General features: G+C 54.8%; 7 protein-coding genes and 2 long non-coding RNA genes across 18 annotated transcripts; 4 read left to right on the plus strand and 5 right to left on the minus strand.

Annotated features, from left to right (window-relative positions):
* The first annotated feature begins 1,592 nt into the window (after nucleotides 1–1,592).
* On the plus strand, nucleotides 1,593–19,336 carry MEIOC (meiosis specific with coiled-coil domain). 2 transcript variants are annotated; one of them, XM_032134433.1, is made up of 8 exons: nucleotides 1,593–1,679; nucleotides 3,202–3,327; nucleotides 7,904–8,061; nucleotides 8,187–8,291; nucleotides 9,704–11,543; nucleotides 13,489–13,623; nucleotides 15,669–15,849; nucleotides 17,773–19,336. In XM_032134433.1, exons 1-8 carry the CDS (start codon nucleotides 1,674–1,676, stop codon nucleotides 18,063–18,065), a joined length of 2,844 nt encoding a protein of 947 aa, XP_031990324.1. In that variant the 5' UTR covers nucleotides 1,593–1,673; the 3' UTR covers nucleotides 18,066–19,336. The 2 variants fall into 2 exon arrangements, with proteins under 2 accessions (XP_031990324.1, XP_031990325.1); XM_032134434.1 differs by lacking the exons at nucleotides 1,593–1,679; nucleotides 3,202–3,327 and adding an exon at nucleotides 3,337–5,165.
* Nucleotides 19,337–20,915: 1,579 nt separating this feature from the next.
* On the minus strand, nucleotides 20,916–30,070 carry CCDC43 (coiled-coil domain containing 43). Its single transcript, XM_032134436.1, has 5 exons — nucleotides 29,597–30,070; nucleotides 26,715–26,802; nucleotides 24,297–24,432; nucleotides 23,613–23,668; nucleotides 20,916–22,268 (listed from the first exon to the last, which is right to left on the minus strand). The coding sequence occupies exons 1-5, from the start codon at nucleotides 29,819–29,821 to the stop codon at nucleotides 22,081–22,083; spliced, it is 693 nt and encodes a 230-aa protein (XP_031990327.1). The 5' UTR covers nucleotides 29,822–30,070; the 3' UTR covers nucleotides 20,916–22,080.
* DBF4B (DBF4 zinc finger B) lies at nucleotides 29,974–42,838 on the plus strand. Its single transcript, XM_032134435.1, has 11 exons — nucleotides 29,974–30,255; nucleotides 32,626–32,817; nucleotides 34,172–34,222; nucleotides 34,834–34,903; nucleotides 35,758–35,828; nucleotides 36,514–36,550; nucleotides 38,470–38,512; nucleotides 39,334–39,450; nucleotides 39,607–39,733; nucleotides 40,372–40,481; nucleotides 40,968–42,838. The coding sequence occupies exons 1-11, from the start codon at nucleotides 30,145–30,147 to the stop codon at nucleotides 42,346–42,348; spliced, it is 2,310 nt and encodes a 769-aa protein (XP_031990326.1). The 5' UTR covers nucleotides 29,974–30,144; the 3' UTR covers nucleotides 42,349–42,838.
* Nucleotides 42,839–46,201: 3,363 nt separating this feature from the next.
* On the plus strand, nucleotides 46,202–57,891 carry ADAM11 (ADAM metallopeptidase domain 11). 4 transcript variants are annotated; one of them, XM_032091653.1, is made up of 27 exons: nucleotides 46,202–46,433; nucleotides 47,646–47,836; nucleotides 49,138–49,214; nucleotides 49,573–49,639; nucleotides 50,117–50,202; nucleotides 50,278–50,344; nucleotides 50,493–50,541; nucleotides 50,632–50,699; nucleotides 51,018–51,092; nucleotides 51,179–51,250; nucleotides 51,760–51,926; nucleotides 52,006–52,090; nucleotides 52,174–52,264; nucleotides 52,374–52,425; nucleotides 52,577–52,676; nucleotides 52,962–53,033; nucleotides 53,128–53,220; nucleotides 53,326–53,406; nucleotides 53,488–53,538; nucleotides 54,096–54,159; nucleotides 54,226–54,325; nucleotides 54,399–54,518; nucleotides 54,600–54,768; nucleotides 54,844–54,958; nucleotides 55,406–55,496; nucleotides 55,970–55,987; nucleotides 56,289–57,891. In XM_032091653.1, exons 1-27 carry the CDS (start codon nucleotides 46,376–46,378, stop codon nucleotides 56,302–56,304), a joined length of 2,295 nt encoding a protein of 764 aa, XP_031947544.1. In that variant the 5' UTR covers nucleotides 46,202–46,375; the 3' UTR covers nucleotides 56,305–57,891. The 4 variants fall into 4 exon arrangements, with proteins under 4 accessions (XP_031947544.1, XP_031947545.1, XP_031947543.1 ...); XM_032091654.1 differs by lacking the exon at nucleotides 55,406–55,496; XM_032091652.1 differs by lacking the exon at nucleotides 56,289–57,891 and having other exon boundaries at nucleotides 55,970–56,104.
* Nucleotides 57,892–61,969: 4,078 nt separating this feature from the next.
* Nucleotides 61,970–64,335, minus strand: LOC116455789. The gene is made up of 2 exons (XR_004244480.1): nucleotides 62,931–64,335; nucleotides 61,970–62,232 (listed from the first exon to the last, which is right to left on the minus strand). It is a non-coding gene; the product is annotated as an uncharacterized LOC116455789 (long non-coding RNA).
* A 606-nt stretch (nucleotides 64,336–64,941) lies between these two features.
* On the minus strand, nucleotides 64,942–67,589 carry LOC116435334. The gene is made up of 3 exons (XR_004236766.1): nucleotides 66,684–67,589; nucleotides 65,876–66,011; nucleotides 64,942–65,036 (listed from the first exon to the last, which is right to left on the minus strand). It is a non-coding gene; the product is annotated as an uncharacterized LOC116435334 (long non-coding RNA).
* Nucleotides 67,590–70,653: 3,064 nt separating this feature from the next.
* GJC1 (gap junction protein gamma 1) lies at nucleotides 70,654–93,640 on the minus strand. Of its 6 annotated transcripts, none has more exons than XM_032091605.1 (4): nucleotides 93,587–93,640; nucleotides 74,486–74,599; nucleotides 72,432–72,504; nucleotides 70,654–72,299 (listed from the first exon to the last, which is right to left on the minus strand). In XM_032091605.1, exon 4 carries the CDS (start codon nucleotides 72,278–72,280, stop codon nucleotides 71,099–71,101), a length of 1,182 nt encoding a protein of 393 aa, XP_031947496.1. In that variant the 5' UTR covers nucleotides 72,281–72,299; nucleotides 72,432–72,504; nucleotides 74,486–74,599; nucleotides 93,587–93,640; the 3' UTR covers nucleotides 70,654–71,098. The 6 variants fall into 6 exon arrangements, with proteins under 6 accessions (XP_031947496.1, XP_031947499.1, XP_031947498.1 ...); XM_032091608.1 differs by having other exon boundaries at nucleotides 74,486–74,579; nucleotides 93,587–93,606; XM_032091607.1 differs by lacking the exon at nucleotides 93,587–93,640 and adding an exon at nucleotides 91,439–93,354 and having other exon boundaries at nucleotides 74,486–74,579.
* A 4,543-nt stretch (nucleotides 93,641–98,183) lies between these two features.
* On the minus strand, nucleotides 98,184–119,722 carry EFTUD2 (elongation factor Tu GTP binding domain containing 2). The gene is made up of 28 exons (XM_032091650.1): nucleotides 119,665–119,722; nucleotides 119,399–119,504; nucleotides 118,477–118,642; nucleotides 117,951–118,029; nucleotides 115,834–115,909; nucleotides 115,242–115,307; nucleotides 114,952–114,987; nucleotides 114,065–114,155; nucleotides 113,118–113,200; nucleotides 112,495–112,661; nucleotides 111,348–111,472; nucleotides 109,710–109,773; nucleotides 109,262–109,352; nucleotides 108,321–108,456; nucleotides 107,905–108,032; nucleotides 106,682–106,875; nucleotides 106,433–106,544; nucleotides 106,070–106,210; nucleotides 105,525–105,626; nucleotides 104,918–105,000; nucleotides 103,177–103,263; nucleotides 102,794–102,920; nucleotides 102,257–102,344; nucleotides 101,791–101,909; nucleotides 101,296–101,390; nucleotides 100,388–100,541; nucleotides 99,349–99,456; nucleotides 98,184–98,780 (listed from the first exon to the last, which is right to left on the minus strand). The coding sequence occupies exons 2-28, from the start codon at nucleotides 119,501–119,503 to the stop codon at nucleotides 98,685–98,687; spliced, it is 2,919 nt and encodes a 972-aa protein (XP_031947541.1). The 5' UTR covers nucleotide 119,504; nucleotides 119,665–119,722; the 3' UTR covers nucleotides 98,184–98,684.
* A 191-nt stretch (nucleotides 119,723–119,913) lies between these two features.
* Nucleotides 119,914–123,771, plus strand: CCDC103 (coiled-coil domain containing 103). Its single transcript, XM_032091696.1, has 3 exons — nucleotides 119,914–120,428; nucleotides 121,561–121,693; nucleotides 123,183–123,771. Exons 1-3 carry the CDS (start codon nucleotides 120,292–120,294, stop codon nucleotides 123,648–123,650), a joined length of 738 nt encoding a protein of 245 aa, XP_031947587.1. The 5' UTR covers nucleotides 119,914–120,291; the 3' UTR covers nucleotides 123,651–123,771.
* Nucleotides 123,772–125,866: the final 2,095 nt, after the last annotated feature.

The raw sequence follows: 125,866 nt of genomic DNA on the forward strand, positions 1-125,866 counted from the left end.
TGCCTTAAAAACAGCTCAAGGAGTGCAAAACAAATTATCTTTAGAAGTGAAAACAAGTATGGTTTGGCTTCAGAGCTTTTGGGTTTTCCTTAGTCATTTTCAGTGAGAACAGTGATACTCATGCACTGGCAGAGTATCTAAAGCAGCAGCAACAATGAAAAGTCCCAGCTCCCCTGTGGCTTCTCTTCCAGCCAAGCAGCCCTTGGGATCTGGGACTCCCCAGCAGGACACAGACCCTGCCACAGGCACTTGGTGACAGCTCTGTCACCAGTGACGGGTGGCAGAGGGCTCCTCTTGCTCCTGTGGGAGATGAGCAGGACTGGAGACTTTGGGATAGCTGGGACTTGGTTCAGGGCTGCTGTCCGACCATGCAGGAGCCACTCTGGCAGTCACTGTCACCACCTGAGCTGGCACCGAAGCCCCCTGGCAGCTGCACCCCCCACACAATCACAGGCAGACCGGGCTTCCCACAGCAGAGTCTCGGCCATCTCAATCCTTGAGATTGTCTAATCTTGGTGCAATAATTAAATAGCAAAGTAACAGCTCAAGCTGGTGCCTCTGAGGAGGGACCCCAAACAAAGGAAGCCCTGGGCTTATATACTCTTACAGTCTGTGTGCAGGAGAGTCTGGGGTCATCAGCTCCTGCTGTGTCCTGAGTGTCCAGTCCCCTGACTGGGCCACAGGTCCCCGGGGCCCTTTGTTGTGCAAAGGCTTTCCGAGACCTCAGGCTCCTCCAGAGCTCATCCTGCAGCTCCACGGCTCGGCTGAATGGATTCGCTGTCAGGGCTGGGGAGGGCAGCAGCTGAGGGGCCGACAGGGTCGGGAGGGGTGACAGCGTGTGGAGGTGGAAGGATCTGGAGGGATGACAGGGCCGGGGCAGCGATGGGGTGTGAGTGGGGTGACAAAGTGAGGAGGGGTGACAGGGTCGGGGGGTGACGGGGACGGGGGGTGACATGGACGGGGGGGTGACATGGACGGGGGGGTGACATGGACGGGGGGGTGACGGGGACCGGGGGTGAAGGGGGGGGGGGGGGGGGGTGGAGGGGAGGGTGACGGGGTCGGATGGTGACGGGGACGGGGGGGTGTCGGGGACCGGGGGGGTGTCGGGGACCGGGGGGGGGTGACGGGGACGGATGGTGACGGGGTAGGATGGTGACGGGGACGGGGGGTGACGGGGACGGGGGGGGTGTCGGGGACCAGGGGTTGTCGGGGTCGGGGGGTGACGGGGACGGGGGGGTGTCGGGGACCAGGGGGTGTCGGGGTCGGGGGGTGACGGGGACGGGGGGTGACGGGGACGGGGGGTGACGGGGCCCGCAGGGCCCGCTCGGGGCCGCTGTCTCCGGGCGAGCGGCGGCTCCGCGGCCGCTCATTGGCGGCAGGCACGAGCGTGCTGGTTTCCGATTGGCTGCGCGCCGGCGGGCGGGCCCAATCACGGCGCGGTGCTTTGTTCGCCCGGCGGCGGTCGCCGCGTGGCGAACACAGCCGCTCACGTTGCGCGGGGAGGTGCGAGGCGGCCGCGCGAGCGCTGATTGGCCGAGCTCCACGGGCACTGGCCAATGGGCGGGGGCGCGCGGGGTGGGGCGGCCGTTGGGCCGGCGCGAGGGCAACGGCTGGAATTCGCCTCAGGCGGTGGCGCGCGCGCCCGCGCCCGCGCCGAGAGCAGCCCGGGAGCCATGGAGGTGAGGGACGGGAGCGGGACCGGGACCGCGGTGGGTACAGGGGCCGCCTGTGGGCCTCCGCCCGTCACGCAGCCGGCGAGCCGCCGCAGCTGTCTCGGGCTTGGCCCCGTCGGCGCTGAGGGGGCATCGAGGCCCGGCCAGCATCGCGCCTACTCCCGGCGGCTGTCCGAGCCCCGCTACCCCCTCCGCGCCCCGGCGCCCTCCCGTGTGGGAGCAGATATGGACCTCAGGCCTGTGGGGAAAATATCCCTCAGCGTCCAGAAAAACACTTGTTTGGGGAAAATGGTGAAAAGTGTGGGTTTGGAGGTGTCTTAGGGCTGCCTCGGGCCCTACAGGTTCACCCTTGTTCTGTGGGATCACAAACTATGTGAGTGTCAGTGTCCCTGTGAACAGCGATCTCTGAGGGGAAAACATGGCGCAATAAGCTTAGGACATAGAGCTGAGCTCCACAATAACTCAGTGTGTTCACTTATTTGGAAAATGTACCTGAAAAATACTTGGGTGTAACAGTGGTGTGAGCTACAATGAAGATCACGCTATAGGTTGCATAGGTTTGGTGCATCCTCAGGGAACTGTAGAAGGATGTGTTTTTAGAGGACAGAGCTTATTCAGAACCCTAATCCTGGGATTGACCTTTCTGAAGTTACTCATCATTCCAAATGACCTGCTATGGTAACATTATGCCAATAACTTCACTTTTCTGTTTGTTGGCTAAAGGGGTTTTTAGCTAGCCAGTTTAGTTTTTCCTTGTGTGCCTCATCCTTGGGAGAAGAGGAGAAGAGCCCTCAGTTTTTGTTTGTTCTCATTCCTTACTCCTGCTGGTCTCTGATTTCTGGCACTTGGAGGAGCATCTCTCCAGTTGGAGATGTTTCTCCCATAGTTACAGAGCAGAGCAGATTTCCACCACAGCTCCCAGGGTGTGTATTGTAGGAAATTTCCAGCTCCTGACGTCTGGAAATGCACATCCATGCCTTCATGTAACTTAAACAGCGTAGTGGGAGCAGTGATGGAAGGACAAGGGGTGTCCAGGAATGTGTGGAAGGCTGAATAACTCCTCTTCTGCTGTTGGAGGAAGGGTTCCCTGCCCATGGCAGGGTTTGGAACTGGATGAGCTTTAAGGTCTCATCCAAACCATGCTTGATTCTGTGAGCATTCTTCTGCTTCTGTGTTTGATGTTTCTCTGTGGTGGCTCTGATGTTGGGAAGCTCAGCTGGTGGAAAGAGGGAGAGTGCAGGTTTCCTCTTGGTCTGCACCTCCTCTGTCTCTGAACACCTTTGGAGTTTCTTGTGCTTTGGTAGGTTCAGCTTTTCCTTAAGGGTAAATATGGAAGTGTTTTACATCTATATATAGAACCAAATCCTTGACAACTCAGATGGAACAGAATCCACCAGTAAGTTAGAAGTGTTGAAGAAGTTAACATTGGTATAAAATCCACAACTGTCAGCTCTGTTTATAATTATGTCTCTGTGTGTAATTATGACTGTGTGTAACGATGTCCCTGTCGTTTTCCGTGTCCCCACAGCCCAACGTGGCGTTCCGAGGCGGCGGCCGCGGCTGGGGCAGTGCGGAAGCGGGTGGGAGGCCCACGGACGTGTTCAGCACCACCCTGCCGGGCTCTTCCTTGCTCTATGGCTGCTACAAATTACAGGTTCAGTTGGTTTTCAATTATTTTTATAGCTCTGTAAGAGTTCGGGTTGCTTGTGAACAAAATGGTCAGAACGTGTTTCTGAAGTGATTGCTTATACTGGTGAACATAAATCCCAGTGTTTGATTTAACTGTAATAAATCTTCATTGCTGTAACTTTCATCAGAGAGGACAGTGGCTTTTCTAATGCAGTCACTGATGAAGCTGTAGGGGGTGTTTGTTAAAATGGTATTTCACCATTATTCTGGTGAAATGTTCATGGTAGCTGTTCTGTTGGCATAAACAATTGTAGGCAAAGTGAAGAGCAAACAACTCTTTTTAGGAAAACTGGAAAGTGGGTAAGAAGGAGAACCTTAGCTATTGCCTCAGATATTTCTGTAGTCCAAGCATTCACATGAACCAGTTCTTAGTCTGATCAACAAAAAGTGCCAGGACAGTTAAATATGTCAGCTCTCTTGGAATTTTTGCCTATCATAGCCATAAACTTTCACTGAGGTAAAAGACTCAAATGAAAATTCATTCCCAGTACCTTCAAGACCAGCCTTGCTACTTCCTCCATCCAGGACTTGGTATTTTGTCAGACTACTCTGCTCCACAGAGGAGTGTATTGTATGTCTTTAACATTTAACCCTGCAAAAACACCATTTATTGTTTCACTTCCTAAGCACTAAGAGGGCATATTGGGTTTAAACCAAACAGGGAGATGTTCCTTTTCACTTAATCAGGATATAATGCCTTTTCTCGAGAAAAGAATTGGCTGTAAGTCTTCTTCAGTACCTTAATACCCAGTAATGATGGGGAGAAAGGGGCTCTAACTCCTAACTCCTGTCAGGGATCAACCAGTAGAAACTGGAGCAGGTGTTTTAGGCTAACATTGTTGCCGGTTTTAAGAGCTCTCTAAACATATACAAAAGGTCAGGTTGAGAAAGGAGACATTGTTTATTCTGTGCAGGGTGCAAGGGGGAAGTTTTCCGCAAATCAAGCACACCAAGGAGTAAAAAGCGAGAGAATTTAGACACTAAAGTTTGCATAAACCTGCCTGTCTAATCCGCCGTTCCTGCCTGCCTAATGCACTCACTGAGCTTATGCAGCCTTAAATAAAATATCCCACCTGTGGTGATCTCCGTCTTTCTTCACTCCTTCCATTACCTGATGGGTTTCTTTGGTGTCATGATGGGTAGTAATAAAGTGTTTCTGCTACTCTTTTTAGCTTCTTTTAACAGCCCTTGCAAATTTTTACACTGTAGCAATTTCCCTACTAGCATAGGGCTCATACTCATAGGGGTAGGTTGTATAGTTGAAATTAAGCTGTAGTGGGTTTTTATTAGTTCAAAGGAACCTACTGGGTTGAATAGTTAAAATCACAGCCTGTGATCTGGGTAGATTTACAAACACAAAAATTAGAATGTGATTTAATTGATTATCTATTTCTAGGTCTTCACAAGGAGTACTAAAGCATACCTACCTTTTACCCATGTATCTAAGTATCGTTTTTATATTAATCACTGGTGGAATTTCAAAATTACAGATGTTCTATTCCATACCTAGGCAAAAATCTTGAATTTCAATTGTATTTCCTTCAACTGTTGTTGTTTCTGTGCTATGCAGGTGCTGACACCTGTGGTTTGTCATCTGCTTCTTTCTTAATGGGCCTCTACTCTCTGTCCTGTTGGATACATTGGGGTTCCATTATTGATCAGGTCTAGAGCAATAACAGCATGACTGTCATGTACTATAGTTTTAGGTATAATCAATGTTAAGTAGTAATTGTTGTTTCCCTACCTCCTTCACTACGCACGGGCTGATTTCCCATGTTTGAGACGCTTTGGGAGGTGTTAATGGTAAGGGGTTTCCTTTTACTTTTACTTGTGTCCAGTGGCCGCCTGCTACTACTTTATCTCCTATAGCTCAGCAATGATATTTACCTTCACCCTCCTTAAGCATCAAAGGAAATTTTAGAGAGTGTGTGTTGTCAGATTCCCATCTAGTTGTAACATTCATTAATAATTTAAATTCTCTTTCATCCTCCTTAAACCATTGTACAATTGGTTTCTTGTTACAGTCTTTGACTGGGCAAGAAAGAACAAGAGGATTACCTATATAAGTTTCATATTCAGAAAGGTTAAGGCAATTCAGGGAAACATGTCACAGTAACAGTCCTAACCAATGTAAAATTATACCCACATTGTGGCAAGTTTGACATCTGGCACTGTCTTGGCAATCCTGGTCTGTGCAATTGTGTTTGTCTAAAATAATTACTGCAGTTAGAATTGCTGCTACCCCTTGAAGGCATTCAAGTTCTATGTAAGACAGGCCTTCTTCCCAGGCACAGTTCATGAAGTTACTTTTTAGTTTTTTCAGTCTCAAAGGTCCAGAGGAGGTGGTTTCTCACTTATCTGGTCCTGTAGTTTTCTTCAGTCCTGAAGTTCCATGGCTCTAGTCCTTGAGGTTTCACAGCTGGTTATGTTGTGAAATGAACCTGGTATGGTCCTTTCCGCTGTTCCTCTGGTGGGTCAGTGTTCCATGATCTTAGATAGACCCAATCTGCTGCCTGGATGTCATGAACAGGAAGGTCCAGTTCGATCAGATTTCTGCATTGAAGGTACTTGTTGATAGAGGACAAAACTTTCCCTGGAGAGATAACATAATTACACTAGTTTCTTGGCCCAGATATTCATGGAATGTGGTTTGTAAGAGACTCCCTGATACGGTCTCCTGTATAGATTTCAGAAGGACTGATCTTATCTCTGGATCTAGGTGTTATTCTGACCCTCAGTAGTGCTGGTGGCAACATGCCAGGCTTATTGTTTTGTCCTTTATTCATTCTGTGGTACGTGAAGGTTTTGACTGGGCAGGGCCAGCTTGATTGGTGGAGCCTCAGGTGCTCACTAACCAGGTGGCCTTTGCTAAATGTAGATCCCAATGTTTGAAGGTCCCACCACCTACTGCTTCAGTGTGGTTTTTAACAGTCCACTGTACTGTTCAATCTTCCCAGATCCTGGTGCTCCATACCCAATACAACAAATGCTTGGATCAGATTTGTTTCCAGCCCACTCTGGGCAGATCTGTTGTTAACTCAACACTTGTTTATTGGGTGCCACTAAGGCTGTCATGGTTTGGGTATGGCACTTCCCAATTCACTTCTCCCTCTGAGACTCTCAAACCACACCCTCATCTCTCACTCCCCTGCTTTCCCCTTCCCCTCCCTGCTGTGGCAGAGTGGTGAGGAGAATTGGAGGCACTGAAGGCAAAGATCACAGGTTGAGATAAGAGCAAATTACTGGGAGCAGCAATGAGAGAAAAAAAGGAATGGTAACTGCAACAACACTAATGATAGAGGGTACAAGAAATGATTCACATGGAAAAATTTCCCAATAATACTGGATGGCTCCCTCCAGCACATTTTCTCCACTGGAAAGATCCCCTTCTCCCTGGAAGAGTCCCTTTCCCCCACCCCAGGCAATGAGGTTGGGTGGTGTAAAATAACTTCTGGGTGCTGGCTGTGCCCCTTCCCAGTGCAAAAAATTAACCCTGTCCTGGCCAGAACCAGGACAGTTTTCTGACACACCTGTGGGTATCCTGTGCCTATAAATGATCTTTCAGTAGTACCTCACCTACCTCCTCAGCCTGGTTGGTTTGACAGGGAAAAACTTCAGGCCCCCAGGAAATGTATCCACTATTACCAATAAGTATTGATATGCATTCTGCCATGGCAATGGAGAGAAATCTATTTGCCAATAATTTCCTGGTGTGTTCCTTTTTTGGCTTATCCTGGGGGAGGCTGAGGCTGGATCTGTCAATGCACACTGTGGTTCACATCTCTTCACTATGCTTTTTGTGATGCCTCCCATTCCAGTTCCAAGGATACACAGTTTTACATTGTTTTCCAAAAATCGTTGTGCTCTTCTTAAATCCCTGTGGTAAAACAGTCCAGCATAATTGAGTCTTTCACCCCATTTGTGGATTCTCTCATTCAAATGCAGTTTCTGACTTTGGTGTCCAGTGGATACGAAAGAAAGCATCTTACAAGTCCAATACCAGTACTTGTTACTATGCCTGCCTGGGCCTTTTTGGGGGGTCTCTGGTGATCACTGGTGGGTGGTTGGGGAGGTGCCCCCTACTCAGTTTCCACCAAAGGTCAGCTTAGGATGCACAGAACACGAGGCTGTGTGACAAAGAAATTGTGATGTGCAGCTCCAGCACCTTCTTCTTAAAACAATTGCCAAGCAGGATGAAAAATACAAAAGCTTTCCATAAGCCTTAAGCAACACCTGTTTAACACACCTGAGAGCATCTGTTTGTATTCAAAAGAGGGATGAAAGGTGAAAATGATACCATCAGCTTCCATCTGCAACAGAGAGCAAGGGAAGGGACAGAGAATTCTGCTTAAAAATTTAGAGAATTCTTCTTAAAGACATTAACGTGGCCTGAAATTGTTGTATTCCAAGTGTGTGGCTTGCTTGCTTCTCATATGCTGGTTCCTCTGAGAGAGAACTCAGTTACGACCATGTAGAATGACAAAATGACAATTTGATGTGTTTCATATTAAATGAATGTTTTTATTGTACATTAAATGCAGAATGAAGAAAATGTGGAGTTACCTCAGGCCTACAGTTCTTCCCTTTCAACATCAGAGTACTCTGCACCCGTGGACCCTTCCCTTTTGTACCCCCCTTGGTCTACATGTACAGATGACACCAAGCAGCCTGCTGCTCCTCAGGTTAACCTGAAGTCCAGGTAGTCATCCTTGACAGGGAGTGTGTGTGTGTAGGAGTAGATGGGTTATATATTTTTGTTTAATTTAATGTAGGAATTACTTTGAATGAAGGAATTGTTTTTATTAATACACAATTGGTTTTCAGGGTTCAGCCCGAAAGGAACGATTATGGCAGTGAAACTGATTTATATGGACTCGTGTCAGACATCTTGGAAGAACAAGACAAACCACAGCCGTCCTTTGCTGAGGGGTGAGTGAGGTGCAGGAGACAGAAACTCCCCTCTCTGATCTCGCTGTGCTCCTGAGTCAGCTTTGTCTGCTTCTGGCCAGGCCTCATGCTCTGTTGAGCTTTCCCTCCCTTCCCCTGATCTTCCAACATTTTGCTTGGGATACTTGGAAGCTTTTCTCAAGGCACCTAGATTGCATGGCAGCTTCTGGCTCTCTGATATTTACAGAACTTGTTAATTGGCATTTTTAAAATAAGATCTTAACAAGTGTTGTGGACATGCTGTATTCAGATAAATCCCCTGGCTGTATGTCTTGGTCTGTTTTTTTATTTTAATCAAGACTGAATTCAGACTTCAGGTTTCTTTCTTAATTAATGTCAATTCACAGAAAGAATACACAAAGTACAGACTCCTTCACATTTGCCTGAACTGGAAGGAGAAAATTCCATGCAAAATTAACGTTTCTTGCTGTTAGTGCTACCCTAGCAATATTCGTGTATCTAAATGTCAGGTTTATTTTGCCTACATTCCTGCACCAGAAGAGACAATTCCATAGTCATAACATGGCACAGAAGGGTGCAGGTCCAGCATCCCTGAGATACTTACAGAGCTCTCTGTCTTTTCCTTTTCCAGGTCTAAGACAAGACAGGGAGCCCAGCTCTCAGGTTCCCAAGCCAGGCACTGCTTTTCTTTTCTGTCTTCCCAAACAATTCCAGTGATTTCTGTATGTGTGCTGAGTTATGTGGCTGAAATGAGGGAAAACTTCAGAGTCGATTTTGATACCACAAGATAACTCAGTAATTCCTTTGCTTTGGACAGGCAGGGCTGGTTCAGTACTCCCAGATCTGGCCTGCAATCACTTCCAAGCACAATTTCCTGTTTACTTAGTCTGTTTACAGTTTTCCTTGGCAGTCAGGGATCGATTGTCCTGTGTTAAGTCATGCTGCTTAGTGGAAGGAAACTAGGTGTGCTGGGATGCTGCCTCTGGCTTTACCTGCAGGAAGCGGTGTAAGGCACCAGTGAGGTGAGAGAGAAGCATTTTCTCTGGAGTGCTGGGACATGGCTTTGGAAGACTGAGGGCAGTCTGGGTGCCTGAATTTGGTGTTGAACCAGGAGTATTTCAGTGGTGATAGACAGTAAATCTCCTGACAGGACTGACGGACCAGGATTTGGTGTGTACGCATCCCTTGCAGCTCGAAGGCCTGTCCATAGCTCCTGAGCTGTGGTGGTGGTTTTAGACAAGGCAGAATCGGTTTTCTCAGCTAGGTGAGGGAAACTGAAGATGACAGGAGTGGGTAGGAGTTGAAGTCAGACATCTTGGAATCATTTGAGAGAAATCATTTGGGAAGAATTAGTTTCTTAGACCTTGTTTTGTGTTTGGGAATGAAGAGCAGCAGCACAGATCAGTATCTAACCATATTTCTTGTTTTTCAAGGAGTTGCCCTCCCCCCCTGAAGTCAATGTGGCCAGTGAACACGACCAGAATGGACCCCCATGAGCTGTTGCCAGAAACCAGGAGGGCAGTTGTTGGAACTGTGCCACAGCAGGGTTTCTATAGCAGTGAATCCATGCCTGCTGCTGACAAGCAGTTCCTGCAGAGTCCCACTCTGGTGGCACAGCAGAAGGCAGACAATTGTTACCGCGGCTTTGCCAGCGTGGACCTGGAAGAGCAGAGCTTGTACTCTGCCAGGAGCGATCGTGCCAACGGCTGCAACTTGCAGGCTAATGAGAGTATGAAGACAACACCTGTGTATCAGAACTACCCCTACCTGAAAAACACCTTTGCAGCCCAGGCTGGGTACTCAGAAGCAATCAAAGACTCGGGAGCTGATGCTTATTCTTATGGAAGGGAGAAGGTGTGTCCCAAAGGAGCAGATGCACAGGTGCACCCAAAGCGGGCAGAAACATTCCTTCCACAGTGTCACAGATACAGTGAGAACACAGATTATACCAGGTACGCTGAATATTCTCGTGCTGGTAAAGCAAAGCCCAACAAGAGCACCACTTGTAGCCTCCAAGAAAATAGAAAGCTGGTAAATGGAACCCCTGAGGCACCGCCTCTGGATGCAGAGCCCTATGCTAAATTATTTCAAGTTAAATCAGGAACTCAGAAAAAATTTGAAGATACAATTTCAGATCAGCATGACTTTACATTTCCCAAGTCTGTAGGACTTGTATCAGAAAAACAATTTGCAAACGAATCTTCCTTCAGCACTGATTTTGGGCAAAAATTTGAATATGGACTGAAATCTTTTGGAGCTTGTGCAGGGAATAATGGTGTGGAACAGCAGCAGTTTTCCAAGGCCGATCTTCAGAATCCTGAATTCTATAAATCACTCCCACTGTTGCCCAATGCAGCAGTCCCCTCGGCAGGCTCTAGTGCCAGGCCAGGATGGATGAACATCCAAACCAAACCCACGGCTTCTGGCCCCTTCCAGAACCCAAGTCCTTTGTTGAAAATGAATAATCAGTCAGCTGCCTTTCCAAAAAGCTCTCGTCATTCTAATGATGTTTTTCAGTTGCCATCTTCAAATTTGCCTTTAAATAGTAATTTACTTCACAAGTACTGTCAAGACAACCCATTCCTCTCCGGCCTTGACTTTGGCTACAGCGCTGCAGAACGAGCTCGGACGGCTGCGTGCATGGAAGCCCTGGTTAGGGGTGGGGAAGAGAACCTCATCGAGTACCTCAGTGAGAAGAAGCTGAAGCAGCCAAATGGATTCTGTGACAGTTACTTGGCTCAGCAGTTGGGGATCATTGACAGTCTGAACAAACAGCGTTTCCAGCTGAAGCCACAGAGCGAGCATTGTGATCTGGAAGGGCAAAACCAGGCAGATGGGGTGTTTCAGGACATGTACCAGGAGTTACTGGAGTCTCAGGGGCAGCTCCATCTTGGGACAGGGAACGGGGACACCAGTGCCATCAGTGCTGGGAGCTGCCTGCAGGCTCCAGGCATTCCCAACTGCATGGTGGGCGACTTCAGGCGGAACCGGCAGCTGGGTCCCAGCACCTTCCCCATGAGATCTCCTCACGTCTTGGGCCGCTCCGTGGCGCCTCTGATGGAGCCTCACACCTCGTTCTCCCAGGATGATCTCAAACGCCTCTACCCCTGCTTCACGGAGAAGATGTACGGTGACAGTGCCCTTTCGGGTTTCATGTCAGCATTTGGATTTCAAAAGCAGGTGAAAAGCCACAGTGGGCCTGCCAGCGAGCTGCATGTGAGACTGGAAGAGTGTTACGAGCAGTGGAGAGCTTTGGAGAAAGAAAGAAAGAAGGTAAGAAAACCAAACTAGAATAATATCACAGATTTGATGTAGATCTCATCCTGCTCAGTGCAGTCACAGATCATGGGTGGTTCTGCTGTTAGGAGTTGAAATGCTTGATGGGGCTTCAAATTTAGAAGTTTGTTTCTCTGTGTGTTTTGGGACAGAAAATGAAAAGTGTGGAGATTTGTAGCCTGGCTGGGAGTGTAACTAATGTTGTATGGAACGTTGCACTAAAAGCAGGAATTCAGGCACTTTTCTGGTCCCAGGGTTGGGGAGGATGTGTTCATGAGGAACAAAGATGTGTTATACCTTTTTTATTAATACAATAAATAAGAGTGCCACTGGAACTTTGAAAGCAAATCCAGTAAATATATTTTGAATTGGAACTAATCTTTAATTCTTTCAATTCAATTTTTTAGGAGCTACATTGAATTCCTACCTCCTGTTTCCCTGAAGGTTTAAACCTGAGGTGTATTTGAAGGGGTTTGGTTTTTTCCCCAAAAACAGAAGCTGAAGGAAGGGTCATTTAATTAAAACCCTTACAGTAAGGGGCTCAGATAGTGCTGTGTGAAGCCTTACTGAAAGCAGTTCCCTTTTTTGGTCAGTAGGAAAACCTGTCTTCATTTCACCAGTTGAGATGGGGTTTGAATTTCAGTACCTGGGACTCTGTGGGGGAAGCTGGGCCAAATGTCACCTGGCAATAGTGGGGCCTTTGGGAGTTCTCTTGTGCCAGCCCCCACAAAGAAACCAATTCCAAGAAGAGGTAACAGGGATTTTTTGACAGTGTTTCCTGACAAAAGCCAGTGGTTGCTTTGAATAGAGGGGTTGAGGAAGAGTGAGCCCAGCTTAAGGAGGGGAGCTGGTGTCTGGGGTGCATGGAAAGTGAAACAGAAAAAGCTGCCGTGTGCATGGCCAGGGGCCATGGTGGGAGAAATTCAGCTTTATCATAGAATCCCAGAATGGTTTGGATTGGAAGGGACCTTAAAGCTTACTCAGTCCCACCCCCTGCCATGGGCAGGGACACCTTCCACTATCCCCAGGTTGCCCCAAACGCTATCCAACCTGGCCTTGGACACTTCTAGGGCTGGGGCAGCCACAGCTGCTCTGGGCACCCTGTGCCAGGGCCTCCCCATCCTCACAGGGAACAATTTCTTTCTAATACCTAGTCTAAACCTGCTCTCTCAGTGTGAAGCCATTCCCCCTTGTCTTGGCGCTCTGTGCTCTTGTTAATAGTGGATCACTATGAAACTGTCCAAGAATTGCAATTTTAAATCAGATTTCGCTAATTCCTAATTGTTATGGGTGTTTCAGACTGTCATAACAAGCGGATGAGAGAGATGGAAATTTGGAATCTTGCAAACAGTTTTCAAAATAATTTTCTGATGGCTAAATAAAATAAAGAATCATGGAATGGTTTGGAATCATGGAAGGCCCCATGGAAGGGGCCTTAAAGACCATCCAGTTCCACCCACCTGCCATGGGCAGGGACACCTTCCACTAGACCAGGGTGCTTAGGAAGAAATCTTTCTGTAGTTTAATCTGTACAAAAATTAGGGTAATTGCTGACTGAAACAGTTTTATTTTAACTTTATGTGTGAGAACCACATCTGTTTGGTCATTTTTTTTCCCTGTAATTCTGACTTGCCTCCATTTTATTTCCAGGCAAAACCAGTACAGGCTGTAGTCAGAGTGAGCAGACATAGCACTGCTGGAACACGGTGTGTTGGCACGATTGCTTTAGTTGAACTGCTTTGAGTAAAGCAGTTGTTCACTTAAAGCAGGTGATTGTCTCACCAAAGGGTTAAATCCCAAATGCCTGAATCCTCATTGTCTCCTTTAAAAAACTCCAAAACCCTGATGGGAAGAAGTTGAATCTGATATTTTTTCTTGTTTCTGTAATGAAGCACACTCTGCGTGTACATTCTGAGGGAGTTGTTCTTTTGTTTTCCTGCAGACTGAATCAGCTCTTGCTAAGAATTTCCAAGGGAAGAAGGTTTCCAGTACTAACAACATTCCAATTCCAAGGCTGACATCAAATCCATCAAGGGTTGATCGCTTAATTGTGGATCAGCTACGGGAACAAGCCAGAGTGAGTTGTAGGACTAAAAAAAAATCTATTAAACTTATCCCACAGAACTTAGAGCACAGTGTGAGATAGGTAAGATGATCAGAGCAGCTTTTCCCAAAATAGCTTTGTTCTTCAATGCTGTGCTGGGAATAACATTTCATCAGTCTGTGTTAGAGCTTCTGCAGCTCCAGGGTGCTGTTTCCAGGGAGCCACAGAGGGGCTGAGGCTCACGGTTACATTCCCATGTGCCAGGAGGACGTGGTTCTGGTGCAGGAGCGTGTACGTGCTGCAGCATCCAGTCCTGGGGCCTGTGCACAGCTCTCAGGGGTGCTGCATTCAGAGCAGTTCAGCAAGGAAATGTTCACTGTGGATTTGGAGACACGGTATTGGAGGAGGTACTTGTGGAACAAACTGGTTTAGTTAATGTTTGGAAGTTGTTGACACATACATTTGCTTGAGAGTCTGGTATGTTTTAATGCAGAATGATTATTTGATACATCTTCAGCCTGAGTTTCTGTTACCAGTTTGCTGTTTAATCGAGAGAGCCATAACCAGTAGGGCAAGGGAAACTGGGATCTGCTGAGCTCTGTGGGCAAACTGCAGTGCTGGTGGCAGCCCTAGAGTCCATAGAGAGGTGACAGCTGAAAGGAGGAGAGAGCACAAACTCTGCCATCAGAATGGTGAGGGGCTGCTGTGGCCCTCCCGAGGCCCAGAGAGCAAAGCATGGTGCCAGTGCTGCAGGGTGAGGAGAAGCAGAAACCAACCTGTCCCTGCCAGGGGCTGTGAGGTGAAGGGGTTCTGGGAAATGTTGGGTTTGGAGGCAGCAGCAGTGCTGGGCCCAGCCACTCAGCAGCAGGGGGAAGCAGCAGCCTGTGCTACCTGCCTCACACAGGAGGAACAATCCACAGAGCTGTCTGCAGAAGGTGCCTGGTGCTGTTCATCCAGCTGAGGGATGAACTGAAAGACGTGGATGGGCTTACTGTACACGTTTTGAACTGCTCTATGAATCCCAAAAGAACAGCCTTACTTTCCATGTTTAGAAGGTTTGCCTGCCCTTGTTCTGTACTTTAAAACTGCCTCCAAAATAGGGCTTAAGCCTCTCCAGCCATTTGAGGAACCAAACTTCAGGGTTATAGAACTTCCAACCCTTGTTAGGTAGCAACTGAAAAGTACTTTTAAGGATGTTCAACAGCAGAACAGGGCTGTTAAACCTGGATTCTAACATCAGAAAGTTGGGGATGGCCAGAGAGGAATCCTGGTACAAAGGTTTGAGTGGAAGCTGAGTTGGCTGAATCTGGGATTAACTCTTCATAGTTGGAGCACCTGGTTAAATCCTCTTGACAGTCACATGCATTACTTTAAGACATTAAGTGTAGCCATGGCTGGAGGAACATCCCAGTTTGGGGATTTTTAGTTTTCTCTCTCTCTGCAGACCAGTAACCAGGTTCTCAGCATTATGTGACTGTGGCTGAGAAGCCCTCACCACAGGGAAACCCACAAGGGATGTGACTGGTGTAAGATAAGACAACATAGATTCAGATTACTTCTGAATGTTTATTCTCAGCTCCCTTAGTGTTCATCCCAAAAGTCAGCCCACATGTGTGATTGCACAGCAGCTTTCCCTTTCCCAGTCCAGCTGTGACTGCTACTGGCCCAGGCTGCCCTGCACAGCACAAGGGGCTTGTCTGGGTTTTCACCCAGAAATTGCAGCAGTGCTGTGAGAAGGGAGGACCCCAGTGTTCTGAATTCAGGGAAATGCACGTTGTCCTGGAACCACCTTTTGTTCATGGATGTCTCTAAGCTGTACAGATCTGTTATTAACCAGTAAGCTGGGGGTCCTTATTGGGGTGTTGTAGCTTTGCTGTTGTGCTTTGCACACCCAGCTTTGGGTTTGGAGATCAACAAATCCCAGGTAAGAACTTAAGACTGACTCAGCTGTAACTTCATGGACTGTTCTCAAAAGAAAGTAATGATTATCATTAATCTGTTCTCCCTAGTTAGTTAATTTTCCTGTAAGTGTGGATGAGTACAGTGTGAGCTCCTGTAAGGTGTGAATTGTTCCTTAGGTTGTGACTTTACTGGGGAAGATGGAGCGCCTGTGCAGTTCTCCACTCCACGAAAACATCTCCACTGCTCTGGATAAACACCTGGAGTCGATCCAAGTGGTGCAGGCACGGAGGAAGGATGAAATTGTAAATGCTTCGAGTCGCCAGCGGCACGGCCCTCCCAGGTGCCAGGATGAGAGAGGTACAAGCTGTGCTTATGTACATTTGTCAGGTAGCTGGGAAGTTGAACACGTGTTGCAAGGCTGTACGAAATAAGTGAGGGGGGTTGTAATTCAAGTTTTAATTTATTTTTCAGTGTTAGATCTTTGCCAAATGCAGACTGGGTGGGGTTTCAATGAGGGTTTGAGGAGACACTAAAACTGGGGTTTAGAGATAAATAGCTTAAATCAATTTGGAGGAGTTTATTCCATTAATAAACTAGCAAGGAATAAAAATTAGTGGGTTTTTTTGATAACACATTCAGGGATTGAAGATGTTACTAAGCTATTGCCTCTTGCTTCTCCCTGTCCTTCATATTCCTGTTACTATGAACCTTCCAACTCTATCTTTGTCTAGAACTTCCATGCTGAATCTGCCCAAAGTGACCGAGATGCCCTTGGGTTACAAATGGATTTCCTCTTCAAGCATCTTCTGTCATAGACTGGCATAATTACAAATCATATTTTGGATGGATGCACAAAAATACATTGGGCAGAATGTTTTCATTCTTAATGGTGTCCCAAATAAGCCAAATATTCAGCTTAATCTTTCACCAGTGCACAGCCAGAATGGCAGGGTCCCTTGTCTCTGAGGTGGGAGTCAGGGTAAACTCCTGCTCCCTGACCTCCTGCCTTGTGTCAGAAGCTGTCTTACATTTCTGAATCTTCTGATCTCTTCTGCCTTTCTTTCTACGTCTGATTATTTTACTACAGGGATTATTTTACTTCTTTGGGGTGTCCCATCGTGCAGTTCTGTAATTTTCAAGTTTACCTTGGAAGGTACACTGCAGCATTTTTTTCTTTTCACCTGTTCCCCATCATTCTTGTTTCTCTCTACCTTGACTGAAGATTATGGGACTTGTTAAGGTGAAGGGGGGTTTTTGAGTGTTGAAGCCCATGAAAATAATTGGCTTTACCTGACACTACCAGATCTGTGAGGTCCTTGGAACAGAGTAGTCTGGGAAAGAGTTGTCAGACCTGGAGATGCAGCTTCTTGGTGCAGCTGCTGACAGAGGAGAGGAGGCTCTGCACAATGGGATCTGATTACTTACCTGGGAGGGTTCTGCTTGGTCCTCTGCCTCCCATCACTGTCTCGGGGTGTTGAGCCTGGAGCAGCGACCGGGGAGGACTTTTTTGAACAGTAAATTATTGGAGGCAGTATCTGTATTTGCTGTGTCGGGCAAAACCTCGAGGGAAAGGCCTGAAGCTGTTTGGGTTTTTTGGGAGCAGGTCTTCCCTAGCCCAACCCTGTTTCCACAGCACCTTTCTATTCCATCTGATCTGATATTAAGCATCTGTTACAGAATCACAGGATAGTTTGGGTGGGAAGGGACCTTAAAGCCCATCCAGTTCCACCCCTGCCATGGTCAGGGACCTTCCACTGTCCCAGGCTGCTCCAAGCCACGTCCAGCCTGGCCTTGGACACTTCCAGGGATGGGCATCCACAGCTTCTCTGGGCACCCTGTGCCAGAATAGCAGGACCACAGCCCTGGTGACTCTTTACAGCTCTGTGGTTCAACAGCCATTCACAGAACATGACCTGTGTGCTTGAATCCAATGCCTCAAACGAGCTGTTTCTTCACCCATGGTAAGGATTTCTTGGCAGGACAGGTGAAGGACCCCCTGTGACCCAGAAGGGGAGGGCCCAGGTGCCATCAGTGTGTGTGTGTGTGTGCATGGAGCACCCTAGCCCTGGTGTGCAGCTGCAGCAGGAAGGTTGGTGTAACAAGCTCAGAACCTAAAAGCCACTCACCTGCCTCACTGTGTGAGGGCAGAGAAATTCAGATCCAGCTTTTATAAACTTGTAAAGGGCCAGATAAGGTCAGACACTAAGGGGACCTGAGGTGTGGGGTGAGGGAAGCCCCGGCAGTGCTCCAGGACTAAAGGGCCTTTCCTCCCTCCCGCAGTGGTGCTGGCTCTGGCTGCGGCGATCCGAGCCCTGTGCCTGGCCACGCGCAAGGTCCGCACCGTGCTGTGGTGCGCGCTCCAGGTGACCCTGCCAAAGCCCTCCGCTGGAAAACGCGCTCGGGAGAGGCTTCCTCAGGAGGGGGCAGCGCCTGAAGAGAAACGAGCAGAGACTCCCCCGGCTGCAGCTGCGGCCCCACGAGGGCCCAGGGAAGGGGGTGCAGAGGGAGCCCTGGGGCCGTGCACGGACCTGCTCCGCAGTGTGTATGAGAAAGGAGATATGAGTTCCTTATAATTTTTGGTTCTTTTTAGTTATTTCAAAGTTTCAACTGCTAAAGTTCATATTTAAAGCTATGTCTTGATGAGAAGTGGGATTTGCCTTAAGGGCTCTCAGGTTAAGCTGTTAACGTGACGGGCATGGTCAGAATGTTGTAAAGCGAAACTGGTGAATGTTAACTTAAAGAAATAATCAGACTAATTCATTAACAGCCAAGATATTATTTAACTCCTGCAGGTGCAGCCTGGTGTCCAACTCTCCCCACAACTCCTTTTAGTTTTGCTTTAGGAAATAAGTTTTTAAATAATGATTCTTAAAGACTGGTGTGACGGGGTATGAGGTTGGTGTCAGATCAGATTGTGATGTAAAATGGTTTCCTTATTGAACTAAAACCTGGAAACAAGAAGAGAAAAGGCTAGGAATACCCATTATTCATGTAAAACTAGATATTTAAAATACAAATATTTATGAATTTGAGATTTTAAAGTCTACGTTTGGGAAAGGCAATATGCACCAGGTTCCACTAAATTACCAGTAGAGCAGAATTGCTGTGTGAAACCATGAATTTAGTGAATGTGTTCAGATATTTGGAATGCTCTTGGGAACAAAGGAACTACTGTTGTAAAGTATTTAAGCATAATCAAACTACGACAGGCAGACAGGATTGTCCTGCAGAGCTGTGAAGGAGCTTCAATAATGAGCATTGTTTTTAATTTAACTTCAGAAAAGGTAGTGCCAAGTTCTGAAATTTGGATTCTCTTAAAGTTACTAGTTTGGTTTGAAATTTGATTGTCGACTTCTAGACTTCTTAGTTCCCTTCTGCATTTGGGCAGCTCCCAGCACTGGTGTTTGCTTGCAGCTCTCAGTCTTTAGGAGCAGGAGTGATGGATTCACCAGCACCCGGTGCTGGTGCTTGGGACAGAGTGACCCTGGGAAACCCACAACCAGTGGGTTAAAGTTACTGAGCTGACCATGCCTGCACACCCTGGTACTGACATGGCTCTGTTCCTCCTGCTGCTGGGAATGCTGATGTGCAGAAGGGGTGATGGCATCGGATAAATTGTCGTTAGATGATGTGCGGAAAGGGCTGGGGAAGGCTCAGCAGAAGGTGGGGTGTGATCACGGCAATGGCAGAAGCGCTGCCGGGTGAGCGGGGCAGAACGAGCACAGCTTCGTAAGAGTCACTGCACTGGGGGTTGTTCAGTTTGACCCAGGCTGTGTTGATATTAAAGCAAAACTGACTGCTGACTGGAGTTGTCTATAAGAAATAAATTCATTTTTGTTGAAGAGTTCTGCAAGTGTGTTTCCAGGCTGGGCTCCTCGAGCCTCAACCAGTACCGGGGGGAGGCGTTCAGTCCATGAAGGAATTGTGTTCAGGATAAAGCAAAGGGGATCCTGAAATCCCTCTGGAGAGAGCCATGACCGTAACATCAAACACACCAAGGGGAGCCAGAGTAGGAAATGTTTCTTCCCTGCAAATGTCTCATTGTCTCCAAGCTCTGCATTGCCAGGGAAGGCTGATGTAGCAATTCTGGGAATCTTAGGGGTGAGTTCAGAGTATTCCTGCTCTATAAATAACTGTCCTGAATGGAGCAGCAGCACTTGGAGCTCCAGAGGCCGAGTTGCTGCCTGCCTGAGCACCTGATTCATGGCACAAACTACTGGCATGGGAAGGGGTGGGCCCACAGTCCTGGGGTCAGGGGCAGTACCGTGGGGTGGGCACAGCCCTGCAGCCTCATGGGCTGGGAAGCATCAGCTCACTTCAGGTGTACAGCACCACTGGCTGCTGCTATGGTGCTGCTTGTGGCCATGGTTCCACTCTGCCCCAGGACAGCTACTGGAAGCCAAAGGGCTGGACTTCCCTTGCTCCTGACAGGGCCTTTCCCAGTGGCAGAGCAAGGTTTGGCCAGACAGACACAACAGCTCAGCCCTGTGCCTGGCTGGGAGTGCAGGGGACAGTGGCACCTGCAGAGGGATCCGCAGGGCTGTGGGAGCCAGTTGCCACCATCTGTGTGTGTGACTGTGCCCTTCTCACATCCATACAGACTCCTATGGAATGTGCACACGTGTAGCCTGTTGTTCCTGGACAGGCTCTGGAGCACAGCAGTGGGCAGAGTGGCTCAGTGCCTCCTCTCCCAAGGAGCTGAATGCTGCCCTTCCCTGGAGCCTCACAACCAAAGCTCTCAGGAAGCCGTGACAGGCTGAGGTGGGCTGTGCCCGTGCTGGTGGGCAGCTCCAGCCCTCAGCTTGCATTTTCCTTGGAAGCCAAGGGCTGGGCAGTCACAGAGCTCCAGGAAAAGCCACGTCAGCTGACAAGGATGGGCAGCAGCTGCTGCCAGAGCAAGTGGGGTGCCAGCGGGAGGTGAGATCGCCCACGCCAGCCTCCTGAGCCCTGTGGGTGGCCAGGGCTGCCTTGGGCCCAGGCAGAGCCAGTGCCTTGCCCAGCCCCCAGCCCAGGGCTGGTGCAAAGGGCTCCAGGGCACTAGAGGAAGTGAGAGCTGGCCCATGGTGCTGGGGCTAAGTGACACCCCCCTCCCTCAACAACTGCCCCCTGCCCTGTTCCACCACAGTCCCACACCCTGGCAGCTGCCTGAGCCACCTGAAATACAATGCTCCAGCCAGGATCTGTCACAGGCAGATCCAGGCCAGGCTGGGAAGAGAGCCCTGGGGAGTAGCACAGCTGGGTGAGCTCCCAGGAGAGGGGGCACCACAGCCCTGGGAAACAAGGCGTGAATGAAGTCGAATCTGCACCAAGGCAGCAACAGGTGAGCCTTCAGAAATGGTGCTGCCGGGCAAGGGGCCAGCAAGGACACGGGACACACCACTGGCTTGCCATCATGGATGGCACCATCACTCAGAGGAACCCACTTCTTGGCCAAACAAGATTTATTATTCAAGTCCAAAGACAAAGCAGTTGGAGACTCACACACGCAGCAGCAGCTTGAGGGGGAGACCTGGCCCTGGAGCCAGAGCAGTGCTGAAAGCAGGCGTTGGGTTGGGCACCCTGGGAGTGCTGGAGCACAGGAGTTCAGCACAGGTCACCTCACAGCAAACGGGCACCTGGAGCAGATGCAGCGCAGAGCCCAGGCACACCCGTTCCTCTCGCAGCCCCTCCTTCCCCCTCAGTTCACAGGATTAGTGTTCTCCTTCCCCAGGTGGGCAACACCATCACAAAAAAGGCTGGAGCAGCAGGACGAGCCCTTTAGGGCAGGAGGAGCACTGCAGTTCCTGTTGGCAGCTGTGCCCAAGGAGAGCAACAGGCATCCCTGGCTCACCCTGCTTGTGCCAAACAAGCTTCAGAGCTTCACCCTGGCAACAGCCATGTAAATAACAGTCCATGTTCACCCCACAGAACATCGGGGAGCACCATTTTACAGCTATCTGGAGTCTTAGAACTGCATGAGGAGTGTGGTTTGCTGCTGCTGCTGAGGCCAACGCTCCGGCCCAGGTGGTGTTTCCCTCACCCACAGCCACGGGGGATGCGGTCACACCGCTGCAGCTCATCTCTGTTTCACACATCTCACTCCACTATTTCACACATCTCACTCCTCTGCTGCGGCCCAGCCCAAGCAGGGCCGGAGCGTTGTCCTTGGCAGTGCAAACACAGGGATTTGCAAAGACGTTTTCAAGGCTTGTGTGTGCCCTGGGGCAGTGTGTCCTGGCTCAGGGCAGGATGGGCTCAGCTCAAACCACGGCCAGTGCAGGGAATGCTCCTACACCATGCTCTGCTCCCAGGTGGTCAGAAGTAAAAATGGATCAATTTAACAACACAGACATAATCACCCTTCTTTGGTACAGACACTGGCCACGAGCACCAACTGGGACACTGACACCACAAGCACAGGACACACTGAGGCCGGGAGCTGCTCAGAGATTCTGTTCTGCTATATAACAAAACAAAAAAAAAAGAGAAAGAAAGGCAACACTTCCCAAGAACCACTCCCAGCCACGTGCCCAGAATTCTTGCTTTTTAAACACACACCATATTCAGAATTAATTTTTATCCTTTGAGAGTCCAACTGGAAATCACCAGCTACCGCTTCCGCTCGCCCTTCTGTGTTCGTTTCTTCTCCTTCTCCTTCCGCTCCTGCTTGGCCAGCTTGTCTTTCTCCCGCTGCAGTTTATCCTGCTCTTTCTTCTTCTGGAACTCATCCCGCAGCAGCTCCCTCTCCAGCTTCCTGGCGTTCAGGACATCCTCCACATTGGTGTTTCGGAACAGCGCTGCGGTGGGATAAGGGCTGACAACGTTCTGGCTGAGGCCACGGGAGACGGTGTCTGTGGCACACTGGAAGTTTGTTCTACCTCTCCCCTCACCTTCTGACTCCCTACCTCCTCACCAGGCAGGTAAGGAACTGGGGAATCAGGACTGCAGAAAGGAGAAGGAATCTCTGATTGCTTTTCCAGATAGAAAAGTCAGGTTGAAAAGACACCCGCTCCTGGAGAAGGAAGGGTGTGGAGCACAAGACTGATGAGGAGCAGCTGAGGGAGCTCGGTGGCTCAGCCTGGAGAAAAGGAGGCTCAGGGGGGCACCCTCTGGCTGTGCACAACTCCCTGACAGGAGGGGGCAGCCAGGTGGGGGTCAGGCTCTGCTCCCAGAGAACAAGGGACAGGACAAGAGGAAACAGCCTCAAGTTATGCCGGGGAAGGTTTAGGTTGGATATTGGGAAAACTACTTCATGGACAGGGTCAGGCATTGGCACAGGATACCCCAGGGCAGTGGTGGAGTCCCCATCCTTGGAGGGATTTAAAAGCTGTGCAGATGTGGCACTTGGGGACAGGGGTCAGTGGTGGCCTTGGCATTGCTGGGGGAATGGTTGGACTCGATCTCAGAGGGCTTTTCCAACCTTAATGACTATGTTTTTTTCCTAGAAAAATGAGGTTACCTACTGGTTCTTAAGACTGATGTGTAAAATACGTGTCAAACCTCTACAAACCTGAAAGGAAGAAAACACACAGGGTACAGCCTCGAGTGGATTCACTGCAGCTGCGTGTGACATGTCTGAACACATCCATACATGTATGTATGTGTGTGTCCCTAAAGTAGGGACAAGAATAATTTATGTTTCATATTTAATTATGTGAAGCAACCTGCTTCCATCTTAAATTTGCCAGCTGGGAGCTCAAGGAGGGTCCCAGTTCTGAGACAGACACGGGCCCCTTGGTCCTGCCCAACCTGAGTGTTCAGCTGCACCAAGGCCTGACAAGCTTCATTCTTGACACGATTTCCCTCTCTGGACACCAGTTAACGTTAACCTGATGTTCTGGCAGCATTGTCCTTGTCAATAAGAATGTTCTTGTGAAGCTGCAAGAAGGTGGAAGAGGGAAGGAGGGGAGGAGAGGAAAACGAATGGCAGGGTTGGTGTGAGCGCTGCACACAGAGCACATGGACCTGTCACTGTCACTGTGAGCAAGGTCAGGGTGCACAGAGAGAAAAACCAACCCCCAGGCTTAAAAGCTGGCCCTGAAGAAAGAGGGAGACCAGCACAGGGAGAGAAGGATGGGAAACTCACCGTGGAGGTTGCCTGCCTGACAAACAGCCTGAGTCACCAGGAATTCAAAGGATACATTTTTCTGATGCAATATTTACTGCTGTTGTCGATCCATCCTGTTCATCCCCACCAGTGAGAGAATTAAGGAAACAAAGACATCAGTAATGAACTTGTGCCTCTCTACAGCCACACTTCACTCAAAACACCTCAAATAACAACCTTATAAAGCCAGGAAGAAGCAGCTGGACTCTCACAGACCAGGTAGGCACAACTCCCACCCTCAGCTCCTGCTGCTCCAGGGCCAGATGCGGTTCCCTACGATTCACTCTGCTGGGCAGGGAAGAGCTCGTTCTTCAGCACCACAAAGAGTTAACTTCTAACCCTCCCACTCCATACAATCTCTCGGTAAAGGATTATTTCAGCAGATTTCTCCTGGGAAAGCAGGAGAGAAACTCAGCACCAACTGCTGAGGGATGGGGGCATTCACTGCTCTCCTGCCACACACCTGGGCTGGGCAAAGCATCACAGGCACGTGTTGGTGGGACAAACGCCCTCCCAGGAGCATCTGCTCACAGCCCTCCACAAACGAGGAGCTTCCATGCTTTGTCCATGGAAGTTATTTTATTGTGAAGGAAGACTGCAAAGATTCCCCAGCTCTCCCCACCAGACCCTGCAAAGCTGGGAGGGCGTTGTTGTTTCAGGTTTAGAACAGGTATTGCCCTTCACAGCCCGAGCCTTAAGCAGTGCAGGAAAAGGATATTCCTCCTCATCGGTCACATTGGCATACTGGGCCAGGAGCGCAGCCTTCCTCTGCTTCTCCTCCTGGGACACCTCCTTGGGCTTCACCACGATCCTGGCCTGCTTCTCCATCATGCTGGCGATGGCCTGGACCTCATCTGGCAGGAGAGGAGTGACAGTGTCAGCCCAGGCCACAGATACGGCCACCAAGCCCGTGGTGTCACTCGCTGCCTCCTCCCTCTGCAGCTCCACCCACGGCCACTGTGTCCTGCAGGGACATTGTCCCGGGGGAAATGCACCCACCCAAAGGGAGAGGTCTCACCCAAAAACACCCCCCGAGCTCTTCCCAAGTGATGCTGTCAAAGCCAGCTGCTTTGGGAAATTCCAACTGGGATCTGGGAGAGATGGAGCTGCTGAGGAGCCACCACAGGGCTGGCTAAGGCCAGCATGGGGCTGACATCCTGACGTGACACCGGCTTCTCCCTTTGAGGGGGAGTTCCTGTTCTGTGCCCAGCCACCACCAGACACTGTTATTCCTGGAGCAAACACTGTTATTCCTGCAGTAAGGGAAGTTTCACAATGGAACTGGAATTGGTCAGGCTCTGGCTAATGAAAATCCATTTGACTCCAAATCACATTCTCTTCTGCTTCAAAGCAGCTTAATAAGTTTATTTTAGTATGTACTTAACCCCCATCAAAGAGAAATTCTGGAAACCTGAAGTGAGGGATCAGTTCCATGCTCTCCCTCTCTTTCCAACCAAGAGAAACCAACAGCTGATTTACCTTTTAACACTGAAATTCTGCTGCCCATTTCCTAAAATGACATCTGAGTTTTGACACACGTTTTTTTTTTTTTTTTTTTTTTTTTTAGTCTGTTAAATCATTTATCCTCAGGACTCTTGTTATTCTGAATAGATACACACTTCAGTGGGGATTTATCCTTTTATGGAACCCCAGTGAAATAATTACACCCTGGAATTCCATGAACCCAGACACACTGTGCTGCCTTTTTATGACAAGAAAAATCCCTGCGGGTGAGTACTGGCAGCAGCAGGAGGAGGCCAGCAGCAGCTCCAGCAATCCCAGTCACTTGCCCCAAGAGGAATTTATTTTATTTAATGCATGGAACAGCATTAACTTCTCCCTGTCCCCAGCCAAAGGCAAGGTCAGGCCAAGAAAAGACTTCCACGATTTTTGGGGAAAGCCATTGAGCTACTGCGTGGTGGAGCTACTGTGTCCATGCAGGGGGTGAGGAGAGGGGGATGCTGGGGCTGATCCAGTGATGAGGACTTGCTGCCAGAGCCATTCCTGGGTGACTCTGGGCACTGACAATGTGCTGTTGGCAACCAGAGGCAAGAAGAAAATGCAAAGCAAACAAAAAGCAGAATTTAGCCCAAAGGGATGTTCCATTGTCACAGTCTCTGGTGCCACTGCAATGTCACTGATCCGTGCTTGAAGCACAAATCCTGCCAGCACACAGCTCCACTGCAGCCAGAGCCCTGCACAGGGACCAGGACAAACCTCCCCAGTGAACAAGGACAAGGCGAGGTCTTGGCTCCCAGCTGAGGACAAGGGATGGATTCAGGGAGGGGACACAGAAACAGTGGGACTGTATCCACTGTGGCTGGGGAAGGAGCAGTGACAGTTGATCAGCAGCCTCACAGAGCTTCCCCCAACAAGCATTTCTGGAAAAAAAGGAGAGTTGGAAGGGAAAATGTCGGAAGAGGAAATACGGATGTGTGAGTGGGGTGAGCAGCAGCAGCAGGGACAGCCCAGAGCTCAGCAGGGACAGCCCTGCTCTCCACAGGGGCAGCTGCAGTTGTACAAATCAGCTGCTTTCCAGACCAGCATAAACAGAAGCAGCACAGGTTTCTATACCATAACAGCTGCAGTGCGAGCACTAAAGAGAGACAGCCCTGGATGTGCTGGGAAAGGAGGTTTCTGAAAAAACCACAGAATGGTTTGGGTTGCAGCTTAATGACCATCTCATCAGAAAAAAAAAATCCTATAGAAAAAAAACCCAAAAAACAAGAAAACCCCCAGACAGACAAACAAACCAAAACAAACAAACCAAAACAAACAAAACCACACACCACAAAAAACTCCAATGCCAAACCAAAAAACAACAGAAGGCCAAAAACTCAAACAAACAAAAACCCCAGAAACAAGAAAACAAACAAAAAACACTTTCCCCTTGCAGGATGATGAACCCAAAGAGCAGCAAATGCTGGGGCCGCCCAAAGTGAAACTGCTCATCCCCGTTCCAGGTGAAACAGGACTGAGCAGCAATGGAAACAAGAGGCAGGCCAGACCTGCAGCCACGTGGGCAGCGTTGGTTGAACTCCTCCCAGGACAAACACAAAGTTCCCGTTGTGGTAAGGCCCTGAAGGTCACCCACACTGAGGACCAGGGCACAGCACCCCAAGGCACAGCACTCTACCTTCTTTCTCCTCTTTGGCATCAACAACCTGAGAGTCAGACCACCTCTCCACGACCTCCCTGCACACATCGTTCAGGAGATCTTCTTCCTAGTAAGTGAAAAGAGATTCCTCAGACTTGGAATAGAGTTGGCTGCTTCAAACCAGTCAGACAGGAAAAGCACCAGCTACAAAAGACCTGCACACCCGGCAGTCAGCTCAGGAATACAGCTTTTCACCCCAAATCTGCTTGTCAAACACACACAACTCTGGTTTCCCTGGGATGACACGGTCACACCGTGCCTGGTCACTTTGCACACCAACAGCTCTCACACACACCTGGGCTTCACAGCAGTGGCTATGCAGGTGCCACGGCCCTGCCCACACCCAGGAGGCCGTTGGGGATCTTTGCTCCTGAATCCTCCTGCCCAGCATCCTCTCTCTTCCTGAGCAAGGCCACAGGGAAGCAACTCAGTGCCACCTCCACAGCAAGCTCACTAAAGGGAATAAATTACATGGGATAAATCGTAGGTCAGGGCCAGTAGAGAGCTGAGAGCACTGTGGGGGTACTGACAGACCATCACCTCCCACCAGCAGGGACACTCCGGTCCCCCTGACCTGCCTGGAACATTAAACACGACTTAGAAGTGGCAGTGGGATGCACCCCCTGCTCCAGCAGCAGCTCCTCCAGGGGCTGCAGGTGAATCTCTGCTCCAGCATGGATCTCCAGGGGCACAGCTGCCTCACCATGGTCTCACCACAGAATCTCAGGGGAATCTCAGCCCTGGTGGCTGAAGCAGCTCCTGCCCCTCCTTCTCCACTGAGCCTGCAGAGCTGTTCCTCTCACAGCTTCTCACTCCTCTCTCTCTCCAGCTGTGCTTCTGCAGGTGGTTTTTTCCCTGCTTAAACTTGTTACTTAAAGATGCTCAATGTGTTGGAGCCGATTGGCATTTGCTCAGCGGAACATGGGAGAGCCAAACACCACTGATGGGGGGTCCCAGAGCTCAGCGGCCACCACCAAATATTTCCAACAAACAAAAAATGATGTTGGTTTGCAGTTTAGTAAATACAGAGAAAAAGTAACCATGGAAAATACAAGCGAGGCAGATTCTGTCTGGTTTAAAGAGAAGAACTGGACAGAAACAGAACTCAGTTTTAAGTTTCTTGATTAGAAATGGTGACATCTGAATAAACCCACTAGTGCAAGACATGATCAGGACTGAAGAACCATGGACATGACAGCAGATGTCACCTGAGATGTCACCTTATTTTAATAAGGTTTGTGAAATACAAACAAGTAAACAAAAAAAAATCCCCTGTAATTTGTGTATGGAACTAGGAGAAGAGACTTGGCAAGAAAAGCCCCAAATTCAGCAAATAAAAGACTGTTTCAAAAGTCAATACAATACAGAAATAAGCACAGAGTCTAAAAATAAAAAAAAATTAAAAGAACAGACTACAAAGAGTAATTACAAAGTCTGAGGGTTCAAGAGATAAAAATGTTTTACAGGAATGGCAGAAAAATCAAACTGAGCTAGAAACTGCAAATGAGGCTCAACTCAGCTGTGGCAGAGAAGGAACAGGCTGTGGTGTGACAGGGACAGCCCTGGACTGGAGGGACATGGGAGCCCCACAGGTGCTCAGAAGGGAACTCAGCACCGAGGAGAAAAGGGGAAACAGCAGAAAACCTCAATATCAGGAAAGGGGAATATCAGTGGCAGGGCCAGCCAGCACTGCTCAGACAGGACACACTTCCCAGGCCTGGAGAGGGCCAGGCACACTGATGGTGATGGAATGAAGTCTGGTAATTACAGGGAGGTTAATTAACCTCACCCACTGCAGAGCAGCACTTTGTAAAGAGGTCTGGCTCCCTCCCTCCCACCGGAGGGATGCACCGTTTGCCTGTCCGGTTCTTTTTCGGCTCAAAGCTGCACTGCCACAGCTGAACGAGCTCACTGCTGGTGCCCCAAGGTAGGGAGGGGACAGGGACGGCAGGGGAGGGTGCTCTAATTTCTAGGAAACCCATCTGGAATGGCACGGTCAGTGTACAGAAGGAATGGTGTCACACAGTGACCTGTGGTAACAAAAAGCCGATTGTACCCACCCTGGGTTTTGTGCTCCCACACTGATACTTTGGGAGGAAATCAGCGACAGCCACTGAGCAGACAGTTACCAACCCCAGCACCACTCATAATTTAACATTTTACACTATGAAACATCTATTGATGAAAAATCCCGAGACACAGACACTGTAAAAATCCTACAAGGAGGATTACCGAAGAGAAATCCCTCCCGGCACTCTCCTGGCTCCCAGGAATCTGGCAGGGGCAGAGGCAAGCCCTGCCCACCACCCAAGTTCACCCACGGCTGTTCCTGTCCGTCCCAGCTCCAGCCGGATCTCATTCCTGGCAGCCAACGCGCGTGTGAGGCACGAGAGCACCGCCCAACACATTTCTGCCACAGGATTTATCATTCAAGTCACCTCTCGAACCCCACCTGGCGCTGCCAGGCCGCCCAGCTCGCTGGTGAACGCTGAGCCCTGCACACGAACCAAGGGGATCCCTGCGTGCCCCACGAACAAATCCCCTCCCCAGCCAACAGCACCCCAAACAATGCACCAAAAACCCCTGCAGGGTCCCGGGTGGGAGCAAGAAAAGCCCCTGGAGGTTTGTGTCCTCCCAGTAAGGGGGTGATCCGCCCCGGGAAGGGGGCGATGCACCCCAGGCCTCGGGGAGCCGCCCGCCTGTCCTCCCCGCCGGACCCACCGACACCGCCGCCCATCGAGGCCGCAGACCCCCCGTCGCCTTGTGGGCTGCAGGGGAGCCCCGGCGGGAGCTCGGCGCGCTCATCGGCGCGGAGCGGACGGCGAGACCCCGGGGGCCGCGGAGGGACCCCCGCCCCTCACCAGGCAGGCAGCTAGGACGGCCTGCAGCGCCTCCAGCCGCTCCTCATCGCTCTCCTCCTCCCGCAGCAGCCCCTCGATGTAGGCGCCGTACACGGCGCGGTCCAGCCCCAGCGCGTCCAGCCGCGCTGCGAGCCAGGCCGGGAAAGGCGGCGGGGCCGGGGCCGGGACCAGGATCGGGGCCGGGATCGGGATCGGGGCCGCGCCCGCCCCGCCGGGCGCCGCCATCTTGGGCCTTCAGAGGGAGGGGGGGACGATGGCCGCGGCGGGACAAAATTATGGCGCCGGCGGGAGCGGTGGGAGCGGGGTTCGGGGTCAGGGTCAGCGCGGCCGTGCCCGGACGGGAGCGGCGGGACCGGACGGGTGGCCTGGTGTGCTCGGTGTGCCCTGGGTGCCCCCTGCGCCCCTGGCACAGCTTCTACTTCCTCCAGAGAACGGCATCGCGGGGAGCGGCGCGTCCCTGCGCGGCCGCCGTGCGGGGCGGGGCGGGCGGCGGAATTTAAACCCGGGCAAGCGGCGGGCTCCCGGCGGCTCTGAGCCTGGGCAGTGCCATGGCCGGCACGGCCTCCCCACGGCCCCTCCGCGGACAGTCCTTCTACCTCGACCTGCCGAGCGGCCGCAGCGCCCGAGACCTGGCCGAGGCCATCGCGCGGCTCGGCGGGGTGAGCGCGGGCGCCGGGGGTCGTGAGGGCCGGGAGCGGCCCGGGCCGGCGGGAGGCCCCGGGTCTGGGGGTGACGGGGACTGGGGGGTCCCTGGCAGTGGGGGAAGGGGGGTGTCTTGTGGGGGGCTTCGCCCCTTTTCTCCCTCTGCTCATATTTTAACGTTTCCTGATTTTCTTGCTTTTCCCGGCGAGCCCGGTTCCCTGCCCTGGTCCCCCGGCAGCCGGAGCCCTGGGGGCTGGTGGAGGCCGCCCCCATCCCCGCGCTCCGGCCCCTCGGGGGTCCCTTGGCAGCGCCGGCCGGCTCGGGACCAACCTCTCCCTCCCAACATTCCGCGTGGTTCCCGGCTGCCTGGTCCGGCCAGTGCTGGTGACCACCACGGGAGCAACCCCCAGATGGTGGTGACCGGCTGCCTGGCCATGGGGGTGCTCCAGGCAGGGGTGACTGGTCACTTCGTCCTGGGAGCGCTTCCCAGGGGGTGAGAACTGACTGCCCACGCATAGGGGCACCTCCCAGAGGTGATAACTGGTTGTGAGGTGCTGGGTGCCCCTTCCAGGCAGTGATAAGTGGTTGCCTGGCCAGGGACACATTTTCCAGGTGGCTGTAACTGGTGCGTGGTTCCCCCTCATCGCTGACAACAGCCTGTGGCAGTTTAATTTTTTAGGGAAGTTGTGGAACTTCCAAATGGAATTCAACATTGGGTAAAGCAAGAAAATGCCAACCAATGTTCTTATCATGGTTTTCCCAGAAAAGCCATCTGGACCCTTTTCCCTGGGAAGCTGTTGTTTGGGTGGATCTCTATGGCATCCTTCATGGCCTCCAGGCTTCCTTGCTGCTGATAATCCTCATCAATTCCTTATATTGTGTCCCAAGACCCTTCAAAAAGTAGCATCACCTCAGTTCCTCGAGCTGGAACTGAGCATGGGGTTGTACCTGGTCGTTCATCTTTCCATTTCATTATTACTCTTGTGCACAGTTTGGTTCTACAAGTTGTTACTATTTGTTTTCAAACTCTTTAATCTCTCTGAGGTGATCATCTCATGTAACTTCAAAACTTAAGTCCTACAATATGCACACAGGTGTAAAATCTTTACATTCTTGTTGCCGCTGTATCCCCTCAGCCCTGACCGGGTGTTGGCTGCATAGACGTGTGGGGAAGGTGACTTGCACTGTTTTCCCTTTCATGAAATTCATGTTCATCCTGAACTTGCTGGTTTCTCTCTGCCCTCCCCTGGATGTGCCACCCACACTTGGGACACCTCTTTCCTAGCTGGGCATCCTCAAATCTGAGAACCCCATGCTCCCAGCAGACAGTTCTTTCTCTACGTGGCTGCTGTGTTACTTGGAAATAATTTTAGACTTTGAGCATCCTTCTGATGCCTGTCAAACACCATCCTGGCCCTCCCCCTCTGAAATGAGGTCCACTGGCAGTAGAGCTCTCATTCCTCTTGCTCCTGTAGAGATACTGAACTACACCCCAGCCACTGTCTGTAAAGGAGCTCTTTGGCAGCAGTATCCAAGCCCAAGTCCTGTGTGTGGTTCAGGACACAGGTAAGGACACCCTGTGGCCTTGGACTTGCGTGTGGCACCTTGAACTCGCCCTTGGCATAGGGCTGGTGACATTCTGGGGTGCGATTTGGGTGTGAACGTTGCGATTTCCTCTCTTCTGTGCAGCACGGCCTTGCAGTGGCCACATGCACTTCATGGTTTTGGAATCTCCATCCACAAGGATTCTGTAAGGGAGGAGAACCAGTTTGTTCAGCAGCTGCCCAGATCTTTATCTTCCTGAGGGCTTCACACCTGAGCCCTGTGACTCTGCCTCCTGCACAGATTCTGAGAAGCCAAGTCCTTATGGGCTTATAACACCATTAGTGTCCCAACTTTTGGGCTTCCACGTCTTTCTCCGCCTGGTAGCTGCTGTGCAAGGGTGTGTGTATGTGTTTCATCTCTGTGGTTCCCTCCTGCCCTGTTCTCTGTGCAGCTGCTTGTCCAGCTGTTCACTTTCTCCTTTATTTTTCTAAAACCTGTTATGGTCTCCTGAGGACGGAGCTCCTCCAGGCTGATCCATGATGTCCAGGGCCTTTTCCTCAGTTGCTGGCTTTTTTTGAAAGCACTGCTTGAGGAGTAGGTGGTGGTGACAGAGTCGTGGATTTCTGGATCTGAGGTTCTGGTGACTATTTGCAGTGAATCTCTCGGGCATCACAGGATCTCCTTTTGGGAGACGGCAGTGTGGAATGAAAGAAGGAACGTGATTGCTTCCAGCAGCTCCTCACTGTGTGGGGGTTGAGCCAGGGGCAGTAGCTTTGTTTAGCAAGGCTCTGTCAGCTCAGGGTCAGACACTTGTAGAGCTGCTCTGTTCTGTCTCACTGCAGGTGACCGAAGGCTTCCTCAGCAAAGAAGTCACCTGTGTGGTGTCCAGCAACAGAGAGGCCAAGCGAGGCCTGGCCAGGACTCGGGAGGAGAAGCGGAGCAGCCCAACTTCAGAAGGCACAAAATCCACGAGCTCGGTGCCTGCTGCCCCCAAAGGGAACCCAGCCACACCTCACCAGAAGCCACCATCCACTGTAAGAGCTACAAAGGTTTTGGCCACCTCAAAGTTTGGCCCAAGGGGTCTGTAGGGTAGAATCTGGGGCCAGTTTTGGAAGGTGAAGTTGTTCCTGCTCTGAGCAAATATTCTGTGTGATTTTTTTCCCTGCTCTATTCCTATTTCCCTGTCTGTTCCTATTCATACTCATGTTCCCTTTGTCTGCCCTCACTGTCTACTCAAACGTGCATGTCACAGCTTTGGGCTGTAATCAAGGAAATCTGCTGGAATGGCAGGGCAGGTGGAGGCCTTGGCTGACTTCCTGAGGGAACAGGCAGAGAAAAGCCAGAGAAATGTAGACCTGAGAAAACCATTGCAGTCTCTGGGTACTCACAGCCACAGGGCAAGGCCCCTGTACCCTGGGAGGAGATCCATGAGGGCCTCCTGGTCCCATTTGCCTGTTGGAGCTGGGTTTTCTGCTCACAAATGCTTGTGGCCAAATTCCAACATCCCACCTTGAGCGTGGTGTCTGCTGGAAGCTGGGACTGGGGAAAGGCAGCTGCCCCAGTCCAGGCCTGGGGAATCTCTGCCAGCTGGAGCTGAACCATCTGCAGTGGGGAACCTGAGCTGCAGAGGTTTCTCCCAGTTTTGTCCGCTGTCCTGGCTCCCAGCACTGTCCCCTTGTCTTACAAAGAGCTGACCCGACCTGCTGAGGCTGTTGCCTTGAAAATAAAGCTTGGTTCCCAGGTTGTTCCTAACCCTGGCCAGCATGTTGGGGTGCCTGGAGAACAGGAGGCTCAGGGGGACCTGATCTATCTACAACTCCCTGACAGGAGGTTTATAGCCCGAAGGGGTTTGGTCGCTTCTCCCAAGTAACAAGTGACAGGACAAGAGGAAATAGCCTCAAGTTGTGCTGGGCAGGTTTAGATTGGATGTTAGGGAAAACTTCTTCATGGAAAGGCTGTCCAGCTCTGGCAGAGGCTGCCCTGGGCAGTGGTGGAGGGGTTTCACCCTGGAGGGATTTAAAAACCATGTGGATTTGGCACTTGGGGACATGGGTCAGCGGTGACCTTGGCTGTGCTGGGAAAGGGTTGGACTCGATGACCTTACAGGGCTTTTCCAGCCTGAACAATTCCATGATGCAGCAGGCAGTTTCCAAGCTAAATTGCTGCTGCCTCTTGGCTCACTCTGGAGCCTTCATTTCACTGCCGGTCGATAACTCCAAGCCTTGGCTGGTGCTGGTGGTGCAGAGTGAGAGGTGCTCTCTGCAGTTTGCATCCCCTGGAAAGGCTCTCTCCACTGGCAGAGATGATCCCAGCAGAGTGTGGGGATCCCCAGGGATCGTTGCTCTCCAGCTCTTTGCCATGACCTGTCCATGTCTCCTCTCTCCACAGGCACTGCTGAGCCGGGGGAAGGAGCTGCTGCACAAGGCCATTAAGAACCAGGTGAGCAGCCTTGGATGGTCTCTGCTGGGGCTGGGTGTGCTCAGAGTTCTGCTGAGAAGAGCAGAACCAGTGCCAGCCCCCCTGCACAGCCCCTGCCCTGCTGACAGAGCAGATCCTGGGGCTGGGAAGGGCACAAAGCAATTGCTTGTGGCCTGCAGGATGTTGTGCAGTGCTCCTGGTCACTGCTGTTTATGGAGCCATGTCATCCAATGTTGTACCTGTAAGGCCTGTCCCAGCCATCTGGGTGCTCAACACAAGAATTACGAGCACGAGGCCTCTGTTAGATGAGTTTTTAGCCTAAGAAGAGCTAAAGCAATGTAGCTGGGGCAAAAGGCTCCCCTGCAGTCCTTTCCCTGAGGTCACAAGTGGCCAGATAAATCTCCGTCCCCACTTAGAAGCTCATGCTGTAGCAGGAATTAAAACACTTGCCTGAGATGCTGCTGTTAATTTGGGATAGATGAAGCAGGAGTTCGATCCGTTTCTGCTGTGCCCTGATTTCAGTAACAGCCATGCAGTGGTCTGTCAGTTGGGCAGCAGGAAGGGCTCTGAGCTCGGTTTAGAGCTGCACGTGGCCCTGCTTTGAGCTGTGTTTTTCAAACCTCTCTGTACAGGACTCCTGCAGTGGCAGCAGCATCCTCGTCAACGCTCGCCTGTGGGGAGTCCAGATCCTGCATGTGGATGGTATCCTTCGCTGTGGGGTGCAGTGAGGCTGCTGGTAATGAGGGATTTCGGAGACAGGTGGAGCAGAAGTGATGTAAGGAGAGTAGAACAGAAGGAAGAAATTGCAAGCAAATATCCTGCAGTGATGCCATCCCGGCCGAGGCCAGGTCTGCCCTCAAACACCAGATTTATTTGTGTGTACAGAACGTGCCACTGTCACATTTGCAACAGCAAACACAGGGTGCACTGGAATGTACTGAAGGTGGGACATTAAGAAATGTCATTATCTTGGTCAGGACATCAATTTGTTCCAAAAAGACCGTTTTTACTGATTAACCTGGAAGTACAGATAATGATAAGGGCAGGATTTGGTCGGGTTTAATTAGGAAGTGCTGGTGTTTGAGGACCTGTGCTGGAAGGCACCTCCCATCCCCATGATGGATGGGGAGGGGGTGATGGGAAAGACAGATGGTGGAACTCTGATACTAATAATAGGTCTGGAGTAAAAGGTTCCTGAGTGTCTGATGACAGTGACATACAGCTGTGGCTGAGCCTGTCTGGATCATGTCCCTGGGCTCTGCTCAGCCTCTGGGGCTGCCAGACCTCGGGCTCTGCTCTATGTGCTGCAGAGCTCCTGCCAGTGTCTCCTTCCTGCAGAGCCCCAGCAGCCTCCAGCTCTGCTAGAGAGCAAACAGGGGGGCTGTCCCTCAAAATGTTTTCTTGGCTTCATCTTGGACCATTCCCTGGGGGTGATGCTCTGCCAGGGGCTGCAGGCCCCAGCTTTTCCCAGTGCCACGGGGGGTGTGCTGCAGTCTGGAGGGGAACAGCTCCCTGCCCTGGCTGAGCTTTGGCTCTTTGACATCCCACCTGCGCAGAAATGTTGTCCTATGCCCAGCAGCTGCTGCGAGCCATCTCGGGAGCAAGGAAGCGGTGCCAGAAGACAGAGGTAACAACTGCAGCCAGCTTCAGGAGTTCAGGGTTCCTGAACAGTTCTTGTAGCAGCTTCAGTGCCAGTGGGCCAGTCAGGGGGTGCTGGATCCTATCCAGCACGAGGCAATCTGATGCTTCTCTTAGTGATGGAGATGACAAAATTCAAAGAATTTTTCCTTTTATAAAGCTGGGGGTAAATCCAGATGAGAATGAGGCAGCTGTTGATAACTATCAGCATCCATAGCACAGCTAATACTGACTTTGACCCTAAGGGACTAAGGCTCATGGTTTAACCCCAGGCAACTGAGCCCCACACAGCCCCCTGGGATGGGGAGAGAACTGGGAGAGGAAAAGTGAGAAAGCTCATGAATTGAGATAAAGATGATATAGTAGGGAAAGCAAAAACCACACACAGAAGCAAAGCAAAGTAAGGTGATGATGTGGCTGGTACAGTGGCTCACCAAAGGGTTGGTTAATGCACTGGAGAGGCCAGGGGGAACTGGGATGTAGGGACAGGGCGTGGCAGCCTTTGTGTTGTATTTCAGCTAACCCTGTGTGACTTGGGAGACAAAATGAGGGGAGGTGCTATGGGTGGTACAGGAGCTCTGAAGTGGTGGGTGAGGCTGCTGCTGCTCTGGGATCAGTAACTGCAGCTCTGCCTTGTGCTGCTCCCATGCAAAATATGTCCCTTTTTCCTCTAGGTGAAATGCCCTGCCTCCAGATCCAAAATTCACAAAGGTAGGCCTGGAAGTTGTGCTGCTGTTTATGCTCAGATGTGGAGCTGCTCGGAGAAGCCTCATTTAGAATTTGAAATACATCAAAACCTTTGGCAATCCCAAGATATGCCAACTCTTTAGGCAGTTCCCCTTGAATGGGTTCTGTTACTCCTTGTTGGAGTCTGGCTGCAGCCTCCCAGGACAGCTGAGGACCTTTGATTTCACACTGTGTTTAAAAATCCTAAAAACCCTTTGCTGCCAGCTCCCAGAATCCCAAGGCACCTGAGAACTGTGCTGCTGCACATTGAATCCAGCAGCTTAAAGGAGGTTTTGAGGAATAATGCATCCTGCAGAGGAGAGCGTGTTCCTCCCAGCCCACTCACTTCTGTTGGGCTGAGATGTGCTGCTGAGACGCTGATCCGGGGAGAGCGCTTCCCAGGGAGGGGGGAGCAGCCAGGTTCTCATCTGCAATTAGACAAGAGCCAATTGTGGTGCTGAAGTTGGCACTGGTGACGTCAGTTGATCTGTGACTTGTTTGACTGCCCACGTCGGAGAGCGAACGCTTGGGAATGGTTTGGAGCAGACTCCAGCCTGGATTGTGTGTGAGACACTTGGGAGTTATTTCCCAGTTTGGGGTGGGGGGAAGGTGCTGAAGAAAGGCTCAAGAAGCTGTTGGCTGAGGCAGATTGTGTCTGCCAGCTCTGAGCTCTGCGCTGGGCACGCTCCGAGCCTGGCCTGGGGTCTCGCAGTGACATCGGAGCCGTTTGTCACTGCTGGCATCGCTCGGGACCTGTGCACCCTTCTGAGCTGGATCTGGGGCCTGCACGTGGCCTCTCTCTTGGAAGTGCTGAGCATTTGGCAGTGTTTACATGGAAAAAAACTTGATCCTGTACTGAAATAGCTGCTTCAGTGACGTAGCAGCACATTTGAGGCAAGCAGAGGGTGAGGCTGGTGAGGACAGGTGGGCTCAGCCTTGCTGGGGAAGGAGGGTGAAATATCTTTGGAAAAAAATAGCATTGAGTGCCAGGATCACAAGAAAACAAAACTCCTGGCCCTTCAGAGGCCATGAGGGAGGCAGGAGAGTCTTGGTTTCAGGGTCAGGCAGATGCCCTGTGGAAACACCTTGGTGTTCATTTGTTTCTTAGCCAGATCCGGACTTGGATTTCCAAGGTGAGTGGAATGTGAGTGGAATGTACCTGCAGGACAGGAGGGACCTTGGAGCCTCCCCTCCCAGCCTGGCTCTGAAAATCTTTTCCTTCAATGCACTGCTGAGACTCTTTTGCTGCCTTCATCTATTTAATGCCTCTGTAGGAAGCAAAGCTGCTGTTTGCCCTCCTCGGGAGCTGAGTAGAGGCCAGACACTGCTCTCGAGTAGTGTCCTGGTGCCAGGCTTGGCTGGGCAGCACCTTGGTTTGTCTCCAGCAGCTCTTGCTGTTTTAACATCACCATCCTGGTCTGAGCCAGGTTCTGCACTTCAGGCTCTTGAGGCAGGGTGAATGGAGGAAACGGTGCTGGAAGTCGATGCAGAGCTCTGAGCCTGTGCAGCAGCTGCTGCAGTTCCTGAGCTCCCTTCTCATCCTCACTGGCACGTTGTGGGGGGGATATGTGTGGCAGTTCTTGGGATTGGAGTCAGAAGGCTCAGGGTTAGGCCAGTGGCTGTAAGACTGAGGAGGCATTAAAGATGTGAGGGGATGGCTGAATACTCTTTCAAAGGTAGAAGTGTCCCATGGCTTGGCTGCCTGGGGTTTGGTCACCCCACTGCACACTTGGGGCAAGGGCTGTTGAAGATCACCTAAAGAGCTGTTTTGGCTGTGCTTGGCCACCACTTGGCATTCACCAGTGCCAGAAGTTCTGATGCACTCAGCTCTGAAGCCCAGTTCTGTTGGGGAATGAGTAGGGAATTTGGCCAGGAAAACTTCTAACCAGGTTTCTTTCTGGCAGGAAAATTGAAGCCCCCTTTTCTGAAGGTTGAAGACCAGAGCAGGTAAATGAGACTTTTCTAAATATCCAGCCTTAAAACCTGGGGTCTCTCCTTCACTGGTTCCATTCCCAGTGACTGTTCTGCCCACGAGGCAGAGCCTGGTTTCCATGCAGACCCTGTTCCGCCCTGGGAAGTTGACTCTCTCCTAGAGGGAGGCAAATGGAGTTTAGAGAAACAATCCAGGTATCTTATGTGTCAGGGAGAAAAAAGGTGTTAAACGAGACTTGACAGCCGTTTCCTTCCTTGCTCGGATTCCGTGTGTGATCCTCAGCAGGTCACTTAATCCACCCGAGCCCTCGGCAGCAAGGAATGAGATTGAAGCACAGGAGGTCAGGGCCTGTAATTTGATGACAGCCTTGGGCACAGGGGACATGATCCCTGTGGTGTTTCTGAGGAGTCTGTAACTCTACCAGCATCCACAGGGACAATTAATTATTCCAAAGGCAACATTTAAGGCAGCTCAGAGTCAAATATTGGGGTTTACATGCTGCATGCAATGAAGTGTGAAGGGAGAGATGTGGCCTGGGAACCAAAACCCTCCTGTGCTGTGGGGTAGCTGGAAATACTGCACTGCTGTGCCCTGGGTGGGCTTTGGGCTGAGCAGGCAAACTTGCCTTCTGTCCAAAACATGCCCCACTGGGGCTGTTACTGGGAACTGGGTTTAGCACTTTCCATGAGAAATGGGAACTCTGGCACAGCCAAAGGAGAGCACTGGGCAGCATCTCCATAAATGAGGTGGCACCTTGAGCCTCTCTGCAGGAGGGACAGCTCTGAACCCTTGCCAGCACTGCCACAAGTCTGATGTCCTGATGCACTGCTTTCAGGCAATTCCGGCCCTTCCATCACCAGTTCCAAAGCTTTCCTGACCTCAACTTCCTGGCACCCAAAAGCTCCAGCCCATTTGAACCTCTGAAAAGCCTCTCCAATTCCTGCCAAGCCAGGTAGGCTGTAGCTCCTTCTGTGCAAGTGTTTAACCGCACTCCTGCTCACCCCTGGGATCTGGGAACCACCTGCCTTTGGGTGTGGGCACAAGGAGCCCTGTCCTGGGTCCCTGCAGGTGCTGCCAGGCAGGGTGACCCGTGTGCTGTCCCTTGCAGGGCTGCCGAAGGCTGTGCCCCGCACAGCGCCGGCGGGAAGAGCCCCCGCTCCACGCCTGTCACCGTGCCCAGGAAAAGGAGGGGGTTTTGTGAGTGCTGCCAAGAGACCTTTGAAGAGCTGCAGAAGGTAAAGGTTCCCCTGGGACCTGATTCCTTGCAAGAGTTATGGGGGTCACTCAGAGGCTTCATTAATCATGGCATGCCCGTTAGCACTGTGAACTCCTTCGGGAGGAATTGCTGTATCCAGCAGGAGCTGCCTCTGAGATGGGAGCGGGGTGTATCTGTGTGCCCACACCAGCAGGTCAGAGCACGGGGGTTTGAAGGCTGGAGCATGACACGCTCATCCCGTAGGCTGGGAGAGCCTCAGGGACCATCCTGTTACAGGATCCATAAGGTGAAGAGGCTGTTCCATGGTAGCCATGGGGAACAGGATTGAAAAGGTGGGAGGAGGTTTTTTATCTCCTGGAAGGTGCCAAGCAAGGGGGCTTTTTCAGAGCCCAGCTGTGAGTGCCAGACAGTGGTGGTGGAGTCTATTTCCTGCTGCTGGGGAGGCTGTGGGCTGCCCGTGGATCCAGTCACAGCCTCCTCATCAGCAGGAGCTGGGAACAGGACACTCTCTCTGTGTGTTCCCAAACCTGCTGCCCAACATTGGCTCTGTCCCTTTGCCCTCTGGTCTGTTAGGCTGTGGGAATTTGCAAGTGGTATTGCAAATTCCCCTCCTGGCAAAGCTTTAAGTGTTGTTAAAGGGCCTCTGCCACCTTCCAGCATCTCCAGAGCCCCCAGCACCAGCGGTTTGCCCAGGACAGCTCCCAGTACATCCCTGTGGATCGTGTCATCTCCCAGCTCACCAGCAGCTTTGTGGAGCGGTCAGCCAAGTAAGTCTGGGAACCTGGAGCCCAAAGGCAGCAGGGTGCTGCACGGTGCATTCATGGAATGGGGTCCGTGTGCCAGGGGATCGGAGCAGGACCGACGTGGCACCTGCCAGGCAAAGCTTAGACTAACCATGGGAGATGTTCCTGCATTTCCGTGGGTTTTCTCCTTCAGGAAACCCCATGGTGTGCTCGCCTAGTGCCTCCTAAACTAGAAAGGGCAACTGAGCCCACCTCTTCTGTCCCTGTGTCTGACTCAAACCCAGCTGCTCTGTAGCCCCCCTGTGCCTGGGCTCTGGGGTGAGGAGGCTGAGATCCCTTGTGCTGCCCATCTCTGCCAGCAGCAGAGTCATTCTAAGCCTCACCAGGCTAAAATTCCTTCCCTGCTCCTGAGCAAGGGCTGCAAACACCCTGCACTGCAGGAGGGGCCTGATCTCCCTGGGGGAGGGCGTTCCTGGGGCTGGGTGAGCAGTAACTGATGGTTCCTCTCAGGGTGCCCGGGTCCTGCCTGGCAGATGAGCATGGAGTGCCTCAAGCACACAGCACTGGAGGAATCAAGCTGCTGCCAGCAGAGCTGGGCAAGGAAGGGGAGCAGCCTGAGCCAGGTGCTCTGGAACTGGTAACGGATACAGAGCTGGATCATGGCCTGAAGACCAAGAGATGTTCCCCCTTCCTGCCCAGGGACAGGGTCAGAGATTCCAGAGGAGGAGAGGAGTTGTTAAAGCACGGCTCCCTGGGGCTGCCCAGGGAAGCAGGGCTCAGCAGAGGGGTCTGGGCTGCCCATGGCACCATGGGGGAGGCTGGGCTGGGGGCTTCAGGTTTAGACTTGGCTCCTGAGCTGGGCAGGGGGCCTTGGGCAGCACCCACTCCTGTCAGAGAGGCAATGGCTTCTTCATCTGAACCTCACAGGCAGCCTGGGTCTGTCAGCCACCCTCCCCAAGCACTGCCTGCCTCCAGGAAGCGCCAGCTGTGCTCCAGACAGAGCTCCCAGGTGGGAAAGAGGCCCAGGCTGGAGCTGGGTTTTGGCCTCTCCCCTGCAGGTGAGCAGACGGAGCCCCTGGGTGGTGGACTGGGGGCACAGGGTGCAGGGCAGGTGTCTGGGCCAGGCCTGCCCGCTGTGCCGGGGGCTGGCAGCCTGTCCCTGGGCACAGAGCTCTCCACCAGACCTCACAGCTCCCTTGCTTTGGATCTGTGCCCGTGTGGGAGCCATGAGGACCCTGTATCCCAGCCAGGATCCCTGGGAGCTGCGGCTGCAGGTTTTGATCCCAGGGAGGCAGCTGCAGCCAGCACTGTCAGCGAGTGTGGCTGGAGCAGGGAGAGATCCCGAGGGAAGCAGCTCAGAGGGGACAGTGACAACACACCCAGGAATGGGAACAGGCCTGGTCTGGAGTGCACAGCAAGCAGGACCAGCTGCCCTGCTGGCTGCCTGCCCTCTCCCACACTGCCCGTGGCTGAAGCCAGATGTTGCTGCTCACTCTGTGTCAGGGCAGCAGAAAAAACAGCCCCCGGAGCTCCCGACATCCCTGGGCAGGGCACAGAGCGGGCACTGAGCCCCAGCCCCCTCCCACCTGCTCCCCAGAGCCCAGAGGCTGCTCACGGCATCAGCAGGAGCTCCTTGGAGTCAGACGGGGATGTGCAGCTGCTCCCCAGCCTCAGGGGTGTCCAGGGCCGCAGGACTGCGGCTGTGGACAGGGACTTGCTGCAGCAGACACACATCAGTGTGAGGGACAGCGGGTACGAGTCTCAGCTCTGCTCCGTGCTGAAGGAGTCGGAGCTGGCCTGGGCAGGCCAAGAGGACAAGAACTGCAGGAACTGCTGCACAGAGACCAGAGGAGCCTCTTTCCCCATATTTGGGACATTGTTTGGCAGCTAAAACCACCTGCAGGCTGCTCTCTGGACCCTCGGTGGGAGCTGAGAAGGGATTTACCAAAGTACCTTCTGTGTCAGGACCAGGAGCCACATCCAGGAGTGAGGACAGCGCTGGCAGCCTGGGCAGCTCTCCTGCTGGGAATCAATGGGGATGCAGTGGCTTTGCTGTCCTTGGCTGTGATCAGAGCTGGGATCTTCCCTCCTCTCTGCTGGCCACGTTTAGAGCCAGGCTCTGACATGGTGCTGCCTCTGGAAGTCTCTCTTCAGCAGGAATTTGCTCTTTGCCCTTCCCAGAGGGAGAGCAGGGCCTGTTCCTCCTCTCACATGGTCCCCAGAGCTGCAAAGACTTAGGAGAGGAGGGTCATGGGGGTGAGGCTTGCACTCTTCTTGTGGTCTGGGGGTTGTCTTTGAGTATTTTCAGGTGGTTTTAACTTGTTTGGGGTTTTTTTTACAAACTTTTAAACTTTGAAATAAAATGGAGGGATGAGATCCTGCTCTGCCTCGCTGTGGGTGGAATGTGTCTGGGGCCAGGAGCAGAGCAGTAGGGGTTGGGTGGAGGAAGCTTTGCTGGAAAGGGTCTGTGGCTAATGGGCACCACGAAGAAGGGGGCACAGCGATTTGTCCAGCCCCAGAACATCACCCCATCCGTGGTTTGCCAGAGGAGTGTGGTCAGCAGGCTCTGGGAAGCTGTGGTACCCAGTGCAGGGATGGTGCCCAGTAAGGAGGGGTGTGGAGAAACTGGGGCGCAGTTGGTAGGAGCCTGTTGACCTCTCCTAGGCGTGGGGCCATGGGATAGAGGTCCGGGATGGGCTGGGCTGGCTAAGAGGATGTTCTGGAGTGTCTAAAAACAGCCTCTTGAAGGGCAGTGCCAAGCAGAATGGAGCCAACCCTTCAGTGGTGCCAGGTGTCAGCCTGCTGCCAGCTGCAGGTTGGGAAAAGGAAAGGCAGGAGAGTGGGACAGTCCCGGGCCAGGCACCCAGAGGAGTGGGGTCTGTCTGTCCTTGGAGAATGTTCAATCCTGGAGTGAAGGACAACAGTCTCTCCTTCACTCCAGGCTCAAAGGAAAGGCTTGAAGTGGGATCATGTAGTGGGAGCAGGGACTTGGGACACACGAGGCTTCAGAGGTTCCTCCTGAGCTAAATCCTTCTCCAGTGCAACAGCCAGACCCCAGTCCTTTACCTCCTGCAGCCCCTGTAATGAAGGGCTGATCAAAACCCTACTGGGCTCGGGGCTCTGCTGTGGAGACGTCCCTGCAGCCACAGGCTGTCCCAGCAGGGAGGTAATCCCAGGCAGAGAGCGAGAGGGGTTTGGAGCACCCCCTGGTTATAGCAGCCACTGTCCTGGTGTGCTCGGCCTCCTGGAGGCAGTGACCAGCTCTGTGCCCCTCAGACAGCAACGAGGGTGCCCTGGGGACTCAGGAATGGCCCCTCCAGGCCCTTGGCCTGGGTGACCAGAGCTCCAGTTTGTCCCCTGTGGAGACTGGGATACCTCATGGTGGTGAGCTGACCTGGGAGATCTGTTGTCCTTCGCCAAGCCTGGCACGGGAGAGGGACCCCCAAGTGCCGCCTGCCCCCTCCTCATGCTGACCAGTGACTTACACTGTGGGGTCCCTGCTCTGGGGGACTGAAGCAGCTGCTTTATGGCCACTTGGGGACCCTGTAGGCCTTGGGTCAGATGTTCTGGCTGCAGATACAGAATCTTGGAATGGTTCGGGTTGGAAGGAACCTTAAAGATCATATAGTTCCGACTCCCTGCCCAGGCCAGGGACACCTTCCACAAATCAGCTGCTCCCTGGTGTAGATCCACCCTGGCTGAGCACCCCTTTGTCCCTGTGGTGCTGAGGAGCACCAGGAGGGCACTGAGAGGGACTCTGCCCCTCAGGCTAGCAGGCTCAGAGCTCCTGAGGAGCCAAGCAGCTGCTGGATCAGCTCTGCTGCGCCTGATGCTGCAGTTCCTCCCCTCACTGCGTGGAGCAAGAGGCAGGTCTGAGGGCAGCAGGTCCCAGTTTGGAAGCCCTGCCTGCCCCAATGCTGTCATGGAGGGAGGTGGGGCTGATCCGGGCTGATCTGCCTGGAAAGCCCTCGGGAACCCCCTGGGTGTGGCTGAGAAGGCGTTTCTGGAGCCTGTTCCTGTGCAGCCCCCGTGGGAGCTGTCCCTGTGAGTGCCTCCCCATCGGTCAGCCTGGGGGTGCGAGGGGGTTTTGAGCCCCCCAGTCTGAGCACAGCCCTCAGCACATCCTCTGCTCAAAGCAGGCCAGGGTGCACCCGCCCCTCTGGGCTCGGTTCCCTACAGCACTGCGGGTGATGGGCTGAGCTGCACAGGGACTTGTTGGAGTGGCAACACAAAATGGACCAAAAAGGTCCTGGAGGAGGGTGAGGCATGTGAACTGGGGGTTCAGGGCCCCCAGGTTGCTCTTTTGGAGGAGCTCCAGGGCCTTCCCAGGGCAGCTGGGATGAGCTGGGGCCACTGAAGTACTTGCATCCTCCCCACTCTGGAGCATGTGGTCACTCAGCTGAGCCCCTGTCCCCTGGTCCGACACAGGCAGAGGTTGCCCATTGCCCTCCACGGGGAGCCCAAGGGTGGCCCTGGGCACCCCCAGAAGGAAGAGCTGGGGCTGGTGGTCTCCAGGTCTGTGTCCCACCCTCAGTCCTGAGGGAATAGTCCTCTCTGCAATGGTTGGTGCATCCATCACCTGGGGCTGGAGCCTCTGTGCCCACCAGGACAGCCCCTCCTGGAGGTGCCTGTGGCTGTGCTGCCTCCCCCCATGAGCTGCATCACCCCCCATGCTGCTCTCCCCTCCTCCAGCTGCAATAAACAAGAATTTACTGGGGCTTGTCTCCCTAAAATTGTTCCATTCCCACCAGGAGGGAACACAATCAGAGCAGAGACAGACTCCTGGTTCTGGTGCTTCCTGAGGGTGGGGACTCCTCAGAACCTCTGGGTGACATCACTCACCCACTGGGGATGGCCCAGGATCACCCCATGTCCCCAGTGCTGGGCACCAGCACTTCCTGCTCTCAGCACCATCCCCTTGGAACCCCCGGCTCCAGCCCGAGCCACAGCCAGCACCAGCCCTGGGACCAGTCAGGGGCTTAGTTCCAGCTGGGAAGGTGGTTCTGGGTGGGGGCTTCAGTCCCAGATGGGGGGCTCTGATAATGGCTGTGGGTCCTGGTACTGGTTGGAAGCCCCAGTACAATCTACAGGGGCTCTGGGGCTGGCTGGGAACCAGCTGGGGACTGGGGACTAGTCAGGGACTAGTCAGGGACTCGGTACCAGCCGAGGGGAACTCGGTACAGGCTGGGGGCCTCCAATCCCAGCTGGAGGCCCTGTACTGGCTGGGGTGCCTGGTACTGGTGTCTGGAGGGTTTGGTACTGGCTGGAGGGGCTGGTACTGGTGTGGGGGTCCTGCACTGGCTGCGGGGGGGGGGGGGGCAGCAGTGGCTGAGGGGGTTTGGTTCTGGCTCAGGGTTCCAGACCTCGGGAGGTCCAGTATAGACTGGGGAGTGCCCGTACTGGTGTTCCTGTACTGGTGGGTGCGGGGGGACACAGTCTGATGCTGGCTGGGAGGGATCTGGCACTGCCTGATCCACTCCAGTCCCTGCTGGTGCGGGGTGCCCAGTGCCGGCCCGCCGCTCCGGTACCATTCCGGGGATGAAGCGACCGGGAGCTCCGGTACCGGCCGGGGGTGATGCCGGCCCGGGGGTGATGCCAGTGGGGCTCCGGTGCTGCAGTGCCGCGGGTGCCAGCGGCGCTGCGGCAGCCGGGGCGGGGAGGGTGGAAGGGGCCGATACCGGGGGCGGCGGGCCCGGGCGGGGCGGGGCGGGGCGGGGCGGGCCTGGGGCGGCGCTGCCGGTGCCGCTGCCGGCGCTGCCGGTGCCGGTGCCGGTCCGGTCCGGCGGGCCCGGGGCCGCGTGCGGGCGGGGCGGGGGCGGCGCTGCTGGCCCGGCCCGGGGCGGGGGGGGCCGGACGGGACGGTGACGGTCCCCGGCGCGGCGGGCCCGGCGCGGCCGCTGGCGGAGCATGAGGGAGCCATGAGCCCGCTGCGGGGGTGGCTGCTGGCCGCGCTGCTCTCGCTCGCCCCGCGGGCAGGTAGGTCCGGACCCGCTCCCGCTCCGGCATCGCCCCGCTCCCGGCCCCGCATCGCCCCGCTCCGCTCCCGGCCCCGCCGCCGCCGCTGCGGCTTTTTCGCTGCATCGACACATTTTTCCGCAGCGCCGCCCCGCAGAGCCCCGGGAGGGGCCGGGCCCGCGATCCCCCCGCACCTGCCCGGCCCCGGCCCCGCAGAGCCCCGGCCCCGCACCGGCCCCTCAGCCCCGCGTCCCCCCCCGGACCCGGCCCCGCGCCTGCTCCGGCCCCGCGCCCTCCACCGCGCTGTCCCCGCACCGGCCCCCGCCGTGTTCCCTCTCCGGAGGTGGCCGCATAGCAGACCCCGTGTCCCCTTCAGGATGTGTCCCCATCTCGGCTTCCCCGTCCCCTGCATGTCCCCATAGATGTCCTCATAGCAGCCCTCCACGTTCCCTTGGGATGTTTCCCCATAGCGGCCACCCCCCGTGTCCCCTGGCTGTCACCTCCAAAGGTGTCCCTGCACCAGTCCTGCTGTCCCCTCGTTGTCCCTTCTAGGGGGGGTGTCCCCATACCAGTCTTCCATCTCCCGTTCGGTGGTGTCCCCATCCCGACCCTCCCTGTCCCCTGGGTGTCCCCTCTGAGATGCGTCCCCATTCCAGTCCCCCCTTTTCCCTGGATGTCCTCTCCAGGATATGCTGACCCCCCCCAACCTTTCCTTCAGGTGTGATGGCATTTCTGAGCCCCCGTCTCCCTTGCATGACCCCCCCGGGACGCATCACTTTATCAGCCACCCATGTCCCCTGTGTGTCCCTTCCAGGACATGCCACTGTATCTGAGACCTCCTGAGCTTCCCCACCCGGATGTATTCTCCTGCTGGTCACCCCCATCCCCTGGGCACCCCTCCCAGCCCGTGCTTGCTGGATGTCCCCTCCTGGGCACACCAGCGCACCTGGATGTTCCCCAGCTGTCCACCCTGGGACAACCCCTGTACCCACCCTCCATGTTCCCATCCAGGACATGGGTGTCCCCTTCTGGATGCAGTGCCACACTTGGGTCACCCCCCGAGCGTGTTCACCAGCTCTGTCCCCTCGTGTTCCCATCTCCCTGTCCCTCCTCGTCCCCAGCCCTCCACGTCCCCATGTCCCCAAGGCCCCTGTGTCTCCATCCCTTCTCCTCCGCAGCCCCCCGAGCCCCCAGCCCTTCCAGGGTGGCCGCGACCCTGTCCCCTCCCCGCAGGTCCTGCCGCGCAGGCCGGCGCGCTGCCGCGGAGGCTCCCGCGGGCCACATGGCAGGAAGGGCGGGTGGTGTCCCAAATCACCCACCCCAGCCGGCTGGTGGGGCAGAGCTCGGGAGGAGAAGTCCCAAAGCATCAGTTGGACACCAGGGTCAGGAATGAGCCCGGAGGAGGAGGAGGAGGCGGAGGACCCGTAAGTGAACTACAGCCCCCTAGCCGCTCCCTTTCCGGGGTCCCTGGCAGGTGGAAGGTCCAGGTCCCCAGACAGCCGCACCCAGCGTGTGCGTGGGTACCAGCGTCCCGAACTGGAGCCCTCGTCCCCCCAGGGACCATCCCGCTGCCATCCTCCCAGGAGGGACACTGAATTGTGCCGCGAAATCCCATTAAATCTGGGAACCAGTGGCGCGCGGGCATTGGGAGGGATGAAACGGGAGGGGGCAGGTGGCGGGCAGGGCTCCCACAGGAACAGGCTCGTGGGTCCGGCAAGGACGGATCCAGGCCGCGTGGGAGCGGCGCCCATGTCCCCCCCAGTGCTGCTCCCCAGACCAGCCCGGGCTCGGGCACTGGGCAGTGACCTTCACCCCAAGGCCGGCTGTCCCAGCGTTTCGGGGAGCGGCACATGCGCCCCATCCGGCACGGGGGAGTTGAGGTGTTGGCAGCCGCGGAGGCCGGCGCCCATCGATCCCCGTCCGCGCCGGATAAAGGCGAGATGAGGAGCTGCTCTCGCCGCAGAGGTGATTTACACCCGGCGTCGAGTGAAACCGCCGGACGCCGGGAAGCGCCGGCAGCCGCCGCGCTGGCGGGAGGCCAGGGAGGTGTTAAGCCAGGGTGTCGCGGGGGGAGGGAGCGGCGGAGATCCTGGGGAATTCGGGGCTAGGTCCCCGCGGCAGAGCCCTCTCCGGCCTTGCTGCCAGACCCCAGGGTTGCGGTCGGGGCCTGGGACATCCCCTCCCCGTGGTGACAGACGGTTCCTCATCCCAGTGTCCTCATCCCGAGCTGCGCTGGGTTCCCAGCGAGGGGACAGGGCACGCCAGGACGGGTTTGGCTTTTCTGCCGTTTCGCCATGTGAAGCACCGGAGGGGCCCGCAGCCGCTGCCGGGCTCTCACCCCTGCGCCGAGTTTGCCGGGGCTGAGGCCGCGCCGCAGCGCTCGGCTCCCGCTGCCGCTGCCGGCGGCAGGAATTAGGTCAGGAGCGGCGGCGCCGCAGGGCGGGAGAAGCGGCGGCTCGGCTGCCGCGGCCGGGCTGGGCCCAGCGCCGGGGGGACCCTCCGGCACCCCCAGCCCCGCACGGCACCCGCGGAGGGGGCGATGGGACGCAGGTGCCATCCCAGTGCTCCAGGGGGTGATGGGTTTAAGAAAAAAAACCCGGTTTTCTTTTAGGCTGAATTTTTCGGCGAAAAAAAGAAAACAGACTGCATATTTGGGTTGGGGTTTTATTATTATTTTAGCTATGAATTTTAGGCGGGGGGGCTGACGGCTCTGGCTGTCCTGCAGGGGCTGCACCTGGCACAGGTGAGCTTCATGGTGCGTGCCTTCGGCTCAGCCTTCACCCTCGATCTCCGGCTGAACCAGTGAGTGACCCGGGGGTCCGGGCAGGAGACCCAGCATGGGCCTGCTGGTGCCCCCCGGGAGGAGGGGAGGGGCTGGGGGGTGCTCGGGGATGGGGCAGTTGTGCGGAGCCATCCCAGCTGCAGCAGTGGGGGCTGAGCCGGGGGGAGGAGCAGAGGGGAGAGGGGCCCATGGGACGCCAGCGCCCTCCCAAACTGGGGGTTCCCATGCTGAGGCGGTTCCGTGTATATGGATGGTGGGTGGTGTCCCACACTGGGGTGGTGCCCTGCACATGGATGGCTGCTGTGGTCTCCCTCTTCCTTCTCTTCCTCCTCTTCTTCCCCACCCCACGGCCTCTCATCCCCCACCTGCTCCCTGCAGCCACCTCCTTGCCTCCCACTACGTGGAGCGGCACGTCGGCGCGGGCAGCAACGGCAGCCACAGCACGGTAAGATGTGTGCCATGCTGTGCCATGCTGTGCCAAACCATGCTGTGCTGTGCCGTGCCAAACCATGCTGTGCCAAATCACGCTGTGCTGTGCCAAATCACGCTGTGCTGTGCCAAACCATGCCATGCCATGCCATGCCATGCCATGCCATGCCATGCCGTGCCATACTGTGCCAGTGCAGGGGTTGTGGTGGCCGGTTCATAAATCCCACAAAAGCCCACGAATGGTCCCAAGCAGCTCATCCCCACCCCCGTGCCCCTCGGTGCCCACTGCCCCTGGGGTGCCCAGCCCCTGCATGGGGGGGCTGCCATGGTGATGGGGGATGCTCCTCCAGCGGGGGATCCCTGGGTGCTGTGGGCACCAGGCACACCCTGAGGGTGCCCGGCAGTGAACCCCAGAGCCCCCGGGCTGGGTGCGGCCCCTGGGGGTGCGGGGCAGGGCGGGACTCGGGACTCAGCGCCCGTCCCCGCTCCGCAGGGCGCGGGGGAGCACTGCTACTACCAGGGCCGGATCCGGGGGCAGCCCCGCTCCTTCGCCGCTCTCTCCAGCTGCCAGGGCCTGCGGTGAGTACCCCCACTGCCAGGGGGGCCGGGGGGCCGCACCCCTCTGCACCCCGACACGCCCACCTCTGTTTGCAGCGGCGTCTTCTCGGACGGCCGAGCCACGTACCTGATCGAGCCCCAGGCGGGCGCCGAGCACGGGCAGGTGAGCGGTGGCACTGCCGTGTGCCTGCCTGAGTGTCCCCAAGGCAGCTTTACGGGTCTGGCTGTGGCTTGGGGACAGCCATGGGGACACGGGGACGTGGCAGTCCTCCCCTCCACGCACGGCCGTGACACACCTCTCCCCGTGGCAGGGCCTTCGGCCACACATCGTCCAGCGCGTCCCCAGCTGCCCCCGACTGGGTGAGCCTTCGCACGGAGCTGTTCCTGGGGATCGGTGGCCTCAGTGGCCCCGTGTCCTTGTGTCCCACCATCTCTGTCCCCTCCCTCCAGGCTGCCTCTTCCCTGCGCTGAGCCAGCGTGTCCCGGGTGGGACACCAAAGCTGCGGCGGCGGCGGCAGGTTAGTGGGGTCAACGGGGTACACAGGGCAGGGGACGGAGGACATGGGGCAGGGGACAAGTGTGCTTGACCCTGGTTGATTTCTGCCAGTTGGCTGCGGGTGCAGCCAGGCTGCTCCGTGGGTGCTGGGGTGGTGTTTGCAGGGTGCTGCTCCTGCCTGCGCTCAGGGGTGCCCAGGGGACCCAATGGAATACTGCTGGGGCTGCATCCCAAGACCACCCAGTGGCTCTCCCCTCTCCCTGGACCCCAAACATCCCTGGCGGGGTCAGGAGCCCCATCCGGGTGCCGGTGCCAGCTCAGCCGCGGGTTCCCTCTGCAGGTCCGCCGAGCCCAGCACACGGTGCACAGCGAGACCAAGTACATCGAGCTGGCCGTGGTGAACGACCATCAGCTGGTGAGTGGGAGGTTCCAGGGGCTGGCGGGGGCAGTGAGGGGTCGGGCTGGCCCCCCCAATCCCGCCTGGCCCTGGTGTGCTCCCAGTTCCTGCAGCTCCGCAAGTCCGTGGTTCTCACCAGCAACTTCGCCAAGTCCGTGGTCAATCTGGCTGATATGGTGAGGGGGGTCCCTGGAAGGAATTTGTCCCCGGGGGGATTGTCCCTGGGAAGGTTAATCCCTGGCACCTGATGGGTTTGTCCCTTGGGGGCTTCATTCCCAAGGGGTTTATCCCCAGTGGGCTTATCCCTGGAGAGAGGGTTTATCCCCAGTCCTGGTGGGGTTTGTCCCTGGGGGGTTGTCCTTGAGGAGACTGTTCCCAGCAGCTGGTGGATTTGTTCCCAGGGAGTTTGTCCCTAGTTCCTGGTGTTATCTCGGGGGCTTGGTCCTCAGCACCTGCTGGGTTGGTCCCTTGAGAGTTTGTCCCCATGTAGTTGGTCCCACTCTTGTTTTTCTTCTTTGGCACCTGGTGGGTTTGTCCCACTGGTGTTTTGTCCCCGGGAATTGTCCCTGGTGACAGATGTGTGTGCCCAGCTCCTCAAGTTGTCCGCAGCAGTTTATCCCTGGTAGCTGGTGGGTTTGTCCCTGGGAGGGGTCGCGTCCCCAGCACCGTCCTTTTGTTCCCACAGATCTACAAGGAGCAGCTAAACACCCGCATCGTACTGGTGGCCATGGAGACGTGGGCGGCGGAGGACCGGATCCGGATGGGGCAAGACTCCCTGGAGACCCTGAACGAGTTTGTCAAGTACCGGCGCGAGGGGCTGGCAGAGCACAGTGACACCGTCCACCTCTTCTCGTGAGCGCGGTGGCCACGCGTCCCCCCCCCCCGGGGCCCGGGACCGCGTCCCCCGTCCCCACCATCCTCTTCCTCGCAGGGGTCGGACGTTTCAGAGCAGCCGCAGCGGCACCGCCTTTGTCGGGGGTATCTGCTCCCCTGCCCGCGCCGGCGGCGTCAACGAGGTGGGTGCGGCGAGACCCCCGCGAGGGCGGGCTGGGGACAGGGACGGGGGTCCCTGCGGTGACACCGCGTCGCTCCCGCGCAGTACGGCAACGTGGCGGCCATGGCGGTGACACTGGCGCAGACCCTGGGGCAGAACGTGGGCATGATGTGGAACAAGCACCGCACGGCCGCAGGTACCCGCCTCCCGCGGGGCCGTGGGGACGGTGGGGACGCTCCGCGGTGCCACCAGGCCGGCGGCGGGACAGTGAGCACCCCCAGCCCTGTCCTCTCCTCTCCTCCCAGGGGACTGCCGGTGTCCGGACTCGTGGCTGGGCTGTATCATGGAGGACACAGGGTGGGTGCCCGCTCGGGGTGGCACTGCCACATCCCCTGCACACTTCGTGTCAGCGCTGCCGGCGGGGGCATCGCCGAGGTCCTGCCCGGGTTCGGGTGCCTGGCAGTGCCCCCGGGCAGGGCAGGGTGTGACAGTGACCCCCATCCCGCAGGTACTACCTCCCTCGGAAGTTCTCCCGCTGCAGCATCGATGAGTACAACCAGTTCCTGCAGGACGGCGGCGGCAGCTGCCTCTTCAACAAACCCCTGAAGGTAACGGCCTCCCCGACCCCTCTGGGGGTCACAGTGGCGAGCGATGCTCTGGGGGTGGCTTCTGGGGTCCCTCGGGACTCGTGGCGTCCCCAACTCCTGCCACGGTCAAGGTGCTGTTGCTGAACCCCCAGAGCAGGAAGAGCCTCGTGCTTGGCAGCAGTTTGGGGGTGCTGCCATTCCCCAGGGATGTGATGCCCTTTTCGGGGGACCCATGGCAGCAGCTGGCTCAGGGGTCCCCAGCAGCTCTCATGTGTGTGTATGATGTCCCCCCCTCGGTCCCGGCAGCTCCTGGACCCTCCGGAGTGTGGCAATGGCTTCGTGGAGGCAGGCGAGGAGTGCGACTGTGGCTCGTTGGCGGTGAGCAGGGTCGGGGGGCTGCTTCCCCCGCTCTGGGGGGCTGCCGGGGCTGCCAGGGGGCTGATGGCCGTGATTCCCGCTGCTGTCCTGGCAGGAGTGTGCGAGGAGCGGGGGAAACTGCTGCAAGAAGTGCACCCTGACCCATGACGCCATGTGCAGCGACGGGCTCTGCTGCAAGGGCTGCAAGGTGCGGGGCTGGGAGCATCCAGGGGGCTCAGGGGGCCCGGGTCCAGATGTGGATCCAGTGGGGTCCTGTCCCGTTCCTGATGAGCTGGGTTTGTGCTCCGGGCAGTACGAGCCACGTGGCGTGTCCTGCCGGGAGGCTGTGAACGAGTGTGACATCCCCGAGACCTGCACCGGCGACTCCAGCCAGGTGAGTGGGGCCGGGGGGACATGGTGGGACATGTTGTGGGGCCTTGTGGCATCACCCAACCTCTTCTCCACGTCCCCACAGTGTCCCCCCAACCTCCACAAGCTGGATGGATACTTCTGTGAGAACGAGCAGGTGAGTTGAGCCCAGCCTGGTGGGACACAGCCCTGGGGCTGGGCACATCCCCCCGGGCTCCAGCATCAGGGCTTGTGCGTGTTGGAAGCACATTTGGGACTGTCCAAGGCCCCGCTGGATGGGGCTTGGAGCAACCTGGTCTGGTGGGAGGTGTCCCTGCCCATAGCAGGGGATGGAACCGGATGGGCTTTAAGGTCCCTTCCAACCCAAACCAGTCTGTGCCTCTGTGACTTTTTGTCAGCAATTGCAGCCACAGCTGAGCCACGCACACACACATGGCTGTGGGCTTTGGGGTGAGCAGGGGGCCCTGAGCCCCCACTGCTGTCCCGTGGCTGTGCACACGTGTGGCTCCTGCTCCCTGCACCACATGAGCCGGGGCAGTGTCCTGGGACCAGGCGTGGGGGGGACATGTGTGTGGCTCATTGTCCCTGCAGCACCTCCCTGCAGCGCACCTGTGTAAGCCCTTCTCCAGCCTCATCACCCCTCTCCAGCCCCCTGAGCCTCCTCCAGGACCCTGACTCCTCTCCAGTCCCCTGACCCCTCTCCCATCCCTGCAGGGACGATGCTATGGCGGGCGCTGCAAAACCCGGGACCGTCAGTGCAACGCGCTGTGGGGCCGCAGTGAGTGTTGGCCTGGGGTGGGGGAACGCAGGGGGTGACGAGCAGGTGACACTCACTCCCTGCCAGGCTCGGCCGAGCGCTTCTGCTACGAGAAGCTGAACGTGGAGGGGACGGAGCGGGGCAACTGCGGGCGCGAGGGCCTGGGCTGGCTGCAGTGCAACAAGCAGTGAGTGACCCTTGTCCCCGCGGCCCGTCCCGGTGCCACCTGCCATCCCAATGACACCACCGCTGCCTTGCAGGGACGTCCTCTGCGGCTTCCTCCTCTGCGCCAACATCTCGGGGTCGCCGCGGCTGGGGGAGCTCAGCGGGGAGATCGCCACCACCACCTTCTACCACCAGAACCGCTACGTCGACTGCAGGTAACGGTGCCACCGTGGGGACCGGGATGGCTCCAGGTCCCAGGGGTCCCGATGTCACCCGCTGTGGCTGTCCTGGCACAGGGGCGGCCACGTGCAGCTGGTGGATGGCTCGGACCTGAGCTACGTGGAGGACGGGACGCCCTGCGGGCCCGGAATGCTCTGTCTCGACCGCAAATGCCTTCCAGCCACCGCCTTTAACTTCAGCTCCTGCCCCGGCAGCTGGGACGGGAAGATCTGCTTCGACCACGGGGTGAGGGGCGCGGTGGGGACAGGGGGACACCCGGGGAGTGTCACGGTCGCGGGGGGTGACGCCGTCCTCTCACAGGTTTGCAGCAACGAGGGGAAGTGCATCTGCCGGGCGGAGTGGACGGGGAAGGACTGCAGCGTCTACGACCCCATCCCTGAGCCGAAGCCGACGGGGGAGACGGAGCGGTACAAGGGTCCGTGTGCCCGCGGGGACACGGGCTCCCTGCTGTCCCCAGGCCTCACAGGCTGGGCTGTCCCGCTTTGTCCCCAGCCACACCGGGGCTCCAGAGTGTCCTCCCACCCTGGTGCCACAGCTCAGCTGGGCATGGCCGGGTTTGCCCCTCTCCCAGGTCCCCACAGCTCTGGGTCATCCCTGGAGCTGTGTCCCCATGTCCCCGCATCCCATCCCCACTGAGGTGTGTCCCTGTGGCTGGGTTTGCCTCCCTCCCAGGTCCCCACAGCACTGGGACTGCTGTGTCCTGGTGTCCCCCTGTCCCCTCCCCACTGACATGTTCCCTGTGGCTGGGTTTGTCCCCTTCCCGAGTCCCTGTGGCACTGGGGCATCCCTGGGGCTATGTCCCCGTGTCCCCTTCCCACTGACGTGTGACCCTGTCCCCTCCTCCCTGTCCCCTCTGTCACAGGTCCCAGTGGCACCAATATCATTATCGGCTCCATCGCGGGGGCCGTGCTGGTGGCTGCCATCGTCCTAGGGGGGACAGGCTGGGGATTTAAGTAAGCAGCCACCGCATGGCTCGTCCCCTCTGCTGCTGTCACCGGCCACGTCCCCCCCGTGCACCGACACCGCGCCAGGGCCAGGCCGTGCCCTGCTGGGGCACTGCCAGTCCCCCCAGCTGGGCATCCCCTGCGGTGCGGCCTCTGGTCCCCTTGGCCCTGCCTGGTCCCCTGGCCCTGCCTGGTCCTTTGTCCCAGCCCCTGCCTGCCCCCTGGCCCTGCCTGCCCTGCCTGCATGTGCCATTGGGGTGTCACTGTCACCCGGACCCCGTGGCCGTGTCTGTCCCCAAGCATGGGGTGCTGGGGCGGGGCTGTGTCGGTGGCCCCCCGTGTGTGCTCCTACCTGGCACTGGGACACTGCTGCTGCCTGTGGGACCAGGGACACCGGGGTGGGGGGACGCACCAGGGGGGACAGCGGGGACACGGGGGTGGCACTAATGCTCCTCTCCTCTCCCCCTGCCACCCCCCCCAAGGAACATCCGCCGAGGAAGGTACGACCCGGCGCAGCAGGGAGTGTAACCGTGTCCCCCCCATCGTCTCGTCACCGTCCCTGTCACCGTCACCGTCCGGCAGCCTGACGGCGTGGGAGCCCCCGGGCCCGTCTGTCCGTGTGCTGTGTGTCCGGCCGTGCTGTCTCCATCTCTGTGCCCCCACGGCTGAACGGGAGCAGCGGCTGGGGGGGCCTGGCAGCAGCCCCCCCCCCGGTGCTGGCTCATTTCAGCTCAGTGTCCCCCCATGTGTCACCCCCCTGTCACAGCCCCCCACTAAACGCACCCCACTTCTGTGTTGCAGGTCCGGGGGGGCCTGAGCGGGGCCGCTCTGCCCCACCCCCCCAGCGCCTCATTAACAGCAATTAAATGGGGCGGCGCTGCCGAGGGTCCGGCCGAGGAGGAGAGCGGGGGGGGCCACCCGGGACCGCCCCCCGGCCCCCCCCGCACCGCCACGAATGTACGGGGACCCCCGGCCCCCCCGGGCTGGCGGCGCTCGGCACTGGATGAATGAATGTACCCGGGGGGCCAGCGGGGAGCCCCTGCCCCACATCCCCCTCTGCCCTGCAGCAGCATCTTCCAGCCGGGGGCCTGGGACCCCAAAAGGCAGGCCCGTGTACCCCAGGACGAGACCAGTATACCCCAGTACCAGGCCAGTAATACCCAGTACGAGGCCAGCACCCTTTCCCAGTTCAGGGCCTGGAATCACGTCCCCCTCACCCCCGGTGCCTGGGCTGGGTCCCACGGGGGCCGAGTCCTGCACCCCTAGATGTGCCTCCCCACCCCCCCAAACTCCGTGTGGGGTTTGTCCCCTGAAATTCTCCCCCGATCCCCCATGTCACGGCTGCACCCCCCAAGCCATGGGATGCCGAAGTCCCCAGTGGTGGGACAGGCACCCACGGGTGACAGCTCTCCCTCAAGACTTCCCCCACTTCCCCAGCTCAGGCAGGTGAACCCCAAACTGGTGACACTGGGGTTCAGGGTGACAGAAGGACCCCCCAGGGGACAAGGGTACAGGGTGAGCCCTGGGCTGGGGACACATGGGGCTGCTCGCTGGGTGGCACTCGTCACCCCAGTCCCAGGGCAGGCTTGTGGCACCCGTTCCCCACAGACTGGGTGTCCCCCACCCCCGCGGCAGGCTGGGGGGAGGCATCACCCCCTCCCTGTGGCACGTGGCACATGTCACCCTGCATGGGGTGGCTCTGTGGGGCCACCCAAACCACAGCACCACGGAGCACCGGGGGCCACACTGGTCCCTTTAACCACTGGTGACACTCAGCATGGAGGGGGAACGTCCCTGGTGGCACTGGGTGACACAACCCCGTGTGTGTGTGCGTGTGGGGACACCCCTGGGGACACTCAGCAGGGGGACAATGGGGAACGATACCCATTGCCCACAGCGGAGTGGGGGTGTCCCCTCTGTGTCCCCTCCCTGCCCAGTGTCCCTGCCCACCAGCAGGCGCCTTTGCCATGGAGACAGAGGGTGACCAAGGGTGTCCCCAAGCCCAGCCATGGCCAAAGTGTGTGGTGGCCCCCAGCCTGATGTGACAGCCCCACTGAGCACCCACGGGTGCCGTGGCTGTGGTGGCACCACAGGGGACAGGGTGGGAGGTGACAGCAGGATGGGGGTGGCTGGACATCCCCTGGCTGGGCTTCAGTGGTGGCTCCTTGTGTGATGGATCAGCAATGGGCTGGGAGACATGGGGACCTGGGACCACCGTGGGCATCAGGGGTCTGGATCAACCCCCCATCTCTATCACTGTCACCGCAGTGTCCCCACAACTGTCACAGCCACGGTGCCGGGGTGCTCCCCGCGGCGAGGGGACACCCCTGGTTCAGAGCAAGAAGCCACCGTTGTCACTGGGTTTGGGGACATTATAATATATATATATATATATCTATATATATATAAATACCGGGATTTTTCTTAATGATTTTAACGCTGTCAGGGTGGGAGGGCCCGCGGCGGGGAGGGGGGGGGGGGGCACCCGGTGCTTCCAGAGCCAAGCGAGCAAAGCCCCCCCAGCCCCCGCTGCGCCCACGGCCCCGTCCCGTCCCGGGGACGAGCACAGCGGGGCGGCGTCCCCGTGCCCCCCTCGCCGCACCGCCGCCACCCCGCACCGCCTGCTCCGCTACCGCCGGGCCGGGCGGGACCCCCGCGCCCGCCCCGCGCCCGCCTGGCCCCGAGCTCCCGCTTTGCACGTGCTGGGAGCCGCCGCCGGAGCCGCCGGGGCCGCCGCTCCGGGCTCGGCCCTGGCTCCGGGCTCGGCCGCCTCCTGCAATGTCGCAGAATTTATTTACAATAAAGATTTGAAAAACGATGGGGCTCCGCTTCTCACCCGCGTGAGGAGGGAGGGGAAGGGGCCAGGGAGGCGGGAGGGTCCCCAGATTCCATCCGTGAGGATGCTCTGGCCCTTGGATCCCTCCAGCTCATCCCACTGATGGGTTCCCCATGTGCTGCATCCCACCCCGGCCTGTCCCTCACCATTTCCACATCTGAGTCAGGAGACACACCCAGTATGACTCCCAGTATGGAGATGATGGCACTCGGTGAGTGTCACCCTCTCACCTGGTGCCTGCCTGGGGACCCTGTCCCACTGTGGGGACACGGGGCTGTTCCCCGTCCCGTCACGGCGATGCTCAGTCCCTGTGCAAGGACACTGCTCCATCCCTGCTCCAGCCCAGGGACATCCTCAGCGCAGTGAGCGCCGCGCAGGGTCCTGGCAGCAACCCCTGGCAGAAGGGAACTGGGGGACAGGTCCCCAGCCCCCAGAGGGACCCACGAGGATCTTCCCATGGAGCCAGCCCGGGTGGTGCTCAACTGGGGCTGGACCTCAAAGCTCCGCGCTGTCGCACTGACCAGCACGGCCGAAATCCCTGGGACACCGGACTCCGTGGGACAGCCGGACCCCCTGGGACACTCGGACCCCCCGGGACAGCCGCACTGCCCGGGCCGATCGCTCGGCAGGCTCCCGGGCACGGCCGCTCCTCCTCGCACACCGACCAGGAGAGGGCTCTCCCAGCACAGCCCAGACGCGCCTGGGCTGGACGCGCAGGAGCTGCTCCGACGTCCCCAGGATGCTCCAGGGCCACGCGTGTGCCCGCGGTCCCGGCCCCGCGCGGGCCCCGGGACTGGCGGGGGTGCAGCACATCCCCTCTGCTCGCGGTCCTGTGCTAGTCAGGGGTCACCGCACGGGCGTCACTCCCCTGGGGGACCCCTTCTCCGCCCGCCGGGGACAAGGGGCGGGATTCAGGACAATTCCTGCTGTGGCCACCTCCCCCCGAGCCCCCAGACGTGGGGCTGGAGGTGCCCATCTCCCTGTGAAGCCCTGAAGGGACTCGCTCTGGTGTCCCCCGTGCGCGGCAGGAGAACACACCGGCTCCAGCTCCCTGCGGAGATGATGCTGAGCTCCAGCCTGGGATGCTGGGGATGCCCTGAGCACCTCGAGGTGCTGCTCCCTGGGGAGGACACCCAGCTCCGGCTGGGAGCCCCTCTTTGCCTCCAGCCCACCTTGTTAAAGCCATCACTGTCAGCCCCTTGCTCTGTCCCCCGTGGCAGGACGGGGCGAGGGGTGAGGAAGAGGCTGGAGGAGCCTCTGGCCGAGGCAGTGACCGCGGGGTGAGAGGGGGGTCTGCACCAGGACCCCCTCAGTGCCCCCTCACCACAGTGCCCTCCTGATAGGGCAAGGCTGGCAGCAAACGGGGCTGTTTCCCCCGTGACGTGGCTGCAGGGGCATCTCTGCACCCCATGAGGGGTTTGATGCTGTTTTGCTCCATCCACAGTGGAGCTGTTCCACAGCACGGAGCTATTTTGGGCTGGTGTCGAGATACCAGCGCGATGAGTGAGTCAGAAATATTCCAGATGCACTGGCTGCTTCTGAATCTTGAGTTATTCAAAATCTTCAGGGTCAGGAGGGCAAAAACCATGTTTTCAAGTGGACCCAGCTGAGCCTGCTGCCCTGCAGGGTCACACAACACCCACCGCTCTTGATCAGGGCAGGGTTCCTGTGCCAGAGGCTGGGGCACAAGGACACCACGATGTCTTGGATGTGTCTGGAAGAAGGGAGATGCTCCTTGGCCAACCGCCCAGGACCACAAAAGCTGCAGGAGGCAGCAGGTCTGGTGCCCAGAGACACCCAACACCCCAGGCTGCCCTTTCTCTCCATCACAAACTGCTCCAGCTCCTTTGCAGCTCCCCTCATGGCTGCCCCAGGCACAGAGCATTCCCGCCTGTCCTCAAGCTCCTTCCTTCTCCAAATTCACCGGTTCTGTCAGGGTCAGTCCCCGTGCTCAGCTCTGATCTGCACTCCTCACCCACTGCTTTAACTACACCTCCCAAAGGTCAACCACAGCAACCCACGGGAGAAGCCAGTCTCCCGTTTCCGTGCTGAGATCAGAGAACCAGGGAAGCTGGAAAAGCACTCTAAGGCCATCGAGTTCTACCATTCCCCCAGCACTGCTGAGGCCACCACTGGCCCCTGTCCCCAAGTGCCACATCCACAGGTTTTTAAACCCCTCCTGGGCCAGTGACTCCACCTCTGCCTTGGGCAGCCTCTTCAATGCCTGACCACCCTTTCCATTAAGGAATTTTCCCAATATCCACCCTGAGCCTCCCCTGGCCCAGCCTGAGGCCGTTCCCCCTCCTCCTGTCCCTGTTCCCTGCCAGCAGAGCCCGACCCCCCCGGCTGCCCCCTCCTGTCAGGGACTTGTGCAGAGCCACAAGGTCCCCCCTGAGCCTCCTTTGCTCCAGCCTGAGCCTCTTTCCAGCTCCCTCAGCCACTCCTCATCAGACTCCTGCTCAAGGCCCTTAACTTAAGAGAAAAAAAATCCAAACAAATCCCTCATTATTAGTAAACCCAAAGAAAGAAGAACCCAACGCCTCCCCCGCGCGGTGTCTGCGCCATTGCATAATGGGAAACCCTCGAACCTAAAATATCCGCGCTCCTCTGGTTGCTGAAGCTGATGATCGACCATCTGGCTGCGATTTTCCAACGCTAATCTAACGAGGCAGACGCTGCTTTTGGGGTGAGCACAAGGACGAGAGCCCTCGAGGACTCCCCAGGAAGGTGTCGTGGTCCTGGCCGAGGCTGGGGGTGGTGAGGGGGCTCCACATGAGCAGCAGCTTGTGAGAGCAGAGGGAGGCTCAGGCTGCTCCCCCATCACGGAGCTGGGATGTTTGGGGCACCTTTGGGAGCAGAGGACACATCAGATGGTCGGGAGGCACCTCTGCAGTGCGGAGTGATGGGGAAATGCGTCTCGAAGGGCGTGAACCATGGGGGGACATCCATGGATCCATGGAGTTATCTCCCAGGTGAGGGAAATAACACCCCAAGCCCAGTTTCACCACCATGGCCTGATTTTCCATGCAAATAAAGAACCTGAACTGAACTCTGACCACAAATCAGGACAATGGGTTTCCAGCTGGGAAACCCTCCCAAGGCTGGCACCTGCCTGGTGCAGAAGCTGCCCCTTGGCCACAGCACTGCAGTCACACACCCACACCTCGGGGAACGGGTGCTTCCTGCTCTGGGAATGATGCTGGGAGACAACGTGACTTCATCCAGCTGTGCCCACATCTGTTCCTGGTGCTAAACAGAGAGGAGAGGAGAGGAGAGAAGAGGAGAGGAGAGGAGAGGAGAGGAGAGGAGAGGAGAGGAGAGGAGAGGAGAGGAGAGGAGAGGAGAGGAGAGGAGAGGAGAGGAGAGGAGAGGAGAGGAGAGGAGAGGAGAGGAGAGGAGAGGAGAGGAGAGGAGAGGAGAGGAGAGGAGAGGAGAGGAGAGGAGAGGAGAGGAGAGGAGAGGAGAGGAGAGGAGAGGAGAGGAGAGGAGAGGAGAGGAGAGGAGAGGAGAGGAGAGGAGAGGAGAGGAGAGGAGAGGAGAGGAGAGGAGAGGAGAGGAGAGGAGAGGAGAGGAGAGGAGAGGAGAGGAGAGGAGAGGAGAGGAGAGGAGAGGAGAGGAGAGGAGAGTCCTAGCACCCAAAGGCATCTCCAAGTTGAGGCCTTTATTTGATACATGGAAAATTCAGGGAAAATGATGGGTTTGTCACCATGGAGAAACTCAGCAGGAGGAGTTCGCACACCTCAGGTGGAAGCAGATCCCAGCTCTGTCTCGCCCACGATGGGAATTTTGCTATTTAGGCTCCAGATGGAAACAAGAAACAAACCCGTGCATGGAAAAGAGGCCATTTGGGGAAGGAGGTTCGTGGCTCCACACACCTTGCGTGGACACTCCACAGGGCATTCCAGAGACCTGGCATGGGAGGAAGGAGAGAGTCAGAGCACCCAGCTGCCAAGGCTCTGCCAAGCGCAGCACCTCCACAGTGGAGGAGACTCCACCTCTGGGTGGACCAGCTGGAGCCAGGCAGGCTGTATGGGAATGGATTAGGAAGAAGGGTCACAGGAGCTTTAGCAAGGGCTTGTGGCAGCCTGGCAAACCCAACAGGTCCTGGTGACTGCAGTGACCTGCCAGGCTTCTCCCTGCTGGTTGTGCTGCTGAGCAATTCGGGCTGATCAGAGAATCACAGAAGGTTAAGACCAAGTGAGAGCCCATCTCATTCCAGCCCCCTGCCATGGGCAGGGACACCTTCCACCAGACCAGGCTGCTCAGAGCTCCATCCAACCTGGCCTTGGACACTTCCAGGGATGAGGCAGCCACAGCTTCTCTGCGCAGCCTCACCACCCCAGCAATAAAAACCTTCTTTCTTAAATATAATCTAAATCGACCCTCCTTCAAAATAAAACCATCACCCCTCGTCCTGTCACAACAGGCACCACTGAAGAGTTTGTCCCCACCCTCTTATCCCCTTAAGTACTGAAAGTTCTGTGATAATGCACCCAGAGTTACCCAGTGCTCAAAGAATTTGCTGGGAAACGCTGGGATTGTGTGGATTTTAGATAAAAGATACCAGAGCTGAAACCTTTTGCTGACCAGTTTGAGTGACCACTGACCTGATTTCTACCAGCAGAGAGAATGCCTCCATAGCAGAGAATAAGGACTCGAGCAGAAACTCAGGCTTCCCAAGGCTGCCCACAAAACAGACTCAGGTCAACCCCCAAATCACTTTTAAAAATCCTTAGAGGCTTAAGGAGCTCAGGGGCAGCCACCCCGGGCCCAGGATGGGAGCACTGGGGATGGAGTGTCCCCCCCAAGGGCACTGAACACTCAGTGTCAGGGGAAGGAGAAAAGGAAAGAGGAGCTGAGCCCTGAGGTCAGCTCAGCGACTGAAGAGCAGGCAGGAACAGCCCCACGGCCCCAGGAACAGCAGCCAGATCCCAGCGGGAATGCGATGGAGCCGGACACAGGCTGGGGACAATGGGGCAGCTCAGCGGTCAAAGCGCAGTCACACCAGCGCCTGTGAGGGGCCGTGGGCTGGAGACGGTGAGAGGCAGCCCAGGGGACGGCGAGGATTTGCACCGGCCGACGGCCCGGGAGCAGGACTGAGGCTTTGCTGTGCTTTAACTCCGGCTCCGCCGCCGCCAGCTCCGGAGGGAGGGCGCGAACATCCCGGGGAAAACGGGGGAACCCCAATTCCCGGCGTGTGTTACGGCTGGACTGGGCAACAGCAATTCCCAGTGCCCTTTAAGGAGCGACCTCCTGCTGCCAGGCGCTGCCTGCATCCCTCGTAGGGCTTTTCCAGCTCCCAGCCCGTGTCAGCCCAGCTCGGCTTTAACCCCCGCGGCGCCGGGGCCGATTGCTCCGCCGGGAGCGGTGCAGGAGCTGTCGCGGTTCAAATCCGGGTCAGCGCAGCTCCGCGGAGTCCCAGTGGGCCCTGGGATCCCTGGGATCACCCTGGCAGCGCAGCCAGCCGAGCTCCCGCTCCCACCGGGGCAGCCCCGCAGCGCCCCGGGCCCGGCCAAAGGCAGAGCCGGGGAGCAGAGGTTGCCGAGTTAAACTGGCAGCTGACAAAGGGAAGGTTTGTTTTCCCATTTCCTGAGTTTTTCTTCCCAGTCCTTGAGAATTTAAATTCCCGACTAGAATGAGCAGTTTGTTAAATCAGGTTTGAGGTCTCCCGAGGTCCTGGCTCTCCTCTCTGGGATGTCGGCGGTGCCGCAGCCGCCAGGTCAGAGAAGTTTATGTAACTCTCTCCTCACTCTGCTCTGGCTATGACACTTTCTCTGGGATCTCCTTTCTTCACAAGGATCCCCTTCCCTCACTGGATATCAAAATACTCAAAATGACTAAATTTGAGCACTGCAGAGCATCCCAATGCACTGTTTTGTTCAAAACCCAGCAGGCTCCTTATGCTGCTCCATCCAGCTGGTCAGCAAGGGGAGGCGAGAGGGGAAAAGAAACCAGATTTCAGAGCCAACAATTAAACCAGGATTTCATTTCAAAGAATCACAGAATCATTAAGGCTGGAAAGATGTCTGAGACCATCAAGTCCAACCTTGGACCCTTGTCACCCAGAGCAGAGCACTGAGTGCCACGTCCAGCCATTAAATCCCACCCTCCCGAGCTCATCCCCTCCTAGCCATGGATTGTCCCCCCTCCTCTGTGCACAGGGGCCAAATCCCCAGGGACAGTGTGACCTCTTGGATGCACTGCCAGGGGAAACTCTGGGGCACCTTAGAAATGCAGGGTGAGCCAAAGGATGAGGCTCTCCCTCTTCTTCTCTCTCACCACAAACTTCTGTGCTTTAGGGTGAGGTGGTTTTTTCACACCTGCAGAGCACCGTGTTCCCAGCCTGCCCAGCAGCATCCAGGTGCTCCTGGCAGCAAGAACCTGCACCAGGCAGGGGGACACCGCTCAGCATCACTGCACTGGCCTCACCCTCTGCTCCTCTCTCTGTACCCCTCTCCCTGCATTTCACTCAATAAACTCACTTTCTCTGTGATACCATCGCACCTGGGTTTGTAGTACAGAAGGTTCTTGCCCCTGCCAGGCCCCTGTCCCTGTGTGTCCCCTGGCACCTGCCCAGCCCCACTCCCAAACTCCTCACTCACACCAATTCTTACCTGCAGCAGCAGCACGTCTGGTCACCACCTTTTCCTGGCACTGGAAGGGTCCCAAACCTCCCATTAACTCGCTTGAAGGCAGCAGCACCTGCAGGAGAGCTGGAGATTATTGTATTATGTATATTATATAGATATAAGATATATAAGACCATAAAAATCAGACTGGTTTGGGTTGAAAAGACCTTTTTAAAGAACATCCAGTGCCACTCCCTGCCATGGGCAGGGACACCTCCCACTACCCCAGGTGGCTTCAAGCCCCATCCAACCTGGCCTTGGACACTGCCAGGGATCCAGGAGCAGCCACAGCTGCTCTGGGCACCCTGTGCCAGGGCCTCCCCACCCTCCCAGGGAACAATTCCTTCCCAATATCCCACCTAACCCTGCCCTCTGGCAGTGGGAAGCCATTCCCCCTTGTCCTGGCACTCCAGGCCCTTCTCGCAAAGGCACTGGTGTGTTACCAAAGCTGTTTTCAGTACAGAACAGGCTTTTTTAAAAGTTTGCTGATCGTGGTTTCTCAGGTGATTTCGATTTTATGGAAAAAGTTATGAAAAGCCTGGCAAATATTCATAAATGGGAGTATCGATTTTCTAGGGATAAGAAATACTAGGAGGGGAAGAAAAAGAAGTAGCTCCCTTCAACCCTTATCTGTCTTTAAACGAGGGCAAGACAAGAGCTGAGGAGCTGCCCTGGTGCTTCCCAACACTCCCAGCAGAGCTAAACCACACCACTGCTTGTTGGCTGGCTGAAGGAATCCCATTCATCAGCAGGGCCTGGGATCCTGACTGCCATGGGAACCCTGAGAGGAACCTCCTGGCCAAGCACATTCCAGACAACCCCCAGGTGTGCATCGCTTCACCCCGGAGCCTCACCCTGTGCCGGGGCTCCAGTGGAAAAGTGGGTTCCCAGCTCCTGTTCTGCTCCTGCTTGGCCACACTCACCCCACAGAGGGAATCCAGGCCTTGGGGCGGCCCCAGTCACAGCTCAGGCACGGGAGGAGGGCTCAGTGTGACCATCCCAGACCCGTGGTTCCGCTCCTGGGATCCACATCCTCTGCCAAAGAGTCACCGGAACATCCTGTTCAATAAAAATAAAAGGGAGGAGGACAGCAAACCCTGGCCTGCACAGAAATGGCTCCCAAGTCCTGAAGAGCACTGATCAGATGCCTTTAAATCCTCCTTCCAAGGCATTTTCCCCAGCCATCAACGTGGAATTTACACAACAGCGATAATGTCACGCTGCAGAAAACAAAATGTCATTTCCCGAGCAATGATGAACTGGTATTTGGAGCCTCCTCTGATACAGAGAAAACGAATGGCAATTTCCCTGGGAGCAGAAGCCCCCGAGCTCCTTCCCCTGCTGCTGCAGAGGGTGGATTATGCCGAGTTCTGGCATTAACAGAACATCATTTCACTCATGCAAACGGATCCATCCTTCAGGAACTGTTCCACGGTAGCTGAGCTGAGCATGTCCCATTCACAGGGATCAGGCACTGAGCACGTCTCAATGAACAGCTCCTTTGGATGGAACCTCATAGCAGCAAATTGTGTGCCTGGGACCAGGAATTCCTGAATTATTAACAAACCAAGCGACAGGAATGTAACACACTTTCCATACAAGCTGCTACCAAACCGTAGCTAACTACAGGTAGGAACACTTAACATTAACAATCTTTAACACCCAACCTCTGCCTCCAAAAGGAAAATCACTCTGCAGCGAGGATCCCATTTATACTGGCAGTACCCTTACCCTCACTCACAGCCGAGGAAAAGGAGGTGGAGCTGTCAGCAGGCACCACAGAGCCTCCGCTGGGATCACGTCTAGACGTGTGGCGCTGGGAGAGGTCCTCAGGCACCCGAGGCATCCGCCCGGGGCTGGCAGATGTGACAGGGGACCCCTGGGAGCTGCTTTGCTCCCTCCTGGAGCGGCAGCTGGAGGCCACACAAACACCCAGGGGCACCTCCGGCAGCTCCGCGCATCTGCCCGGGGCGGCGGAGCCGAGCCCGCGGGGGCTGAGCGTGATCCCAGCTTTGACCTCTGGGTCTTCTCCTCCCGAGCACAGGATCAAACACAACCAGCACAGGATGGGCTTCTAGCAGACCCTTGTGTCACAAGGGCAGAGCACTGGGGCCATACCCACTTTTCCAAGCAGTGGTTAAAAGCATTTCAGACCTTCTCACTGTGACTTTGCTGTTCAGCAGAGGCTTCTGCGCCTAAAACCAGCAGAGCACAGGCTGAGCTGGGGGCCTGTGGCTGCCTGCAGGGACTCAGGGGTAACCACATGCATAAAGATTGCAGGGGGTTAAGGGTCTGGGAGCAGCAGGAGCCCAGATCCTGGTGATCCCTGCCATGGAACCTGTGCTGATGCATCAGGAGCCCTGGCCCCAGCTATCCCTGTGCTGACTGGAACCTGCGGCGTGGCTCAGGCTGGTGCGACCCTTCCCAGGCATGGAGCAGGCAAAGGCATTCCCTGTCCCGTGCTCTTCTCCTGGGCTGTGGAGACTGTGGGCTGCTCGGGTGCCCTGGCAGTGGAGAAAAGGAAAGTTGTTAGCGCTGGAGCTGGCCCGGGTGACCGGAGCCCTCCTGCCCCGCCAGCCCGGAGCAGGGCAGCACCGCGGCCGCGTTCCTCACTCCGGACAAACAGCCCTTGTTCCAAGCCCCCGGAACAGAACCCCGCTCTCTCCCAGCTCCCTGCCAGCTGCACGCAGGACAAACACTCCACGCCTCCTTCCGCAGCCCGAGGTCAGGCTGGCAGCGAGGGGACAGCAGGGACACTCACCGGAGCCACCCTGTGCCAGCCGCGGACACCCGGCCGTGCCCTGTGACAGCGCCCGGACCGCGGCTCAGCTGGGGCAGCAAATCCTGCACAGTTCACCGGGCACTGCCCGCCTGCTCATCCGTACGCATTAATGCAGATTTCCCTCTTTTCCACCCTTTCCAAGGCCTGACTTCCCAACTCGGTGGGTTTTCCCTTCTTTAAGGCGATTGTTCTCGTCCCTGCAGAGCAGTTCCCACGCAAGGCACAGGTAGTTCCGAGCCGACTCTTTATTGAGCTCAACAAGGTCACATGTATAAAAATTCCAAACTGTGGCTCTAAGACAAATCAGTAAATATCCCTCTCCCTCCCTCCCTCCCTCCCTCCCTCCCTCCCATATCCTATTGCTGGAAAAAAGAAGCCATCTCGCTCAGACTGGAGTAGTCCACTGGATTTAATACATTTTTCTTTTCCAAACCCAGAGAATGTCACCACAAATCCAAACTCCACCCAGCATTTTTTGTCCCAAAGTCTCTCCTGGACGTTTATTTCGGAATGGTCTACATTAAGCCAAAGCAAGAGCATTTTAAAGCAATGCAGGTATTGTTTCTTCAAAAGGAAAAATGAAGTCTGAGACTCCGAAACCAACCAGAGCCAGAACAGAGCTGGGACAGACCCCACGATCAGCAACACACACTCAGCTTCAACCCAAATGTGCACTTTATACACAATGAAAGTGAAAATAAAAAGCAGTAACAGAAACAGCTCCATTACTTGGGATTTTCAGAATGAATCCAGTGCTGGGATTGGAATATTGTGGGCACTCTGCTCACTAACAGGGACGTACTGGGTGGGCAGAAGCCCACGGGACTGCTCTGAGGCAGCAGCTTCACACAGATCATTAACTGGGAAATAACACAAAACCAGGGAGCAGCAGGTGCGAGCCTGGTTTAAGTCATTAATAGAAATTCGCTATAGTTTGGGAAGAGAGCAGTGAGGAGAAGGATTTTCCCTGCTCTCACTGGGGAAAGGCTGTTCCCAAAGCACCACACGGGGTTAAATGTCACCCATTTGGGACACTGTACAGCTGGGGGTCATGAGTGGACTGTGGCCACCAGCCCTGTTTATCTCCAGGCTCCAAATGTCTCTCCCTCATCCTTTCAGACATTTTCCACCCAGCTTCCCAACCACACTCACAGCTCACCCTGGCAGAGCCTCTGCCCATCACTGTGACTTTCTTCAGGCCACTGTTTAATTAGAGGAGCACTGCTAATGAAGTGCCCCAGACCACACAGCCAGTCCCAGCTCACCGGGCCATCCCTGCCCACATCCACTTGCTGCCCACGTCCTGGGTCACTTACACTTCCTTAGAGACACCACCCTGGCACTTCTCCCCTGCTCCCCAGAGCAGCCAGGGGTCAGTGCCAAAGGCCAGGGGAGCAATTCCCTTCCCAGAGTCTCCACAGCTCCAGAGGGGCTCACTCGGGGGCTGTGCTGGCTCTGGGCACAGCAGGGGCTCTCCAGGTTGCTCAGGGATAGTCTGGACCCACGCCTGGCCTGCCTGGTGTCCCAGAGGGAAAACAGACCAAAACAACTCGGCACACCACCAATCTGCAGGAAGTGCTTGGGCAGAGGGGAACAGCAAGGACATGCTCACATCCCCTTGGAGAGACTGCACCTGGATGTTCTGAGGGATGGGAATAGGGCAGGGATTTATTTGTGTCCTCCATGTAGCCTCACTCCTCATCCCCCACTCCTTCCAGGCTGCCCAGAGCAGCTGTGGCTGCCTCATCCTTGGCAGTGTCCAAGGCCAGGCTGGATGAGGCTTGGAGCACCCTGGGATAGTGGAAGGTGTCTCTGCCCATGGCAGGGCATGGAATGAGATGGGCTTTAAGGTCCCTTCCCACCCAAATCATTCTGGGATTCCACGATCCTATGAATCCTGCTCCTGACCCAGCTCTGACAAGGGACTGAGGTAGCCTCAAAAGAGAACAGTCCTGCTTGAAACAGGCTCCCAAAATATATTAAAATGCATGGAAGCCTGAGAAAAAAAAAAAAGGGAGCAGAGCAAGGTCCCGAATCCATTATAAATAGCAGCAGAAAGCAGAGACATTTATCAGCGTCTCTCCAAGACGAGCCGGCTCCTTGCCAGAAAGACAGAGCCAAAGGCATCAGTCCCTCACTCCCCTTCTGCTAATTGTAAATTCAAGTTTAATGCCAAACCCACAGAATGCCAGATCGGACTGGTCTCTCAAGCAGAAAGCTAAATTATACATATTGCTGTGTCTGAACTGAATTCCTCGGACAGAACGGAAGGAAGAGGGGTCTGGAATAAGGCAGAATCATTGATATTCGGAGAGGGCTCTGTGACTCCCGCAGACAGCTCGTGTGTGCCGGCTGCTGGGAGAGGGAGGGGATTCCACAGAGCTACCATGACTCCAGCTGACCCGATTAGTTTGGGAAGGACAGGAATCCTCCCCAAAAGGTACCACTGCCTGCCCCTGGGCGCAGGGTGTTACACAACAGGAGGCCTCACAAACTTCTCTTCCCATCGCTGTCACAGAAACACGCAGAGTTACCGAATCCAGTCATTTCTATTTCGTTTTTTCCGGATTTTTTGCAGGAGTTTGAGGTGTCTCCTCCCTCCTGTTGCACAAGGTGTGTGGGGAGCCCTGAGCTCTCTCTGCCCCACAGCTGGCACTCCTGCTCCCAACACACACACACACACACACATTTTTCCTGTAAGTCATTTTCCATAGAGGAAAGAGCCTGTAGGACACAGGAGCTTATGGGATGACACTTCCAGTTTGCGAGCAGCACATTAATTTAGTGAAGGACAGAGTCAGGAGCACCATTAACAGAGGTTTCCCAAATCCTTTCTTGCTCATGATTTGCACCCATGAGCTGCCCAGAGAGCGGAGACTCCACTTCTGCACGTTCAAGGCACTTTGGAAACGCAGCATAGAAAAGTTTTATAAAAAGTTTTACTTGGAAAACAAGGAAGAACAATGACATAACTGCAGACAACAATAATAAAATTAACAAAATGCTAATGGCTACCCATTGCTTCGTCCTTGTTGATATAAAAAGTGTAACATCAGATCCAGTGTACAAATACAAAAAAAATTGTGCATAATAAATGTACTATAATACTGTACATACAGCATAAACCGTTCAATGAGAATGAATTAAATATACCTATTTGTCTCCTGACTTGGAAGACAAAAGAATAAAGTTCTATAGTCCTAGAGTCAGTGTATAAACCCTTCCCAGGGGCTGAATCACGAGCCAACGGTATCCCTGAAAATAAGCAGAGTCAAATATTCCCTTAATGGAAGCCATTATTCATGGGACTGCTGGTTATGATAAACTAGGAGAAAAAAACCACAACATATCAACCGAGCCAACGTTAAATCCAGACCGAGTTCTTCCCATCTCCTGACTTGCTACTGGCACTGCTTTTGTTTGAGCCCGCTTTGGATTTCTTCCCTCTGGAACTGCTGGGGTTGTTTTGGTTGTTGTACGCCTGGATGGCGAGGTCCAGGCGGTCCTGAGCCACTTTGATTTCCCTCTGCAGGATCTCCAGGTCGGCGGGAATGTTCCCTTCGTTGCTGCCATACTGCTGTTCCTGAGCTATGTTGGCTTTGTTCTGCTTGTAGGCCATCTTGGCGTTGGACAGCTCCGTGCACTGCATCTGCTCCGGCTTCAGCGCGATGTTGTAGCCCGGGGGAGCCGACGGGGTGTTCCAGGTAAAGGGGTAGTTAAAGGTCCCAGAGTCAACCAGCTCCTTCTTCTTGGCATTCAACGTGTCCCGGATGGTGCCAAACCCCAAGTGGAGCATCTCCCAGACATTCAGGAGCAGACACATGCAGCTCACCCCGTACATTATCAGCAGGAAAATGGTCTTTTCGGTTGGCCTGGAAATGAAACAATCGACGTTGTGCGGGCAGGGCTTCCTGCTGCACACGAACACGGGGCTCACCTGGAAGCCGTACAGGAAATACTGCCCCACCAGGAAGCCAACCTCAAACAAGGCCCTGGCCAGGAGCTGCAGGACATAAATCCTCATGAGCCCATCCTCCCGGATCTGCCGCCGGCCGTCGTGCTTGGCTTTGGCAGGGCTCTGCTTCTCTTTACTCTCCCGGGCACTCTCCACTTCTATCTCCGGGTACATCATCGGGTCCTCCTCGTGGTCACCCTCAGCTTCCTCCAAGCCCCGGTGCTGCTTCCAGCGAATGGGCAAGCTCCTCCTCCTGGCTCTCCTGCTGGCTTCGCTGTGCTCCACCATCCGGGCGATTTTATGGATGGCGTAGCCTAAATACAGCACCGATGGAGTGGCCACGAGAATGATCTGGAACACCCAGAACCTGACGTGCGAGAGAGGGGCGAAGGAGTCGTAGCAGACATTCTCGCAGCCAGGCTGCTCTGTGTTGCACACAAACTTGCTTTGTTCGTCATAATAAATGGATTCTCCTCCCACAGCAATTAGGACAATCCGAAACACAATCAACACTGTCAGCCAGATTTTGCCAACAAAGGTTGAGTGGTTCTGGATCTCCTCTAACAGGCGGGTCAGAAAACTCCAACTCATGGTGGTCAAATGAGTTTATCTAAAAAACAAACAGAACCCCCAAACATTTATGAGTTTATCAGCTTGAGCCTAAACAGTGCAAATTCAACCAAGAGAGTCCAAAAACTCCAGACTTTTACACCCAACACCCATCCATGTTTGTGACCATCACCTGCTATCGGGATCCAGCTGCCAGAATTTGCTTGAAGATCCTACGTCTCCTCCGCAGGCTTTTGAGGAATCTGCTGTAAGAAAAAGCAGCAGTTCAGTGTCATTTCATTAAAAAATGTGCTCCCAAACCTACTCCCCAGCCCAAGAGAGAGAGACACGGCTGCTCTGGATGTCACAGGTTGATAAAAACATTTAGAGCGGAGGCTGAAGACTCCAAAATGCAGTGGATGGGAAGACAAGTGCCCATGAGATTTTTGGGTGCTGTCGGCCATGTTCCACCACTGACAAGGGGATTTATTTTAATTTGTTACAGCTGGGGCTGGTGATCGTGGTCTAAGCCACAAGGCACGGAGACACTTGCCTCCAAGGCCAGTACCAGCTGTCCTCATTCAGGAGGGGGTGGCCCAGCCCACCTGTGATGCAAAGGCAGGACAACCTGGTGGCCTGAGCAGTGTCACCCTGCAGGGCCAGCCTAGGGACAGGGCTGGGCCAAGGAACTTCTATCTATGCTCGAACTATCCTGTGGATGGATTTGGGTTCAGTCCCTCTGGGAGGCTGAAAAGCTTCCTGCCAGGTTCAGAAAAGATTTCAGTGCGGATTTTGTAGTGAAAACCTGATTAGAAAGAGTTACCCTAAAACTTCTATAAGAGCTACTCCACAGAAGCAAGTGGTGGGTGGGTGAGGGGAGAGGGGACAGCGCTGGCAGGAGCCGAGCAAGCGCCGGAACTGCCGGGCCTGGCCATGCTCCCGAGCGGGCCTGGCACAGTGTCCTCGTTGCCAGAGGCAACTCTGCCAAATTCCAATGGCTGCAGATTCCAGGTTGCCCAGAGCAGCTGTGGCTGCCCCTGGATCCCTGGAAGTGTCCAAGGCCAGGTAGAACAGGGCTTGAAGCAACCTGGGATAGTGGAAGGTGTTCCCTGCCCATGGCAGGGGGTGGGAATGGATGGGCTGCAAGGTCCCTTCCACCCCAAACCATTCCATGACTCCAGGATAAATTTGCAATCCCAACAGTAAAAATCCCACCCTTGGAAACTCCCGTCTGACAACACTTTGAACAAAACCCAGCAACACTGCAGGGCCTCCTGGAGCCCCAACGAGTGAAACTCATAAAACACAGGAAGAACTGTTGGACACTGTTAGAGCAACAGGGGATGAAGCTTCTTTCAGACCTTTGATGATGTCAAATATCAGTTTGTTAAAGATTATTAAAAGACATTATTACATCAGAACAACATTTGGTGACAGATCCTGAAGCCAGAACTGGATAAATCTCCAGCACTCTGATCTTAAAAGGGATTTATTCTTAACCTGAAGAAATTCCAGAAGACTGGAAGAAAACTAGTACTTAGAACTATTCAACTTCTTCCACATAACTACAGAGTTGTTTACAGGTAAAACAATGAAATGTGAGGAGATGCAAGCAATGCAGAATTAAAGGATATCAATGTAATCTCCCTCTGGTGGAATTCAGCGTTTCACTGAAAAGCCAAGAGCAGGGACATGGTGTGGATGGGCTGTGCAGGACATTTGATTTACCACTTCATGACAGTGGGAGAAAAAAAATAGCACAGGGGAGTACTAAAGAAGGCCATATTATGTGGATCAGAAGTAACACAAGTCTTGACAAATGATTCCCACATTAGATCCAAGATCAGTTCCATAATTACAGCAGTTCTGAAAATCCCTGGCAGCCAGGCTGGATCTTCCCAAGATCAGCTGAGGAGTGGCTGCTGACAAAAGGGGCACATGGGACTCGAGTTTGCAGGCTGAGAACTGGAGATGAGAGCTACCAGTGGTACAGGAAAACACGGACTGCTGGGGAGGCTGAGGCCCCTGGAACAGCCCCACTGCCTGAACCACACTCAGTGCAGCTCAGGAGCAGCAGAGCAGGGTTCTGTAACAGAGGGAGAGGTTGCTGTGGGGGTCAGTTAACAGGGAAGGGAGGGAGGCTCCTGAAGGATCAGGGTCTTGAGGAGAGCTGCTGATACAGTGCAGGTGATGGATGTGACCCCTGGCTGTGTCACCTGCAATCAGGAGCCAGGAGGGTGATCTTACCTCCTTGTTAGCGAGACAGCCCTGGGCACCTGCGGCTGCATCCTTCAGCAGTTGCTCCAACATCAGAGAGTGGATACAGGAGGCTCAAAACCAGCTGAGGGACGGGGAAGATGCCTAAAAGTGAGTGATTTAGAGAGATGGATTGGTTTAGCTGGGAAACATAGGAGGAAAATGAAAGTGAATCCCAACAGCAGCGAGGCAGGATCATGATGTGTCATCAAACTTACCGATTAGGACAAAAACCCCCAGCCTTCACTCAGGTGGGCAGGCCAGCTGCCACCTGCACTCAGCCCTGAAAAGGGACATGTTTAAATCACATGTGTTACATAGATAGCAGCTATTAGAGGTGCATGCAATCCTCCCAAGGCTTCCATCCAAGCTCCTCTTCAACACAACCCTGCTGCCATCGTTCCACAGAGCACTGGCTGAAATAACACGTGTTTAACAGGCAAAGAGAGCACAGGTTCCAGTCCCAGTGCAGCCCCTGCCTGCAGCAGGGGCTCTGTGCCCCCATTTCGGAAAGGCACCCAAGTGCAGCTCTGCCACCCAAGTTCTGGCAGTGGGATGAGACAGCGCCTCAGACAGCCCCACACGCAGCATTTCCCACTCAGATTCGGAGTCCAGATGAGGGGTACAGTGAGTCTGGGGGTCCTGCATGTGCCTGGGAAGTCTCCAATGGGCAGCAAAGGCAGGTGAACCCCACATGTGGAACAGGAGGTTAACAGAGGGGAGGAGTCCCGATACCCCCTCCCACCACACTGCTCTGCCCATCTCATCACCCTGGGCACCGACAGGACAGGCATGTTCCCACTGACATGTCGTGATTCATCACTAAAAAAGAGACAAAACCCAAAGGAGTTTAAGAAGGGGTTAATTCTTATTCCCTGAAAATGTCAGGGCCACACTTTTCACTGAAAGTAAACTACTAAGTAAATTTGAAATTAATTAAACACTGTTGCCAATGTAAATTTGGAGTAACAGCAGGAACCAGCCTTTAAATTTTCATATACTGTCACATTCCTCAGCAGTTAAGGACAGGGAAGTTTGAAATGAGTGCAGGTTTCAGTAAGAGAATCTTTACTTTTAGACAAGCTGCTACCTCCCATCTAAGAAATTTTTTCGAGGTACATGCCAGCTTTTCACAGTGCATTTTCTACCCGCAGACAGGTAGCAACAACAACACAGGAATCATTCCTGTGATTCCCAACCTGAATTCCACCAGTTATATCAATGCACAGAATGCCAGACCCACCTACAGACGTGTGCTGGGGTTCCCACAGCCCTGGGATACAGGAGGATTTATCCAGCCTGTGGTTAACAACCAGGACCTGCCAATTAGTGGGTCCTGGCTGTGGAGCTCTGAAGCTGCCCAAGAGCTGATTCTCTTCGCCAAGAAAGTGTCACTTTGTCCCTTTAGCCCTAGTCCCGAGCAGAGCTGCTGGGACAAACACGGGAGGACCCACAAGCAGGCAAAGAACTTCCTGCTCTTTAAGGAAATGTTTTGGTTCAAGCAAAATGACCAGTCATTAAATCTTAAAAAAGGCTCAGCCCATCCAAATTAAACACAGTACAAACCCAAGAACTTCCAAGCGGAATTCCTTCCGTTCTGTGGGATCAGCCAAGGTTAGAGGGGCACATTCTGCCTCTCCACCAAGTGCTGCAGCACCCAGACACGACACAGTAACCTTCACCCAACGTACACCCGCGGCGCCCGCATCCCTTGTTTCTGGCAACATTTAACTCAATAATTTTCCAATGTTTGAAAGAAAAGTCTATGGACACTGACACGCATCTGAGAAAGGCAGAATGTCAGCAATTTCAGCTAATTTAAGTCATGCCAGAAAGTGCATTTGAGAGAGACTTTCATTCCCTGTATTTGTCATAAGTTCATTTCAGCACTTCCAGCGGAGGAGGCTCCTTGGAGCGGGCAGGATCCATGATGAAATATCAGGAGCCTTATCTCTGACAGTGTGCTGGCTCCCGAATTAAAGCTTTGCAGGCGCTGACATCCAGAGAGAATGAAGAAGAATTTGGAGCAGGTACATGGGAAAACAGGAATCAGCTTCATGTGAAGAATTTCTGGAGTTAACACAGCTGTTGTTCACATACAGCCAGGGAATGGCCTCTCAGGTGCGCCCCCTCCTCTACCCAGACCATGGGGGGCTTGGCTATGAATTTAAACATTTAAACATTTCAACATTTAAACATTCACCTCCTTTCAGCTTTCTCCTCTAACAGCAACGACCTCCCGCCACTCAGGGAGGGAAGAACTGCCCTGTGGAGCAGCAGTTGCTGTAAAATCCTCAAAATCCTGCCCTTGGATGGGACAGCTGAGGTGTGGCAGGGACAGCAGTGGGGCAGGAGAAAGGAAGAAGCTGGAACGCTCCAGCAGGGTCCCCATTCCCCTGAGATGGAGGGCACCTGCAGGGCAGGACAGCGAGCACCAGGTGGGTGTTAAGGCAGCCTCATTCCGGGCTGTGGAATCCCAAACACCTTTGGAACCATCTCCTGGCCTTGTCTCGGCACAGACTGGGCCCAGCCCAGTACAAACTGGATCGCCTTGGCTCCAGCCCAGTACAAACTGGCAGCTACAGTCCAAAGCACCTGAGCATGGGGATGCAGGGAGTGCTGGTTTGGGTCGGCATCAGGCAGCCTGTGAGGATCACAGAGCCAGACTGGATGATCCACATGGATCTCAGCCAATCCAAGCCCTTCTGTGATGTTTCTATGGCACCAGGACTCGTTTCATGTCATTCCATCAATGACAGAAGTGGGGCTGGGCACAGCTGGGCACATCCCTGTCCAAGGATGGCACCAAGCTGAGGGGCACAGCTGATACCCTGGAGGGAAGGGATGCCATTCCCAGGGATCCTGACAGCCTGGAGGAGTGGGCCCGTGGCAACCTCATGAACTTCAACAAGGCCAACTGGAAGATCCTGGAGCTGGGCTGGAGCAATCCCCAGCACGGACTGGGGGTGGGTGGAGGGAGAGCAACCCTGCAGGGAAGGACTTGGGGATCCTGCAGGATGAAGAACAAGACATGACCCAGCAACAGCCCAGAAATCCATCTATTCCCTGGGCTGCATCCAAAGCAGCGTGGGCAGCAGGCAAGGGGGAATTCTCTGGAGCCCCCAGCATGGGACAGACATGGACCTGTTGGAGGGAGCCCACAGAGATGCTCCAAGGGCTGGAGCACCTCTGCTATGGAGACAGGCTGGGAGAATGGGGTTGTTTGGCCTGGAGAAGGAAAAGCCCTGGGGGAGACCATCCTGTGACCTTTCAGGGTAAATGGAGCCTGTAAGAAAAATGGGGACATTTTACCAAGGCCTGTAGTGACAAGACAAGGGACAACACTTTTAAACTATGAACGGGCAGGGAGAGATGGGACATTAGAGATATTTTACCATGAGGGTGGGGAGGCGCTGGCACAGGTGGCCCAGAGAAGCTGGGGCTGCCCCTGGATCCCTGGAAGTGTCCAAGGCCAGGCTGGATGGGGCTTGGTCTAATGGAACATGTCCCTGCCCTTTGATGGCAGGGAGTGGAGGGTCTCTAAATTTCCACAGTTCACCAGCACCTCCTCAGACAAGGCTTCTCTGCAGACTTCGTAGCCTCGAGGCACTTGTTAAGGAGGACGAATGTATCTACAGAACACTTTTTTCCTCCCTAAATTATGTCTTCCCAGGTCATGCTAATGAAATTTGATTAATTTATTAATGATTTATTTGTTTTGGTTTGGTTTGTTTTTAAGCAGTTTAAAAAGACGTGCTGAGCAGGAAAAAAAGAAGAGCTGCATGGCAATTCTGTTGTTAATCAAAAGAGGTTTCATGCTGCATGAAAGTGAAATTGGGCCCACAGGCTAATTAAAATAGGATTTGAATTAGGATGAATGAATAATTAGCATTATTCATTCAAATCTCATTTACATTGAAAAGTAAGAAATTACATGATTTACAAGTACTTTTGAGGAAGCAGAGGGGTTTCTTTTTTTTTTTTTTTTTAACCTGGAAAACGAGTAAGACTTTACTGCTCAAGAAAGGAGAGAGCTGTGGCCAGACCCAGCACTGGAATGGTGCCAACACATCCCGAATCCTGGTGAGAATTGTGCTGATGCCACCTGCATTCCCTGAGCAGCAATTCCAGTGTCCATTCTCCTGAGTGACACAAGCATGTGGGGATACCCCTGGGATAAGACAACTCAGGGCCATCACCCTTCCATTCTTTGTGAAGGAAGTGGGTTCAATCACCACCAACTTTACTCCCATTTTCAGCAATGAAGATGAAAATGAATAAGAAAAGTGCACTGAATTTTATTTTTAATCTTACAGAATACTTGGGAAGGAAAAGGCTGGGACTTTCTGGAGAGCACACAGCACTCTTTCAAACGAATATTCTGTCATCTGGCAGGGCTCACGTGGCAACAGCAGAGAATGGTTTGGAAAAAGCCACAATGTCAACGTCAATTTGGAAACCATTTCTGAATGGTGCCTTCCAATCCCAGGCATGGTAACAAGGCACTGCTGATTCCCAGACCAATCCCCCGAGTCTAAAAAACCCCACATTGAATTATGAGACCACAGATCCTATGTGGGATATAAATAGTACAGAAAAATATGGGTAAGAGGTAGGGATATAATAAGATTCTTGCGCTGTCAAAAAAATAAAGATGTCAAGTACGTATCTTTTTGAAAATCAACATATACCCACCCGAGCATTCAGCTTACAGATAAACTGGAATTTGCAGCTAAGACACGAACCTCCGGTCGCCTCGGCGTGCCCTCTAGGTACTGCTAACATGGGAAGCCAAGTGACAATTTTAGCAACACTCCCCCGCAGTGACAAAATTCAAATGAAATCACGACGTGTTTCGTGCTGGCCCAAACCAGCTTTTACTGCACCTACAGCACCCGTGCTGCTCCAGAGGAAGCAGCGTGTCCAGGGCAGGCACCCGCAACGCGCAGACCCCGGCGTGGAAGAGCAGGGTCCGTTGGAGCAGCACGAGGACAGGACGAGCTGAGCCTGACTCGAGTTCATCTGAGAGCAGGAGCCTGCAGTGACAACAGGCTCCCTGGAAAATGGAGGCTGGGCTGTACAGTCTCTGTCACCTCATGAGACTTTCGGAGGCCCGTTGTGGGGTCTGTGTCAGGCTGAATCCCTTCACACACGCTCAGCAATCAGCATCCCTTCCGAAGGACGGGAATGAGGTGTTCCAGGTCAGAGACTGGGAGAGCAAGCTCCCAGTTTGGCACTTCTCGTAGCCTGACACCAGTCTGAGGATGCTCCTCACACCTGTCCTGCAGACGCCAGGTATCAGGAGGCAGAAGGAGCCCCAGGTGATGCCAGCACTGTGGTGATGAGAAATGTGATCAAGGAGGAAACAAAGTGCTCAGAGACTCGTGCGCTGCTTCAGCCTGCACTGAAACCCTGGCTCCCCGGCGCTGCCTCGGTCACAGCAACACCAAACCCTGGGGCACCAGCACAGCGCTGGGACTGGAGCTTGGGGCAGGAACAAATCCCCCCCTTCACAACCTGCTGGCAGAAGAGGAATAATCCAGCAAGGAAGAGCTGCTGGAGCTCAGAACCAACCCAGTGTTTACTCCATCAGAGCTCTCTCTCTCCCCTCTCCTCCAGCCTCACACATCTCACAGCTCTTCTCCACCACAGTTTAACCCCACTGAGCCCGGCTGGTTTGAGCAGCTCCCGCAGGAACTGGGCTCCTGCAGCACTGGCAGGTCCAGCACGACCCCCCAGGCCTTGCCTGCTCTTGGCCCTGGTGCTGCTGCACCTGTTCCTCCCTGCAGAGGAGCCAGCACAGCACAGGAAAGCTTTCCCAGTGTAATTCAGTTGGATGTTGAAAACAAGGAATTACAGGGTCGGTAAAGGACAATTTTATCTTTTTTTAAAGAATTTGAATCTGAAGCTCAAGCCATACTAGAGAAAACAGCCAACACTGCTGTTCTAAGATTAAGACCAAGTGTTTAACCAAATCCTGAGCTCTTGGATTGCCATCCCAGGCTGTCTGCAAACAGGGGGACTGACACCCTTAAAATGCAAAGATCTGAAGGGCATCCTTGAGAAAGACTGTTCCTACCAGCTGAAGTGACCATCAGACTGGGTGAGTGTGGCCTCAGTGGATTCAGGTGCACAGAACACCCCTGAGTGTGAGCTGTCAATTCCCATTCTCCCACACCACGGGCGATCCTGCAGGCTTTTCCAAGAGGTGATCACACACAGGCAGCACTCATCTCCCAAACACCAGAGATTCCTAAACATCATCTGATGAGGCACCACGTGCTCCTCAGCTCAGGGCTACTAAACCCTGGCTCAGACACACAACGTCTGACAAAATCTGAGACCAAACACCCAAACAACACCCGACTGGTCCGAGGCTGTGACAGCTCCTTTCAGAGTGACAGAGCCACCCCTTTACTTCAGTCACTTCTGAAGGTGTTTAACCCCTAAGTTCCCTTGTACCAAATGCATCGCTCTCAGAAATGTGCAGTGTTCTGATAACTGGTAGTTTAAACCACTGTATTTTACATCTCAAAGCAGGGTCAACCACAGCAGGTTGGAAGGCCCATGCCCAGCCAGGTTTTAAATACTTCTGAGGATGGAGACACCACAAGCTCTCTGGGCAGCCTGATCCTATTAAACACCTCCAGGGATGGAGACCCCACAAGCATTGAAAAGTCAGATTGGGCAGTCTGATCCTACACCTGACCACGCTCACAGTAAAAAAAGCTTTTCTTATGTTTAAGTGGAATTTTCCCTGTTTCAATTTTCCATCACCATTCCCTGGGCACCATGGAGAAGAGTCTGGGACAACAGCAACAGCAGCAAAGCAATTTTTCCTGTAAGAATGAACATAATAGAGAGGGGCCAAGTTGCAGGGACTTGAGCCACACAAGGAAGTGAAACTGTGACCTGAGATCCTTCCCCCTGCCAGTGCAGGACAACTGCTACACAGTGCTACTAGTACTGGCATGATGTAACACAATACATTATTAAAATATTAAAAATATTGTACTGCTGCCTACTGCACCTGTGCTCCCAGCAGCTATTTTAACAAATATGGCAAAGGGAAGGTAAAGATGGGAAAATTGTGGTGGGGAGAATGACAAAAGGCAGGTCCTGAGTGACCAACAGCAGTTCAAGTGAGAGTATGATGGATGGGGGCTGGGGTTCCGGCACACACCTGCCAATGAATCCCAGGGATTCAGCCCCTTTTGGGACACACTTGCCAGTATGGAAACAGCAGAGGGAAAGAAACGGCAGGAGTGTCCTGCTGCAAACTCAGCCTGGGAACAGCAAAGGGAAAGAAACAAAGGGAAGGAGAGTGTCCTGCTGCAAACTCTGGGCTGCACCCGGGGACACGCAGGGGTGAGCAGAGCCCGGACAATGCAAACCCACCTGTGACACCCAGGGAGCGGCAGCACCTGGGCCCACCTGAGACCTCAGCCCACGACCCCGAGCACTGCAGCCAGGCAAGAAGGAACAATCCTGTTTCCCCAGGATTTGGACCCACAAGGGTCCAAAGGGAAGAACACACAGAACACACAGAACCTCTGCGTGCTGCATCCCCAGGAAGCACTGAGGGACAGGCGCTGCTGGGGAGCAGCAGCCTCTGGGCAGGCTGGAGCATCCATGTGCTTACCTGGATCCCTCCAGCTCTCTGGCAGCGAGGTCTGGGGAAGGCCATCCTCACTCCCATACTGTTCCAGTCAGGCATCAGAGAGATTTCCCTGCCTTGATGTGATTAGCGATTCAAATAACCACAACACCCCTTTAACTACACCCCATTCCACTGCAGCCAACAGCTCCACAGCGTTTCCCCACCGGGCTCCTCCTCTGCGCTCAGAGGGATGAGTGTCAAAAGAAAATGACACACTGGAGGCAGCTGACCCAAATATCACTCTCACGGCCATTTCGGGAAAGGAGAGAGAAGCCAAAAGAGCGCAATTCTGTCGGCTCCTGTACATCAAAATCAAAGGCTCTCACTTGGCTGAGCGGGAGGCAATCAGATGGGGATGAACACCTAATGCTCCCACCACCATCTTATGACAGTCAAGAGAAACTACGGCAGTGTTTGCTTCATAGATAAGCCTCAAAAACTACTGTGAACAGCTTGTAAATGAAACAGATACCACGCACCCCGACACAGTCTGCCACAACGTCCCCAGTCACCCATCCTGCAACATGGCAGCTGCTTCTCCGTGACCCACATTCAAAAAAAAGACTTTTATTCCCCAGCTCTGTCATCTGGTCTAGTAGGAGCCACCGCCTCAGCCTACAACTGCACCAAATCCACGTCACGTTTTCTACAACAGCCGCTCTGCAGAGAGGGAAGGATGTTCAGAGGCAGAGGAGGAGGACATTGCAAACCAAAGCCTCACCACTGCAAACCCCGCCGTGCTGGCACTTTCGGGCCACCCAGCTCTGCTAAACTGGGCCTGGACTGTTCCCGTGCTGGGACACGGAGGAGCAGAGAGCCTTGCAGACCCCTGAGACTTCACCCAACTCTGCATCTGCCCAGGTGGAGAGCACCAAGCTGAGCAGGACCAGCTGTGCCAGATGGCACAACAATCCATGAGGATGGTGTTGGGATGGACAGCACCTTGCCAGAGAACAGGTCCACAACAAGCTAGCACTTCGCTCACTCTACTGCTGCTTCAACTTCTCCCAAGTGCTACTAAACCACAGAAACAGTTGAAGAGTTTTGTTTCAATAAAGTTGGTTTTACACACAGTTTATTCTGAGACAAGGAGCAGAGTAAGGCAGCAGATTGCCATACTGGCATTAAAATGTTACTCCAGCTTGAGTTCAACAGGAGTCTTAACAGCTTTATTTTGCCAAAGATAAAATTTAGAATATAAATATGCACATAGATTCACTAAGTGACTTATTTGTTGAAAAAAAATTCCTGTAATGAACTAGGAAACATAAAACTGTCCTTTTCTGAAAGACTTGAATACTTTGAGACCCCCTTGGGAAGAGACCTGAAGCACTGATGAACTCCCTATGCTCCATCACTCCAGCTGGGAAGCACACACACTAACTGGGGCTTTTCCCCCTGAGAACAGCTGGAAATAACTCCAATTTTATGAAAGGAGGCCAGAAGCTCTTTTCCCAGTGACAGGCACACTGCACCAAGCACACAGTGGCAGGCGGGTCAGTTTTTCCACCTGACTGCTTTTCCTGGCCAAGGATTTTATCAGATTTATTATCAACACAGAGTGGGACAATTAGCAGCAAATTGAAGGCAGATCAGCCTCCCTATCATTCCTGCTTAAACCAGGCATGAGACTTGACAGGGGAGCACCAAGGGGCCCAGAGGATGGGATGTGCTGTGTTGTGGGGCTGCTGGAGGTAGGAAAACCCACTGAGACACTGCAGCCACAACTGGGGTCAGGGCAACAGTGCCAAGCTTCCCCTGGATTCTTATTTCCAAGCTTCCACGATTTTAGGAGGGTGGTGACATCTTGTTAGTCACTGAGTGAACTTCATGCTTGTTCCGTAGATGTTCTCTTCAAGCTCCAACCAGGAGCCCGCAGATCACCTCTACCTGGCATGACCCGGGAATGCACAAGGGCTGGGCCACTTCCCAACACAGAGCTGAGCAGGTCTGCTCGCAAAAACCTTCCTAATGCAAAGGGTAATTGAGCATCTGCTGTACCACACCTCCTTCACTCTGACAAAGGGGAATTAGCTGCAGATAAGATCACTCCTGATAAGGAACCACTGGTTGTTTGGTGCATTGTCTCATTAAGGCAATCACACCTACTCTGCCAAACACAGTCAGACTGGTTTGGGTTGGAAGGGACTTTAAAGCCCATCTTGTTCCACCCCTGCCATGGGCAGGGACACCTTCCACTACCCCAGGGTGCTCCAAGCCCTGTCCAGCCTGGCCTTGGACATTTCCAGGGATCCAGGGGTAGCCACAGCTTCTCTGGGCCACCTGTGCCAGGGCCTCCCCACCCTCATGGTAAAATATTTCATTTTAATGCCCCATCTAACCCTGCCTTCTCTCAGTTTAAAAGCGTTGTCCCTTGTCCTGTCACTACAGGCCCTCGGTAAAAAGTCCCCATTTTTCTTCTAAGCCCCTTTATAAGGGGCTGAAGGGCCATAGTAAAGTCTCCTCAGAGCCTTCTCTTCTCCAGCTGAACACCCCCAACTCTCCCAGCCCATCTCCAGTGCAGAGCTGTTCCAGCCCTCAGAGCATTCCCACTTCAGATTCCCACCTGCACCTTGACAGAGTCTCCCTGCAGGAAGCCACCACCAGGAAGAGGCTCAGCTCTAATGATACTAAAAGAGATGCCAAACCCATCCAGGGAAAATGATGGGACTCCTTTACACACAACTCACAGCACCAGGAACAGCTCCAGGCTCTTGCCAGCCCCTTCCCCTGGTTCCCACTGCAGGGGCTAGGGGGGAGGTTACAGAGCAAAGAGCCAAACTGAGGAATCATAGCAGGGAGGGCTGCATGGATTCACTGAGGGGTTAACGGAGTGTGGAGATGGACCCTGACCTGGGTACAGCCATTCCTAAAATTGCCTTGGGACAGGGAAGCAAGTGTCGTGTCAGCTCTGCAGGACAGGGAAATCCTGGCAAAGTGCAGTTCTCCAAACCCAACGTTCACACAGGACTAATGACACAGAGAAGAATTAGTGGGCATTGATTATCTGAGTAAATACAATAAACCATGGGAAAAGTCAGCGTGGCTTCTGCAAAGGCACTTCCAGCCCCGCAGAGGGCTCCAGATCTCCTGGGTTTTAACCTCTGCGAGTCTCTCTCATCTAAGGCTTCCTGAAGGGACCACAAAGGCCACCGGAAAAGGGACTGTCCCTGTATGGAGAGACAACTGGGTGGGAGACAAGGGAGTAAGAGTAAACAGCCATTTCCTGCAAGGGAGGGAGGCCAGAGCAGGGGTCACAGGGAGAGGCTGGGACCTGTGCCAGACCAGGACACTGTCTGGATGTGGCCCAGGACCCTGATGGAAATATTCGAGGGGAGGTGGAGAGGCAACCGTGAAGAGCAGCACAGGGACCATATGAGTCTATGCAACCTGGAAATAAAATGGCAGATGGAATTCCACATGGATAAAGTGATGCATACATTGAATAAAAAAAATAAATCTCAATTTCACCTAAAAATAGATACGCCCTGAGATGGCCTCAGCATGCAGGAGGTCTTGGGGCTGTCAGGCTGCTCTGTGAACGCTCTGGCACTGCTCAGCACAGCCCCAAAACAGCGTTTCACCGGTGTCAGAGGAGAAGCACACCCAGCACAAGCTGCCGTGTCACCATGTGCCTGTGACACACATCCATGGCACTGTGGCTCTGGTCACTCCGCCATGTCCCCCTGAGAGCCCATGGCTCACCCATGGTGTGTGGCTCTGGTCACTCTGGCCAGCTCCTATCCCGGGAACAGAGGAGAACAGAAGGAGCTTGGAGAAGAGGTGTAGACTGGCTGGTGGGGGAAGGACAGTGAAAAACAGCAAGAAGGCTGAGGGGGAAACAGGCAGGGAGCTGTGACACCTGGAGTAGCCTGGAGAAGGAAAACCCCTCAAAAACTGAAAACCAGAGCCGTGCCTCAGGCAAGGGTAAGTCTGTGGGCACAAAGCAGTCGCATGCTGAGAGTCCAGAGCTTCTCCCATGCTCTGCTGCAGCCCCCACGTGGGACAGGTCAGAAACAGGGCTCTGGAGCGGGCAAGATTCCATCTGATCCATGTGGCTGCTCCAAAGGAGCCAGAAGCGAGTGGCTCCGAGGTGTTGGGGAAAAAGCCCCTCCATGAACCAGGTGGAAGAGAGGCACCAGCAGACGCCAAAGGGAACAGAACTGCTCTGTGGGGCTGTTAATCACTGCTCAGTTCCAGCCCCCTGGAATTCTGTACGTGCCAGACGATCCCGGGCAATCGGAACACCTGAAGGGCAGCGATGATTTATTTCTGTCCACGGCTCTCCAGCACAGCCCTCCAGGGAACGGGATTCTGCAGACACCCGGATCGATACGGTTTGGTCACAGATTGCAAAGAGAGCAAGAGCAGGCGAGGAATACAAACCAAGCTGGGGACAGCACTGAGGAGGAGGCTCCAAGTCAGCTCCAGAAGGAGCAAAGACTTCACACGAACCAAGGAATAAAGATAATTTCCATATGGCTCTGTGGAAGATCGCCGTGTGCTTCCTCCCAAACACTTCAATTTTATTTTGCTTTTTAATATCTCAGGAATCACAGTTTCCACTATGAAAATTCTTCTCATTTCAAAATAGTTTAACTACATATCTGAGCACCAGCTGAGTAACTCCTGCGAATGAATCTGCTGCAAGGAAAATTCGGTCATTTCTCAACTGCTTCAATGTTTACCACGAGAATCAGGAGATTTTTATATTTCTATGAGGACATGCAGGGAAAGCACACCTGCAAGGTACATTAGGAACTTTAACTATTTCAATTTTATGTCATTTAAAAACGTACTGACACCAAGGCCAGCCCCACGTGCACAGCCTACACCCACCCCCTTGCCTGCCTACAGACAGATCTCTAACCTCAGCACTAGGCAGCGCTGGGTGTCATCATTGTCCCTGAATCCACACCAGAGCCAGGCTTCCAGGAGTTAACAAGGAGTCAAAACTCCCCCTCAAGGGAACATGGGCACACACAAGACATACAATCACCCTTCCAGGCTCTTGACTATTTTAAGCATGAGAGAGATACAGAACTTCACAGGCGATGGCTTGTTCCAAGTCCGGCAGGGCTGCACCACTCACGCCGGGATGTCACCGCGGGCAGGAGTTCCATCCCCTGCTGCCACCAGCACCATCCCTCATCCTGTAGGAGCTGCATTCCCGAGGCACACCACAGCCAGACCCATGTTTAGACCCAGAAGTCATTTTTCTACATTCCTTCATCAGAAAAGCAAAGCGGAAAGAAGCATCCCCAAGACGTGGCACTTTTTGGGAAGACTTTGGGGGTGTTTAGAAGAAAGGGAATGCTGTGCACAGCCACCTACAAGCAAACACTGCACCCCAGGACAGCAGATTAACGCCTGAGTGGGACACCAGAGCGGGGACTCAATGGAAAATAATCAAATGCAGCTGTCAGCCTCCTCTAGCGCCACCGAATGCAACATTCGGACTGGAAAGGACGGGAGGCACAATCTGCTGGTCATCCATATGGATGCCTCCCTCTCTCCTTCACCAGTATCCCAATGGAGGTCAGGCACGCACACTCAGACTCGTTTTCTGACAAATTTGTAACTAAAAAGCTGGAACTAATAACTGCAAGAGCCCAAAGCTGGTTTCATGGACTTGTTTAGGCAAAAAAGCTGGCTGACTCCACCGATTTCCATCTAGGCAAGGCAATAGGGAGAAATCCTTCATTCCCATGTAAAAATGTAAATCCCAGCTCAGTGAGTCATTTAAGCACATGCCTAATGCAAAGCTTGAAACAAATCCCGCTAATAATCCGGGCTGCTCGCTTCTTTACAGCTAGGCATGGCTTAAGTACCTGGATGATCTGGAAATACCTCCAAGCCCCCGGAACAGAGCCTAAACCAGGCTGGTCTGGGAATTAATCACAGTGGTATGAGCAGAACTGCTAATATGAACCGGGGGAGGACTGTGTGTGTGTGTGTGTGTGCGCTCAAGCATCTGTTCAAGTTTAGGCATATAAAACATTTTTCAGCCCAATGACTCCAGAGGGAAATGCCTCATACATCAGCTCATCTGACTCAATTTTTCCATCACATTTCCTTTAATACAGTTTTGTCCATAAATACACTATTTGTTTTTTCCAAATATAGATTTTTATTTATAGTCAGAAAACCTTGTAACTTGTGTTATTGCTTAAAGCCCTGGGTTCTGCTTTGAAACGGAATCACCTTCTTCCTTGAAACAGAATCATTGAGGAATTATTGGCCAGTACTGAGGTATGAAACCAAGTTCTCTATGTTTGCAGAAGGAAAAGGGATTTCTTTTTGCTCCAGTATTTGCCATTCTCAGTATTTCACCAGAAGTCACCAGTAAGATCATAACTGCCCAGCCACACATAGTGTAAGTAAATTATCCCACACCACATCCAGGGACTTACACCTTAAATCTTCATTTTACACCAAAACAAAGTCAAGTTCTTAAAAATCCCCAGCAGATCTTCCAGACAGTCCTGAATTTGGGGAGAGCTGTGCGTCACTACCCGAGCAGTGATAACAACACATATTTATGGTATGAGGAGGTCAGAAAAGGAAATGTTAACATTGCCCTTTCCCCTCCAAGGAGCATTTTGGAGATAAATTCCTTTATGTAGCTTTTAACGGAAAGCAACGAGTCTCCCAAAACCAGAACCAAGAAAGGGCAGTGAACGGGAAATTTGGTGATTTTGACATTTTAAAAATATGGGCTTTTTCAGAAGCAGAATTTAGGTATTGAGCAACACTGAACACAGCAAGTGAAATGTGATTTAATACAATTTGACCATGATTAACCATAACTTGAGTCAACAAAAAAGCACAAGCCTGTCATTCCATGGCACAAGCTCGGGACAGTGGAATTGCACTCCTGCTGCTCGCGGGAAGTGCCGAGACCAGCTGGAAACACTGACAATGCCAGGGGCTCCTGCAATAAAACCTTCACTCCTTTCCAAAGCAGGGCACACAGAGGTGGCCGTGCAGCCACCCGTGAGGGGCTGGCAGCGGGGTCCAGGGACCATCTGTAACTCAGGAAGTCTCCCTACCTGCTGGGCAGGAATGTGCTTCCCTGCACAGCTCAGCAGGGATAAAGTAGAGCCACCATAAAAATCAGGGAGTATTAATGGAACTTTTTTCACGGCAATCATTTGCTTCCTATTAAGCAGATTAAAAAGACATAAATCTGGAGCACAAGTCAACTCTGTGGAGTGGCAGCACCGAACACAAAGGCTGGAAGCAGGGTGGGAGCAAAGGATCACCTTCCCCCTAATGAGGCAGCAGCGCCCATCCCCCGGGACTGACAACAAAGGGGTCCATTATCCACGAGGGTTTCACTCCAAGTGTTTAATGATCGCTACCCTTGCCCGAGTTCCTGCCGGGCTTCAGGGAATCCTGTCCGAGCAGGAAGGGTGAGGCATGAAAGAGGTACAAGGCAACGCTCCTTGTGATTCCCATGTTTAAAACAGGTGGTGAAAACCTGCCGTGGTGTAAGGAAAGAGCCACAAGATCAGCCCCCTTCACTGCTGATGGTGAAGCTGCAGCCCGATTTCTGAGAATCACAGAATATCCAGAGCTGGAAAAGACCCACAAGGATCATCCAAGCCCAGCTCCTGAATCCATCACTTCTTCCCTCAGCCAGCGGCTCCTTGCAGGGGCCAATGACCACAAATGACCAAAATTCACCCCAGTGAGCAGCGTCTGCCTGGGCTCACACACTCTGTGGTGTTCCAGCAGCTCTCCATGGAAAGCTCACCACTCCATAACAAGTCTTCGCTCGCCAGATTTGCAGCTGTGTCAAAAACGAGGCATCAGCAGCACTGCTGAGCCCTTGTGGCTCCGGATTCCCTGGCTCCAACTGTCCAGAGAAGCACCAAGGTACTGGATTTCCAGGGACTCAATCCATAATGCACCCAAGGAAGGCACCTCCAGGATTATCCAGCTCCTAACTGGGTGTTTCTAGGCTGCTCTGCTGGTCTTAAGTGGCTGGATCACACCTAGGTACAACCCCAGGCACTGGATCTCATCCTTTCCTTGGCAAAGTGGTGGATGAGGAAAGTTTGGGGATTTTTTTTGACTCACAGATGTTGCTGGCAGTCAGCAAATTACTAAATCAACAAATCTGTGTGTTAAAATTCATCACAAACTCTCCATCAGTGATTAGATTTCACAGCTTTTAAGAATTTTGTTCTTGTAAACTCTAGAACCATTCAAACCCAGAAAACTTTTTAAGATAAAGCTTCACCTAAGCAATATAATTTCCACACAATTACCTTTAGAACCACAGAATCATTTAGAAAAACTGTGTCTACAATTAAAACTCTTCAGGGTGTACCAACGTCTTTGCTAAATTCTTTAAAATTGGTCTAAACTTGCCCAGCACCCGAGTTTTAAGTTTCCCCCTACCGAGGGCTGGGACCCCTGGAATTCCTCACCTCCCACACATTCCCAACCCTCTTGGGGCTCCTCTCTGCTGTGTTCAAAGCAAGCGCTGTGCTCTCAGTCCTTGACCCAAATTTTCCAGTTATTTACTGGTATTTGCATCACTTGCACGTTATCTGGGATGAGTTGGGTGTTTGCTTTGAAATGAGGGGCAAAAACAGTCCCTAATGAAGGACTAAGGATGGAACACACCCAGAAACCAGGTATTTCATGACAATTCCTTGTTTAGAACCCTGCATTTAGACCTCTGAGTTGCTTTAAAAAAACCCCAAATTGTAATATTGTTATATCAATTAAGAAAGTGTAAATGGAAATGTCTTCTATTAGCAGTACCTCAATAGTCCCCTCCATCAGTGATGGGACAAACTTACAACTCCAGTCTAAAAGCACTAAAGGCAGTCAGACCCTTTGCTAAGGGAACAGCCTGTCAGTAAAATGTTTTTAATAACTTTTCATCACTCCAACTGATCTAAAACTTGATAAACCCATTTCAAAAGGACAAGAGGTGCTGGGTGACAAATCCAAGGAGCAGCTGGTTGTGTTTTCAACACAGTTTTCAACACAGAAAACACACTGTGTTTTCAACACAGTTCAAAAAACAGGGATGCTCATGTAGAACAAGTTTCATGTGATGTGAAACCTCCAAAGGGACGTGGCACCCCGCTCCTGGTTCTGGTTTGCCCCATGCGCTGGCATTTCAATTTGGAAATGTCAGACGAGTTCCTGATTCTGGAGAAATACCCTGCAAAGGGCTCGTTCTCATCGAAGGAGCCAGAGAAAGGCTCGCAGGGCAGACCCCACTCTCAGCCCAGCCCCAGCCCCAGCCCCTCAGCTCTTACCTGGCCGCCTCCGCGCCCGCAGACATGGTCAGAGCCCCGGCCAGCCCCGGCTGCCACAGGGAGAGCCCAGCACTCCACTGCTGCACCTCGGTGTCACTGAGGACCAGCCCCTCGCCGGAGCTCTGGGCGCTGCCCAGTCGCGCATTCGCCAGACACCAAAATGTGTGACAGCTCAGCCCACCCCCGCCGAGCCCCCAGTGACCACAGAGCACCGTCCCTGCTGCTGCCCAGGGCTGCGGGAGCGCCGGAGTTAATGCGAGCGCTGCTGGAAATCCAGGACTTTCCCTCGGAGTCAAACAGTGCAGTGAGGCTCAAATTCCCTTTTAAAAATGCTTACCTATCCCACTTCCCAGCGCCGAGCTGACTTGTTCCCTCAGGAAAGCACAAGCATAACTTTGGAACAGACTTGGAAAGTACCAAAAATACAGAGAAGGGCACCTTGAATTTTCCTAAACACAAGTCTTGACAGAAAACAACTTTCTCCCTTAAATGACCTGAAGAACGGAGGGTTTGGTAACTGCACTGACAGCTGGTTCATTGAACATCACCGGGACACAGATTTCTAACAGGAAGGGACAGTTTGAGGTTTTTCTTAACCAATTACCCTTGACTTAGAGCAGACAGGAGACATGGAAATAATAACAAAAATCAACGGTCTGTCAGATAGAAGGGTTTTGTTCTCCCTCTCATTTCCAAATACAAACTGAACACCCAATGAAAAAGCAGAACCCGGTGGTACCAACTGTTGCTCCAGAATCCATATGGTACATCCATGCCCTAATTAATCCCTGTGAACTATCTCCTATTTGTAATTAATTTGACAGTGGAACAAAATCAGCACTTCGCTGGGAAGCAAGGTCACACTGACCAGAAAGTGTCAGGACTAATTCCTACCAACAGAAATGAGAATTGGCTTTAAAAGGTCAGTAAAAATAGCTGCACAAATGTCATTCTTGTGAAATTTTATGACGCTGGGTGAAAGTCAGGCCCAACGGAGGCCAAAACTCTCATTATCTGATACAAGAGCAGGATTCTTCTCCTCGTGCTCTGCATTTGGGTCAAGCACAGAGAATCACGGAATGTCCTCAGCGAGAAGGGACACACAAAGTCATCAAGCCCAACTGACACCTGGGGTCAAGTCACCTCAGGACAGCCCTACACAGGACACCCCCAACAATCCCACCACGTGCCCGAGAGCTTTGTCCAAACACTCCTGGAGCTGGAGAAGTATTTCCTCGAGCAATGCCAAACCGCACGGCTTCGGCCCGTCAGCTTGAGGCAGGGCTGGCTCCAGCTGCCAGCAGCGTTATGAAGGTTTATCCGAGCAAGGAATTCTGAGCAGGAGCTGCTGCTTCCAGGGACTGTGCTAGAGCTGCAGCAGCTGACGCTGGAGATCCGTGAGCCCCGTCCTGCCCGGAGCCGGGAGGAGGATGGGGGTGACACGGGAGGGGAGCTGGGCACAGGGTGACACAGGAGGGGAGGTGGGCACGGGGGTGACACGGGAGGGGAGCGGGGCACGGAGGTGACACGGGAGGGGAGGACGGGGGGTGACACGGGAGGGGAGCTGGGCACGGAGGTGACACGGGAGGGGAGCTGGGCACGGAGGTGACACAGGCGGCGTCTCCCGGTGCGCTCACTCCGTTCCCGCGCTCGGCAGCGCGGGGAGCGCTCAGTTCATCACCGAGGGGCTCGACACGTGCAGCCGCGGGCCGGCACCCGGCGCTCCGCTCGGGAAAGCCCTTCAGGCATCATTTCCCTCGGGGTAAACACCCCGGAAAGGCCCGTCCCGGAGCGCGGAAGGCAGCGGGGAAGGGGGGAGGACGCGGGGACCCGGGGGGTGACACCGGCCCCTCGCGGCGGTACCGGCGGCGGAGAGCGCCCGGCTCATCCCGGCGCCTCCGGATCCCCCCGGAGCGCCCGGCTCGGCCCCTCCGGCCTCCCGCCCCCCTCAGCCCGCCGCCGCTCCGTCCCCTCGGGGCCCGCGGCTGCGCTCGGGCTCCCGCCTCCCGGTGCCCCCGGAACGGCCGCTCGGTCCCCTCAGTCTCCCGCCGTCTCCCGTGGCTCCGGCCCCTTGGGTGGCGCCGCTCGGTGTCCTCAGGCCCCCGCCCGGCCCGGCCCGGCCCCGCCGCGCCCTCAGCCCCCACTCACCGGCTCCGGCCCGTGGCGGCGCCGGGGCCCCTCGGCCGCCGAGCGCGGGCGGGGGGCGCGGGGCGCATGCGCGGAGCCCCCTCAGCGCGCGCGGGCCGGGGCGGGCGGGGACCGAGGGAGCCGGGAGGGCGGGAGCGGGACAGGGACTGGGACAGGGACAGGGACTGGGACAGGGACTGGGTGGGGACACGGCAGGGGGACAGGGACAGGGACACGGAGCGGGACAGGGACAGGGAGCGGGACAGGGTGGGACACGGCAGGGCATAGGGACAGGGACAGGGAGCGGGACAGGGACAGGGACAGGGACAGGGACTGGGTGGGGACACGGCAGGGCATAGGGACAGGGACACGGGACTGGGGTCAGGGTGGGGACACGGCAGGGGATAGGGACAGGGACACGGGACTGGAGCCAGGATGGGGGGACAGGGACAAGGACGCGGAGTGGGGTCAGGATGAGGACACAGCCGGGATAGGGATGAGAGGAAAGATGTGTGCTAATGCCTTTAAAACAGTTTGATGGGTGTTAACGTCTTTGAAATGGGTCTTCATGTCTCTGCAGACTTTGGGCAGCAGGTTCATTACCGGGCCCGGACAGCTTGGCTCCGGAAACAGGCGAGGGTCTGCACGAGGCTGAACCTCTGAGCTTTGGGGTAAAACAGTAGGTTCAAGGGGGGATCTGTGGTAGGCGGCTCGGGAAGGCTGTACCTGCCTGGTGCCTCAGCCGACCGGGAAAGGAAGAGGGCAACGTGCGGCCGGGAGTTGGGATAAAAGGGAGGCCGTGCCCTCAGAAACCTCGAGAGAGAAAAGCCCGCGGGCGTGTGCCCCAGTGGCCTCTCTCCCTTTATTCGAATAAAGTTCAAGGACTTCTCTGTCTCCTTTTTGGACATAAACCTCTGGCATTTGTGGATTTTCCTGACAGGGACAACGACACAGAGCGGGGTCAGGATGGGGGAATATGGACAAGGACACAGAGCGGGGTCAGCATGGGGACACAACAAGGGATAGGGAAAGGACACAGAGCGGGGTCAGCATGGGGACAGCAGCAGCGTGGCGATAGGGACAAGGACAGGGAGCAGGACAGAACATGGGGAGCAGGACTAGAATAGGAAGGAACACTGGAGCAGGGCTGTGGACAGGGACACCACAAGCAGGGTGCGGATGGGGGGCATCAGGAGCAGGGTGAGGACAGGGACATAGGGAGCTGGACAGGGACTGGGGCAGGGTGGGGATGTGTAGACCAAAACGGAGGAATGGGGGCATCAGGAGCAGGACAGGGACGAGGACACAGGGAGCAGGAGAGTGATGGGGACAGTGGGAACAGGGCTGTGGATAGACACCAGGAGCAGGATGAAGGCAATGGAAGCAAGAAGGGGACAAAGATGCTGGGAGGGGGATGGGGACATAGAGAGCAGAACAAATATGGAGGCACTGGGAGCAAAATGGGTGATGGGGACACTGGGAGCAAGATGGGGATGGGGAGAGCAGGAGCAGGATGAGGACAGGGACATAGGGAGCTGGACAGGGAGTGGGGCAGGGTGGGATTGGGGCACCAGGAGCAGAAGGGGAATGAGGACACAGGAAGGAGGATAGGGACAGAGACATGGAGAGCAGGACAGGAATGGGGACACTGGAAGTGGGGCTGTGGACAGGGACACCAGGAGCAGGATGGGGATGAGGAGATCAGGAGCAGGGACATTGGGAGCAGGCTGAGATGGGGGAATCAGAAGCAAGTCAGGGACAAGGACACAGGGCGCAGGATGGGTACAGGCACATGGAGATCAAGACAAGAACGGGGACAGTGCGAGCAGGGCTGTGGACAGGGACACCAGGAGCAGGATGGGGGCACTGGGACAGGTGCGGGGATGGGGGCATCTGGAGCAGAATGGGAATGAGGGCATCAGGAACAGGGTGGGAATAGGGATATGGAGCACAGGACAGGGGCAGGGTGGGGACAAGGGACACCAAGAACAGGGTGGAGATGGGGCATCAGAAGCTGGGCAGGGACGAGGACACTGGGAGCAGGATGGGAACAGGGACATGGGCAGCAGGACAGGTGCACCAGGAGCAGGATAAGAATGGGGACATCAGCAGCAGGGTGGAAACCAGGGACATTGGGAGCAGTGTAGGGACAGGAGAAGGATGGGATGGGGAAATCGGAAGCAGGACAGGGACATGGGCACTGCAAGCAGGATGAGGTCAGGGACACAGGGAGCAGGACAGTGATGGGGACAGTGGAAACAGGGTGAACAGCAGGGGCAGGATGGGGGCAATGAGACCAAGAAGGGGACACTGGAGGGGGATTGGGACATTGGAGTAGGAGAATTATGGAGGCTCTGGGAGCAGAATGGGTGATGGGGACAATGGAAGCAGGATGGGAATGAGTAGAGCAGGAGCAGGGTGGGGATAGGGACACTGAGAAGCAGGATAGGGACTGGGGTGGGTGGAGACAGGGAAACCAAAGCAGGGTGGGATGGGGATCAGGAGCAGGACACGCACAAGGACACAGGGAACTGGTGGGGACAGGGGGAATGGGGCTGTGGCCAGGGGCACCAGGAGCAGGGTGGAGGCACTGGGAGCCAGACAGGCATGAGGCCAGTCGAAGCAGGACGGCTGTCAGGGTCCCAAGAGCAGGGCGGAGACAGGGGGACAGCGCAGGCTGGGGGCTCATCCCACAGGGAAATGGGTGCTCAGGGTGCTGTGTCCTGTGGGACCTCCCAAGTCCCTGGGATGGGGACAAACGGGGACAACTGCGCGGGCCAACACAGGGTCACTCATTGCTGATGGCCCCGCTGAGGGTGGGGGCACATCCCCCGGGGTGTGTCCCAGAGCTGAGCCCTGACCCACTCATGCCAAGGATGGAGCCCCCGGTGCCCCAGTGCGTGATTCCACGTGCCTCAGTTTACCTGCGCCACGGCCCGGGCAGGCACAGCCCTTGGGGCATCCTACACCCGCACAGATCCTTCGTGTGGGGAAATTCCAGCCGCATGGCAGGGGCTGGGGGCAGGGTCCAGCCGCACAGCCCCCATTCCCAGGGCAGAGCCGTTTCCTCGGAAAATCCCAGCTCGCGTGCGCGGGGCCAGGTCCGCGGCTGCCCCGGGTCAGAGCCTGCGTGGGAACCGGCTCCTTCCCACGCCTGCCCGGCCGCGTCCCGCCGCCCTCTCCCGGGGTGACGGCCGGGGCGATGCTCGGACCCGCAGGGACCCATTGGGCATCGCAGCCTCGGGGTTCTGCTCTCCAGGTGCGACCGGCATCGCTGCCCATCCGCGGGCGGCCCCAGGGCCCCGTCCGGCCCCGTTATCCAGCCCTGGAAAGCCCGAGGCTGCGATGATGGATGTCAAACCCGCCCCGAGCAGCTCTTGGCTCCGGAGCCAGGGGCCATCCCCGAGCCCCGGGACGTGCAGAGCAGCACCGAGCACCGCCAGCCCCGGACACTGATCCCGCCGCAGCCCTGGCGGGGGCAATGCAGGCTTTGCTCCAGCAGACGCCTGGCCCGGTCCCTGGGGGCCCAATTTGGTGCTGGGCTGTACTGGGAAGTGACCCCCAGCGAGGCCATGGGGGTTCCAGGGTTGTATTCTGCTTGCATCAAGCCAGGATTGAGCCCCACTCTCCCCCAGGACAGAGGGGGAACACACCATCGGTGAGGCCGTGGTGCCAGGGCGGATGTGGGAAGTGAGGGGGACACCCCTGGCAGGAAAGGCTGAGGCTGGTGATAGGGCTGGAGCCCCGGCTCCCTCCTGCTGGGCGATGGGGTGGGGCAGCAGCATGGCCTGGGGGGCGATGCCATTGTCTGCTGACAGGAAATCCTTCCCTTCCGAGGTTTTGATGCTCCACTCACTGGCCCTGAATTACCCCCCACAACATCCAGTTTCCGCAGCCACCCAGCACCCAGTGGGATGGCTGGATGTGCTGTCCCGTGGATGCTTCCTATCCCCTGTGCTTACGTCAGCCCAGTGCCCCCAGTTTCCACCAGCAGCTGGCAGGTTTTGGGAGGGAGGGGAGGAGGTTGTCCTTGGCTTTTTCCACTGCTCTCCATGTGCTGGTGCCCCAGGGCCATCTCAAGCCCCTCCAAGTGCAGGGATGCTCTGGGACAGGTTCCCAGTGGTGTCTCTGGGATGAACGAGGCTGCCAGGGCCAAACTTGTCACGGCAGCATGGGGGCAGTGCCAGGCCAGCTCAGGCTGGGGGCAGCCAGGGGACAGGGAGGGCAGGAAATGTCCCCAGGAGATGTAAATCAGCCCTGGTTCCACAGCACGTACTTGGGACTGAACTGGGGCAGAGTTCAGAGAGAGAGACAGAGCAGGGGAGAGGAGAGGGAGCACCAAAAACCTTTCAGAGGATGAGCAGCTGATGAAATCCCTGAAAACTCTGCAAGATTGAGTGAGAAAGGAAAAAAATAGGCCTGGGCTGGCTGGTGCGTTCATTAGCACAGGAGTGGGATAGCCAGGAGACATGAGTCCTTGGGACTGGGACAGTGCTGAGGCATGGGGCAACTGGGGCTGAGGATGTGGGAAATCAGGACAGTGTGTACTGGAAGCACTGGGACAGCAGAGCCTCCCCCAGCACTGCCATGTCTGGGCACCATCAGACTAAGCCAAGCCTGGAAGTTTGTACTAAATGTTTACAAGGGTTCAAAAAAAGGGGTACAAAAAGGTGAAAGCACACTCATCTCTCCTCCTGGGGAGGTTGGTAGAAGCAATGCCCCCCCCAGCATCCCTCCCACCAACCCCCCTTTCTCAGCTGCCTGAAATGCTTGACACAGTTGAGGCCCAGTCCTCAGGAATCCATATTCACACTGCTCAGCTCCGTGTGCTGGAGGAGCCTATCCAAAGGGAAAACCTCGCTGGAGGCAACAGCAGCTGGAGCCTGAACAATACAGAGTGGATCAGGGCTCTGGGTCTGGGCTGCTCCCTGTATGGAGAATGCCCACAGCTGGTCCATGAATGCCCAGGGAGACTCCTACAGCCATGGAAGAGCAACCTGAGGAGCAGCTCCCTGCCTGCCCTGAGCCTCCAGGAGCCAGAGCTGGGCAAGCAGGGATGGGGAAGGACCAGTGGATGCCAGCCAGGGCTTGGGTCAGCCCCCATGCCAGGGCAGCAGGTTCACATGGGGTAGTTGAGAACGACATCTTGCTTGGCCAGTTCCAGCAACATAGGGTCGTCGAAGAACTTGCTGATGCTCACGTCCTCACTCAGGCCCTGCAGGGTAACACAAAGCCAGGGTTATTCCCCGTACAGCCACTGCCCAGAGAGCCCACTGAAGAGACCCTGGGTCCTGCAGAAAGATAAATTTCCAGGCTCCAATAAAGGCACGAGGTGCTTCTCTGCAGCTTGAGGGCATCTAACAACCCTCAGGAACCTGCAAACGTGGTTTCTGCTGCTGAGCACATTTACCAGCTCACTGCCCTCCCACAGGGGAGCTTGATTCCCTCTGCAGCCCTGGGAGCCCCTCAGCCCAGCTCACTAAACCAGCACAGAAACCAGTTCCTGCTGTTTCTGGTGGACAAGGGGGCTACACCAGGCCACTGAGGCGTCAGAGGGGCTGGGGAGGGAGCGGGGCTCAGCAGAGGCCACAGGATCCTGTTTTTGGCTGGAGTCACTGATGGGACCGACAGGCTCTGACAGGCAGCATGGGCAAGTCCTGGGGCACAAAGGACATCAGACCACTCTGGGAACACAGAGGGGATGTGGCACACCTGAGGGACAACACTGCAAGAGCTCAGCTGCTGGGACAGAGGGACACTACAGGGATTTGTCCCAGACCTACCTTCCTACGCCTGGTCTTGATCATGAACTCCCTGGCCAGGTGTGGGGCTGGCTGCGGCTCCAGCGGCCGGATGACGATGCTCTTGTCCAAGGGGTCACCAGGCACAATCTGAAACACAAGGTCAGGATGTGAGCGCAATGTTGGGGCTGGCTCAACCTCCTGGAGACCCCAGCTGCAACAGGAAACACCCCTGGGCCCCACAGACACCCCAACACCCCGTCTACTCTTCTGGCACACACAAACTCATGTCACCGCTGGTGATTGTGCCCGTGAGAAGTCACTGACACAGCACTGAAAACTCCAGCCAAAGACATGTCCCACCTTCCCCAGGGAGTACTGTAAGACGCCTAAACACATCCTAACAGAACAATTCATGCAAGTCCTGGTCAGCACAACCCCCTCCACAAACCAGGCATGCTTATTGTTTCAGAGCTGAGCCTTGGGCTTTGACGTATCAACCTTTAGGCCAGGGCCCAGGGCTCAGACTGCAGCTGCTGCTCTCATGGAGCTGTACCCCAAATCACTGTGCACCTCACAGCTGTGGCTCCCACAGGACCTGATCTGCCCCAGACACAGAAGTGGCCAGAGAACAGTATTTTGTCCCAAACTTTGTTTCCTGCAGGTTTAAAACACCACTTCTGAGAGGCAAAGCTGAAGAGTGGCACAGATCAAACTTCCTAAGGCAGATCAGTGAGTCTGAGCCCCACACCAAGACTTCTGCTGCCCAGGCTGCAGAGCATGAAGTGGACCCAAACAGGTTCCCTCCTCCCAAGGGGGATGTGCTCTCCCCAGGCACTGCAGGATCCTGACATTCAGCCAGCAGCAGCTTTCAGGGCTCCCTCACTAGGACTGGGAGTGATGGGACTTGGAACAAAGCCCTGGCAGACGTGGACCAGCTGGTGCACAAAGCCTCCCCAAGATCCTTTGAGGATGTTCTCCAGAGCTTTCCTGCCCCGTGGGAGCTGTGGCACTGAGAGCACCTACCTGGTGCCTGATCCTACCTGTCCCTCTTCCCCACCTCCCCAGGGCACGGACTCACCTGCCAGTGGTGGAAGACAGAGAGAGAGAAGGCTTGTCCCTGTGTGTGGGTCCTCAAATCTGTCTCAAACCCAAAGGAATCAATGGCTGGGATGAAGGCTTTGATGGTGTAGAGCGGAGAGCCTGGGATCGGAGCATCCTGCGTCACGTGGCCTCTGCAAACGTGTCAAAGGATTGGTCTTCCTTTGTGTCACAGAGTCATGGAATGGGCTGGATGGGAAGGGACCTTGAACCCCACACAGCTCCATCCCCTCTACCGTGGGCAGGGACACCTTCCCCTATCCCAGGGTGCTCCAAGCTCCATCCAACCTGGCCTTGGACACTTCCAGGGATCCAGGGGCAGCCACAGCTGCTCTGGGCACCCCCACCCTCACAGAGAAGATTTTCTCCCCAGTATTCCATCTAACCCTGCCCTCTGGAAGTGGGAAGCCATTCCCCCTTTCCCTGGCACTCCAGGCCCTTATCCAGCTCTCCTGGAGCCCCTTTAGGCACTGGAAGGGGCTCTAAGGTCTCACTGGAGCCTTCTCTTCTCCAGGCTGAACCACCCCAGATCTCCCGTTTCTATAGGGAAGTCGCTCCAGCCCCCTGAGCATCTTCCCAGCCTCCTCTGGAGCCACTGGAAGAGGCCCAAGTCCTTCCTGTGCTGGGGCCCCAGGTCTGAGCACATCCCTTTGTACCTTCTCCTCTCTGACACTCAGGAAGAACCAGGCACAACCCAAAGGCTGTGCATGATCCTGAACATCCCTCCCCGCACTGCTCAGGGCCAGGATCAGTCAGGAGGCTTCCAGCTGTCACTTCATGCAGACTTCACCCTCTGCACCAGTGCCAGGACTGTGGAACTCTCCAACAGCCCAGATGCCAACGCTGCTGCTTTGCAAACCCCCACTGCTGGCAGCGGGAGCGGCTCACCTGCGCCGGGCCAGCACCGTGTACACGGCGGACACGCAGTCGGCAGGGGCCTGCACCTCCACGAAGTAGTAGGGCTCCATCAGGCGAGGGGTGGCCTGTGAGGGGACAGGGACACGAGCCACTGAGCACCAGCACCGGCACAGCTCAAGTTCTCTGGTCAAACCCAGTGCCTGATGGGATTACAGGGATCCTGCTGCCCCATGGCTGCCCAAACCAACATCACAAACACTGGAAGGACATTTTTTTCCCTCTGGCCATGAGTCACATGCCTCTCTTCTGCCCATGCCCACCCTTGCCAGCAAGCCCAGCAGGAGCAAGACGGGAAGAGCGAGCAGAAGCACACCAGTTTCCATCCAGGCTGGAACATGACTGCCTGTAGGACTCGTGTGCCAGCCCACAAGGGCGCTGGGGACACTCATGGGTGAATGAGTCAGTGTGAACCCACATCCCGGGGCAGATCCGTGGGGACCAGCCCAGCACACAGCAAACCCTCACCATGAGGAAGGCAGAGTACACAACCCTGCGGGCTGTGGGGATGATCTGCCCTCCACCTCGGTGCAAGGGCTCCTGAGCAATCACCGCGTCCAGGATCTTGAACTTCACGTTGCGGATCACTGCGAAGGGAGAAATGACAGCCAGTGACCCCAGGGGACGTCTCTGCCAGCACCAACCACATCCCCAGATGCTCAAATGCCCAGAGCCACCAGCAGTTCTCCTAAATTTAATTCCAGCAGGGAAAGCTTGACCACATCATAACCCTGCATATCAGAGAATCACGGAATGATTCGGGTTGGAAGGAGCCTTGAAGCTGATCTAGTCCAACTCCTTGCCACGGGCAGGGACACCTTCCACTAGACCAGGCTGCTCCAAGCCCTGCCCAGCCTGGAACACCTGACTGCTTAGAGATGGAAGAATTCAATCAAGACCTCATTATCTCAATTTCCCCGTAGGTCCCACTTACATTCATCACAGAGGGGCCCTTCCCTGGTCCCCCACTGGAAGCCCTGCACGATGCTGTCCTTCACCGAGCCCAGCAGAGACTTGTCTACCTAGAGACAGACAGACAGACAGACAGACAGCTTCAGAGACCACACCTCATCACAGCTACTAACACACATTACCCAGTGTTTAAAAGCCAGTTTCCAAAAGAGCAGCAATGTCCCCATGTGCCCCCAATGTCCACTCCTCCCTCCACAGCTCAAGAGCATGAGCATTATGTAATTTCTAGAGCACTATAAATTAAGAGACAATGTTTTGGTGATCCTGAAAGGCAGGGCCACTAGTTGCAAATTTTGGCAATTTGAGGACATTGGCCCAAACAGCAACACCTGAAAAATAGCAGGTGACCTGGTAACCAGTGTAGGATCATCGTGGGGAAAGTGCAGCAGGTCTGAGCTGTGGCAAACAATGAACACCCCAAAGGCACCAGGCCCTTGCTGAAAGTTCTGGGAGAAGTGGGCACCTCCTGGCACCACGGAACGAAGGTCTCACTCCTCACCTCTGAGGGCAGGGTGTCATCTACCAGGATGTTTGGGCCAGTGGCGTCTGGCCCGAAGGCCCAGATGGAACGGGCAGCCAGCAAATCCCAGTCGTATTTGGTCTGGAAGAATTCACCCAGCTTCTTTCTGATAGGAGAGAATGGGAAGAAGCTTTAGGAACAAGAATCCAACCTGCAGTCAGGACGTATTTACAACCCTGTTCCCTTCAGGTACAAAACAGTCCCAGCCAGGGATGCTCACGGACTGGCTGGCACGAAAATCAGAGCAGGATCTCTGCCTAGAGGCTGCTGCCTGATACTGTGCACCCTGCAGATCCCAGCATTCCCTTTTTCCCCAGTTATTTACTTTTGGCTGGATTCCTGCTCTCCCAGATCACTCATACCTGTTCCACGTGATCTGCACCACTTCGTTCTCAATGTCCTCTGCCAGTCCCTTCTCCAGGGGCTCAGCAATCATCGTGATCTTGTTCCTGAGGAGAGACAGCCACGACCAGACACAGTGAGGGAAATGGGAGTAACTGGGAAGACCTCAGGGACTGGCAGCCCTGCACTGCCAAGAAAGACACTGAGGGGCTGGAATGTGTCCAGGGAAGGGAATGGAGCTGGGAAGGGGCCGGAGCACCAGGAGGGGCTGAGGGAGCTGGGGGGGCTCAGCCTGGAGCAAAGGAGGCTCAGGGGGAACCTTCTGGCTCTGCACAACTCCTGACAGGAGGGGGCAGCAGTGGGGGGGGTCGGGCTCTGCTCCCAGGGAACAGGGACAGGAGGAGAGGAAGCAGCCTCAAGTTGAGTCAGAGGAGGTTTGGGTGAGATAGTAGGGAAAATTTCTACACAGAAAAGGTTGTAAAGGCCTGGCACAGACTTCCCAGGGCAGTGGTGGAGTCATCATCCCTGGAACTGTTCAAAAAACACGTGGATGTGGCACTTGTAGACATGGTTTAGTGGTGAACATGATGGTGGTGCTGGCTTGACAGCTGGACTTCATTTAGGGTCTTTTCCAACCTTAATAACTGCACCATTCTGTGACTCTCTGACTGCACCCAGCCTGGACGTGGTTGGGTTGATGAAGCCACCTGCACCCATTGCTGTTCCTGTGTTCTTGTGAACACAACCCAGGTGCTCAACAACTTCTCTCTGAAGCCTGTTCAGCCCCAGAAAGAGACAGCTGAGGGACAGCCTGGCTCCAGCCCTCCTGTCCCATGTCCAGCCCCTGTCCACTGCAGGAGGGAGCCCATGGGCCAGGCAAAGTGCCTCTGGGGGCTGTGTCTGACACACCAGATGCTGCCTCAGAGAACCCTCCAACACCTGAAACCCGCCCCCAGCACAGGTCATTCCATGTGCCCAGAACATCAAAGCCTGACCTAAGACTGGGAACAACCTGGTCTGGTGGAAGCTGTCCCTGCCCACAGCAGGGGCTGGAACTGGATGGTCTTTAAGGTTGCTTCCAAACCCAAACCATCCTGTGATTCCATGAAGACTGGAACCTCTCTGTTCCCAGAAATGAGGAAATGCCAAACATGGCAAGATTGTCTCAGAATAAAGGAAGGCAAGAAGAACAGAAACCACAGGGCAACACAGGAGAGCCAATGTCAGCAGATCATGATTTCTCTGAAAATTCAGGTATGGCAACAATCCTGTGCACAGAGATCTCCATGTTCCCTCCCAGGCCTCCCTCTTTCAATCACATGCACTGTGAGGTGTTGGAGGAAGGAGATGAGAGCAGCTGAAAGGCTCCAGGGCATCACTGGGAAGAACAAATCCAAGATTATGTATGGATAAGAGAAGAGCTTTGGCTCATGAAATTGTTTGGGGATTTACTGAAGGCAGCACGGGGCCCTTTGGCACCTGCCCCAGGATCCCAGAACAGCTCTCACAACTGCTGAGGTGTGACACTTAGGTAAAAAGGAGGATGTGGATCTGTTTATTCCCTCCATTCTCAGAGCTCCTACACAGCACAGGAACATCCCTGGGACTCTGGTGTGTTCCTGAGGAGTTCAGGTCAATGGGACACTGCTCACTCAGGCATGTGCCACTTGTGTGGACAACAGCCAGTGGGAACAGCCCCCTTGGAGGGGACAGACCCTCCCTCTGCCCCCTCCCATGCCCAGCTTGCCCAGGGGCCCTTACTTCTTGTTGGGTGTCTCAGCAAAGCACTTCAGGGAGGATGTTTCCACCACTGTCTCACAGAATGTCACCACTGGATCAGCCACCTACAAGAACAAAAGGTTTGTAAGGTTTCCAGTATTTTTTTGTTTGTAAAAAGACTGTTTGAAACCTCAGAACACCTACAAGGAAAAACCTACAAGGAAAAACCGGTTCAGCTGGCAGTGTTTTAAATCAGTGTCGTGTATGAAGCACTGAGGCTGCACAGGCAGCTTCACTAATTCCTTCATTCAAATGAGACAGGAGAATTTAAATCCAATTCCAGGTATGAAAAATTCTGCTAAATTTATTTATTTGATGCTAGCCAGGCAATGGCTGAAGCACAGGGGAAGGCTGGAATATGGAAAACTCCTCTCCAAGCCCGTGTGCAGTCTCTCAGTCCCAGTGGTGTCACAGTGAGGCTCTAAGAGGCCCTTTTACACCCTAACAGCTTTTTTTTATTACTTTTACAGGAACGTGACAAAATCCATGCTGTATGTTCAGGCAGGTTCATTTTCTCATCGTTCTGAGACAGGGAAACAAAACCCCGTCCAGGGTTTCCAGTGGGAAAAGCCCTCTCTCATTCCCTCACCTTGATGTCAATCTCGGAGTACATCTTGCGCAGATCATGCATCACACAGTCCAGGTACAGCTCTCCTGTTCCCAGGATCACGTGCTCCCCAGACTCTTCCACCTGGAAGACAAGAGAGGGATTCAGCTGGCAGCCCCCCTGCTCACAGCTCCTGCCTGCTGGGCTCCTACTCGAGCCTGAGGAAGGATCAGCCTTAAATACACTGGTTGGAGTCAGAACACCCCAAGGAAAGCTCCCAGAGCCTTTGCCAGCAGGAAGTGCTGCTGGGCTCTGCAGAAAGCTGCTTCCCTGGCACAGCAGGGTGGGTGTTTTTCTGCTGGATTTACACTTTTCTGCTATTTCTACATAATTTATGAGACCAACTGAAACAGCACGGAAAGACCCACAACAAACATAACCTATAGTAAAAAACGGATTATTTTGAAGCTCAGCCCAGAGGCTGCCCCCAGCACAGGCTGGAAACACCCACGCACACAGAATCACAGAACAGCTAAGGCTGGAAGGGACCTCTGGAAATCATCTAATCCAACTGCCCCCAGCAGTACCTTGGTTGTAAGTGAGGGGTAGCTCTTGTTGACTTTGCGGAGACCATCGAGCATTTTGGGCAGCTCTGAGGGGTTCACTGGCTCCACGGCTATTTTGATAACAGACGTGGTGTTGAACTTCAAGGGACGGAAGATCTGAGCCTGCAACCAGAGAGGACAAAGAGCTGAAACTGCATCCCTTTATGTCCTCAGGGTAAGACACAGTATGTGAAGCTCTTCTCTCTCCCTCAGTGGCTCTTGTGCCCTGGCACCGTGGCAGACAGGGATTCTTTAACCCCACCAGCTCCCACCAGGGGAGCTTTTGGGATGTAGCCCATCACCTGCCTCCCTGGAAGGCTGAGCAATGCCAGCCAGGCACGGTACCTCCTCATTGCCCCGAGGCTCCGTCACTGTCGCCGTCTTCACTATGGGCTGGTCCACGCCCTCGATCAGCACCCAGTTGCCAGCAGGAACCCTGTTCACCTCAATGTGATACCTGAAAGGCAGGAGAGCACCACTGCAGCCTCAGACCTTCCAGTGCCCTCCTCCTCCCTCTCCCCGGCAGCTTTCCCTCCCTCCCAGTCCCTCAGCTGACTCCTCTCCCAACGAGCACATTGCCAGAGCTTCCTGTACCTTGCAACAGAGATCCAGAGGCGTCCAACGGTGCAGATCTGGGAATCCTCCTCATCTTCCAGGGTGTAGTTTTCCCCAAGGACCTTCACAGGCTGCCCAGCGTGGATGGTGCCGCTGAGCACCCTGCCAAAGGCGTGGAACTGGACACCATCATCAGTGCTGTACATTTTGGTTGTGTGACACATCAAGGGACCCTTCCCGTGACACAGAGAGAGAGAAATGAGCCTCTTTCAAAACACAGTCAAGAAACTGACACAGACCTGGCGGGACTGGACTTTGATGATCCTTGTGGATCTCTTCCAACCCAGAATATTCTATGATTTGTGGATAAAAGGGATTAATGGGCTGGAATTTAGAAATAATTGTTTTGATTTGCCAAGTCCTTTAGTTCCTGGCGCTTGAAGCCCTGCATCTCCTTGCCCTGTATGGAAAGCCCTGGAATGACCATGGTGGACTCTTCTGGAGCTCCTGTCCTTATTCTTGTAGAGCAGCAAATAGTGGTTGGGACAAAGCCATGAGGAGAAATGTCACCTGCTGGCCTGCAAACCTACTCAGGGCAAAGCACCTGAGCCCCCCCAGATCACAGCTTCCAGTGCCACAAGGTCACTTCACACTAGTGATGTGGTGACAGTCACCACTGTGGAGTTTAATGTGGATAATCACAACTCATTAAAAAAAGATATTTAATTTTCTCTGCAGACATCAGAGCAAAAGTCGCAGGCAAATTCCTCACTCAGCTGCCAGCGTTGGTGGCTCCAGACAACTCTGAATGACAGCTCAGTGCAAGCTGTTGGAGGAGGAAGGGTTTGCAGGGCTGGGAGAGGAAAGGTGCTGACTAACTAACACAGGGTTATTTTTATCAGCACCATGCAGTTTTTTAGAGTTTGGAGAGAGAATCAAACTTCAAGGAAAAGGGACAAAAAGACTGCAAAAGGACACAAAACCACCCTGCAGCTCCCACGTGCTCTGGAGTCCTGACCTAGTCCTGTTCCTCTCTGAACACTGTGAAACAATTCCCTCTCTCCAGGGCTGCCCTGGCAGGCAGCTGAAGCTCCATGGAGCGAAGAGATTTGTTCCAGTGTCGGATGAGAGGTTTCAGAGTGCTGCAAGTCAAATCTGTGCAGATGGCTGGCTGGGAGGCAGCTGCCCTGGCAGGACAGGGGGAGCAGGGCCTGTTTGCCTTGGTTTTGCACACTCAAGAGTCAACACAGGAGTCTCCTTACGTCAGGGTCGCACTCGCTCATGGCCTCCCCCAGGTCGGAGTCCACGCCGCCGGTGTAGGTGTGCTCGATTTTTGTCTTGGCCCCCACCTTCGGGGAGGGGATGTGCTGCACACACATGTCCACAAAGCCTGCAACAGGAACACTTGGTGAGGAAAAGGTTAACCAGTGTGGAGGAGAGAAACGGACTCCATAAACACAAGGCAAAGCCAGGGTGACTGCAGCACACGCAGCAGCAGGGGAGAGGTGAGCAGTGTCCAGGCTGTCCTAGGGGCAAGTGGCCTCATAGTTTAGATTTGGGAAACTGAGCAGGATCTGTGCAAGTTAGCACTCCTTGGCCAAAATATAACCCTTGACTCTTGGTGGGAGGTATTGGGGACATAAGGAGGATTGTGGAGGGGAAGACAAACAGCTTTTACCTGTGAACTCCCCAAAGAACTTCTTGCAGACGAGCCGCAGGAGGGGCCGGATGTTCAGTTTCAATTCCTCCTTGGTCAGGTGGATGCCAAGCTCATCCAGAGTCCTGGGCAGGGTCGTGTCCACGTCCCCCACCACCTGCAAGACAACAAGTCCCACTCTCAGGTTCACTGTGGGGGTCCCTGTCAGTAGTTCCCCAGTGCAGCATCACACACCAGCCACCACCCTCAGGGCTCTGCACCTGCACTGCTTTAGAGCTCACACGAGAGCCAGATGGGTCAAATCAGAGAATCATGGACTCATTAAGGCTGGAAAAGCTCTCTAAGATCATCGAGGCTAATCATTCCCCCAGCACTGCCAAGGCCACCGCGAACCCATGTTAGTCCCCAAGTGCCACATCCACATGGCTTTTAAGTCCCTCCAGGCATGGTGACTCCACCACTGCCCTGGGCAGCTGTGCCAGGACTGGATAAGCCTTTGGGGGAAGAAATTTTCTCTAATCTCCAATCTAAATCTCCCTTGCACAACCTGAGGCCATTTCCTCTTGTAATGTCCCTTGTTCCCTGGGAGCAGAGCCCGACCCGCCCCCAGCTGCCCCCTCCTGTCAGGGAGTTGTAGAAAGCAACAAGGTCCCCCCGAGCCTTCTTTCCTCCAGGCTGAGCTGCTCCAGCTCCTCCTCATCCCACTTGTGCTCCAAGTCTTTGCTCCAAGTCCAAGCACTGTCACTTGGCTGCTATCAAAGCACATAAGGAAGAGCAAGGACTGTTCTATTCACTGCAAATACGGGGCTGCATTTGCAAGAAATAACTATTGCTCTAAGCCCACCCTGTGCAGATTGGGACAGGAGAGTCCCACAGACACCAGACCCACCAGCCACCTCCCAGTGCCCAGCCCCAGCTGCTCCTGCCTGGAGCTGTGGGAGGGAGAATGACCCACCACAGACCTGAGCCAAGATCTTGTACAGGGGCTCCAGAATGAACTCCACAAAGCTGCGCTGGGAACTGCTCGTCGGGGCCTTTTTGGTGAACTTGCGGCTGTTGGAGACCAGAGAGGTGAGGAGCAAGAACTGCAGCCTGCCAGCTCCCCTACACAGCCTCTGCTCCTCCCAGCTCCTCCTCTGCTTCCTCCCCATCCCCTGCAAAGCTGCCAGGGACGTGGGCCAGGCTCACTCCAGATGAAGGCCAGAGGAGCCTCTCTGCTCCTGCTTGCGGGATTCAGGAGGACCGTGCGGACTCACGCCAGGCAGGAGGCCTGACTCAACCCTTCCCTATGATTCCCACAGGATCATAGGATCAGGAGTGACCTTGGGATGGTCATCTAGTCCACATTTTACAGGGAAAGGAGGGAAAACCCCAGGAATAAAGCAACAGACATTTGAAGAGGATTCTTACGTCTTCGGGTTGAAGTAGATGTCGCCCCAAAGCCGCTTCGCAAACTCCTGGTAATTGATGTCTCCTAAAGGAAAGAGCAAATGAAAAAGTCTCTCAGATGTCACTGCATTTCTTTTACCTTAGAAATCTTTATTTTTTGGCTTTTAAAACAAGCCTGAGGATTCAATTTAATGAACTGATGCTGATGAATGAATGCCTCGTCCCAGTTCTGAGTGAAAGATTAAATGCTGTCCTGGGGAGACCAGGCAGAGATGAGCAGAAAGAGTCCACTGGGGATGTCCCCAGCAGCCCAGGGACACTGCAGATCACAGACTTCCCAGGAACACTCCAGTTCTCTGCTACCCACGGGGTCAGAGCTGAGGAGTGCTGCAGGAGCCCAGCTACATCTACATCTGCTGCACTTCCAAATGGGAACACTGTGACTGCTGCTGCAGTGCCAAGGTGCTGGAACGGCCTCCACCCCTCGGCCCTGCAGGCTCAGCACCAGCATTTTCTGCCCTGCTGAACATCTCCAGGTTCCTTTCTCTTTCTCAGGAAGCACACAGCCAAACATCCAGTGCTGAAGGTGCAGTGCAGTGCTGGCTGTCACAGTGAATTTACAAATACCAGGACAGGGTGAGAACCTACAGCAGGTTCCAAACGAGCTTTTGCTGTGGGCAGATGTGTGAACACAAGGAGTTTCCTGGTGGCTGCAGTCTGGACACTTAAGCTGCTCTAACTCCTGTTAGCTGACGTGTGGTGGCTGCCCATACAATCCCTGGTGACCAGAATCCAGTATTCCCAACTCCAAGAACTCAGCTCCTGCCTGCCCAACCTGGTTGGCATCTCCTGCCAACTGTGCTGTCCTCAGCCCCCCAAGGAGGGGGTCTCACCCCAGCAGCTCTGAGTTAACGCTGTGACACCCAGGGAGTTCATTTACTGCTCCCAACTCTCAGGACATGTGACAATCCTGACACCATCAGTCCCTGACCTCTACAACTTCATCCTCCCTCAGGCCAAGTTCTCTGCAAGAGCTGGCCCAGCTGCTTTACAACCTCCTTCTTCCCCTGCTCATGGCTCCTACAGATCCCCAAATTCCCCAGTGGGGGACTTCAAAAACCTGGGCTGTGCAGCTGCTAATGCCAGCACAGAGCCTGCTGCTACACGCAGCAGATTGCCTTGAGTGGGCACCTGGGGAGCAGAAAATTAAATCCAAGCCAGAAAAAGACAGTTTCTTAAAAAAGAAAGAGGGCAAGAGTGCAAAACCTTGTGGGCCAAGCTTGTGCCCAGCTGCAGCTGAGTCTCGGACTTTTGGGAAAAGGCAGGGAGAGCTTAACTGCTTCACTCCTGAGCTGCTGCTGAGGAGGCAAAGCACAACGCACACACCTGCCTTCAACTGCTTGTTATTCCTGCTTAGGGTATGTGTAAAATCTTGGCTTCTGACTCAAGAAACATTTATCAGGAGAAAATATCTTGCTAAAACTGTGGTTTTGCTTTTTAACCCCCGAGGCTCAGCTCTGCAGCACCACTCAACTCCCAACAACTCCAGAACACAAACACTGGCCGTGTGCAGAGGAAGCTGAACTGCTTCAAAAACCTCCACAAGAAAGGTTGGGGAATGAGATGTTGAAGTGCATCAGGTTTCTGGCTAATCCTCACCATATGTGTCTGCATAAATCTTTGCAAAAGACCCCAGTGTGAAGCAGATGCTGTACTGAGAGCTGGAGAAGCACACGTTCCCCAGAAGGGGAGACAGCACGAGGTTCTCGTCGGTGGAATACATGCTGAGAGGAGAAAAATAAAACCAAATCAATGTTATGAACCAAAGAAGACACTTCAACCCACTTCCCACACCCAACAGCAGTATGTGACAGGCAAGGAGCCTGCATTGCCAAAAAGCATCTTTAAACAGGCTGCAGCTTGCTTGCCATCAGAATCTCAGGGTCAGGAACATTTTCTGCCTATAAACTTCAAAGCATTAATGTGCAAAGATTTAAAGATCCTGGAACTAAAAAATTACCAGCACAAACGCTTCAGATTTTTTTATCTGGGAGAATTTTTCTTCCCATGAAAAAGCAGCCAAGTTGGTCAACCAAGTAAGGGAAAAAATAATACAGGGATAGGATTTAATCAAAACAGGTTTAATGAGCTCACAGCCGTGCTAGGCAGGGTGAATTACCCTGCTCCCAAGCTGCCTGATGCCAGCACACACTGAACAGAGACATGCCAGGGAGCTTGTGTGCAAATCCACACACACTTGAAGGGCAGAATGCTGTCAAAAAATCCCTGGATGCAGAAGAACCCACAGAAACCATGCATGGCTACCAAGATGTCCCTCGCTTCCCTGAGCAGGGCTGGCAAAAGATTTGACTGTGTCAGTATCATAATCCTTGTTTAGGAGTTGGGACAGCAAATCCTCTTTTAGATTTGTAGCAAGTATTTAGGAGCTTTGAGACATCTCAACCTCCAATTTGGGATACAACCTGGATAATTTCAGTGTACTTGAGACATTTGGGAGCACAAATTCCCTGCTCTGGTCATAGGTCCACTTTCCCTGCTTTTTAATAGAGGAAAAATGAAACGGGGTGGGGGAAATGAAATCCCCTGGGGCTTGGCAGGAAGAGCCAGTCCTGCTTAATTCAATGTATTGGCTGAGATGAACTTCCAGTGGTTCTTCCTGGCCCATTTTCTATGATTGAACATATCAAGAGGCAAACTGATGAGTTTTCAGGCACATGTGGGGCTCATTGAGAGCCATGGCACAGGGACAGCAAGCATTAACAATGCATCACCCGAGCACCCTCACCTGATCAGCCCATTAACTTCATCTACGATGTGTCTGAGTTTGTAATAAGCATCTGTGGGGGGCAGTTTCAGCTCCAGGATGAGTCTGTCGATCTTGTTGATGCACACAGTCACTGCCAGCCTCTCCTGCACCGCGTGCTTGATCAGCCTCTCTGTGTTCAGCATCACCTGTGGGGAACAGCGAGCTCAGAGCCCCAGGAAAGCCTCCACAAAATGCTCTCTGGGGCGTGAGAGGCAACCAGTGACCTTTATTCTGCTGCCAGGCTGCAGAAAAGCCCCAGCTCAGCAACCAGCAATCAGTTAATTCTCCTGAAATTCAGAAATAAGTGCCAACCCAACCAAATTCCTTGAATCCAACCCTGTGGACATCTCTGATATAAATAACCTGCTCAGTTGTAGGTATCATGGGGATGGAGATGCACACAAGTCAGACAATCAGCCTACGGGCCACAGCATCAATCAGCCTGGACACAGCAGCCAGAGGCTTGGCTGCCCTCGCTTCCCAAACCGTCCTCCAAAAACCCTTCACCCCAGAAAGCTGAACCCATCCCAGGCCTTCATGCTAAGGCAGAAGCAAAGACTCCAGAGGGAGGGATGTGACCCCCAGGAGAAGGTGGCACTCACCCCCTCGGCCGCGTCGATGAAGAGCACGACGCCATCCGAGATGCGAAGGCCGGCTGTCACCTCGTCAGAAAAGTTCACGTGACCTTCAAAACCACACAAAGGTGGGCAGTGAGAAGCACAGTGAGCCCTGGTGCAGCAGCAGCACACAGGGTGGGAAGCTGGGGGGCTCTGCAGATGCCTCTGGCTGCTGGTAGCCAGAGAGGCAGAACGGAGATGGCTCCTCCTGAGGCAGGGACCTGGGAGCAGCTGCCAGAGCTCCCCATGGGGATTCAGCTTCAGCTCTAATGCTATTTTTTGAGAATGCACACAACAATGTGTTAAACAGGCACTTTTCCTCACATTTGTGACTATTTTCCCCACAGCTCTGTGCAAGTACTTTGGGAAAAGGAGGAAGATTTCTTCTCAAAGACAACAGATGCTTCTCCCCCCAGCCTCCTCCTGCGCTCTTACTTCCCTCATCCTGAGCTGTAGCTCAGCAGATGTGTCCCAAGACCCTCTTTCCTAAAGTTTCTTACAAGCTGATCTGTGATTATGTTCCCTCCACAGGAGCCTGTCAGAGGCTTGAGGAACTTGCTGAGTCTCACTGTGGGGCAACAGCATTTGAGCAAAGCAGGGTCCCCCTGCACATGGCAATACCTGGGAAAGGAAATTCTACCTGTGCTGCTTGAGTGAAACACCTCTTCAGCCTCACCAGCCCTCACTTAAGCCAGCTAATCACAAACAGAAGCCTGACTTCTCCCTGCTCATGGCAGGGGCTTGGAACTAGACAGACTTTAAGGTCCCTTCACGCCAAAGCATCCTGGGGCATTATGGGTCAGTACTGCTGGAAGTGACTTCACAGGAATGAACTCAGCTGAAGGCTCAGGACTAGGCTGGGATCAGCTATAAAAAGTACAGAACAAAGCTAAGTGCTTCCCAGAGCAGGATTTTCAGGATTGCACAATCACCTGGAGTGTCAATGATGTTGAAGAGGAAAGACTTTCCTTTGGTGTCCGGCAGAACAATCGTCACTGGGGTGCTCTTGATCCCCACCCCCCTCTGAAACACAGGAAACCAGGAATACAGGTAAAGAAAAAACAAATAAAAGGACCACTATGTACAGATGCAGAAGAAGATCAAGGAAAAACCAGAAAGGTGAAAAGAAGTAAACATCCATCCAGGACATCCTGGAAGAGAGTAATAACCTCAGATCACTGAAGTGCCCAGCTCTCCCATCCGTACTGGTCAGACTGGTGAGCCACCACTACACCCTCCACACCTGATTTCAGCTGAGGAGGCAATACCCGAGACAGACTGTGGGTGTTTGTTTGTGCTTTCACCCTCTGCTGCCACCCAGTTACACCTCAAAGCACAAGACTTGATCACACAGTATAAAGTAGAACTTTAAGAAGAGGAAAAAAAAGTGTTTCAAAGAATTGTTCTGGTCACGACACAAAATAACATTCCCACTTATGCCCAACCACATGGAGTCAGAGCTGAGGAAAACAAAGAGAAATGTATTTATTCTGAAATAGGTTTTTTTCCTCATCTACCACTGCTGCAAACCCCTTCCTCCTCTTTCTCTCAAAGAAAGTAAGAATTACCCCCAGACTGGGGTGACTCTGCTGTAGATTTAACATTACACAGGTTATAAAATCATACATGGAGATGAGGGAAGGAAGTTAGATCAGGAGTCTTCCTGAGGCAAACAAGAGGAGCAGATTGTTTTACTGATAAAAAAAATAACCAAAATGTGGAAGGCACAGAAAGGCGTTAAAATGGATGAGGAAACTGCCTACAGCAACTGTGAGTAAAGCATGAGGCAACTGGATAAAATCACTACAAAACCACTCACCTCCTGCTCTGTGAACAATATATCAGTGTAGCAGAGCTGCAAAGGCAAAACAAAAATTAGAGTCTCACATTTTGGTATCAGACATTCAGTCTGAAGCAGGACACAGTAACTCTGACACATCACTAAGGTGACAAGTAAGTGACAGAAGCAGAATTAGGACTGAGCTCTGGCTTCCCAATCCTACATTCCAGTCACTGAACCACCTTGTCCCCATGCACAGTCACCCTCCCTCAGGGTGTAAAAGCCACCCCGTGTTCCCCAGGGCAGGAACACCCCAGGAGCTCACTCACATCCTGGTCGTAGCGCTTCCGGATTTCCGGGTGCGTCTGTTCTATCAGGCAGTCAACAAAACACGTCTGGAAAAGAGCAGAGACAGGAGGAGCCTCCCTTCAGACAGACACAAACACAGCCCCATCCCTCCAGCAGCAGCACAGAGCACGCTGAGCAGGATACTGCAAAACCTACAAATTCAACCCACAAAAAAATCTACACATTTCACAGGGAAATGCAGCGCCAGGACAAGGGGGAATGGCCTTAAGCTGGAGGAGGACAAGAAATTCCTCCCTGTGAGGGTGGGGAGGCCCTGGCACAGGGTGCCCAGAGCAGCTGGGGCTGCCCCTGGATCCCTGGCAGTGTCCCAGGCCAGGCTGGACAGGGCTTGGAGCACCCTGGGATAGTGGAAGGTGTCCCTGCCTGTGGCAGGGGGTGGGACTGGATGGGCTTTAAGGTCCTTCCAACCCCATCCATCCTTGGATTCTATAAATAAGTGCATGAGCAGGAGGAGCAGAAGGTGCTGCTGCAGAGAACCAGGGGCCAGGAGGGCTGGCAAAGCAAACAGAGAGGTCACCATCACCACTCCTGTACTTTGGATATTCCCAGTACCTTGCCATGGTGAAGGTGCCCACACAGAGTCACATTCCGGATCAGCTCCGAGTTGTCCATCAGATCTGCCAGGAAACTGCAGCAACAAAACACAAAAGACTGTTGGAGGCTTCTGCTGTGTCTAAGAAAAGCAGGTGCCGCTTCAGCTACATTTTCTATCCAAGGTGCCCCCTGAATCCTCGCCAAACTTTTATCCTGCCAATGCCCTGCGGAGGAAGAATCCCACTTTCCAGATGGGGAGGACAAGAGAGTTGGAGTCCCAGACAGATGGCAGTGGGTGGGAGGATACGGAGCTGGTAAAGCTGCCAGCAATGGAATATTATTGAATATTTTCCTTCTCTTCTAGTCAGTACTGGAGCAAAAGTCACATCCATGTTCTCAGATGATGAAGCACTTCCACTGAAACCATGGCAGGCAGGCAGGTAAACCATGGTACTGGATAACAAGCACCCCACGGAGCTTTGAAAGCAGCCAGGGGCTCCACAGACCATTAATTCTGATTTTCAAGTCTTAATACAGTGACATTCCAGGGACTCAAGGAATTAAGTCTTTTTCAAATCAGAAGCTGAGCTGGGTAATGATGAGCTGGTCACTTCTGGATGGATGCTGGCCAAAAGATAATTGAGATCCTAAATTACCACCCCTAAAAAATAATGGGAGGCTATAAAACATGCAGCCACTGCCAGAGGCTTGCAGAGAGTAAGTGCTGTCAAATAATCTCCTTTTTAAACAGATTAAATTTTCACTGATGCAATAGACTTCTTAATGTCAAATGTTTTGATTAAGAGCTAAAAAATACAGCAATCAATACTAACCCCGATTAAAACCTTCCTAATTGGTCTGAAAATAAGGCTAAATGGGAAATCAATACCAAGCTTGCAGGTTTCTGGCTACATCCCACAAGGAATTTCTCTTGGCCCCATGCTAACCATTTATATCAACAAACAGGAGGAAAAGGAATTAATTACAAATGGAATGAGCAGAGCACACAGGGATCAGGGAAGGGGTGGATAATGCAGAGCCCAGGTCAGCGACTGAGCCAAAGCAAGGGCTGAGAAAAATCAGCCCCAGCAGCTCTTGGGCTCTGTTCCAGCTCTGCTGAACCCCTCCAGGCAGCTGAGGGACCCCTGACTGAACAGCAGCTCCAGGAACATCCTGTCCCCTCTGGAAAACACGAGGCTGCTGGGTGCCAGGCACAGGGACTGCTCACCACCAGGGACCTGCTGCTCAGCCACACCTGGTCCTGGGATCCACACCTGGAGATGAACATTTAAAACTGGGAAAAGCCCTGACTGGCCATGAAGTGGTGAGTGGAGAGATGAGCCCAAGGAGACTCCCACAGCTCCATCTGCTCATGCCAAAGAGAGACACCACACACACACACAGGGACACGGACCCTCCACCCACCACAACATCAGACTTTTAACAGAAAAAGCAAATGATGCTTTTCATTCCATAGAAAACTCGTGTGAGATATTACATCTCCAATTTTTAATGCATTTGGAAATTTTTCCAGGAGGTTTTCTCCCAGCCCTGGTGTCCAAGAAGCTGCTTTGGGACAAAACCAACACACCCAGGCAGCAGAGCTGCAGTGTCCTGCTGACTGCACAGCACTCTGCACTCACCCAGCAGCATAAAAATTCCCAGTGGAAACTGGAACAGTTCCTAATCTGAGACTGGGATCAACCCAAAATGTCCCAATATGATGTGTGCTACAGGTTGGCCAGAGAAGCTGTGGCTGCCCCATCCCTGCCAGTGTCCAAGGCAAGGTTGGACGGGGCTTGGAGCAACCTGGGATAGTGGAAGGTGTCCCTGCCCATGGCAGGGGTGGGATTGGATGGATTTTAAGGTCCCTTCCAATGCAAATCATTCCAAGAATGTTTCCTGAGCCACAAGCTGTTGCTATGGAGCTTTATCTCAGCCCCTGAGGTGAGATTCTCCTTTTGTGTCCAACCCTGCCCTGTGCTGCTGGTAGGGAGGGAAAACGTCGGTGAGATGGTTTGTCCTGCACTTCCTCTTGTTTTGGTTCAGAACCTGGGAATTGGCTGCTCTCAGGCCTGTGCTGGGGTCAGTAAGACAAAAGCCCCCAGATCTGCCTCCCCCAGCCCCACACTCACTCCATTTCGTAGACAGTGACCGGCAGCGTCTGCTCCATCAGGGAGAACTTCTTGGTTTTCACAGGTTTGATAATGGGCTCTGAAACAAGAGAAAGAACAACAAACTGTTCCCAGAGCCCCCAAACCAGCAGGGTCAGGAGTGGCCCCCAGGAATGGGGAGTTTTGCCGACAACCCCTCGATTTTCCAGCTGACAGCTTCTCTCAGCTGCATGGGATGGTCACTGCAGGGCCCTTCCAGCTGGATCATTCCAGTGTAGAGGGGCCAAAGGAGATGACTTTAATGCAGTTACTTTTTCCTTAAAGAGCTTCCCAGTCTCTGCTGACTCCTGTTCTTCCGAAAACACGTTTGTTCGGATTTGCAAAAATCACAAGTGCCTAAATCTGCACACATCAGGCAAAGAGCTCCTGAGGCTACGAGGGGACTCCAAAGAGGCAGGAAGGAAGGGAATATTATTTCCCCTTTCCAGGGATCCATTAAGAGCCTTCTCCTCCCTCCACCCCCTCTCACAGCTCCCTCCCCACTCACCAGTGAGTGGCTGTGTGTCCTCCTCCTGCACAATGGTCTCCACCTCAGGCCCATAGACCTCCTCTGCTGTGGGGTAGTACTTCTTATCCTCGTGCAGCACCACCTCCATCCCGGGGTGCTCCTCATCGTGCTCCCCCATGTCATCATCATCATCATCATCCTCCAGCTGCAACCAAGACTCACCCTCAGCTGCTGCAGAGCCACCCAAGGGGACAGCCCTGGGGTCACTCCCGAGCGAGGGACCCCCAGTGCAGCCCCAGCATCCACAGAGGTGCCCTGGGAGCAGCTCCTGGATGAGCAGCACGGCTCTTCCCACAGCACCTGGATCAGTAACAGCCCCTGGGCTTGCAGGGACACCCGCACAGGCAGCAACTCACACAGACAACAGCCACACAGAGCACAACACAACAGCTACACCCGGGTAACACAGCCCCACCCCACACCGACCAGCAGCAGATGGGAAGGGGCTCCCTCGTTTCCCCCCTGGGGCAGCCCCTCCGCTCCCCCCATCCTCCTTCCATTCCCTGGTGGCCGTGGGCTCTTGCTCTGCCTCCCCCTGGCTCCCTGCTGCAGCCTCAGCTCCCTCCTGAGGGGCTCCTGAAGGAACACGGACCCTCCATGGGACTGACACCAAAACCAGCCGAACACAGCCCGAGCCGCAGGAGCTCCCCGTCCCCACCGCGATTCCAGCAGGACCTTTGTCATTCCCTTTCCCCCAGGAAGGGATTTTGTCAATTCAAAATTTAAACACCAAACCCACTCCGAGCCGTGGCATTCAGACGCCAGCACTGCCCGGTCTCACCGGACCCCGCACGGGGCAGGGGCAGGAGCAGCCGCGGGCCCGTCCCCGCTCAGGCTCCGGCCAGGACGAGCCCCGCCGGCTCCGGGGGCCGCTGCCCCTCCTCCCCTCCACCCCACTCACCTCGTCCAGGTCTTTGGACTCTCGGCCCAGCTCGTCGTCATCATCGTCCGAGTCCAGCTCGGGCCCGATGTAGTTCCCAAATTCGTCGTACAGGTCGGTGTCCATGCTGGGGGGCGGGAAGAGGGTCGGTGGGAGCGCAGAGACCGGGGGCCGCGGCCGTGCCACACCGGGGGGCCCGGCCCGGGCCCGGCCCTGCCCCGGCGCCCAGCCCCCGGCCACAGCGCCGTTCCTGCCCGAAGCCCCAGCCCAGCCCCGCTCTCCCTCACCTGCCCCGGCCCCGCTCCCGCCGCTGCTCTCGCCGGCGCCGCCGCTGCCGAAGGCCCCCGGGCTGCCCTCGCCGCCTGTCGCGACAGAGCGTCCCGCGCTCTCCGGCAGGGCCGTGCCCACTGGAGAAGAACCGGGTGGGTCCGGGCCGGGTCGGGGCCGGTTCCGGATCGTCCCGGGGGCCGCGGGCCGGGCGGGTCAGCGCGGGGCTGCAGGGCCGGGCAGGCGGGGCCGTCAGGCGCGGCGGGGGCAACCCGGGGCCTTCGCGCGGCCCCGGCGCTCCGGCAGCGGGAGCGCGGCCGTGGCAGGGTCGGGACTGTCGCGATCGAGAGAGCGGCCCTGCGGGCGGAGCTGCTCGTCACCCAGCGGGGCTGTCGCGACAGAGCTAGGGGCTCCGGGGCCAGCGGTGTGTCAGGGCCTGGGGGCGCTTCGCGATAGGGGAGAGGTTCCCAGTTGCCGTCCACGTGCGTGGCCTTTAGGCTGTCACAGTGGGAGTCTGCAAGGCAGGACTGTCACGATAAGATCGGGGTTGTTGGGCCGGTCCTGGCAGCGCTGTTGTGACAGAAGTGGGGTCCTCGAAGCCATCGCCGGCAGGGCTGTCCCGACAGGAGGGGTCCCGCGCCCCGGGGATGGATCCGGCCGCGGCGCTCGCGGCGCTGGAGCGGGAGCTGCGGGCGGCGCTGGCGGAGGACGAGCGGCGGCAGCGGGAGGGCGAGGCCAAGCTGCGGGCGGTGCGCCAGGGCGTCCCCGACTACGGCCAGTTCAGGTCCGGGGCTCGGGGACTGGCCCGAGGGGGCCGGCGGGGCCGTCCGGGCTCGGGAGGAGCCGGGAACTCGTTTGGGGCTCCGGAACCCCTCAGGGTCTGAGCTCGGAGCTGTCCCGGGAGGGGCTGGAGCTGATGGCCCGAGCATTGATCATGGGGGACTCGAGGGGCAGCAGCTTCGGGATCCCTGGAACGGCCTCGGGATGCCCGGGACAGCCCCGGCTCCGAGGACAGAGCCCGCAGGCGCGGACGCTCGGCCGTGGTTGAGATTTGTCCCAAAACTCCTCAGGTGGCCCCGTGGGGGCTGAGATCTGTCCCTGCTCTGTGGCCGGTCCCTGCGGTGGCCCGGCTGTGGCCAGCAGTGGAATGGCACTGTCCCCTCCCCAGAACACTGTCCCTTCTCCAGGACACTGTCACCTCTTCCCATTCCCACCCCCAGCCCCCGCCTCTCCCCACACCCCTCCGGCCGTGCTGGGAGTGCAGAAGCGGAGGGTGACGTGTCCCTGTGCCCTTCCCAGCCCGTTCCTGCTCCCAGTGCTGTCACTGCTCTGTCCAGGGGGTTGTGAGCAGGTTGGGATGGCAGGGCTGCTCTACGGGGGCAATGCCAGGAACTCCCAGTGCCCTCCAAACTCCTGGATTCCCTATGGATCCATCTGGGGACTCCCAGTGTTCACCAGAGCCCAGGGTCCATCTGCAGATCTGTCTGGGACGCCGAATGCCCACCCAAGCCCTGGATCCCCTATAGATCCATCTGGGGACTTCCTGTCCATTGACATCCAGGATCCATAGGCAGATCCAGGACTTTGACCACACTTGGGAGACATTCTGGGACCAGATCAAATTCCCTTCACGGATTCACATCTGTCTCACTCAGCCATGCCACCTGATCCCTGAGAAGCAGGAAAACACTTTCAAGTGGCTTCTCCCCCAGACATCTTGCCAGTCCCTGTGATGGGATCCCTGAGGGATTTTAGGCTGGTTTATCCTTGTGTTGGTAAGGGCCTGCTCCTGCAGCCTGTCCAGCCCCTCAGGATGATCCATACAGCCCAAAGTCAGAAATTGCCTCAGAGAAGCAGCTTGAAGCCCCAAAGTGTTCTCTCTTGCCACGTGTCCGTCCTGTCCCTGTTCCCTGTAGGGAGATTGTGCTGGCCTCACACCTGAAGCCTCTGGAGAAGAAGGACAGGCTGGGACAGAGGAGGAATGTGCTATGGAATCCCTGTGCAGCCCCGGCCGAGGCAGTGCCCGCCTGCGCTGTGGAGGTCCCACAGGTGAGGAGGGAGAGGCTGCCAGGGCCTCGTCCACATCTGGAAATGACTCGGGAATCATCTGGGTGTTAATTGGAATGCAAGAGTTACCCAGGACTCACTCTGGGGGTGAGCCAGCCCTCCCGGGCCCCTGGAATATCAGGGTTTGGATCAGCACAGGGTGAGGCTGGGCCCCTTCAGGAAGAGTCTGCTCCATCCCTGTGGGAATGGAGGCCTGGCTGCACACCCTGGACCCAGAGCTCCCAGTGCCTCCCATGGTGGCCAGAAACAGCCTGGGGGAGCTGTCCCTCCTGGCTGGGAGCAGCTCCCAGCAGCTGCAGCCTGGGACCCAGGGCCAGGGCTGTGCACCAGGATCTTCCCTGGAACAGCCTCTGGCTGCAGAGATTCCCTGAGCACAGCTGGTGCTTTGCCCATGGTTTAGTGATCATGGAAAAGGGCTGGGCTGGGTTAATCCTGCTGCCTGACGAGCTCACTGAGTCCCTCAGTGGTGGGAAACAAGGACAGGACATTTTCTGTCTGGGTCATTTGTGATTGGAGTCACCTCAGTCCTGCCCTGCCGTGGGCTCTGTCCATGCTGGAGTGTCCTGGTCACCGGATGTTTCCCGTGGATGTTTCCCATGATAATGCAGTTTCATGGATTGCCTTATAAACAATCCCATGGATTGTTTATGATGTTGGATTTCATTGACCTGTGTTTATTATAGGATCTTTTGCAAGTCTCCTGGGTAGCGTTGTGTTTCCTTGGACTGAGCAATGATCTCCCCAGGCAAATCCTGCTCCCAGTCCCATCAGCACCAGGCTCAGATCTCCAGAGCTTTTCCTGCTGTGCTCAGCCCTAGCTGATGTCCCTTTGCCTTGTTCCCTGGCTGTAGAAAAGCTGCACATTTGCCTCCTCCTTCAGCTTGTGAATCAGTGATCCAGCAGGGATGGGCTCAGCAGTTAATTAGAGCTGGTATAAAATGGGATTTCCTTTATCTGGGAATGGCACTTGGAGCTCAGCTCTCAGCCTCTGCTCTGCCACAGCCCCACCAGCCGGGTGGTACCAGACAGGTACAGGGCATCTGCACATTTTCTGGGGTTTGCATCGCCCACCTTTCCTCTGCCACTGCCCGGGTTTGTCTCTCAGTGCTCAGAGTGTTCCCTGCCCTGCCCCCATCTCCACGAGATCCCTTCCCAGGCAGTGCTGGTGGATCCAGGCTGGGCAGAGGGTCTGACTCTGGCTGGGGTTGGGGCACTCCACGGCCATCTGTGTTCACAGTGGGTGTCACATCTCATCCACACTTCCCTTTTCCCCCTGGAGTTCCCTGGTTTCTCAGGGCTCAAGGCACCTGGTATTTCCTTGTCTTCCTGTTTTCCCCCTCAGCAGCTCCTTGTGCTGCCCAAGCCCCTGGTAAAAACATCTCGACTGTCCATGGGCTGATCAGGGGGAGGGGATCAAAGTCTTCAAGGGGGAAAAAACCAAAAGGAGCTGAGTGACTCCTTTCTCCTTCAGGAGCTGGATCAGCTGCCCACAACCGCCGCGGAATTTCACAGAGATTGGCGCAGATGCTTGAAAAGTGGGACAGAGAAATACCAGTTTTTGCTGGAGCTCGGAGGGGAGGCCTTGGGCAGGATCTTCCAGGCTGATGTGGGCTTTGGCCTCCTGGGGGAATTCCTCACAGTGCTGGCAGAGAACATCCGTCCTGGAGACAGAGCTGCCATCCTTCAGATCCTACAGAGCCTGGTGGGCACCAAGCGCTTCGGGCTGAACGTGGCTCTCCTGAGCCAGCTGGAGAAGGAGAGCAGCCGGGATTTGTTCAGGAAGCTGCAGAGCAGGGATTGTCAGGCTGCTGGCCAGCCAGGCAGCCCGGCCAGCTATGAGGCAGGGGGAGAAGCCCATCCCGTGGAGACCCTCTTGGAAAAGGAAACCGAGGAGGAGAGGACAGTGGTGGAGCTGATGAAGTGTTACCAGGTCAGTTGAGGGAGCAGGAGCACCAGGATTGAGCAGAAACAGGGTAAAAGAGGCTCAGAAGAAACTCAAAGCTTGCCTTTGGCATCACCCAGAGCACAAGTTCTGCACAAATAAAATTTAGCTCCCAAGCTGTGGTGCTGTGATCTCTGAGCAGGGTGTCCTCGCGGATGGGTACGGGAGAGTCTCTAGGATAAGGAGAAAACAGAGGGAAAGAAAACATTGGGTGGCAGTTTTGAAGGAGAACCCAAACCCAGATAGTCCCTTCCCTCTTCCACCCCTGTCCATGGTCACTGAGGGGATTTAGGAGATGTAATCGATGACAGTGACAACTGTCAGGTCCATTTTTTTCCCAAACCCCGTGCAGCAAACAGCAGAGTCACCCCAGCAGACTGGAACCACCTACTCCCACCTGCCCTGGAGAAACCACCAGGCACCTGATGGCAGCATCCAGGTTCAGCTCCAAGGCCTGGCATGGGAATACTGGGCTTTGGGGCACCACTTGAGGGGACATGTGTGTCCCTGCACTCTGCTGTGCTGCCATTCCTCCTGCCTTTGCACACTGAGGGCAGCTGAGGGCTGGAGAGTTCAACAAAAGAAGATCCTGGAGTTACTCAAGGTCGGGATGGAGGATTTTGATGCCAGAACAGCCCTGGCACAACAGTCACAGCTCTGGTGGCAACAGGCACATTGCTTGAGTGGTCCAAAGCTCAGTGTAAGGATGTCAGGGCTGGGAGCAGCCTGCTGCATCCCCACCTCTTGGGAAAGGCAAAATCCCTGGGGCTTGGTGGGAAAACTTGGGAGAAATGCATTAGAGCAGAGATTGAATGGTGACAGGATGGGGCCGTGAGGGCCACCGGGACCCTTTCCAGGTCAGCCAGGTCATGGTGTGACCTGAGCTGCCAAGAGCTGAGCTGAGGGGCCAGGCAGGGTCTGTGATGAGCTTCATCATCATCATCATCTTCATCCTCACCCATGTGGGCATCCAGGAAGGGAGCAAACATGGGTATCATCATCATCATCACCTTCATCATCATCATCCTTGCCCATGTGGGCACTCAGTCAGGGTCTGTGGAGAGCAAACATGAGCTTCGTCATCATCATCTTCATCCTCACCTGCTTGGGCATCCAGGCAGGGTCCACAGGGAGCAAACATGAGCATCATCGTCATCATCATCATCATCATCATCCTTGCCCACGCCGGCCGCTGCTGGCAGGTGCCCAGGAACCCGTCCAGGCTGGAGCACACTCCCCACGGGGCACTCAGACACCCCGGTGTAGGTGCTTTGGGGGGTTCGGCAATCACGATGGGCGCCAGACTGTAGGAGCTTTGGTGTGGGTCGGACGGTCGGGACGGACGGGGACGAGAGATCTCTGAAGTCAGATCTTGGATCATGCGGTTTATTGCAAAGGGCGTGGGTATAGGGGCACTGCTCAGAGCTGCCAGCTGCAGCTCTGAGCAGGCCCAAGAGAGCAAGAGAGTAAGCGGGTAAGAGAGAGAGAGAGAGCGAGAGAGGAATGAGAGTGAAGAAGAAGTAGTAAGAGTGTGTAAGAGTGGAATGGTGAAGTCTTGGTTACAATACTGAATATTCTAATTGTCACTAACCAATCTAATACAAGATACAAATCCTATAGCATTTACATAAAGCCTATAAGAGTTCTTATATTACCATAGAGTGTTACATCTTAACTCCTAAAAACTACTCTTTGGAGTCCTTCTGCTGAGCTAGTAGGGTCTGCTCTGACCCTTGGACCTGCCTGCAAGCAGAGGGTATTGTTCCATCAAGAGGGGATTACCTTCAGTCGGCCATACCATTGTTTTCCAGTTGTTCAGTAACTAAGACTTGGTATTTCAAAAGTGGCTTTCATTTCGATGTCGCCTGGCTTTCCTGTTTCATCTTCCCCAACACCCCGGATCATCCTCCCGTTGGAAATTCCCAATGTTCTGGCCACCAGCAGTCAAACACTGCCAAGTCCCCGCTCTGCCTCCCCTCGGGGCCGGAGTGGGACAGCAAGGACTGGTGTGGGAAACTCGCTGTGCTGGCACAGCTCAGTAGGGACAGGCAGGGTTTGACACAGCCAGGGTTTGCTCCAGGTGGGATTTCACAGCGCCAGGATTTGTTCCTGGCTCTGCCGCTGGTTGGCAGTGGGGGTTAAAGCTCAATAAAGTCCTTTTCAAAAGAAAACTTGGAACTGGTGCAAGATGTTCTGGCCAAACTCTGTAGAGT

This window comes from Corvus moneduloides, chromosome 26 (genome assembly GCF_009650955.1).
Source record: "Corvus moneduloides isolate bCorMon1 chromosome 26, bCorMon1.pri, whole genome shotgun sequence".
Lineage (NCBI taxonomy): Eukaryota > Metazoa > Chordata > Aves > Passeriformes > Corvidae > Corvus > Corvus moneduloides.

What these genes read in the sequence shown, in the direction of transcription:
- MEIOC (XM_032134433.1), top strand. An exon ending in TGGAGAAAGAAAGAAAGAAG is followed by an intron (nt 11,544 to 13,488) that starts GTAAGAAAACCA and finishes GTTTTCCTGCAG; the next exon opens with ACTGAATCAGCTCTTGCTAA. An exon ending in CAGGTGCCAGGATGAGAGAG is followed by an intron (nt 15,850 to 17,772) that starts GTACAAGCTGTG and finishes TCCCTCCCGCAG; the next exon opens with TGGTGCTGGCTCTGGCTGCG.
- CCDC43 (XM_032134436.1), bottom strand. Translation starts at nt 29,821, where the DNA reads ATGGCGGCGCCCGGCGGGGCGGGCGCGGCCCCGATCCCGATCCCGGCC. An exon ending in CCGTCCTAGCTGCCTGCCTG is followed by an intron (nt 26,803 to 29,596) that starts GTGAGGGGCGGG and finishes TTCACTTACTAG; the next exon opens with GAAGAAGATCTCCTGAACGA. An exon ending in TGCCAAAGAGGAGAAAGAAG is followed by an intron (nt 24,433 to 26,714) that starts GTAGAGTGCTGT and finishes CTCTCCTGCCAG; the next exon opens with ATGAGGTCCAGGCCATCGCC.
- DBF4B (XM_032134435.1), top strand. Translation starts at nt 30,145, where the DNA reads ATGGCCGGCACGGCCTCCCCACGGCCCCTCCGCGGACAGTCCTTCTAC. An exon ending in CCATCGCGCGGCTCGGCGGG is followed by an intron (nt 30,256 to 32,625) that starts GTGAGCGCGGGC and finishes GTCTCACTGCAG; the next exon opens with GTGACCGAAGGCTTCCTCAG. An exon ending in ACAAGGCCATTAAGAACCAG is followed by an intron (nt 34,223 to 34,833) that starts GTGAGCAGCCTT and finishes CTCTCTGTACAG; the next exon opens with GACTCCTGCAGTGGCAGCAG.
- ADAM11 (XM_032091651.1), top strand. Translation starts at nt 46,376, where the DNA reads ATGAGCCCGCTGCGGGGGTGGCTGCTGGCCGCGCTGCTCTCGCTCGCC. An exon ending in CGGGCGCCGAGCACGGGCAG is followed by an intron (nt 50,345 to 50,492) that starts GTGAGCGGTGGC and finishes TCCCCGTGGCAG; the next exon opens with GGCCTTCGGCCACACATCGT. An exon ending in AGCTGCGGCGGCGGCGGCAG is followed by an intron (nt 50,700 to 51,017) that starts GTTAGTGGGGTC and finishes TTCCCTCTGCAG; the next exon opens with GTCCGCCGAGCCCAGCACAC.
- GJC1 (XM_032091605.1), bottom strand. Translation starts at nt 72,280, where the DNA reads ATGAGTTGGAGTTTTCTGACCCGCCTGTTAGAGGAGATCCAGAACCAC.
- EFTUD2 (XM_032091650.1), bottom strand. Translation starts at nt 119,503, where the DNA reads ATGGACACCGACCTGTACGACGAATTTGGGAACTACATCGGGCCCGAG. An exon ending in GGCACCTTCACCATGGCAAG is followed by an intron (nt 115,308 to 115,833) that starts GTACTGGGAATA and finishes GCTCTTTTCCAG; the next exon opens with ACGTGTTTTGTTGACTGCCT. An exon ending in ATGACACCCTGCCCTCAGAG is followed by an intron (nt 102,345 to 102,793) that starts GTGAGGAGTGAG and finishes GTCTGTCTCTAG; the next exon opens with GTAGACAAGTCTCTGCTGGG.
- CCDC103 (XM_032091696.1), top strand. Translation starts at nt 120,292, where the DNA reads ATGGATCCGGCCGCGGCGCTCGCGGCGCTGGAGCGGGAGCTGCGGGCG. An exon ending in CCCGACTACGGCCAGTTCAG is followed by an intron (nt 120,429 to 121,560) that starts GTCCGGGGCTCG and finishes TGTTCCCTGTAG; the next exon opens with GGAGATTGTGCTGGCCTCAC. An exon ending in GCGCTGTGGAGGTCCCACAG is followed by an intron (nt 121,694 to 123,182) that starts GTGAGGAGGGAG and finishes TTTCTCCTTCAG; the next exon opens with GAGCTGGATCAGCTGCCCAC.